Source organism: Helianthus annuus, chromosome 5 (assembly GCF_002127325.2).
Source record: "Helianthus annuus cultivar XRQ/B chromosome 5, HanXRQr2.0-SUNRISE, whole genome shotgun sequence".
NCBI classification, from domain to species: Eukaryota; Viridiplantae; Streptophyta; class Magnoliopsida; order Asterales; family Asteraceae; genus Helianthus; species Helianthus annuus.
This window is the reverse complement of record NC_035437.2, coordinates 100,693,686-100,837,864: the sequence shown is the minus strand read 5'-3', so window position 1 is coordinate 100,837,864 and position 144,179 is coordinate 100,693,686. Positions and strand designations below refer to the sequence as shown.

Genomic DNA, 144,179 nt, shown 5'->3' with positions numbered 1-144,179 from the left:
TTTAGACATACCTTATGATCCCCTTGAGTAGGTGATCATTAATTCGTATTCCTTCCTGAATTTGAGCTTCGATTCACCCTTCAATTTTGGTGATTTGTTTGAGTTAGGGTTTTGGGCTCTTGAGAGCCCCTGCTCGTTCTAGAACACACATGAATGTGTGTTTGTGTGTTGTTGTTGTTTTCTTTTAATAACTCAACTTTCATTCTAAACCACTCTAGTCCCTCATGTTTGCCTCTAAAACATAATTTGCACAATTTTCCTCATATAATAGTTCTTACCATACATTTAACTAGGTTAAATAACCTAGTTACTTAGTTCATGATATGTCCCATAGGAACATTCATCAATATAAACATTCGGGTTTTGGGGTGTTACACAGACATATTTAAATACTCGTCGTTTTCGTCTGGTGGGTTACCGGTTGCAAGTTGTTTAATCGCCAAAGTAACCTTTTGCAACGGCGTGAAACTTTTCTTCATTCTCCCGTCTAAGCCCTCTTGAAACCACTCGTCATACGCTTCCACGTCACTAACAATTTTTAGGAACAAAGACTTGGACATACGAAATCTCTGACGAAAAGTATCGGCATTAAATTTTGGATTTTCAACAAAATAATCGGCCATGAGTGTCTCATGGCCTCCCTCACGATCTCGACGGACTAATTTTTTTTACTAGACGATGTCGTGTCTAGTAGCTCCGCTTGTTGGATGAGATTTTGGAAGAAAATTAAGCTACCATCGCTTGACGATGCATCGTCATCGTCGGGAAAGTCGGGTAGGGGAGAAAAAAACGGAAACTTGGAATCCATTTTGTGTTGTATTTGATAGATTTGTGAGTTTGAGAGTGGTGGGTGTGGTAAAAAATTTGATTTAGTTGGTTATATTTATATTGTTAAAAAAATTGATTTTTTTTTTAAATTTGACCGTTGGACAACGGTCCACTCTTGATTCTCGTGCCCTTCAACGCGGTGACTCCCCACCGATTACCCTCACCGATTCGGGTCCCCGCATGGATGGCGGCGGTGTTCCCGATCGGTGGATGTGGTCACCGAACCATTCCCCGCTTTACGCCCCGTTCACCCTTAGTATCCAGTTGTCAGATGTAGAGTTCTTCCAACATTTATTAGATGTTCTGGTCTCTAGTTTGTATATTTGATTTTGGAGATCATTGTATTTGAGTTCAGTTCATAAGTATGGATCTCGAGTTCCAGGCTTACGGTCTATGTTCGACGTATATTCGTCATCAGTTATATAATACATTGGTAGAGGTTATCAATCCCTATCACACCTTATCGTTTCACTGGTTTATGATTAAAAAGAAAATTTTAATGAGGTGATACGAATTAAGATGGGATTCCTGTTTTTTTTTTATTCCTAAATGTCTTTTCTTATTTTTGGTCCTTTGTAGTGTGAACAAACCAAGCCCAACAAAGTTGAAATGGGAATATGTTTGCGTGAAAAAAGGACAAAAGGAAAAATAAGCAATCGATAACTTTATGTTGTATTCTTCTTCTTCTTTTTTTTTTTTTTTTTCTGTTGTAGAATATTATTATCCTCGTCAAGGAAACGTAAAGCTAATTATATGAATTGTCTGTGTATACTTAATTCAGAAAAAAATGGATTTCTTTGTGGCCAATAGTTTATTGGTGGTAGAAGTTGATTTTATGATTATAACTTTATATAACTTGGCGTTATCACCATATGTTATAAAGGTAATAGTTGTATAGCGGCATCATATGTATGCGTTTGTTCAACTCGCTTAAAATAACGACGAAATCATGTGTTACTAACTTTATATAACTTGGCGTTATCAAGAACAAAAGACAAAGAAAGCTTTATTTTTTATTTCCTAAAAATGTAAATCATGCTTAATATTTTATAGGATAAGTATGTCTCTAATCTTAAATATAGACTTTAAATTATCACAGAACAAAGATCATGAATATATTCAACGTCGTATTACAAAATTTTCAACCCTTACACCCTTATAGTGATTTTAGTTTATATTCTTAAAGCCTTAAAAACGTTGAAACGAACCTGGAATTAACTAATACCATATACGTATTCCAAATAAACAAAATTCTTTAAAACTAGTCTCATACTTAATCATATCTTAAATGCTTGGAGTTTCGGTTTATCGTCTTTGGGTACTTTTATCATGTTGTCTTTATTTTAGAAAATGATTTTTTATTTAAATTCAAGTTTTTCTAATACAAGTTTTTCATCTGTTGTGTCCAAATAAAAAATATTGTTCATCTTGAGTATGGCCGGCCCTGAGGGTGGGTGGGGAGGACCACCGGCTAAGTTTCGATATTTCGAAAGTCATGTTATTTTAAAAGAAAAATTGATATGTATATGTAAAAAATAAATTAACCTCCCAATACCCAATTTCGTTAAGGCCTAAGAGCACGTTTTTGTAAGATTGAACAGGATACACAAATTCTAAGGTCTGGCCCTGATATTGAGTCTAAACAAGTTTAGGGGGATAACTTATACCTGTTGTGTCCAAATTAATAATATTGTTTTATCTTAAGTCTAAACAAGTTTAGGGGGATAACTTATACATTTTCTGGAACAATAATACAGACAATGAAAAGCACAAAATTATATTAAACTGAACATAAAATTACAGAATAAACAAGACTGATGAAAAGACAAAACTAACCACTAGTGAAAAGCAGTGACTCTGCAATTGCCAAAAACTCCATTGCAGTAGCACCCATTTTTTCCTGAATGAATTTACAAAGAAACACTACCACATGTCCTAATAATAGTGGTAGTTGTAACTTAAATACACAAATAACGACTACACTATATAGCTGCCCAATCAATTTCATACGACGGGTACTTTTCCAGCAGATCCGACCCACCCCACGCGCTTTCTTCCTCCGTGAACTCCAAGAACGACGGCGACGATCCCTCACTCTCCGATGACTCAACCTTCACCACTTCCGGCTGCTCCACCACCTTTGACCGCCGCAAACCTTTCTTCTTCCCGCTGTCAATACTCTTCCCCTCCGCCAGATTCCGGCAAATCTCCTGCAGCTTGGCGTCCACTGAAGAGTGAAGCGGCTTGTACACGCCGGACTCACACCCGATGTGAGAGCCGTTATGACGCAAGTGGGGGAAGTTGAGCCGCGCGTAGTCCCCACGCAGCTTGTATGCGGCTATGTCGTAGGCCAACGCAGCTTCCTCGGCTCTATCAAACGTACCTAACCAAAGTCGGGTCCGGTTTTTCGGTAAACGGATCTCCGCGACCCATTTTCCCCAGTGCCTTTGTCTCACACCCCTGTACAGCTTCATGGGTTTCGGAGGTGACCCGACTTGCTTCATGGGTACAGGATTCGGACTTAGGTAGGTATTATGGTTGGGGAGATTGATCTGAGCTTGGATCTGATGGATTTGAGATGGGGTCAGGTGGTTTAACCCAGACGGGTATTGGGAGGAGAATCCATGGGCCGGGTACAACCCGGATTCTTGTTGGGTAGAAGAAGGAAGGGTAATTTGGTAATCTGAGTTGATAAAAGGCTCTAACGCGTCCATGAGGTTACCACCGTTGTTCAACTGTTGAAGATCGTTGATACTCCAAAACTCCATTGTAGCTGAAGCCATCCTGATCCTGATCTTGATCTAACTTTTTTTATATAAATTGAAACAAAATAATCAAAGAAAAATAAAACCCACCTTTTTTTGTTTACCAAAATCAACAAAACAGGTGATAAATTTCCAAGCAAAAAACAGGGTTAACAAATAATAAACCCTTTTTTTCTGGCAAAATCTAAAATAAAATTAACCTTAAGGGGACAAAAATAAACCCGAAAAGGTGTGAAAATTTACAAAAAACTCGAAATAGAACCCAAATAAAAAAGGATGGATCTCTATTCTGAAAACACCTGGCTCTGAAAGAAAGAAGAAAATTAAAATCAAATTAAGTTTGCCTTTTTACGGTAAGAAAAACAAACCCAAATCAATTGATTCTTTTTATCGTTGAAAGACAGATGATTTGCAGAAAGGGATTAGTAGAAGCGGGGAATTAAAGAGGGGGATTATGGAAGAAATTTAGAGAAATCAGAACAAGTGAAAGTGTGTGTGTGTTTGTGTGTGAAGAGAAGACTCTCGACCTCACCTTTTGTGTGTTTAAGAATGAAGATTGGGGGCTGAGTGGTGGTTGTATTTTATAGGCATTTGCTTTTGCATTAACCCAACATCAACCACTTTTCCTATTTCCTATAAAACATGTGGAGTGGAAATGCTATCATCATCCTTAGACCTTGTGTATTGGTGGTTGGAATAAATAATGACTCATCCTTGAACATTGTTCGTCACGTGTCGTTCTAGTTAGTAAAGTAGTGTTTATTTTAAAATGTGTGTAGTGGAATGTGGGTATTATGTTAGTAGGGGTGTAAAGAATTAAATAAATAAAAAAACCATAAAAAATTGATTGGACAAAGAATAGGAAGATGAAGAGTGATTGGACAAACAAATGGGGGCAAGGGCGTGGAATATTGGACGCTCCATGCTTTTTTTCGCCAAAAAACGCCCAGGGGGCCGAGCTCAGGCGTGGTTGGGCATAAAAACGCCCAAATCTGAACGACTAAGGGTGGTCTTAGACCGTACGTAATCGTTCGATTTGGGGCGTTTTTAACCCCCCACAACGCCAAAACCACGCCTCTAAACGGCCCCCCGGGGCGTTTTTTGGTCCAAATCAGTTGAGGCGTGCTATTTTCCATGCTCTTGCCCCCATTTGTTTGTCCAATCATCATTCATCTTCCTATTCTTTGTCCAATCAATCTTTTCACATTTTTTTATTTATTTAATTCTTTACACCCCTATTAACATAATACCCACATCCTCACTACACACATTTTAGAAAAACGCCTCTTTGCTGACTAGGACGACACATGGCGGACAACGCCCAAGGGTGGGGCATTATTCACCCCAACCACTACGCATGGTCTAGTAGTTTTGTGTCATGTAACAGTCTACTCAGCAATGAGACATTATGTTAAAAACGGTATAGTGGGATAATGCCCTATTAATGCCCAAAGCAATCATTACCTAATTATTTTTTTTCCAATTAAAACTATTAATATTTTATTAATTAAAAAATTTACATTTACATATAATAAAAATAGAATGGAATGAACAGTTAATTAACTATTATAATAATTTATATATTTTTAATGATTTTATTATCTTCTTTATTTTTAAGTTGGATAAGCTTGTGTTAACCGGTATTGATATCGAAAATACCGGTACAGTTATCGGTACTTGAAGGTAAAAATCGACACCAGCCTGGTACAGAAAACGCCAAAAGTCGGTATCTAATTGATTTTGAATCTTTTAGTTTGGAAATCTGGTACTGCTACCCGGTACCATTTGCTCATCCATGATCACGGGCAGCGTACGAACAACAACGGTATCGTGCAACTTTTTTTTGTTGATTTTCTTCAACTTTTAATGATTTCTTTTTTTTTCATTTCAGGGGTAGGGATGAGCTCGGTGCCAACCAATATCGAATCAGTACTGGTACCGAAAATACCAGTTACGGTACCGGTATATGAAGGTAAAAACCGGTAAAAGTCGTACCGAATTGGTACTTAAGATCTTTCGGTTCGGGAAATTCGGTACCGGTACCCAGTATCATTTGCTCATCTCTAACCACAGGTTTCATACGAACAACATCATTCCATATAAATTTTTGGTTGATTTTCTTTTGGTTATCTTTTAGTGTTTTTTTCTATATTTTCTTTTTATTCTTGTCAGCGGTTCCATGCGCAACGCGCTTGTAGTGATTTCAAAACATTGGTACTGGTACCGAAAATACCAGTTACGGAAATTACGGTACCGGTATATGAAGGTAAAAACCAATAGCGAACCGGTACAAGGAACACCAAAAGTCGTACCGAATTGGTAGTTAAGATCTTTCAGTTCGGGAAATTCGGTACTGGTACCCAGTATCATTAGCTCATTTTTGACCACAGGTTTCATACGAACAACATCATTATCATACAACTTTTTTGGTTGATTTTGTTTTGGTTATCTTTTACTGTTTTTTTTCTATATTTTCTTTTTATTCTTGTGAGCGGTTCCATGCGCAACGCGTTTATGGTGATTTCAAAACACATGTAAACACAGACTAAACAGCAAAAAACATTCGCCGCAACGCGGCGATAGTAAAAAACTAGTTACATAAATAATAAAACACAAACACATATTATTACTTGTCTTAATTTTCGTCTTCATTTTCGCCATTCTCGTCATCTTCGCCTTCCTTGTCATCTGATTCTTCCTCACCACCGTTTGGAATATATCGAATCTGTTGGTGCATAATGTCTATAGCCTACGTCTAAAGTCTAGGTCACGTCGATAGCTTGTAATAGGGTTTATAGGGGTCAAAATGTAATTTTATGTGTTTTGAAGTGATTTCGCACGAAATAGCATGCTGGCTATTTCGTACGAAATCAATGTTTGCTATTTCGTACGAAATGACACATGGTCATTTCGTGCGAAATCAACTGCCTATAAATATGGCAGTGGTGCATCTCATTTGGTACGAAATCAGTTGTGGTGTAACGAAGTGCTGCCCAATTTTCACCGTGCAATCAAGTCAAATATCAATGAGAAGCTTGTTTTAAGTATCATACTCTGTTTCTACACATTTCTATCACTGATTCTAGGTTGTTTGACTGTTTCCGCCTTTCAAACAGCTTTGTGTTGACTCTGAACGACTCATATAGGTCGCAAAACGATCCTACAAGTGGTATCAGAGCTCAGGATGAGTCAATACACTTGAATCGGTACCTTTTTCTACTCATTTTTGGACTTCTGGACAAATTCATGGACAAAATGGACTGATCTTTTGATATAACATGTAAAATACAGTTTTAACAAACCCTTGAAAGAATTAGACCTAAATTCTGACTAAATGTGACAAAAATGGGCCAAAAGGTTGATTTCGCTTGAACGAGCCTCTATTTCGCGTGAAAAGTTGAGGTCATTTCATACGAAATGACTGATTTCGTTTGAAAAATCATTCCGTTTGGCTATTTCGCACGAAAACAAGTCTTGTGTTGATTTCGTACGAAATAACACTTGATTTCGTTTGAAAAGTGGTTTTCGCTTGAAAATTGATTTCGTGTGAAAATCTGATTTCGCACGAAAGTCCATTTTGTTTGTGATTTTGTACGAAAGTCTATTTCGTGTGTAGAACTGATTTCGCTTGAAAGTGACCAGTTTTCAAAACTTGAAAAATTTTTCCGAAACTGTTTTCGTAAAATGGATAACCAAGAGTTTTACAACTTGTTTGCCGGTGGAGGAATGACGGCAGTACAATCTCCAGCCAGTATCGTGCAAAATGTGAACATGGAAAATGAACTCGGTACGATGAAGAAACCGCCTAAGTTGATGAACATTGATGAGTATGCTGGGTGGTCTGATAGGTTTAAGACCTGGGTGCAAGCTAACCATTTCGAATGTTGGATGAAAATCGAATCCAAGTATGTACCTCCAGTTACTGCAGCGAGTATTGTGAAATCTATTGGAAGTTTAACTGCAGTTGAACAGGAGAGTTTCAAAGCAGAAAAGAAGATGATGAGCATCCTACAACAAGCAATCAAAGAGGATATCTTAGTGCTATTACAACATCAAGGAGACTCACAGTCCGTTTGGAATGCTTTGAAGGTTAAGTTCCTTGGAAGCGTGTCTATGATAAAGAGTAAAACTGCTTTGCTGAAGAAAGAGTTCGATATCTTTACGGGTATAAAGGGTGAGACAACAAAGCAGTTGATTGAAAGATATTGTCACCTAGTTGTTGAGATGAAGCGGTTGAGCATTGAGAAAACTGATGAAGAATGGGTTGATAAATTAGCGGATGCTTTACCATACGATGAATGGGGTACTTATCTGTTGGTGTTAAAGAACAATTTGGAGTATGTTGGTTTCAACCTTAGCACATTCATTGAGAAGATTGAAGCACATGAACTTGAGCTGATGAAGATCAGAAAGATGAATTCTTCCAATATTCAACAAGACGTTTCATTAACTACGAAGGAAGTTCTTCGGCAACAATGAATCTAAGTCCTAAAATCCAGACAGCTTTCAGTGTTGATTCTACTTCCGGAGTTTCACCTGGCACATCAAGCAGCAACAATTCACCATTTGCAAGTTTTGAACCAAATCCTAAGGTTCAAAACTCATCAGATCAATCATATACCCGAAGTTCGTCAGGATCAAACAGTCAAAGTTAAGGTCCAGGAATTCTGTGCAACATCGCGGTGAACATAAAGAATGCTCAAGACTTTACTGAATCATCAGTGAAACAGCATATTGCACTACTTGCTTCGGTGCTTGAATCGTATGAAAGTTTGGTTGCAGGTAGAATTGGAAACCCTGATATGACAAAGGAAGATTATGATCTGATCGATCCAGAGGAGCTAGAGTTGATCGATATCAAATGGGGAATGGCAAGTTTAGTAAGGAGAGCTCAACGATTTATGGAAATAACTGGTCGTAACAGTCTTTTAGGACCGGATCAAAAGCTTGGGTTTGATAAAACAAAAGTCACATGTTTCAAATGTAAAGAGAAGGGACATTTTAAACGTGAATGTCCGAACAGAGAGGTCAACAACCATCAAAATTCGTTCGCGAACGACTACTACAGACAAGCAATTTATCACAAGACAAGTCAACAACCATTCACTCAAAGACCTCAGATCGAAAACAAACCTGAAAAAGCTCTTCTAGTGAATCAGGATGACGAAAAGGTTGCTGAAGGTTTTAGTTGGGATAAGTATATCCCTGGCAGTGAGGGTATGGCAACGATGGCAGAAATTGTGGAAGAACTGGAATGCGTTGTTGAAACAGAAGAAGTCAGTGAAGTTATGTCTGAAGAAAGTTTGGCAGAAATGGAAGAAATAGCAGCAGAAGTTTACTACTATCAATCTGAACAGGAGATTATTGCTAGTTCGTTTAAATCAATAATGCCTCCTAATATGTTTGAATCTTTTGCAGGTTTCTTCAGTGAGCCAACTACCGGTCTTTGTCCACAATACGACATTAAAAAAGCTCCAGTTGAAGAGATAATAGACGTTTCAAAAGAAATGAATGAAGAGACTCTAAAAGAAATTGCTGACAAAGCATTGATGGACAAGCTAAAAGAGGTAGAAATAGAATCTGTTGAACCAGAGTCCGTCAAAACAGAGTCAGTTGAAAGTGTGTCTATCAACAAGGAGCCAGTCAAAAAGGAGTCTGACGAAAAATCAGAAATTGAGGAGATCAAATCAGGATAAGAGTCTGAGTCAGAGTCTGATGGGTTTGGTAAAAAGGGTTCTGAAAAGGTTGATTCAATTCATGAAATTCCATGCAACGAAAGAGAATTAAAGCTGAAATAGAGAAAGAGAAACAACTAAAGAGAAAGAGAATTAAAGCTGAAATAGAGAAAGAGAAACAACTAAAGAGAAAGAGGAGAGAAGATAAAGATGATGAATTGTACAATCCATCTCCTGAACATGTTATAGAATCTCAAACGCCTCCATCATCTGGTGGTAGGAAGAAAGCTAGTGCGAGAAAGCGTGTGATGTCTCCTAAAGCAATAAGAAGAAAGTTGGTAGTCAAGATACCAAAACCAAAACCAACTACACCACCAAAACAACCTACTCCACCACCATCCCCTCCTCCACAAACTGAACAACATCCATCAGCACCACCACATCAATCACCACTACATTTATCACCATTACATCAATCACCACCACATTTATCACCACCACATCAAACACCAATCCAAGAACAACCTGTTTTCACTTCACAACAAATCTTTAAAACACCCCCATCTACACAACCACCTGTTCAAACCACACCTGGATCTTCTGGATACAGAGACTTTCCTCATATTCCAGTGAATATTCCTCTGGATGATATTGGTGATTTTAACTTTCCAAGTGATGAGCAAGTAAGAAGGTTAGAAAAGAAAGTTGAAGAAGTGTTGGTTGAAAGCAAGAAGTTGGTAGACCGTGAGAAGAAACTGGAAAAGCGTGTTAAGTCTGTGGAAGTTGAAAATTCTTCATTATTAAAGAAAGTTGAAGCTGATCAGGCTGAAATTGATATTCTTAAAGTGAAAGTTGCTGAGTTGGAAGAAGAGAAAGTACGCAGAGATGAGCAGAACAAATATTTCAAGTTAAAGAATAAAGAATTAGAAGCTGCCAATGCGAAGAAAGATCATGAGATGTTTATGATAAACAAAGTGTTAGAAAATGTGATTGGAACATCTATTGAACAAAAATTTGAAGAAATTCAAGTTGAAGAAGTTAGAGCTAGACGTCAAGCTGCTATTGATGCTAAGATGAAGAATAAAGGAAAGGGTGTTGAAGGTGTTTCTGAAAGAGCAATTGTTCCATCTATTGTTTCTGAATCACCTGTTCAGAATCCTCGTCCGATATCTGCAGTGTCTGGTATTATTTAAGAAGACGTATTAATTGATGATGTCACTAATGATGAGGAAGATGTTGAAGAAGATGATGAGGAAGATGATGAAGAAGTAGATGATGATGATGAAGATAAGGCAGATGATGCAGACGATGTATTCTCTGCTAGTAGTCATAGTGATGATGATGATGACGATGGTCAAGGAGGTACAAGTGTTAAAGTCACAGAAGTATCTAATGAAGAGAATGTCGATGATTATCTTCATGACGATGTGAATGAAGAGCCTGAGGATGCTAAAGGTGAGGGGGAGAACGTGGATGATCAAAATGTTGAAAGTGAAAGATTGATTTTGCGTCTAGAGCCTGATGTAGAGGAAGGTGAAATCAGGCATACTTATACGATGAATGAGATTATCGAGATGACGCGTATTGATGATCCTAATTTCAAGTTTGACTTTGAAGATGAATTGAATGCTTTTGATATCAACCAACAGCCAGATTATCAGTACAAGTATGTAGAAGAGGCTGACAACTATGATAGGGTTGAGGTTGAAGACTGCAGCGATGAAGAGAACGTGAATGTAGATACTTCCAACTTTCCAATGCTTGTTGAGTTTTTCAGTCAAGAAAACATCGATGAATTGAGAAGGAAAGTGGAAGAATGCTTGAAAGATAAGAATTTTGATGGTACAACAAAAGATACACAACGCGAAGAACGCTAGAAGTGGTTTAGAAAGAGTAATGAAAGAAAATTCAAGCGACCATTGAAGTATTATAAGAGAGACAGGGATGTGTCACTGGGGGATATTATTAGTTGGGGATTCTTGCCACAAGTTAATGTGTGTGCTATTCGGCGACAGTATGGTGTCCAATACTTTGGGTACATTCAGGATATCATGTCCTTACCCTGGTGGGATGTTGAAGAATTGTCAAAAGTGAGAACTTTGGATTACCCTGTCAGAAAGCATGATGTACCCATTTGGGGTTTAATGAAATTTGAAGCCTTCAGAGGATTCAAACACTGGAAACCGCACTACCCGAAGAAAGTAAAGAGGGTAGATCAAGAAACTGGAATTGAAGAGACTATCTTGCACATAAAGAAACCTAGAGTGATCAAAAACATTCAAGTGCCGAAAATGGAACAAGATTTTCATAAGGGATTTGTATATTGGGTGTATAGCTGTTTGACAACAGAGGCTGTGATTACTTACAAAGTTGAAGATGAAGTCAGATACATTCATGTGTATGATCCTTTATGGTTGGTGAACTGCTCAGCAAAGGATATAGAATGCTTATTTGTTAACAAAATTGGGTTTAAAGCTGAAGATAAAGACCAAGCGATGCAGTTTCAGAAGGTTGTATCTATCTGTTTCCAGAAAGGGATCAATGCTGAAAATAAATGGTCGTCTAAATGGCGAAAGATTGAAAAAGAGTAAGCGTTGAAGGCTGAGAAGGAAAGAAAAGCTCGTGAAGATAGAGATAGCATGCTAAGGCATACTGTAGTTCAAAGAATGGCTGCTGAAGAAAAGAAAAAGGTTGATGAGAATGAAAAGCTTAGGAAGATGTTGATGCGAAAGCCTAAGCAAAGGCAAGAGAAGTTCAGATCACTGTGAAGTTTGTATTGAAGACCTGACTGAAGACTCTGGCAATATCCAAGGGGGAGTTTGTTGGTGTATAATGTCTATAGCCTACGTCTAAAGTCTAGGTCATATCGATAGCTTGTAATAGGGTTTATAGGGGTTAAAATGTAATTTTATGTGTTTTGAAGTGATTTCGCACGAAATAGCATGTTGGCTATTTCGTACGAAATAAATGTTTGCTATTCGTACGAAATGACACATGGTCATTTCGTGCGAAATCAACTGCCTATAAATATGGCAGTGGTGCTTCTCATTTGGTACGAAATCAGTTGTGGTGTAACGAAGTGCTGCCAAATTTTCACCGTGTAATCAAGTCAAATATCAATGAGAAGCTTGTTTTAAGTATCATACTCTGTTTCTACACCTTTCTATCACTGATTCTAGGTTGTTTGACTATTTCCGCCTTTCAAACAGCTTTGTGTTGACTCTGAACGACTCATATAGGTCGCAAAACGATCCTACAGAATCGACCACGCGTGTTCAATCAAATCAACCGCTAACGCATTATGTGCGACTTCAGACCGCATTTCATGTGCGTTCTTCACTCTGTCTTTTCATTTGAACTCTCCAATATATATATATATAGGAACGGGATCAGGAGAGAACGGTGAAAAGTGTGAGAACGGATCCTGACCCAACACGTGGCAGGGGGCACTAATTGATATGCAGGGGTACGATTGTCCTTTTATACGTTCCCTCCTTATTCGCGTTATAAATCTCTTTCAAATTAAAACTCCAAAGATTTCTTGTTATCCATTACCTCCTTTGCAAACTTTCTCAGATCTATGGCGTCTAACGTGGATTTTGTTCGACGAAGTAAAATTCGTTGACGTTTTCTATTTTTGTTCCAGCAAATCATGCAACAGATATGGCGTTTTGTTCTTTTATGCTTGTTTCATTGTTTTTTTTTATATTAGTATTTTATAATGTGTTGTATGATTTCAATGGCGTTATTCAATTATGCAATTTAATCGCGTTTTAATTGGTAGTTAAACAATTACCAAGAACGGATAATTGGAGTTTTCAATATTAATTTTAATTGTTGTTTACGATTTAGTATACTTCTTATGTTTTTAAGATCACTGGCGTTTTACATCTATTTGATTAGTTTTGAATGTTATTTAGTAGTATTTGTAAACATTAGTTATTACTATTTGTTAATTTGTGTAAATATCAGTTTTGTTAACTATGGCGTTTTCAGTATGATGTTATAGTTTTGTTAATTATTTATGTTGTTAACTGTTTTTAATTATTCATCTCATGGCGTTTTCATCATGTCATTTTTAAATTATGTGTTTATTATGTCTTGTTTATTATTCAATTAATGGCGTTTTAATCTATAATGTTATTACGAGACATTTTCTATTTTTAATGGCGTTTTTTTTATTTTTCTGTTCCTCACTGTGTTTTCTCAGACGAAGTTGCTTCCTCGAGTCAAAGGCTTTGCCCCAAAACTGGATTACCATTTATCATTCCTGACGTCAGTGAAGAAATAAAGCCCACAATGGACATGGTATTCTCAAGCCTCGATGATTATTATTCAATGTATGTTAAGTATGCCAAGGAGTGTGGGTTTTCAGTCAGGAAAGGGACTACAAAGACAAACTCTAAAGGTGTCTTACATATTAAGTAGTACTTGTGTATGAGATCTGGGTTATACAAGGACAAGAAGGTTGATACGTTGGACCCCACTCAAAAGGAGCGATTAGTGTGATCCAACTTTTCAAAGAGGACGGATTGTGGTGCACTGTTATGTGTAATTTTTTAGGCTGGATCATGGAAGGTGTATAAGTTTGTCGAGGAGCACAACCATGATCTTGTTGAACGTCCTGATAAACATTTTGTTCCAACTGAACGACACCTCACTCAGCCTTAGAAGCATGTTATACACATCATGTCTAAGCTGAATTTGGGTCCCGTCAAGGCGTTTAATGTTATGAAGACTTGTTTTGGCGGTTTTGAAGACGTGGGTGCAAGTAAAGTTAAATTTAAGAACTATAAGAGGCAAATTAACTTGTTTATAGGGGAATATGACGTCGATATGGTTGTGAGACATTTGAATGAAAAAAAACATTCCCAGCCTAATTTCTCGTATGCTTATTTCACAGACGAAGAGAATCGTTCGAAAGGACTTTTTTGGTGTGAGGATCAAGCCAAACGTAATTACCACGTGTTTGGTGATGTTATTTCGTTTGACGCCATGTATCGCTCCAACAAGTAATATTTTATAATTCAACTTCTTCTGTTTTTTTGGCGTTTTATGAGTTTACATGCAATGGCGTTTTTATTAGTTTACATGATATGACATTTTATTAGTTTACAAGCAATGGCGTTTTATTAGTTTACATGCAATGGCATTTTTATTATTGTTTCAGCTCTCATGGCGTTTTCATATGCAGATACTCTATGGTGTTTGTACCGTTCACTGGTATAGACAATCATCACTGCAATGTTACATTTGGTGCAACATTATTGGCGTTGGAAATTGCTGATACGTATATTTGGTTGTTGAGAGTTTTTCTAAAAGCTGTTGGTTCTCAACCAAAAGTTGTTGTCACTGACCAAGATCCAGCAATGAAGAAGGCTATTTCTTCTGTATTTGTTGACACGAGGCATCGGTTATGCATGTGGCATTTGATGCATAAACTTTCTCTGAAGGTTGGTATGCTTATTTTTACCTTTGGCGTTTTAGGATACACTGCGTTTTAAAATACATGGCGTTTTGTACCTTGTTACTGTTTTTTTAATTAAGTTTTGTCTTTGTGTAATTTATATGTTTTTTTATGCATGGCGTTTTCGTGTTATACGTAGGTTGGTGTTAGGCTATGAAATTCCACCAATTTTAAAGAAGGTATTTGTGGTGTTGTGTGGACGGATATTCTCACACCTGAAGAGTTTGAATCAGAATGGGAAGCGGTTATCGCAGAGTTCAATTTAGCAGATAATGATTGCCTATCTGATATTTTTGCACTCAGGGAATCTTGGACCCCTACATACTATAGAATGGAAGAGATGTCGGGTCTTATGCGAACGACATTGAGGTCGGAGAATGAGAATCATTTTTTGGTCAAGTGTGCAATTCGAAAGCTACTCTTGTTGAGTTCATGACTCATTATGAAACTGCAATAGAAGCACAGCGTCACACACACCGGAAAAATGATCATGAATCTAGATACAAACGACCCTAGTTGAAGAGTAATTACCAATTGTTGGAAGGCCAAGCTGTTGATATATACACAAAAAGTATTTTTTGTGACGTTCAAGCTGAGCCGCTTGGAATTGCGGATTACATAAATCAACGTTACGAAGATCAGCCCGATGGGTTTGTTAAGTTTTACATAAATGACTTCCAGCAGCCTTGTACATCCTTATTTGAGGTAAACAATGGTGTTTTGTTTTTATATGGTGTTTTCTGTGAATGGCATTTTATCATATCCAAATGTGTTTTTTCAATTTTTTAGACAAACATTCTCTGCATGGCGTTATAGAGATTTTGTTTTTGGCGTTTTTCAGGTAATGTTCCGTAAGTCTGATTGAACATGTAGTTGCTCATTCAGGCGTTTTGAACAATTTGGTTTGCTACGTAGACATATATTCTATGTTTTGAGAATTATGGACATTAGGGAATTTCCAAAACAATACATTCTGAATAGATGGCGCAAAGAGGCTTCCCCAAACTGCTCTCCTGAATACTCAAATAGTCATGAATATATGACCGAGCTTGATCCCTATGTGCAAAGTATGATGCGAGATATTATTTTTTTCAACGGAATCTACTTTGAACCATTTATCTGGTAAAAAAGAGGAGCTATCCTTATACAAGGATCAGGTTCAATCTTATATGACGAAGGTTCAAGACATGCAGATTGTTGCTTCTCCCGCTAGTACTAGGGATAGATTTGCCAAGATAACCAGTCAATATAAAAATGACAAGAATCCGATAAGAGTCCCTGTTGGGTATAAATCCAAAGGTTCTGGTTCTCGGAAGCGCCTGAAATCTAAACAGGAGATAGCAATTGAGAAAAAGAAATCAAAGTCGAAACCCGGGGCCAAAGAAAGACAGTGTCAGAACTGCAAAGACTATGGACCCTACGCATCGACATGCAAACAGGCCGTAATTAAAAGAAAATCGACAAGGTCTTCGAGAGCTAGTGAAGAGTAGTTTGGCGTTTTGTATTTTTCATTCTTACAGAACACACACAGATGGTCTTCGAGAGCCAGTGAAGAGCAGTTTGGCGTTTTGTATATTTCATTCCTATAGAACACAGACAGATCTCAGTTTGGTGTTTTACATCATTATACATCATTTTTTTCCATCTTTTTTTTGACCTATTTGTTTATAACATGCTACTTTGAAGTTACATAACAAACGATATAAGATCGGACAATCAAATCAAACGGCAAGAAAAAAAGAACGCCACTAAATAAAACTACCATAAACCTCTAATTTTGGTCATGCTAAACTCAATAATGTTTTGCTAAACGAGATGGACAACATTGTTAATCCTCAGTCAAGAAAGATGTCTAACTATGTTGTCCATCCCGTTGAGCTAAACTTTATTGAGAACAAAACTGAATATCCATGAAATGACGTTTTTGAATTTTTGTGGTTTTTGTATGTTTTGGCGTTTATATTGAGGATCTTGCCCATTACATCGAGCGAAAATTTACTGAGAAAATAGTATATCTCAAAGAAACATGGATTTGAATCTTTGATATTTAGGTTTTTGGCGTTTTCTAAGATGAATGGTATAGAGGAAAATATGGCGTTTGGGGTTTTGGTGTGGATTTTACTAGTTTGAGAGGTTGTTTATATAGGAAGTTTTTGGCGCGTATTTTATGCGCGATTTTTATTATAGTAAATGCTAGTAATTAAGTTCCGTCGTTTCAGTATTGTTTGTTCAGCTTTACCGGTTAAAAACAAAGTTTAGCGTTTTATATCTAATGGCGTTTTGATTAGGATGAAGTGTGCTATGTGTGTTAAGGCGAGATTTTAATAGCGTTTTATTCGTGAGTTTGGCGTTTTGTATAGAGAAGTTAAAAGACCCTTTTACCCTTAACGAAGCGCGCCACACTAAAAAAAGTGATGTTATTTACGAAAACGCCACCGCATCATCTAGTCCATAGATTGTTTTGATCTGACGATCCATAAGCGTTCTCTCCGTTCTCACACTTTCCACCGTTTTCTCTAAATCACACTTTCCACCGTTTTCTCTAAATCTCTCCGTTCGGCCACAAAGTCCATTTTTCCTACAAAGTGTACAAAGTCATAAAACACCACAATTTCAGCCATAAAACACACTCAAAAGCCACAAATAAGAGAGTGAAGACCACTAAATCACAATATTCAAACCCTAACAGTCCATAAAAACTTCAAACACACCATCATAAAACTATGAATATAAAACACAACATGATAATCAATATAAAACACACTAATGTTAGTCATTCGATAATCAAAGCCTTATTATCCAAAACACAACACAAAACCCACAAATATGGCGTTTTAGTGATCTTGACTCTCTTATTTGTGGGTTTTGAGTGTGTTCTATGGTTAAAATTGTGGTGTTTTAAGACTTTGTACACTTTGCAGGAAAAATAGACTTTGTAGCCAACTCCCACCCTATATATATATATATATATATATATATATATATATATATAGGGTAGGGATCCTAAGAGAAGTCCACCCTATTTGAGAAACTTGAGAAGCATTCTGGACCATACATTTCCCTAAGCTTTTCGTAATATACACATATGTATAGGTTAAAAATCACTATATACATATATGTATATTGTCAAATCTTGAATTATACACATATGTATATAGTCAATTTTAAACTATACATATGTGTATATTACGAAAAGCTTTGGGAAAATGTGTGGTCCAGAATGTTTCTCAAGTTTCTCAATAAGCCTAGTGCTTCTCACACGATCCTTCCCCTATATATATATATATATATATATATATATATATATATATATATATATATATATATATATATATATAGGGGAAGGTTCATTGGGGAACACTAAAAAAGTGAGGAACAGCGGGGAACCGACTCAAACGAACTCCGATTAGACTCATTCCAGCGGCGTTGGAACCGGCTCGTCGAACCCTGGCTAAGATATCTTAACCCTAAACCCTAAACCCTAACGTTCCCCAATTTTTTAGTGTTCCCCAATGAACCTCACACTATATATATACTATATATATATAGGGAAAGGTTCAAATGAAAACCACTAGTTAACGCGAAAACTCAAAAACTAACTACAAAAAAGCCTAACAAACATACCAATTTTTTTTACCAGTTTTCGCTATTTAAACTATATAAAAAAAATTTTCAAAAAAAAAAAAACATTTTTTGTAGTGTATAAAAAAAAGTTTCAAAAAAAAAAAAAATTGTAGTGCACATGTGTATTATACACATGTGTACTACAAAAAAAACATTTCTTTTTTTTTTTTGAATTTTTTTATATAGTTTAAATAGCGATTTTTAATAAAAAAAATTGGTGTGTTTTTTAGGAAGGTTAACGTACATTACGGCTTAACATACATCACGTACGACAGGTAATTACGCACGTTCATTTTAAAATCACGCCCGTTATAACTCAAAAATCCAAAATCACGCATGTTGAAACACAATAATCACGCATATTGAAAACATTAATCACGCATGTTATAGAATAAATCACGCACGTTGTTGTACGTGAAGTACGTTAAGTCGTAATGTACGATATACTTTTTCTTTATATATATATATATATATATATATATATCTAGGGTAAGGTTCATTTGAGAACCACCTTTATTGTGAGAATCGCGAGAACCAATGTGAACACAACAAAATAACCTAAAAAAACCTAACCCCCCCCACCCCACCCTCACCCCCCACCCAACCCACCCTCACCCCCACCCAAGCTAAATGCTAAAAACTACTTTTAGGTATTTTTGGTTGTGTTCACATTGGTTCTCGCGGTTCTTGCAATAACGGATGGTTCCTAACGGATCCTCCTCCTATATATATATAAAGCAAAAATATTACCATTATCTATTCAAGCTTCTTAAGCAATGTGTTATGGACATGAAAAGGGCCGCCAAGCGCGAAAAACTACCTTAGCATCATCAAAGCCTAGTTGGTGGATCAGCAAAGGTGATGGGGGTGTAGGGCAAGATGTTCTTTCAATTTTTTTTAATTGTTAATTAATATATAAACCAATTATTTAGTTGCACCTTACTTAAAACTTTTTATTACTTTCCCAATCACATTTTACCTTATCATCACACATCTTAAGGAAAGGTGAAACCATTGATGCTTAAATGGAAGAAACATGACAACACTTATATTTTCACCTTTCACGTATGTATAACACAATCTAAGAGGGGTTGATGTTGTTACAATATATGGCAACTCCAAGACAAGGGTTGCGTGCGAAAGAATGATGTCGAATGTACTTTTGATTTCATGTGATGTTTGACTATTTTACCTTTTTTATATGGGTTGTAAAATACGATGTGACGCTAACGCGAAACACAGAGAGTAGGTCAGTGATGTTAGGGACACCCATCACTATTTGGGAATCACAAAAAATATAGATAATTTTATGCAAAAGATCATGTCTAATTTTGTGACAACCGGCAAAATTTCTTGATAATCCGTACAACTTAACGACTAACTACATGATTAATTGCGTTCATTTTTTACTTAATTTATGCATGACTAAGTCATATGAAGTCTAGTGATCATAGGAAATGGTTAAAATTTACACATGGTAATGTCACATTCATCATGTCGCAAGAAAACTAGAAACTATGTCCGATATGTTGGCTAAAATGCTGAAAAACACTATTCACCGGAACACACTATTCATGCCAACTAGTTTTGAAAGTTGTCTGAATGAGCAACGAATGGCATAAAAACATATTATAGTTGGAATATAAATAAAAACCCTTAATTAGGGCACCAAATGCTAAAACACATAAACTTTTCGGAAAATGCACATAAACCTAAAGTGTCCGATCCGCGCCAAACTGTAACAAAAATAAATTGTTCGCAACACTAAAATACAGCATTTTAATGCTCGTAAGACTTGTATATAAGGTTATACATCATAAATAACTAGGGATATCAATGGGATACCCGAAACATAAACTCCCGGTGCTACGCCGCATTGTTCGCAACTTGTCCAAATTCGAGCCGACATGCGAACAAATTATGTTTCTAGCATCCAATTGCCTAAACCAAGAAACTAGCGAACTAGTTAACCATATTTTAGCGTTTATAAAGTGTTTGCGTTGTGTGTTGTGTTTTGTGTTTTGATATAGAACGTATGTAACAACCAAAAGTGCGTTAAACGAAAATGGATTCGAGTATACTCACACTATGTGTTTAACGAGTAAACATAGTCTGGATTGGATTGAAGGGAGCGCATTGAGTTAGCCTGTGTACGGAAACAGAAGCATAAGTCCTCTAAGTGTTAACATGATCGATATCAGAAAGTCGAACGAGATAAGTGTTTAACAGATGATTCGAACGGATGGGTTCCATCCAAACGGATGGCCATTCGAATGAGTGTGTGGGTGTTTGTAAATCGTTAAAAGTTCGAAGTTTTGTTAAAAGTGTTTAAACATTGGAAATTATAAGGGACGGGTCATCCGAACGGATGGTCATCCGGACGGATGGCCATTCGAGCGAGATGATCTGTAGTTGAAGTTTTTTTGTTAAAATTTTCTAAGTAACAAGTTTTAAGTTTAACAGAGACGACGTGATGACGTGTCAAACAACGGAAAATACCAAATCCAGTTCATTTGGCCGGATGGTCTCAGCCCATTCGATCAAACGCACAGTTCTTGATGAAGATTCATGTTTGACCCGCAAATCGGTCCATTTCTCCGGTGGAAATCCGTTTTCAAACCGGGTTTCGACTAAGGAACGAGTCGAGAGTCTGATTGAGTCTAGATTCCATCCTTTTTTGTGTAACTGAAGAGAAGTTCTGAAATAAGTTGAGATGTGTTGAAATATTTCATAATCAAGTTGAAAAGTGTGGAAATCCTTTAGATCTGGAACCAATCTAGATTGAATGATGCTTCCACAACAGTTGCCTGAGCGAAACGAGTGGAATCCACCTTCAAGAGGTCCAAATCAGTAGATTTTGAGGAAAAATTTAGTGTTTGTGTGTGATTTTGATGAAGATGATGTAGAAGTGATTAGAGATGAAGATTAGCGAAGATTTAAGATGAAAAGCTTACAGAAAGGCTTTGATTCGTGATTGAGAGCGACTGAGAGCGTGAGAGCGGATGAGAGTGTCAAAATCAGAGAATGAAGGTGTACGGGTAGTATTTATAGGGTGAGAGCGAGAGTTATGTCGGTGTAAGTGGCAACGTTCAGGCAGATGGCCATCCGGACGGATGGTCATCCGAGCGGATGGTCATCCAGACGGATGTCCATTCGAACGGATATCCATTCAGACGACCGAGTTGGGTTTGTTAGTTTTCCAACTTTTTGGTTTGTTTGTTAAGCGTTGCGTTGCGTTTAATCGAGTTGCGAGTGAGCGTTTGAGCGTATAAGCGTTGCGTTGATAACCACATAACAATTCAACAAATAATCACACAATCTAACACATATGAACTAAATGCATAAAATAAATCTGTGTTTCGAGTCTGCGTTGAGTTTGCGTTGCGATAGCGTTTATTCTAAACAAGCAATGTAAAATGTGATAAAATATGTTTAAGTAATAAGCGTTTAAATGCGATAACTGCGTTTTGAATAAGTGTTGTAACATGCATTTAAAATGCGTGTTGAAAGTATGTAAAATTGTAGTTTAACCCTTTGCGTTAAATCGAATCCCAATAGTACAAGCGTTTACGAAGAAAAGACAGAGTTAGGTAACGATCCAAAAAGTCGGGTTGTTACACAACCTAACCACCTCCAACATCATAAAGATTTCTCACACATCCACCTTCACCACCAAAACGTTCTCCTTCACCACAAATCAAGTCCACACGCAAGAGAAAAATTCATGTTGTGTTAGAAGGTGATGCGGAGATTAAATCACCAATCTCCGTATCATCTGCCCCCATTTAAAACATTCCATCCTCATCACTTCCACCTAGAAAACCAATTTCATTCCTTCCAATTGCTAAACTACCATATGTCACACCCCAACCGATGGCGGAAACATCGGGGTGCAGCATTAAGCGTTCAGATTGCTCATGAGTTTCCATAACACTAATAATATCGATATAGATTAATAAAGTTTCATGATAACACAGTCTAAAACATCACACACAAACAGAAGTATCGAATACAGAAATAAAACATTGTTCAAGTTTCTAGATTAGATTAGGCGAGTTTCTAAGCATCAATCCTAGCTTGATTTCCATGATTCCAGCATCCTATCAGCCTACAACATGTATTAAAATAAAGTCAATACAATAATGTACTGGCGAGTATACAAGTTTGAGTATATAGCATAATGGATTAAAAGACTCATATCCATCACGTAAATGATAAAATAGTTTCAGCCATGCTAGTGTTCGTAGTCCAAGTGATAGCCCAAGTGTCCCGATGCTTTAACCACTTTCCCAAGAATCAAGGAAAGCAAATAGAATCCTCCTAACAATACCCCCGAGAATAATGGGGAGGTGCATTTTCCTATAGCGCTACTATTGTTAAGGCGGAACTACACACTGGGATTAAACATTCACATAGCATAAAGAATCAAGAATCAAGAATCCAAAAGTATCAAGTTTGACATTCATAGAGGATAGAGTTTAGATTCAAAAGTATCAAGTTTCAAGTTTCACAGAATATATGTTGCATCCCAAAAGTTTAAAACAAAAAGGGATCGAATATACTCACAATGATTGCTTAATAGTAAAACTGTTATTGGATCAAAGGGAGCTCTTAGGATTTGCCTGATTAGAGTACAAAAGATAAGCGTCTGACAGAATAACGAGAATTGTGCAAAGTGTCAGATCAGTCTTCTGATCGGATGGCCATCCAGACGGATGGTCATCCGGTCGGATGACCTATGTGATTCAGACTGATCGCCATCCGATCAGATGGTCGTCCGTACGGAAGGTCATTCGATCCAAAGTTGAGTTTCCAAAATGTTAACTTTTGAAGAGTTCATTGTAGCAAGACACCAAGTCATTCGATCGGAAGGTCATCCGATTGGATGACCGTTCGATCGAATGACTCCTCGAGTGTAAGTGTCAAAGTTTAAAGTTTTTGATTCAAAAGCAGTTCAAGTGTTGAAGGTTGCAAGACACATGTTACTTCGATCGGAAGGCCGTTCGATCAGACGGCGGTCCGATCGGATCACCATTCGACTGCAATGATTTTGTTCCTTTTGTAACCTTGTAAAGTTTCTATGTTTCGAGTTTGACGGTGGCGATGTGGTACGTACTGAGAGAATGGAAAACACCTCAAGGCTCAGCCTTTCTGATCGGATGGGAATCACCCCGTCCGATCAGGTGACTGTTCTTGATGGTGCTCATGTGTCACACCCTCAAAAAAATCCACCCGCGGAGTACCACCACTTGGAGGCGTGACATGACCAGGATCAAGCCACCAATCATATTGAACATGTAAGTAAGTAGTAATCATTATTCATCAATACGAAAGGTGTTTTCAAAACCAACATAATCAAGTGTAGCGGAAGCATAAATGTAAAAACCCAAACATAAGTATTAAGTGTGTAATTTCATAAACGTTTAATAAGCATTCACGATCCATGCCCACAACGACTTGCTCCTCCTTGTGCAAGCTCCATATGTACCTAAGGTCCTGCAAGGCATGCAGCAGAGAGTCAACAACTAGTTGAGCGAGTTCACAGTGTACAGTTCAGTAATTGTAATAGTATGAGTAGCATTATGTTCGTTCGTTAAGTCATGTCTCGTATTAGTTTCCATCGCGGCCCTCGAGGCATGTATGCGAAGATTGGGGAAATATTCCCAATTATTCTAGACTATGTATATTTGTATCGCGGCCACCCTGGCATGTGTGCGAAGTTTTAGTATGTATAGTTCGCGGCCTTTCCAAGGCATGTGTGCGAAGATCAGTCATAATATCGCGGCCAACCCTGGCGTGTGTGCGAAGATCAGTTCAATTTGTATACTAGTCTAGGTCGTATCTCATCATTACCCTTCCTCACCCTGAGGACCATATCATTAAGTTCTAACATCTGAGTAAGTACGAATAAATAATCCAAAACCCATTCCCACCCTGGGAACCCCATGCCTTGGCTGTGTGAACTTACCTTGGTTTGCTAGGTATGCTAAGTATATGCTCACAGTTAATCAATCACGACCTATAGTATGCACGTATGTACAATCAGTTTCATTCATAATAACTCGCATGCAAATCTAACATCACATAGTGCTTGACAGTTAACATCATGTATCATGTAAGAAATTAATCAATCTCATGCAATTCATGTTTCCTATAAATGTCCATCTCAGTTCGTACTAACAGAGTTAATCATCATCATACTTGAGAGGGTTAACAGTCCTAACGAAGTTAGCAATTTAACAGGAATCATAAACTAACACTGTTAATCAACTCTCAGAATTACTAACAGGGTTAACAAAAGTTACTCACTTAACATAGTGTTATACATGAATCTAACCAAATTAATAAAGTTAACTGAGTTAACAAACTTAACTCAGTTAATAGGCTAAACATAGTTACATACTTAACAAACATAAACAGTTGGGCCGAAATCAACTTTGTGAAGAAAACACTTGGGCCGAAGACCCTTGTTGGCGAAAACACTTAGGCAACGAAAACTGATACAAACAAAATATTACTAAATTGAGACTAATAAAACAAATGATTTAATTGTGCCTTTCACCTTAATTCTCGAGATATATGCCAGACAAAACAAATGTTCATGTTGATTTATCATACCCATCATTTAATTCTCATGATATTGCTTCTGACAACATTATTAGTGTGCACATGTTGATTTGATCAAGAACACAACACACACAAACACATGGCCTCCATTTCTTATTCATCTATCTATCACCACTAAACCATAATATTATCATAACAAAATCATATTCAGTTCACAGTTAACATATATACATACATCAACAGTCGATTAACATGACATAGCACATAATCGGATCCTGACCCTACTAATATCACATATGCAAATATGAATAATTAACATACAAGAATTTACTAACCGATTCCCCATCCACTGATAACATCTAATGTTAATTATTTATTCAGCATCTTTTAGGTTATAAATTGTGATGATCGCATGCCAATGACAATCCTCATGCATACTTATAAAACAATGGCCGACAATTTCCTATGCTATCACATGCACCACATTAATTTGGCTGCACATTCAATGCAATTCACATGCACAAATATAATCATCTATGGCAGTTTCAAAAGCTTTAGTTATCACCGATCCCCATTCATCCACATAGAGACATGACAGAAAATCATAAGTAACTATGGTAATCATTAATAAGGAATCAACGGATTATGTCGGTTAAACTAGTCGCATACTAACCGGTTGCAAAACGAGACTAGGAGGACTCCGAGGAGGATGCCGGCTGCCGTCGGGTTTAAAGCAAACCGAGAGAGAGAGAGAGAGAGAGAGATATATCTAGGGTTGTTGTCGGTTACCCACAAACTCACGCAAGGGTTGAAAAAAAAATATAACACATTCGCTACTGGGCCGGAGTCCATTCTCCTCGTTTTCGCGGCCCAAACATGGTGAAACACTTAGGTGTTTTCGTCCAGTGGTGTATTCGACTAGAGAGGTTTTCGTGTGGGGGTTGCTTTTGGCTGGTGGTGATTTTAGTCATGGGGTGTTTTCGGGTGGGGGATTCATCAACTTTATTTAATAACACAAAACATATATCGCATACACTCTTAATACACACCATATGTAACATATCAATCACAACACAGTTTATCATATTTCCAACGTGTACAGTCGTGAAGCAAACAAGTAGTGCAAACGATCAACTTAAACAATTAACGCGTAATTAATGCGAAGATGGAAATCGTGGAAACTCGGTTTGTCACATTATCCCCAACTTGAAAGAAATTTCGTCCCGAAATTTAGCATGCGGTTACTAAGGAAGCTAGTTTTGTTGAACGTTTTCGTCGGGTGTCACATCATCCCCTACCTGAAAGAATTTTCGTCCCGAAAATTGTTTTAAAACAATGGCTTGAAGTGAGTTCCGACAAACTCGATCTATAGATACCTTACAACGCTTAGGGGGGGGGGGGCTAATCTTGTGATCGGTGGAAATCATGGTATCGTTGTTAGTGTTTCGTTATATCAGTTGCCAATCAAAGAAACAGGCAATTAATGAGGTTCGTACGAAGAATCGAGTGAAAACAGGGGTCCATTAATAACCGAAGGATTCGACCAGCTAATCTATTGTCTAGAAGTAATTTCCAGTAGTGGTGCATGGCGGCATGGCACAAAAGGGAAGTTCGTTACATCGCGGTCGCGCGAGTGTATCAGTTGTCCAAAACAGAGTTTGGTGGGTAACGTTTCGTGTTGCTTAACGACAAACGCGTGAAACTGTGACTGCTTCGCTTCTGGCGATGATGACAGGTGAAGGTGATAAAGTTCGTCAACAGGGATGCATGGGTTTAATTCTACTAAGCCCGTGTTCGTGTAAGCCACGTCTGGTCTTCGTGAATGCTGACGTACAAACCGACTGTACGGAGGGTCAGATGGCGACGTCATGTCGAGACAGTCGTATGGATAAATAGAACGCATAAAACAGTTGTCGTATTGGGGTGAGGAGAAAACAGGAAAAGAATTTGATCACTACTTGTCAAGTTTAAAGTAAATAGTTGAGTGTCAAAGCAAGCACACTAGGGCTAATAAGAGCAATCATGCTACTACGTTAACTAAGCATACCATAAACAACGCACCATGCAAATGTAACTAACAAATTGGTAACATAAACATAGACCATACCATCTAAAGTGTTGAGTCTTGCACGTGGAGCGAAGCGTCGTTGTGGATCGTTGAGTACTGTACAGGTTATAGTCTGATTTTAATAAAAACTTTTTCCCTTATTAAAACCAAGTTCACTATAACCAATGGCCCTGATACCAATCTGTCACACCCCCAAAAAAATCCACCCGCGGAGTACCACCGCTTGGAGGTGTGACATGACCAGGATCAAGCCACAAATCATATTGAACATGTAAGTAAGTAGTAATCATTATTCATCAATACGAAAGGTGTTTCCAAAACCAACATAATCAAGTGTAGCGGAAGCATAAATGTAAAAACCCAAACATAAGTATTAAGTGTGTAATTTCATAAACGTTTAATAAGCATTCACGATCCATGCCCACAACGACCTGCTCCTCCTTGTGCAAGCTCCATATGTACCTAAGGTCCTGCAAGGCATGCAGCAGAGAGTCAACAACTAGTTGAGCGAGTTCACAGTGTACAGTTCAGTAATTGTAATAGTATGAGTAGCATTATGTTCGTTCGTTAAGTCATGTCTCGTATTAGTTTCCATCGCGGCCCTCGAGGCATGTATGCGAAGATTGGGGAAATATTCCCAATTATTCTAGACTATGTATATTTGTATCGCGGCCACCCTGGCATGTGTGCGAAGTTTTAGTATGTATAGTTCGCGGCCTTTCCAAGGCATGTGTGCGAAGATCAGTCATAATATCGCGGCCAACCCTGGCGTGTGTGCGAAGATCAGTTCAATTTGTATACTAGTCTAGGTCGTATCTCATCATTACCCTTCCTCACCCTGAGGACCATATCATTAAGTTCTAACATCTGAGTAAGTACGAATAAATAATCCAAAACCCATTCCCACCCTGGGAACCCCATGCCTTGGCTGTGTGAACTCACCTTGGTTTGCTCGGTATGCTAAGTATATGCTCACAGTTAATCAATCACGACCTATAGTATGCACGTATGTACAATCAGTTTCATTCATAATAACTCGCATGCAAATCTAACATCACATAGTGCTTGACAGTTAACATCATGTATCATGTAAGAAATTAATCAATCTCATGCAATTCATGTTTCCTATAAATGTCCATCTCAGTTCGTACTAACAGAGTTATTCATCATCATACTTGAGAGGGTTAACAGTCCTAACGAAGTTAGCAATTTAACAGGAATCATAAACTAACACTGTTAATCAACTCTCAGAATTACTAACAGGGTTAACAAAAGTTACTCACTTAACATAGTGTTATACATGAATCTAACCAAATTAATAAAGTTAACTGAGTTAACAAACTTAACTCAGTTAATAGGCTAAACATAGTTACATACTTAACAAACATAAACAGTTGGGCCGAAATCAACTTTGTGAAGAAAACACTTGGGCCGAAGACCCTTGTTGGCGAAAACACTTAGGCAACGAAAACTGATACAAACAAAATATTACTAAATTGAGACTAATAAAACAAATGATTTAATTGTGCCTTTCACCTTAATTCTCGAGATATATGCCAGACAAAACAAATGTTCATGTTGATTTATCATACCCATCATTTAATTCTCATGATATTGCTTCTGACAACATTATTAGTGTGCACATGTTGATTTGATCAAGAACACAACACACACAAACACATGGCCTCCATTTCTTATTCATCTATCTATCACCACTAAACCATAATATTATCATAACAAAATCATATTCAGTTCACAGTTAACATATATACATACATCAACAGTCGATTAACATGACATAGCACATAATCAGATCCTGACCCTACTAATATCACATATGCAAATATGAATAATTAACATACAAGAATTTACTAACCGATTCCCCATCCACTGATAACATCTAATGTTAATTATTTATTCAGCATCTTTTAGGTTATAAATTGTGATGATCGCATGCCAATGACAATCCTCATGCATACTTATAAAACAATGGCCGACAATTTCCTATGCTATCACATGCACCACATTAATTTGGCTGCACATTCAATGCAATTCACATGCACAAATATAATCATCTATGGCAGTTTCAAAAGCTTTAGTTATCACCGATCCCCATTCATCCACATAGAGACATGACAGAAAATCATAAGTAACTATGGTAATCATTAATAAGGAATCAACGGATTATGTCGGTTAAACTAGTCGCATACTAACCGGTTGCAAAACGAGACTAGGAGGACTCCGAGGAGGATGCCGGCTGCCGTCGGGTTTAAAGCAAACCGAGAGAGAGAGAGAGAGAGAGATATATCTAGGGTTGTTGTCGGTTACCCACAAACTCACGCAAGGGTTGAAAAAAAAATATAACACATTCGCTACTGGGCCGGAGTCCATTCTCCTCGTTTTCGCGGCCCAAACATGGTGAAACACTTAGGTGTTTTCGTCCAGTGGTGTATTCGACTAGAGAGGTTTTCGTGTGGGGGTTGCTTTTGGCTGGTGGTGATTTTAGTCATGGGGTGTTTTCGGGTGGGGGATTCATCAACTTTATTTAATAACACAAAACATATATCGCATACACTCTTAATACACACCATATGTAACATATCAATCACAACACAGTTTATCATATTTCCAACGTGTACAGTCGTGAAGCAAACAAGTAGTGCAAACGATCAACTTAAACAATTAACGCGTAATTAATGCGAAGATGGAAATCGTGGAAACTCGGTTTGTCACATTATCCCCAACTTGAAAGAAATTTCGTCCCGAAATTTAGCATGCGGTTACTAAGGAAGCTAGTTTTGTTGAACGTTTTCGTCGGGTGTCACATCATCCCCTACCTGAAAGAATTTTCGTCCCGAAAATTGTTCTAAAACAATGGCTTGAAGTGAGTTCCGACAAACTCGATCTATAGATACCTTACAACGCTTAGGGGGGGGGGGGGGGCTAATCTTGTGATCGGTGGAAATCATGGTATCGTTGTTAGTGTTTCGTTATATCAGTTGCCAATCAAAGAAACAGGCAATTAATGAGGTTCGTACGAAGAATCGAGTGAAAACAGGGGTCCATTAATAACCGAAGGATTCGACCAGCTAATCTATTGTCTAGAAGTAATTTCCAGTAGTGGTGCATGGCGGCATGGCACAAAAGGGAAGTTCGTTACATCGCGGTCGCGCGAGTGTATCAGTTGTCCAAAACAGAGTTTGGTGGGTAACGTTTCGTGTTGCTTAACGACAAACGCGTGAAACTGTGACTGCTTCGCTTCTGGCGATGATGACAGGTGAAGGTGATAAAGTTCGTCAACAGGGATGCATGGGTTTAATTCTACTAAGCCCGTGTTCGTGTAAGCCACGTCTGGTCTTCGTGAATGCTGACGTACAAACCGACTGTACGGAGGGTCAGATGGCGACGTCATGTCGAGACAGTCGTATGGATAAATAGAACGCATAAAACAGTTGTCGTATTGGGGTGAGGAGAAAACAGGAAAAGAATTTGATCACTACCTGTCAAGTTTAAAGTAAATAGTTGAGTGTCAAAGCAAGCACACTAGGGCTAATAAGAGCAATCATGCTACTACGTTAACTAAGCATACCATAAACAACGCACCATGCAAATGTAACTAACAAATTGGTAACATAAACATAGACCATACCATCTAAAGTGTTGAGTCTTGCACGTGGAGCGAAGCGTCGTTGTGGATCGTTGAGTACTGTACAGGTTATAGTCTGATTTTAATAAAAACTTTTTCCCTTATTAAAACCAAGTTCACTATAACCAATGGCCCTGATACCAATCTGTCACACCCCCAAAAAAATCCACCCGCGGAGTACCACCGCTTGGAGGCGTGACATGACCAGGATCAAGCCACAAATCATATTGAACATGTAAGTAAGTAGTAATCATTATTCATCAATACGAAAGGTGTTTCCAAAACCAACATAATCAAGTGTAGCGGAAGCATAAATGTAAAAACCCAAACATAAGTATTAAGTGTGTAATTTCATAAACGTTTAATAAGCATTCACGATCCATGCCCACAACGACCTGCTCCTCCTTGTGCAAGCTCCATATGTACCTAAGGTCCTGCAAGGCATGCAGCAGAGAGTCAACAACTAGTTGAGCGAGTTCACAGTGTACAGTTCAGTAATTGTAATAGTATGAGTAGCATTATGTTCGTTCGTTAAGTCATGTCTCGTATTAGTTTCCATCGCGGCCCTCGAGGCATGTATGCGAAGATTGGGGAAATATTCCCAATTATTCTAGACTATGTATATTTGTATCGCGGCCACCCTGGCATGTGTGCGAAGTTTTAGTATGTATAGTTCGCGGCCTTTCCAAGGCATGTGTGCGAAGATCAGTCATAATATCGCGGCCAACCCTGGCGTGTGTGCGAAGATCAGTTCAATTTGTATACTAGTCTAGGTCGTATCTCATCATTACCCTTCCTCACCCTGAGGACCATATCATTAAGTTCTAACATCTGAGTAAGTACGAATAAATAATCCAAAACCCATTCCCACCCTGGGAACCCCATGCCTTGGCTGTGTGAACTCACCTTGGTTTGCTCGGTATGCTAAGTATATGCCCACAGTTAATCAATCACGACCTATAGTATGCACGTATGTACAATCAGTTTCATTCATAATAACTCGCATGCAAATCTAACATCACATAGTGCTTGACAGTTAACATCATGTATCATGTAAGAAATTAATCAATCTCATGCAATTCATGTTTCCTATAAATGTCCATCTCAGTTCGTACTAACAGAATTATTCATCATCATACTTGAGAGGGTTAACAGTCCTAACGAAGTTAGCAATTTAACAGGAATCATAAACTAACACTGTTAATCAACTCTCAGAATTACTAACAGGGTTAACAAAAGTTACTCACTTAACATAGTGTTATACATGAATCTAACCAAATTAATAAAGTTAACTGAGTTAACAAACTTAACTCAGTTAATAGGCTAAACATAGTTACATACTTAACAAACATAAACAGTTGGGCCGAAATCAACTTTGTGAAGAAAACACTTGGGCCGAAGACCCTTGTTGGCGAAAACACTTAGGCAACGAAAACTGATACAAACAAAATATTACTAAATTGAGACTAATAAAACAAATGATTTAATTGTGCCTTTCACCTTAATTCTCGAGATATATGCCAGACAAAACAAATGTTCATGTTGATTTATCATACCCATCATTTAATTCTCATGATATTGCTTCTGATAACATTATTAGTGTGCACATGTTGATTTGATCAAGAACACAACACACACAAACACATGGCCTCCATTTCTTATTCATCTATCTATCACCACTGAACCATAATATTATCATAACAAAATCATATTCAGTTCACAGTTAACATATATACATACATCAACAGTCGATTAACATGACATAGCACATAATCGGATCCTGACCCTACTAATATCACATATGCAAATATGAATAATTAACATACAAGAATTTACTAACCGATTCCCCATCCACTGATAACATCTAATGTTAATTATTTATTCAGCATCTTTTAGGTTATAAATTGTGATGATCACATGCCAATGACAATCCTCATGCATACTTATAAAACAATGGCCGACAATTTCCTATGCTATCACATGCACCACATTAATTTGGCTGCACATTCAATGCAATTCACATGCACAAATATAATCATCTATGGCAGTTTCAAAAGCTTTAGTTATCACCGATCCCCATTCATCCACATAGAGACATGACAGAAAATCATAAGTAACTATGGTAATCATTAATAAGGAATCAACGGATTATGTCGGTTAAACTAGTCGCATACTAACCGGTTGCAAAACGAGACTAGGAGGACTCCGAGGAGGATGCCGGCTGCCGTCGGGTTTAAAGCAAACCGAGAGAGAGAGAGAGATATATCTAGGGTTGTTGTCGGTTACCCACAAACTCACGCAAGGGTTGAAAAAAAATATAACACATTCGCTACTGGGCCGGAGTCCATTCTCCTCGTTTTCGCGGCCCAAAAATGGTGAAACACTTAGGTGTTTTCGTCCAGTGGTGTATTCGACTAGAGAGGTTTTCGTGTGGGGGTTGCTTTTGGCTGGTGGTGATTTTAGTCATGGGGTGTTTTCGGGTGGGGGATTCATCAACTTTATTTAATAACACAAAACATATATCGCATACACTCTTAATACACATCATATGTAACATATCAATCACAACACAGTTTATCATATTTCCAACGTGTACAGTCGTGAAGCAAACAAGTAGTGCAAACGATCAACTTAAACAATTAACGCGTAATTAATTCGAAGATGGAAATCGTGGAAACTCGGTTTGTCACGTCATGTCTGAATCCGTACTCCGGTCACCTTCTCCAGCGATAATCCATTCCCAAGCCGACTCCAGACTAATCATCAAGTCTACAGCCCGTTTGGGTCCAGATTCCACCGTTTTAAGTAAAAGCTTAAGAAAGTTTGAAAATAAACATGAATTTGACTGAAAAGATTAGATTTTGTGAAGGTTCGGTGTAAAACACATGAAATTCCTTAGATCTGAGCTAGATCTTGACTGGAATGACATCACACAGCTGTTTGTACAAACTGCCCTGATGACATCATCCTCAAGAGCTCGAATCTTAGATATTTCATGGTGAAAAGTGTGATTTTAAAGAAGACTCATGTAGAGAATAGTGCATAGATTGAAGTTGTATAAGAATCAAGTGTAAAACGTACCGAATTCGTCGGGAAATGGAAGAAAAGTGCTCGAGAGTGAGTGTGCGTGCGTCTGGATCGGAGGAGGCTGTCACATCAGTGAAGAATGATGTGACAGATCCTATTTATAGTGTCAGAGAGGAGATAAGGCAGTGTAGCAAAAGGATCAGATGGCTGTTCGATTGAATGGCCCTCCGATTGGATGGTCATCCGATCGGATGGTCTTCCGATCGGATTGCCATTCGGACAGTCCAATCCTTTGCCATTTTCCCGTCTTTGGTTCGTTTTGCGAGTTAGATTAAGCGTTGTGTATTATTGTGTACTAACATTAAATAGCAAGATCCTATCATTAACACAAAAGTTTCCAAGTTTACACAAGTGTCAAGTCTCCAGTCTCTCGTTCAACCAAGTCTCAAGTTTCACGAGTCTCAAGAGTTAAGCACCTAGTATCAAGTATCAAGAATCAAGCCTCAAGAATCAAGTATCAAGATTTAAGCATCAAGTCTCATAGTATTAAGTATCAAGAATCAAGTATATAGAGTTAAGTATCGAGAACCTAGTATTAAGAATATAGTAGCAAGAATCTAGTTTCATAGAATTAAGTATCAAGCATCCATAAGATTCAAGTTTCATAGCATAAAGATTCACAAGGTGTCATAGTGTCAAGAATCACATTGTACAAGGACTAAAAATGACAATAGCTAAAAGTTCAGGGATGCAGGCGTTACACTCTCCCCTCCTTTAGGAGATTTCGTCCCCGAAATCTAAGAAGAAGACTGCTCAAAGAGCTGCGGATACTTGGTCTTCATCTCACTTCCGAGCTCCCAAGTGAATTCGGCACCACGCTTTCCTTCCCATCGAACCTTGACGATGGAAACTTTGTTGCGCCTTAATCGCTTGACGCCTCGATCCATGATTTCGATCGGTTTTTCCACGAAGTGTAAAGCTTCATTTATTTGCATGTCTTCGAGGGGAACCTGCAGTTCCTCGTCGTCTAGGCATTTACGTAGATTAGATACGTGGAACACTGGATGCACATTGTTTAGTTCTGATGGCAGGTCGAGTCGGTACGCCACCTTGCCAATCCTTTCGAGTATCGTGAAAGGACCCACAAAGCGAGGAGCGAGCTTTCCCTTCTTACCAAAATGAACTACTCCCTTCCAGGGAGATACCTTGAGAAGAACCCGATCACCAACATCAAATTCCAGAGGCTTGCGCCTTTTATCAACATAGCTCTTTTGTCTGCTCCTAGCCTTGATCAAGTTATCACGGATCTGAAGTATCTTATCCATTGTCTCTTGAATGATTTCAGGGCCAGTAAGTTGCTTATCACCAAACTCATGCCAGCTGAGAGGTGATCGACACTTACGACCATATAAAGCTTCGAAAGGAGCCATCTGAATACTGGAATGATAGCTGTTGTTGTACGAGAACCTAATCAATGGTAAATGTACATCCCAGTTACCACCAAAGTCGATGACACAAGAACGAAGCATATCCTCTAGGGTTTGAATAGTACGCTCGGTGTGTCCATCCTTCTGAGGATGAAAGGTCGTGCTAAGATTCAAATGAGAACCCATAGCGGACTGAAAGGTTTGCCAAAGACGTGAAGTAAAACGACCATCACGGTCAGAGATTATGTCAAGAGGTATGCCATGACGGCATATAATCTCATCGGTATAGATTCGAGCAAGTTTCTCCACTTTATAATCTTCACGTATAGGAAGAAAGTGGGCTGATTTGGTCAAACGGTCAACGATTACCCAAATACTATCGTGACCGGTAGGTGTTCGGGGTAGCTTGGTAATAAAGTCCATAGCAATGCTATCCCATTTCCAAACTGGAATTTCGGGTTGTTCTAAGAGTCCTGAAGGACGTTGATGTTCAGCCTTAACCTTCGTGCAAGTAAGGCATTTCGAAACGTAAGTAGCAATGTCCTTCTTCATACCAGGCCACCAATAAGTCATACGCAATTCATGGTACATCTTATCAGCCCCTAGATGAATAGAGTAACAGGTCTTGTGAGCCTCATTCATAATGAGCTAACGGAGTTTATCACGATCTGGTACCCAGATGCTATTGAGAGAGTATTGAAGTCCATCAGATTTAGTTTCGAGTTGATCCACAGTAGCACCACGTATTTCAACAAATAGACTACATTCATTAGCTAAGGAAGATCACTAGAGATATGATAACAATGAGTAGTATTAACATGAGCCTTACGACAAAGAGCATCGGCCACTACATTCTCCTTGCCTGGATGATAGCGAATTTCGAAGTCGCAGTCGTTAAGCAATTCCACCCAACGTCTCTGTTGCATGTTTAGTTCCTTTTGGTTAAAGATATGTTGAAGGCTCTTATGGTTAGTGAAAACCACACACTTAGTTCCATACAGGTAGTGTCGCCAGATCTTTAACGCAAATACAACTGCACCAAGCTCCAGATCATGAGTATTATAGTTTTTCTCATGTACTTTGAGTTGACGGGAGGCATAAGCGACAACCTTGTCCCGCTGCATGAGCACACAGCCCAAGCCACAGTTCGAGGCGTCGCAATATACCACGAAGTCGTCATTCCCATCCGGGAGAGTGAGAATAGGAGCGTTACACAAAAGGATCTTAAGAGTCTGAAAGGATTCCTCTTGCTCGGGACCCCAAACAAAAGGTTTCTCTTTCTGAGTCAATGAAGTGAGAGGGACGATGATCTTAGAGAAGTCCGAGATGAATCGACGGTAATACCCGCCAATCCTAGAAAGGAACGAATCTCAGATGTAGATTTAGGCATACTCCAATTCTTCACGGCTTCGATCTTAGAAGGGTCAACATGAATACCTTGCTTACTAACAAAGTGACCAAGAAATTGTACTTCATCAATCCAAACTCACACTTAGAGAATTTAGCATACAAGCGTTCACCACGTAGAAGTTCAAGCATCAAGCGTAAATGACGAGCATGATCAACTTTAGCTTTAGAATAAATGAGAATATCATCAATAAAGACTATCACAAAACGATCAAGATAAGGTTTATACACACGATTCATAAGATCCATGAACACAGCAGGTGCGTTGGTCAAGCCAAAAGGCATAACCACGAACTCATAGTGTCCATAACGAGTACGAAACGCGGTTTTGGGTACATCATCTTCGAGAACACGGAGCTGATGATAACCAGATCGAAGATTAATCTTTGAGAAACAGGACGCGCCTTGTAGTTGGTGAAATAGATCATCAATACGAGGGAGAGGGTAACGATTCTTGATGGTAAGCTTATTAAGTTCACAGTAGTCAATATACATACGAAACGAACCATCTTTCTTCTTAACGAACAGTACAGAAGCACCCCACGGAGAGGTACTTGGACGAATGAATCCCTTGTCGAGCAGTTCTTGCAGTTGACTAGATAGCTCTTGCATCTCAGAAGGTGCAAGTCGGTATGGAGCCTTGGCGACAGGAGTCGCACCAGGTACGAGGTCAATATGAAAATCAACAGATCTAGGAGGAAGAAGACCAGGAATATCTTCAGGAAAGACGTCAGGGAAATCACACACTACTGGAACGTCGCTTATGTTCTTCCCCTTGCCCTTTTGTTACACCACGTGGGCCAAGAAGACAAAGTTCTGTTTATGTAAGTATCTGTTCGCTTGAGTGCATGTCATCAACTTCAGTCCTCTTGAAGGTCGGTCTCCATAGACATGCAAAATATCACCGGATGGAAGAGGTAGACGAACAAACTTCTCGTGACAAGCAATCTTGGCATGATTCTTATGCAACTAATCCATGCCAATGATGATATCAAAACTACCCAATTGCATGGGTATTAGATCAATAGTAAATACGTGATCGTTAAGAGTCAAGGAACAACCACTGAGAATAGAATCAACTAGAATCGATTTACCATCGGCAATCTCAACCGAAAACGACTTAGGTAACTTAGAACGTGCACAGTTTAACAATGATTCAAATTCTACGGACACAAAGCTTCTATCGGCGCCAGTATCAAATAGTATCGAAGCGTAAAGGTTATTGACGAGAAATGTACCATTAACGACGTCATTATCGTTACGAGCCTGATTAGCATTAAGATTGAACGCTCGTCCACGAGTGGCTGGCTGTTGGTCCTGGTGCTGGTAGAGTCGCCTGAACTGGGGCCTGCTGAGCTTGTTGGGTAGGGTTGACTTGACGACAATAGGGTGTCGTGTGACCATAGCGGTTACAGTTGGTGCACAAACGACATGCAGAAGCAACAGGGTGATGAAAGTTGCAAGTTGCACACTTGGGATGAGGCCCAGTGTACTGCTTCTTGATTTCAGGGGCGGCAGGGTTTAGAACAGCAGCAGCAGGAGCAGGCTTTGCACCAGGGTTTGCAGCAGGAATAGTAGCATTGCATCTTGAACCCTGAGACTTTCTCCTCTTATCCATGCTGCCACTAGGCTGCTGGGTAACTTGATGTGCTGACTTAGAGGAGCAGGAGTAGCTAACTGTTTCTCACGGACGCGGTTGTTGTTTAAGCTTGCGGCCAGACGGTAAACTTCTTCGATAGTTACTAGTTGAGTTGCTTCGATTGAATCACGCATTGACGGAGGTAATCCATTGATGTACTTGGTTATCATGCGCTTCGGAGTAGAGACCAAGTGAGGTACAATCAAGCTGAGCTGCTTGAAACGGGTAGTATAAGCCAGATTGTCATCACCAATCTGCTTCAAATGCCAGAACTCTTCTTCGAGCTTTAGTTGTTCATGGTGTCACACCCCAACCGATGACGGAAACATCGGGGCGCGACACTGAGCGAAACAGATTGTCAAGAGAAATTCCATAACAACTAAATTACCGGATAGTTAATATTATATCCCATACCATAAACTATCAAGCAGTTAATTATTACAGACATAGATATCCTCAAAACAAAACATGTTCTGACAACTCAGATTTAAGTAAATAAATTGTCTTTGTTTCTAGACTCTCCTACTGGATTCCATGAAAGTAAGCAACATCCTAGCATCTCAAACACATGTCACATACGTTAAAATAAAGTCAATACACATAGTGTAAAGGTAAGCATACAAGTTTACTAGTATAATAGAGTTCGAAATTGTTTATGCATAACCATCATGTAACATGTAACAAAGTGAAGGCTAGTAGGTTATCGACAGAGAAATATGCACAGACGTGACTGCGAGTTGTAGAATGCGTAACACATATCCCCACTGGGACACGTGAAGTAAAGCCCTTAACAACCCCTGTCCACGACAGATGCTGAGTCCAAACTATAGTACTATCGTTGCTAAGGTGTCAGGCAACAATCACTGTGTTAACATAACATACAAGCATTCATCGAATAACACATAGCATGCAATAAGGGTCAGCGTATAAATAGTGTTTGCATTGTGTGTCGATTGTGTTGCTGAATAACTAACTTGTGTAGCACCCAAAAGTGCGTAAAGCAAAAAGGGATCGAGTATAATCACAGATAGCTTTTAAGTAAACACTCTCTTGGATTGAAGGGAGTGCTGAGAGAGATTAGCCTGAACAGTTAACGATAGCATAAGTGAAGAACGGCGCGTAAAACGATGAAAAAGTGACCAAGTGTCGAATGGTAATCCGGTAGGATGGTAATCCGGACGGATGGTCATTCGATCGGATGGCAATCCGTTCGGATGGCCATTCGATCGGTTTGCCACTCGTTTGGGATGGATGTTTTTGTGTATGATGGCTTTGTAGTTTTCGTTATAGCATTTTGAAAACAGAGAAGTATCTCTACCTTTCAGGTCGTCGATCGAACGGTCGTTCGATCAGATAGCGATCCGATTGGCAAGACACTTGGTGAGAACAAGTTCACAGCAGGATTGTCACTCGATCGGATGGTCTACCGATCGGATGGCAATCCGTTAGAAACTAATGATCTTTGAAAATTATGAAAAATTGCTAAGTGTTGAGACCAAGTGCAATCCGATTAGATAGTTGTTCGATTGGATGGCTATCCGATCGCACGGCAATCCGTCCCAACAATCTGATCGTCTTGGCACTTGATTATTTTGAAAGTTTTGTGGTTTGCTCGAGACGATATCATAACACATTAAACAACAGAAACCCCATCAAGACCCAAGTAATCTGATCGAACAGGAATCACCCAAGTCTGACCAGTTAACTGTTCGAGACGGATGTTCATGTTCAACTCGTAAATCGGTTGTCTCTTAGATAGAATTCAGATCTTGAACCAACACTTTACTAAGAATGAGTAGAATATCAGAACGAGCTCCGATTCTATCGGTTTTGAGTGCATTGAGTGTAAAAGATTGAAAGAAAGTTGAAAAACTATCTTTCAATCCTTTTAGCCTTGAAAATATTTAGTTCTATGCGAAAACATTGTTTATTCAAGTGGAAATCTTTGAGATCTAAGTTGTTCTTTGTGGAATGAAGCAAAATCTTGAAGTTCATAAGAATTTCATAATGACATCACTCTAGAACACCTCAAATCCGTTGATTTCACCGTTAAAAGTTGAGATTCAAAGGTGAAACTGATGAAGAAGTGTGTATAGATCATAGAAGTACAAGATTTGAGTTGAAAACTTACAAGAATCGCGAGAAATCGAGAGAAAGAAGGTCTGGAACGCTGCTGGTCGAATGAGGGAGCTGTCACATCTCACATCACAAGTGATGTGACAGGAGGGGTATTTATAGGTTGCCAAAAAAAGAAAGGTGCATAAGTGACGAATAGGAGGTCACCGATCGGATAACACTCTGATCGGATGGCTATCTGATCGGATGTCCATTCGATCGAGTGGTCACTCGATCGAGTGGCTCCGACGAGTTGCATTTCGATGTTTCATTTCGCGCGTTGAGCTTTGCGTTGCGTTGCGTTTAAGTGAGTTTCGATTAAGCGATGCGAAATATTAATAATAACCATACAATACTATATCTAACACACAATCATCTTAAATAACTTGCGTTTAGCGTTTGCAATTAGATTGCGATTGCGATAGAGTTGCGATTGCGTTTCGTTTAATCACCACAAACATAAACATAACTAAACATGCACAAGTAACACATAAATAGCACACACACGTAAAACAATATCCAGAACGCACAATTCGTTTTGCGAATGCGATTGCGATGCGATAAGCGATAAAGCGATAAAACATGCGATAACACCGATTATTCACAGATACTCCACCTAATACAACTAAAGAGATTAAAATAAAAGATTCGATTACAAGTCAAGAAAGTCAAATTAGTAGTTAAGCAAGGAGTGACAGATCGCAATTAGCAATCTTTTCTTCCTTTGACTTCAATATTGACTTTGACTTTGACTTTCGTAACACGAGGTGCAGCCTCCCCTACTTAAGGGAATTTCGTCCCGAAATTAGGCTTTGGCCGTAACAAACAACTGCGGGTACTTCACCTTCATGTCACTTTCGAGTTCCCAGGTAAACACTGCGCCGCGTTTGCCTTGCCAGCGAACCTTCACAATGGGAATGCGTGAGCGCCTGAGCTTCTTAGTTTCTCGGTCCATGATCTTGACAGGCTTCTCCACGAAGTGTAATGTTTCGTCCAATTGAAGATCCTCCAGTGGGACTTGTAAATCATGCTCGGCCAGACACTTTCTGAGGTTCGAAACATGGAAAGTCGGGTGGACATTGCTAAGTTCCTCCGGTAGTTCGAGTCTATAGGCCACTTTACCGATCCTTTCTATAATCTTAAAGGGTCCAACATATCAAGGCGCGAGCTTTCCTTTCTTGCCGAATCTGATCACACCCTTCCAAGGTGATATCTTTAGGAGTACGTGATCGCCAACATCAAATTCAAGGGGCTTGCGGCGTCTATCGGCGTAACTTTTCTGACGGCTCCGAGCTTTCAGTAGATTGTCTCGAATTTGGAGGATTTTGTCGGTCGTTTCTTGCAACAGCTCAGGACCGGTTATCTGCGAGTCTCCGATCTCATGCCACACAATAGGCGATCGACATCTTCTTACGTATAATGCCTCAAATGGTGCCATTTGTATGCTAGAATGATAACTGTTATTATACGAGAATTCGACTAAAGGTAAGTATGCGTCCCAATTTCCACCGAAATCTATGACACACGAGTGAAGCATGTCTTCAAGGGTACGAATCGTCCTTTCAGTCTGACCGTCGGTTTGGGGATGGAAAGCGGGACTTAGATTAAGCGTAGTACCGAGAGCAGATTGAAACGTTTCCCAAAGACGCGAGGTAAACTGACCATCACGGTCAGAGATGATGTCGCGAGGCGTCCCATGTCGACAAATGATCTCATCGGTGTAGATTCGGGCTAATTTTTCTACCTTATAGTCTTCTCGTATCGGCAGAAAATGAGCCGATTTAGTCAAATGGTCAACGAAAACCCAGATGTTGTCGTGACTTGATCGCATGCGTGGAAGTTTCGTTATGAAGTCCATAGCTATACTTTCCCATTTCCACATGGGGATCTCGGGTTGGACGAGTAAGCAAGAGGGTCTTTGGTGCTCGGCCTTGACTTTCGAGCAAGTCAGGCACTTCGAAACGTAGATAGCGATATCTTTCTTCATGCCCGGCCACCAGTACTTGTAGCGAAGGTACTGTTACATCTTATCGGCACCGGGGTGAATAGAATATCGAGACTTGTGGGCTTCGTCCATCAGTATTTGTCGTAGATTAGTACGCTTGGGGATCCAAATTCAGTCTAGATAATAGAATATCCCATTCGATTTATTCGCTAGCTGGGCGCCATCGTTAAGAATCCTTTCCTTCTTCAAAGTGTGTTCGGTAAAACAGGCATGCTGCGCGTCACGGATAAGAGTTTCGAGATGGTGCTGGGCGTGAACCTTACGAACGCTATGCAAATAGCTTCGTCTGCTGAGGGCGTCAGCAACGACATTTGCTTTGCCAGGGTGATAACGAATCTCACAGTCGTAATCGTTGAGAAGTTCAACCCATCGGCGTTGGCGCATATTCAGTTCCTTTTGGCTGAGGATGTGTTGCAGGCTCTTATGATCTGTGAAGATCGTACACTTGGTACCGTAAAGGTAGTGTCGCCAAATTTTCAACGCAAAAACAACTACGCCTAGCTCGAGGTCGTGGGTTGTATAATTCTTCTCGTGGATCTAGAGCTGACGAGATACGTAGGCGATAACCTTGTCCCGTTGCATGAGAACACAACCAAGACCAAGTTCGAGGCGTCGCAGTAGACTACGAAGTCATCGTTCCCGTCGGGTAGAGCGAGAACGGGAGCATTGCAGAGCATATGCTTGAGGGTTAGAAAGGCAGTCTCTTGTTTAGTTCCCCAAACAAAAGGCTTGTCTTAATGCGTGAGAGAAGTAAGCCGCACAGCGATTTTAGAGAATCCTTCGATAAATCGGCGATAATAGCCCACTAGTCCAAGAAAAGAACGGACTTCAGACGGGTTCTTAGGTGTAACCCAACTTTTAACAGCTTCAATCTTCACGGGGTCGACGTGAATACCTTGACTATTGACAATATGACCGAGGAATTGAACCTCCTCCAGATAAAATTCACACTTGGAGAACTTAGCATAGAGTCGATTCCCCTAGAGTAGCTCGAGAACCAAATGTAAATGTTGCGCGTGTTCGGTTTTCGATTTGGAATAGATCAGGATATCATCGATGAACACGATGACGAAGCGGTCGAGAAAGGGTTTACACACGCGATTCATCAGATCCATAAAAATCGTGGGTGCGTTGGTTAGACCAAAAGGCATAACAATGAATTCATAGTGGCCGTATCGAGTGCGAAAAGCGGTTTTGGGTATATCCTCCTCTTGAATGCGTAACTGGTGATAGCCTGAGCGTAGATCGATCTTCGAAAAAACATATAGCACCTTGTAACTGATCAAACAAATCATCGATTCGAGGCAGGGGATAGCTATTCTTGATTGTCTGCTTATTCAACTCCCTATAGTCGATGCACATCCGGAACGACCTGTCCTTCTTTTTGACGAAAAGAACTGGTGCGCCCCAAGGAGAGGTGCTAGGGCGAATGAAGCCTTTATCAAGCAATTCCTGGAGCTGACTCGAGAGTTCGCGCATTTCGGACGGAGCGAGTCGATAAGGAGCTCTAGCAACAGGATTAGCTCCAGGAATGAGATCAATACGGAAGTCAATATCACGACTCGGAGGTAAACCAGGTAACTCATCAGGAAATACGTTAGGAAATTCACGAACAACGGGGACATCTTTCACTCCTGTGTTCCCTTTCTTTTCCTTCTCCGCTACTACAATGTTAGCCAAGAAAGCTTGGTATTCCTTGTGGAGATACTTGCTAGCTTGGACACACGACATGAGTTGGAGTTTCTTCGACGCGACTTCACCATAAACACACAATTGATCACCATTAGCGAGCGAGAAGCGAATCATCTTATCAAAACAAATAACTTCAGCACAATTTTCACGAAGAAAATCCATGCCTACTATGACGTCAAAACTACCGAGCTGCATCGGAATAAGGTCGATAGGGAAGACGTGATTGTTGAGTTCGAGAGTACAATCACGGAGAACAGAATTGACAGTGACGGTTCTTCTAGTGGCAACCTCAACATCGAACGTCGAGGGGAGATGGGCGCGCTTACGATTAAGGAGCTTTTCGAATTCAAATGCTACAAAACAATTATCGGCTCCAGTATCAAACAAAGACGAAGCATATATACCATTCAAAAGGAACGTACCATTAACCACATTGTTGTCTGCTTGAGCCTGGCAGACGTTGATATTGAAAGTACGTCCGCGGGCTGCTGGCTGCTGCTGCTGCTGTTGTGGCTCTTGCTTCACCACTCGATTTGGGCACATGTTTTTCGAAGTGGTTGGGATTACCACACGCAAAGCAAGCTCTAGCATGGATCGCGGGTGCAGGAGCCGCTTGTTGGTGTTAGAGCTTATGAGATCGTTGGTACTTGTGCTGGATTAGTTTGATAATAGTTTGTATGCATTTTGAATGTTTAGGGGGTTATTTTGTATTTATCTAGAAATTGTATTCCTGACTTAGTGTAGTTAAGATTCCAGCAAATTTATAAATTTGCTGGCAAGTCAGGAGGCTAGTATAAATACCCCAAGCATTGTAACTTATTCAAGCTTTCGGCTCTTGGTGGAATCAAGTGTTGTTTACATTCATATTGTGCTTAGATCTGATTTCCAAGGTTATTCATTGCTATATCTTACTGTTTGGATTAAATACAACACTAGTTGTATTCATCAATCCATTAGCTTCATCTTCATTCTTGATCTTTCTTGACTCTTCATAGTTCAAACACTTAATCAATAGGTGTTTTGGACTAAAACAACCAACCACTGTGATCCGGATACGTTTTGGGATCTACAATTTGGTATCAGAGCCTTTGTGCTCTTGGTTGTTGTGTTCTTGTTGAGATTTTTCATTGTTTTGAAGGTTTTTCAAAGTTTCAAGGTTTTTCAAATTTTTGGGATCTACAGTTGGCCTTGAGGAGCAGAAAGTAGAGCTTGTTGAGCAGGAGCTTAACCTTGTGCTGGAGTTGTAGTTTGACGTGGACTAGTACGGCAGTTGGCGGTGAAGTGGCTGTCGATGTTGCAGTGCACACAGTATCTACAAGAGATTCCCACTGGATGGTGATAAGTACAAGTAGGGCAAGCCGGGTGAGGACCAGTGTATGCACGCTTGGCCGGCGGTGCATTGGTGACCGGTGCCGCTACTTGGCGGTGTTGAGGCTGCGGTGGGGCAGGTACTACTTGGAGTGGAGCGGCAGCTGTGACAGCGCAATTTTTTCTACTGTTGTTGTTGTTCTTCCTCTTGCGATGGGAGGACTTTGAAGATTGCGGAGCGGCGGCGGTTTCAACGGTTGGAGCAGCGGTGACTTGGTGCAGATTCTTGGAGGCCTTATCAAAGTAACCAGACTTGACTCCCTTGTCGTTGATCTCAGCAGCGAGTAAGAAGGTTTCCTCAATAGTTGTCGTCTTCGCAGCTTGAACGAAATCAGCCACGCAATCCGGTAGAGCACGGATATACTTCTTGATGGTGATTTCGGGAGTAGTAACTTGGCCTGGACAGATTATGCTTAGCTGCTTAAAGCGAGCAGTTAAGCCAGCGTTGTCACCATCTTTTTGTTTGATACGCCAGAACTCATCCTCCAGCTTTTGGCGCTCGTGGGGAGGGCAGAACTCTTGTATCATAACGTCCTTCAACTCATCCCACGTCAGCCCGTAACCTGCATCATTTACGCGCTTGTTTCTCTCGGCCGTCCACCAATCTAGAACTCGGGATTGGAAGACGCCGGTGGCGTTAAGAGTACGGAGATTATCAGGACAACCACTCTGGCGCAGGGCGACTTCGATCGAATCAAACCATTGGAACATGGCCATAGGCCCATCTTCGCCGGTGAATTCTTTTGGGCTGCAGTCTTTGAACTGCTTGAAGCTAAAAGTAGACTTTGGCGAATCAGTCCTGGACTCTTTGGAGGACTTGCTACCGTTTTCATTCAGCTCACTAACAATCTGCGGAATGACTTTCGCAATCTGCTTGGCGACGAGTGAAGCGATACGCTTGGCGTCATGATTGCGTCGAGCAGAACGGGAGTGAAATGATCCAAATGACGACATTGTCTGCAACAGACATCGCCATAGGACTCAGACATAATTCGGTTAATCCTAGTATAGTCTAGCGAATTCTCCAAAAGCCACTTTATAAAGCACAGGAACACGTCGTAGTCACGTAAACACATAGGCACATACACAGAAGCACATAATCACAGAAGCACATAAACACAGAAGCACATAAGCATGTAGAGCACAGAAATCACGAGGACAAACTATATTTTGCATGTATTCACCTATATATACCATACGTATTCACCTATTATTCAAAGTCCGTGAGTTCGAGAATAGCGATTGCGAGCATGTGGCAAGTAGTATAGCGAGTAGTACAGCATAAGCGAGTTTCATAGCATGCGATCATCCACAAGTAGCAGCGATTTGTTAGTGATTTGAGATAGATGTGCAGTGCGGGTCGTGTATGTTGATCAAAATGAAAGCGAAAAGCGTATAAATCATTAAAAATCGAAACACATAAACAGGTAAAATCACACAAAACACATAAAATCCATATAAAAGCGACAAATATCAGAGTCAGCGGCGGCGAAAACCAGAATCGAAAACACATAAAATCGAGGATAGATTGTCTCGGCTTGATAGACGTTGACTACCCAAAGCGGTTCGACTATTCGCAAGGACTTTTAGTATACACTTTGGCCTTCCGGACTATGCTCTCGCCTCGATTTTGGGCGAACGGCACGCATCCCTCCAGTTACAGCGTGACCCAAGTCATTGGAGTCCGTCGAGAGTTTGGTGAGAGTTTTGTAAAACCAAAATAGAGCGGAATAAGTCATCAAGGTTCGGGTTTCACCCCTGACTTAACATCTTCTTTCCTATTTTGATGAGATGGAGGGAAAAATCTGCGTTAAAGTACGGATTTCACTCCTGATTCAACGCAAATTCTCCTGTTTATAGATAAAAATGCGGGTCGAACAAGTGATTCGATCGAGAGTTTGCAGTTTTCACACCTAGTCTCGATCCAATCACTTATTCATTTTCGAAGATAATGTGTAGTGATAGTGTTCAGCGAGTGCGAGCGAGAATAGCAAGTAAGCTCGTACAAAACCCCTACAGGGTATGCACAAATCGGTTTGTTGGTACTTAGACTATAGACTAGGTCGTTTCTAAGACATCGACCCGGACTAGGTCGAGTCTTGCCTAATTCCCTATAGTTATGGCTCTGATACCAATCTGTCACACCCCAACCGATGACGGAAACATCGGGGCACGGCACTGAGCGAAATAGATTGTCAAGAGAAATTCCATCACAACTAAATTACCGGATAGTTAATATTATGTCCCATACCATAACCTATCAAGCAGTTAATTATTACAGACATAGATATCCTCAAAACAAAACATGTTCCGATAACTCAGATTTAAGTACTAGACTCTCCTGCGAGATTCCATGAAAGCAAACAACATCCTAGCATCTCAAACACCTGTCACATACGTTAAAATAAAGTCAATACACATAGTGTAAAGGTGAGCATTCAAGTTTACTAGTATAATAGAGTTCGAAATCGTTTACGCATAACCAGCACGTAACATGTAACAAAGTGAAGGCTAGTAGGTTATCGACAGAGAAATATGTAGAGACGTGACTGCGAGTTGTAGAATGCGCAACACATATACCCACTAGGACACGTGAAGTAAAGCCCTTAACAACCCCTGTCCACGACAGGTGCTGAGTCCAAACTATAGTACTATCGTTGCTAAGGTGTCAGGCAACAATCACTGTGTTAACATAACATACAAGCATTCATCGAATAACACGTAGTATGCAATAACGGTCAGCGTATAAATAGTGTTTGCGTTGTGTGTCGATTGTGTTGTTGAATAAGTGACGTGTGTAACACCCAAAAGTGCGTAAAGCAAAAAGGGATCGAGTATACTCACAGATAGCGTTTAACAAGTAAACACTCTCTTGGATTGAAGGGAGCGCTGAGAGAGATTAGCTTGAACAGTTAACGATCGCATAAGCGAAGAACGGCGCGTAAAACGATGAAAAAGTGACCAAGTGTCGAACGGTAATCCGGTCGGATGGCAATCTGAACGGATGGTCATCCGTTCGGATGGTTATCCGTTCGGATGGCCATTCGATCAGTTTGCCACTCGTTTGGGATGGATGTGTTTGTGTATGATGGCTTTGAAGTTTTCGTTGTAGCATTTTAAAAACAGAGAAGTATCTCTACCTTTCAGGTCGTCGATCGAACGGTCGTTCGATCGGATAGCGATCCGAGTGGCAAGACACTTAGTGAGAACAAGTTCACAAGAGGATTGTCACTCGATCGGATGGTCTACCAATTGGATGGCAATCCGTTAGAAATTAATGATCTTTGAAAATTATGAAAAATTGCTAAGTGTTAAGACCAAGTGCAATCCGATCGGATAGCTGTTCAATCGGATGGCAATCCGATCGGATGGCTATCCGATCGGACGGCAATCCGTCCCAACGATCTGATCATCTTGGCACTTGATTATTTTGAAAGTTTTGCGGTTTGCTCGAGACGATATGATAATGCATTAAACAACAGAAACCCCATCAAGACCCAAGTAATCCGATCGAACAGGAATCACCCTAGTCTGACCAGTTAACTGTTCGAGACAGATGTTCATGTTCAACTCGTAAATCGGTTGTCTCTTAGATAGAATTCAGATCTTGAACCAACACTTCACTAAGAATGAGTAGAAGACCAGAACGAGCTCCGATTCTATCGGTTTTGAGTGCATTGAGTGTAAAAGAGTTGAAAGAAAGTTGAAAAACCATCTTTCAATCCTTTTAACCTTGAAAATGTTTAGTTCTATGTGAAAAAATTGTTTATTCATGTGGAAATCTTTCAGATCTAAGTTGTTCTTGGTGGAATGAAGCCAAATCTTGAAGTTCATAAGAACTTTATAATGACATCACCCTAGAACACCTCAAATCCATTGATTTCACGGTTAAAAGTTGAGATTCAAAGGTGAAAATGATGAAGAAGTGTGTGTAGATCATATAAGTACAAGATTTGAGTTGAAAACTTACAAGAATCGCGAGAAATCGAGAGAAAGAAGGTCTGGAACGCGGCTGGTCGAATGAGGGAGCTGTCACATCACAAGTGATGTGACAGGAGGGGTATTTATAGGTTTCCAAGAAAAGAAAGGTGCAAAAGTGTTGAATAGGAGGTCACCGATGGGATGACACTCCGATCGGATGGCTATCCGATCGGATGGCCATTAGATCTAGTGGTCACTCGATCGAGTGGCTCCGACGAGTTGCGTTTTGATGTTTCGTTTCGCGCATTGAGCGTTGCCATGCGTTTAAGCGAGTTTCAATTAAGTGATGCGATAGATTAATAATAACCACACAATACTATATCTAACATACAATCATCTTAAATAACTTGCGTTTAGCGTTTGCGATTAGATTGCGATTGCGATAGAGTTGCGATTGTGTTTCGTTTAATCACCACAAACAAAAACATAACTAAACATGCACAAGTAACACATAAATAGCACACACACGTAAAACAATATCCAGAACGCACAATTCATGTTGCGAATGAGGTTGTGATGCGATAAGCGATAAAGCGATAAAACATGCGATAACACCGATTATTCACAAATACTCCACATAATACAACTAAAGCGATTAAAATAAAAGATTCGATTACAAGTCAAGAAAGTCAAATTAGTAGTTAAGCAAGGAGTGACAGATCGCAATTAGCAATCTTTTCTTCCTTTGACTTCAATCTTGACTTTGACTTTGACTTTCGTAACACGGGGTGTTACACATGGGGAGGGCAGAATTCAAGCATCATTAATTCTCACACCTCGGCCCATGGAAGAGCATATGCTTCTTCATTAGAATGGATGTTTCTCTCATTCGACCACCACTCAAGAGCTCTGCCTTGAAACATTCCCGTTGCACTCCTAGTCTTTAAGTGTTCTGGGCACTCGCTGTTAATGAAGGTAACCTCGATGCTGTCAAACCACTTGAGCATAGCGGTCACCCCATCACTGCCCGTGAAAGGTTTTGGGTTGCAAGAGATGAAATGTTTATAGCTGAACTTTGTAGGCTTTAGTTTCTCGGCTTTCGATTCCACAGAGGATGGAGGAGTGTTCGATCCTTGGATCTCAAAGACGATCTTTGGCACGACGCGAGCGATCTGGTCGACCATGAAGGACATCATCTTTTTCTGAGACTTTTCCCTGGATCTCTTGAGAGTGTCGGATAGCTTTTGGGAAGACATCTAAAGATCCAACAAGAGGATCGTATAAGTCTAGATCATAAAGTCTCACAGTATATAGATTCACACGTGATAGATTAAGACTCAAGATTCAACAAGTTTCACATAGCTTAAAGATTCAAGTTTCCAACAAGCCTCACATAGATTCCAATAGATTTAACAGCTGCAACCCACGACTTTCGCATGGCACGTTGTACGAAGGTTCGGCGACCTGTCAGAAACGCTTATATATAGGAAGTACCAGCAGCGTATCCACCACGTTTCGGGCACATCACTTCCGCCTCGTATTCGGTGTCATGTTACGTGTCGCATTGCCAAACATCATAACACACTCATCATCATCATTATACACACGTAGATTAACCAAATAGTCTCACATAGATTAGCGTTCAACCATCTCACCACAGTCCATAAAACAACGAATCCTGCATGGCACTTGCTACAAAAGTTCGGCAGCATGATGGAAGCACTTATATATAGGAAGTACCAACGGCGTATCTACCATGCTTCAATCATGCCACGTCCTTCTCGTCATCGGTGTCATGCTTCGCCAACCACAACATTAGATTCCATCACTCTCACAAAACTTTCACATAGATTAACCAAATAGTTTCAATAACTTCAACCCGAGTCCACAAAACTACGAACTTCACTTAGCGCGTGGTACGAAGGTTCGGTAACATGCCAGAAACACTTATATATAGGAAGTACCAGCGGCGTATCTGTCACACCCTGGCTTTGCGGAAGCGTGGTTAATTTGGTGTGACTTCTTAATACCATAGCTTAATCATAACAAGCTATATGAATTAAAAATATGCAAGATCATCCATTAAAAGTAAAAATAGTAAAACATTGTCTCAACGGGTTAACACCCGACAACCATAACTTGTCTAAACATTACAAATGCAAACTTAACATAAACATGATTCAAGGACTGTGACTTGTCCAGGAAAGAGTCACAAGCCTCGAACCCTGGATGACCTCGGGCCTAATGCAGCGGAAAACAAGCCATACCGCGCCAGATCGTTAGTTTCCTGAAATACATGTAAGTTGAAAAATCAACAATAATGTTGAGCGAGTTCATGCGAAAGTGCGTAAACAAACCTTTATCTTTATCAAAAACCTGGTATGTAGCAAATAAGGAAAAAGAGATCACCAATGGTTTGCAAGGCCATTGATATGTGTGAAGTGCAAGTAGGGATGACTCAAACCTAGCGGATTTATGCGTCGGGCACTAAGTCACCCCGAGGTCCGTTATGCTGGACCTGGGGCTGGGCTCGCTACACCCAGATAGATCTACCGCTCCTGTCCCTCGGTCCTACTACGAGGATTAATGGCCTCAAGTTGTGCCTACCCACTCACATGATCTAAGTAGTAAACCTCCTTACGCTAACCATACCATGTATAAACATATTCATAATCATAGTAACATGTATTTCACCCCCGCAGTTTATAAAACTGAAAACAGTTAAGAGAAAAGGGGGACATGAACTCACAGTGAGTGCGTCACAATACCAAGTAATCCAAATATCCAACTGCTGCGCAACGACCTACATGTGCTAATTCTATTAGACGGATGGCCGTGCTTTAGCTTTATAGTTTAATTTTTCGGGAAACGGTTAGACAACCGTTCCGTGTATATACTTGGTAGTAAATCTCCTTCCCAAGGATGGGGGAATTAATACATGCGTGTTTATAATATTAAGTCTCACTTAATATATTTTATTTCTCATTCCAAAATATAATTATTTTTCTCAAAAATAATATACTTTCTCTTCGTATAATACTTTCCAAAATAATATGTTGACAACATCCGCATTTATGAATATTTCCGCATAAAGCTTAAGTTACGTTTTGGGCGATTAAGTGGTAATAGTAATTACCATTGTAACTTATATGTTTGTCGTATAAGCGTTTGTATTATTTTGGGTTCAACAAAGTTAGTAAATATTATTTTTACTCTAAAAATAATATTTATACATTTTCACAAAATAATCATAAACAGTGTTGTGAAAAAATATATTTATCGAATAAATATTTACCACGTTTAGTTTTGTGAAAAATCCCACCTCCGATTATTTAATAAATAAAGTCATGGCGAAATATATTTTGAAAACATTTCAAAATAGTTTAACACTTGTAAATAATTCTAAGTGTTAGATTTTTAGAAAAATTTCGCCAGAGTTTCCCCTGTAACTGGAGGTGGCCACGCTTTTAAGCGTATCATTTTCTTTTACAAAATCATTTCAACACTTCTTTAAATCAACCAATCAATTTCCAACACATTTAAACAAGCTTCAACACTTCAAACTTGTAGACTAGTATGTAAAATCGCATTATCACATGAACTTGTAGTTTTTCTAAAACTATTGTGTAGATCTCGTTATATTTAGTGGATCTATGTATATAATAGTTTAGTCTTGTAAAAACCCCGTTTTTGGAACAAATCACTCTTTACAACTTCCCGACAATTTTTATAAAAATTGTTATTTTGTCGGATCTTTCGTTTCACAAGTGTTTATACACTTGTAGTTTATAAAAATCATCTTTGTTAGCATGTTATCCAACTTATATAAAACATGATTTTCTCGACACTTGGTTCTACGAATGTACCACTTGTACATACGTAGATCGGCTCGTTTTAAATACTATTTTTCGTGTCAAAACACTTTTACACAAGTTCATGTTTCCCGTGTGGTGGAGTTTCACCTTTTAACCCTTGTACCAAAAGAAACAAGTGTATGTCAAGATTCATGATCTTAACAAAGTCGGGTTAAACGATGATAAGAGCCACCACATCGTTGATCGGGTCTCTACAACCAACATATTCGAATACTATGACTTTTACACGCGTTATATGCTTTTAACCAACAATATTCGAGTTTTAGTAGACTTTTTAGATTCAAAAGATGGGTTACCGACTTTTAACCGTTAAAAATCCTTTTAACCACTTTAGATATGATCAAGAACAAGTTTTAAATGTTATACCTCTAGCTCGGGGCTAGGGAAGATCTTTGGCGAAAATGGCGTGGATAAAAGCAAATGAACGTGGTCCTCCAACTTCCGCTTGCTTCAAAGCTCCTAATACGTGATCCCCAACACTTGTGTACACTTGGAATGGCAAGACAAGAACCGAAAGTATGATGGATGGGGGTGGGTGGTCACGGCCGAGAGGAGAGGAGGGCAAGAGAGAGAGAGGGAAGTTGGTGATTGTGTGTGTGTAATCTTGTGTGTGAGAGAGAGGTATTTATAGAGAAAAATTGTGCCATCGTCCAACGGTCTTCAAGCTTTCTAGATATCCACAACATCTAATAAAATAATAACAAGTTGTACCCTTAGTTCCATTAGAATGGAACCGGCCCAAAGGGGGGGGGTATCCGGTTGGGTCTTGATCGTTCAGTTAGAGTTCAGTTACATAAAGTAGGTTACTTTTAGTGGTTAACCCCGTTAGTTGTTTAACGCGTTATAAAGCGGGTGTTAGGGTAATCAGGGACCCTAACTGGCTCAGAAAAAATACCAATAATATTTCTGGCAATATTTTTATGTTCCGGGTATAGTCCGGTCGTTCGGTTGGATAGTAATCCGTTAAAGTGCTTAAGTAATCCTTTAAGCGTCGTAAATAATATTTTTAGCGACACAATTTATTCTGCAAAGTGTCAGGAATAATTCCTCATGTTTTGGCACTTTATTAATTAGCTAGAAGCTAGTGTGTTGATAAAAGTGCTATGTTTTGTGCTTAGTGTACGTTTTAGGCACATCCAATCTCTGTATCTTATTCCTAGAGATGCAGTTATACAACCCTTGTATCCCTACACACACTATGGGTGCAGTAAAATATTTCTGGCTCATTCAGGCCTTTAGAGGCAGTGTCTGCCTGATGCTGGCTATATCAGCATGTCAAATAGGTTATCCGTTCAAGTGCTACTGTGCTTTTGTGCATCATGTTTGTCACTAGAGTTCAGTAAGTAAATAATGTAGTGACGGAAAAATCAAAGTATGATGCAGATATGTACAAGTATCAACAATCAAGTAGCAGTTTATCAGAAATCTCAGTTAAGCACAGCAATTAGGCAACAATTTATAGTTAATTAAGTCGTACGGATACCTGGTTTTGTGAGGGTTGTCACATTCTCCCCCCGTTAAATAAATTTCGTCCCGAAATTTTAAATTCTGCTTGTAGAAGCAGGGTTCTCAGGAAATAAGTGGGGGTATTTCTCCTTCATTCGGTCTTCACGCTCCCAGGTGAACTCAGGACCATGTCTAGCATTCCAGCGAACTTTGACGAGCTTGACACTGCTCCGGCGGGTCTTGTTAACTTTCCAATCCGTGACCTCGACAGGTTCTTCAACGAAGTGGAGCGTGTCATCAATATGAATTTCGTCGGTAGGAATGGCAACGTTAACTTGAGTTGGACTTCTCTTCAGATTGGATACATGAAATGTATCGTGAACGTTATTCAGTTCGGCAGGTAGATCCAACTTGTATGCTACGGTCCCAATTCTTTCCAAAACCTTGAAAGGACCAATGTAGCGCGGATTCAACTTCCCACGCTTCCCAAAGCGTGCCACACCCTTCCAGGGTGATACCTTCAACAAAACCATATCCCCAACCTCAAACTCCTGAGGTTTCCTTTTCAGATCTGCGTAGGTCTTCTGACGGTCACGAGCCGCACTAATGCGATCTCGGATCTGCGCGATCTTATCTGTAGTTTCCTGAACTACATCGGGACCTACCAATTGTTTATCACCCGCGTCAGACCAACAGAGCGGCGACCTGCACTTGCGCCCATATAAAGCTTCGAATGGCGCGGCACCAATACTGGTGTGGTAGCTGTTGTTGTATGAAAATTCAACCAGGGGTAAATGCTTATCCCAGCTACCGCCTAAATCCATCACACATGCTCTCAGCATGTCCTCCAACGTCTGAATCGTCCGCTCGCTTTGACCGTCGGTCTGCGGGTGAAAAGCTGTGCTCATATTCAGCTTTGAGCCAAAAGCTTCCTGGAAGGATTGCCATATCCTCGATACGAACCTCCCGTCTCTATCAGAAATAATCGAGAGAGGTACTCCATGGCGTGTAACAATCTCTCTCATGTAGATTTCAGCCAATTTGGTTGTATGATCCTTCTCGCGGATAGGCAAGAAGTGTGCTGACTTTGTTAAGCGATCCACTATCACCCAGATAGTGTCATGGCCTTTTGGCGTCCTTGGCAACTTCGTAATAAAATCCATGGAGATTTCTTCCCACTTCCACTGGGGAATTTTTGGTTGCTGCAGAAGTCCTGAAGGCTTCTGGTATTCCGCCTTAACTTTGGCGCAAGTTAAACATTTGCTCACGTAAATAGCAACATCGCCTTTCATCCTAGGCCACCAGTAATAATCTTTAAGATCCTGGTACATCTTATCCGCTCCAGGGTGGATAGAGTACCGCGACTTGTGAGCTTCATCAAAGATAACCTCTCTTAAACCACCAAACAGAGGAACCCAAATCCTTTTCTCAAAACACAACGTTCCTTCCCTGTTTGGCACCAAAATCTTCTCCATCCCACGGAGATATTCTTCCTAAAGGTTTCCCTCCTTGAGAGCTTCCTTCTGTGCTGCACGAACACGCGAGGAAAGGTCGGTTTGAATTATCATTTCCATAGCCCTAACCCTTATGGGCTTGATTCTCTCTTTACGACTTAGGGCATCAGCGACCACATTCGCCTTCCCTGGATGATACTTGATCTCGCAGTCGTAATCGTTCAACAACTCGACCCATCGCCTTTGCCTCATATTCAACTCCTTCTGATTGAATATATGCTGGAGGCTCTTGTGATTTGTGAAAATTGTACACTTTGTACCGTAAAGGTAGTGTCTCCAGATCTTCAAAGCAAAAACCACTGCGCCTAGCTCCAAATCATGAGTGGTATAGTTCTTTTCGTGCACTTTCAGTTGGCGTGATGCGTAGGCGATAACCTTTTGACGTTGCATCAACACACAACCCAATCCTTGACGCGATGCGTCGCAGTATACCACGAAATCGTCAGTGCCTTCTGGTAGAGCTAAGATTGGCGCGTTGCAAAGCTTATCCTTCAATATCTGAAACGCCTCATCCTGTTTGATTCCCCAATCAAACTTCTTATCCTTCTGCGTGAGGAGTGTCAACGGTTGAGCGATCTTTGAAAAGTTTTCGATGAACCTTCGATAATAGCCAGCCAAACCCAAGAATTGCCGAATCTCGGTTGGCGTCTTTGGCGTTTCCCAATCTTTGATCGCCTCGATCTTGGTCGGGTCCACGTGGATTCCATCTCCATTCACCACGTGCCCAAGGAATTGCACTTCTCTTAGCCAAAACTCACACTTAGAGAATTTGGCGTACAACTGTTCCTTCTTTAGCAGCTCCAGAATAGCTCTAAGATGCTGCTCGTGCTCAGCCTTTGTCTTTGAGTAAATCAAAATGTCGTCGATGAATACAATCACGAACTTATCCAAGTATGGCTTACAAACTCGGTTCATCAAATCCATGAACACTGCAGGTGCGTTTGTTAATCCAAATGGCATAACGAGAAACTCGTAGTGTCCATATCGAGTTCTGAAGGCTGTCTTCGGGATACTCTCCTCCTGTATCCGCAGCTGATGGTATCCAGATCGAAGATCGATCTTTGAATAGAAGCTTGAACCTTGAAGCTGGTCGAACAGATCATCGATTCTTGGCAGGGGATACCTATTCTTGATCGTCAGCTTGTTCAACTCTCTGTAGTCAATGCACATACGGAAACTGCCGTCTTTCTTCTTCACAAACAAAACTGGAGCTCCCCAAGGCGAGAAGCTTGGTCGGATAAAACCCTTGTCTAACAACTCTTGAAGTTGTGTCGACAGTTCTTGCATCTCAGACGGAGCAAGTCTGTAAGGTGCCTTAGCCACAGGCGCAGCGCCCGGAACTAAGTCGATGCGAAACTCCACTTGCCTTTGAGGTGGCAAGCCAGGCAAGTCTTCTGGAAAGACTTCTGGGTATTCCCTCACGACAGGGATGTCTTCGATCTTTGGCTCAGCAGCCTTCTTATCCACAATGTGTGCTAGAAAAGCAACACATCCTTTCTTCAAACACTTCCTTGCTTTCAGGCAGCTAATCATCCTTAACGGCGTCTCACGCTTCTCCCCATGAACAACAATGGTCTCACCATCATCGGTCGGGATACGAATAATCTTCTCGTGACAAACTATCTCTGCCTTGTTACTCGATAACCAATCCATCCCTACTACCACGTCGAAGCTTCCCAACTGGACTGGTAGTAGGTCGAGAGCAAACTCACGCTCTCCCAGTTCGATTACGCAACCTCGAATCACCTCGTTAGCTTCTACTAACTTCCCATTCGCTAATTCGATCGAGTAAGGAATATCTAACTTACTAGCGGCTAAACCAAGCATGTTTCTAAATTCTAGCGATACGAAGCTATAATCGGCACCAGTATCAAACAAAACGGATGCATAGCGTTGGTTTACAGGGAACGTACCAGTGACAACGTTGGGATCCTGGCGCGCTTCCCTGGCTTCCATGTTAAACACTCTTCCGCGTGCCTGGTTTAACTCTGGGCAATTCCTCTTGTAATGCCCTTGATCTCCACAATTGAAACATCCGGGCCTCTGCCCGTTTCCACCATTGTTTCCAGCTTGATGGTTTCCCTGGTTCCGATTCATGGTGCCTGCTTGGTTAGCATTGTTGGCACGGTTCCCATCACCTCCCTGGCCTCCCTGGCCTCCCCGGCCAGCACTAGCCCAGCAAAAATCCTTCGTATGACCAGTCTTCCCACAAGATTCACAAACTCTCAGGCTGCAACGACCAGAGTGATGTTTTTGGCATGAGTTGCACTTGGGGTGTGCACCCATGTATCCCTTCCCTTTCTTTCTACCACCAGCTGAATCTTGAGCTGGCGCATTCGATTCTCCCTTCTTAACCACCATCCCGGTGCTTTGCTTGAAACTCGAAAACTTTCGCTTATTACCACCAGATGACTCCACATGAGTCTCCTTCTTCTTGGGCTCAACCCCATCAAACTTGTTCAACTGAATCGCCTTTTCGGTGAGAGCCACACTCAGATCAATGGCTTCTGTGATGGTTGCAGGTTTGGAAGAAGTCACCATGCTGATTATCTGAGGAGCCAATCCCCAGATGAAGCGTTCAATCCTTTTGAACTCGGGCGTAACCATATAGGGTACCACGTGCGACAAATCGTGGAACCTCTGAACATATTCAGCTATCTTCGAACCTTCCATCTTTAGGTGCCAGAATTCGGTCTCTAACCTCTGGATTTCCGCGCGAGAACAGTACTTCTTGCGCATAAGCTCTTTCAATTCAGTCCACGTCAGTGCGTAAGCTGCGGCTTCGCCAAGGGTCTGGACCTGTAGATTCCACCAGGATAGGGCTCCATCCACAAATAGCCCTGAGATGTAAGTGACTTGCTGATCCACAGCGCACTTGCTCATGCGAAGTACGGACTCGGTCTTCTCTGCCCAGCGGACGAAAGCAACAGCACCACCTGTGCCGTCGAAGTTTATGGGCTTACAGTCCAAGAATTGTTTGTAGGTGCACCCTGCACATGCATTACATCATAGGAACGGCATTAGCATCTGCTAAAGGAATCCATTTAGGCCATGGTATGTCTTAATGACTTAGGGTTACCATGAGGAGGATTTTGGTTGCCGTTAATGTTCGAGCTACTTCCGCTTGGTCCTCCTTGCGAGGCAGCATATTGAGCAATGGCGGCAGCAATAACTTGCTGTAGTTCATCCTGAGTAGTAGGCATCGGCTGCGGTTGTCGTCTGGGTGCCATCTTCTAAAGGTGCGTACGTCGATTAGGCCATAATAAACATACGTATATAGTAATAGTAATAGCATATAACATCTCATGTTATCAATATATCACACACAACATCCCATGTCCCAACATCCCATGTCACAAATATCATACACACAACATCCCATGTCCCAACATCCCATGTTGCAAATATCATACATACAACATCCCATGTCCCAACATCCCATGTCCCAACATCCCATGTTGCAAATATCATACATACAACATCCCATGTCCCAACATCCCATGTTGCAAATATCATACATACAACATCCCATGTCCCAACATCCCATGTTACAAAACATAAATAAGCAATCAAGTGAATCAGATATGGTGAGAATACGGCGATTGTTATATATATCGAGACCATAATGTGGTAAGGGTATCAGTACGTCACTGTATCATACAATCACAAATCAAATAGGGGCTACATCATCCCTGTCAAAAACAATATCACATCAGTGTCACATACATCCAGTACATCAACAAATATCAACAAAAATCAGTATCGTCAGATGGTCTCCAAAAGGCTGTGCAGTCACAATCGCGGTCGTCTCACCATCGTCTACCACTATGGCACCGATGAGCTCTATGCAGATGGGGGTGGAGGAGGGGGAAAGTGAGTGTAGAGCAAGCGGCGTAAATGAAGCCAATCCTCCTCCATCGCCTGCTGAGTGCGAATAACAGATGCAATCTGCTGCTCCAAGGTCAAAAGTCGGGCAGCATAGTCAGGAGGTAATGATCGAAAAGGCTGAAAGGATGAGGATGTCTGACCATGATATGGACCTAGTGATAGCTGAGCTCTCTCGAGCTCCTGGAGTCGCTGTGTATGGGAATCATGCTGATGGACAAAGGACATCAAGACGTCCTCTATGGTATGTCCCATATGGAATGGATGATATGGATCAGTGGGTGGCATCGGTGAGGAAGATGACCAAAGCAGTGGCATGCTGGTGGGATCGAATGGTGCTACATGAACAGAAGATGGAACAGGTGTCATCTGAGGTACGAAAGACATAGGCGTCGGTATGTGCCCAAAGGGGTAGGCTGAAGAGCCCTCTCCAGGCCCTGCTGGAGGTACAAACGGTGGGAGCTGAAATGAAAAATTAGTATGATGTGCCTCAGTGTGATGTGGTGGAAGCGGTGGAACATCCTCGTCAGCCGGTATCCAACCGTGGTGAGCCTCCTCATCGGGTGGATCCATATGCTCTGCAAATAGAGCGTGCTCAGGCTCAATGGGTATAGGATCAAAAGGAGCAATGACAGGATCAACATGATCAATATGATGGTCAACAGGGACGTCAGCAATCAAAGGTGGGTCAACAAAAGGATCAACAGCATGATCAGCAACTAACAAAGGGACATCATCAACAGGAAGATCGCCAACAGGCGGGTCAGCCAAAACGGGCTCAATAGGTACGTCGGTATGTACCAAGTCATGCTCATGCACAGGATCGAAAGCAGCTGCCTGCTCTGGGGCTACGGCAGGCTCCGGGTCGTCAAAAGCCATGTCAAAATCAATCTCTGGGTCAAAGGGATCGATAGGATCAACGGGATCTACAGGGTCCTCCATATGCTGGTCCATAGGAATATACTCAATATCACGGTCAGGATCAAATCCTGGGGGAAAAACGGGATCGGAATCCTCAATATCGTCGTGCTCGAACACAAAGCTCGGAATAGGGGCGGCAGAAGATGCCTGATCGGGGTCCGAGTCATGAACAAAATGCTGCGTGCTCGCCCCGTGTGACGGTACGGATGCCACAGACTCAAAGGAGTCTGGGACTGGCGAATGGGCGGGCGAGTCTCCAGCTGGGGCATCAGCGATTATCAAGAGACCGCCAGCGGGTAAAGGGCTGCATCAGGAACCTCGTCCTCAAAAGGCTCATCCTCGTAGAGATCAATGTCGCCGTCAGCCTCGGCGTCTGGTAATAGCTCGTGTGCTGGGTATGAAGCAAGAGGAATAGGAGCTGGAATCACAACAAGTGGAAGATACTCAGCAGGATCGCCATCAATAGGCTCATAGGCACCCTCGGGTAAAGCGAAGGGCAAGGAGTCATCAGTATGCTCATCAGCGAAAGGTATGGGTGCCGGAATCTCTGCCAGACGGCGCTGAAAGTCATCGTCATCAGTGCTCGTGTAATCGGAGGTATGCACCTCGTGCTCTGAGGATATAACGTTGTCAGATACTATGGGTAAAGGTCCAGTGGTATCTGAGTCTCCGGTGCCTGATGTATCCATGTGTCTGTAACACAATCACAAGTATGCACAAATAATCAGTAAATCAGGTAATCACATAAGTTACCAAATAATAATCACATAATCCTCCTAGTCCCACTAGCCTCCCAGCCTCCTAGACTGACATTCCTAGTCCCACTAGCCAAATTCCTCCCAGTCTCTAAGACTGCTCTATCATCCACCTCGACCTCTTAGATCGAGCCTTGGCCTCCAAGACCGAGCCTCAGCCTCCAAGACTGAGCCTAAAACAACAAACATCTACCTCGATCTCTAATATCGAGCCTCGGCCTCCAAGACAGAGCCTCAGCCTCCAAGACTGAGCCTAATATAAATAACATCTACCTCGATCTCTAAGATCGAGCCTCGGCCTCCAAGACCGAGCCTCAGTCTTCAGGACTGAGCCTAATAATGAATAAATGAAATGTGCTCAACATTTGTTTGTAAAAACGTTTTGGATCTGGACTTAAGTGGTATGCAGAAAATGTTTTCGTGAGAGCCCTAGTGATCATAGTCTAGACTCGAGAAGGAATCCTAGTTCGCTATGATCAGAGCTCTGATACCAAGCTGTCACACCCTGGCTTTGCGGAAGCGTGGTTAATTTGGTGTGACTTCTTAATACCATAGCTTAATCATAACAAGCTATATGAATTAAAAATATGCAAGATCATCCATTAAAAGTAAAAATAGTAAAACATTGTCTCAACGGGTTAACACCCGACAACCATAACTTGTCTAAACATTACAAATGCAAACTTAACATAAACATGATTCAAGGACTGTGACTTGTCCAGGAAAGAGTCACAAGCCTCGAACCCTGGATGACCTCGGGCCTAATGCAGCGGAAAACAAGCCATACCGCGCCAGATCGTTAGTTTCCTGAAATACATGTAAGTTGAAAAATCAACAATAATGTTGAGCGAGTTCATGCGAAAGTGCGTAAACAAACCTTTATCTTTATCAAAAACCTGGTATGTAGCAAATAAGGAAAAAGAGATCACCAATGGTTTGCAAGGCCATTGATATGTGTGAAGTGCAAGTAGGGATGACTCAAACCTAGCGGATTTATGCGTCGGGCACTAAGTCACCCCGAGGTCCGTTATGCTGGACCTGGGGCTGGGCTCGCTACACCCAGATAGATCTACCGCTCCTGTCCCTCGGTCCTACTACGAGGATTAATGGCCTCAAGTTGTGCCTACCCACTCACATGATCTAAGTAGTAAACCTCCTTAAGCTAACCATACCATGTATAAACATATTCATAATCATAGTAACATGTATTTCACCCCCGCAGTTTATAAAACTGAAAACAGTTAAGAGAAAAGGGGGACATGAACTCACAGTGAGTGCGTCACAATACCAAGTAATCCAAATATCCAACTGCTGCGCAACGACCTACATGTGCTAATTCTATTAGACGGATGGCCGTGCTTTAGCTTTATAGTTTAATTTTTCGGGAAACGGTTAGACAACCGTTCCGTGTATATACTTGATAGTAAATCTCCTTCCCAAGGATGGGGGAATTAATACATGCGTGTTTATAATATTAAGTCTCACTTAATATATTTTATTTCTCATTCCAAAATATAATTATTTTTCTCAAAAATAATATACTTTCTCTTCGTATAATACTTTCCAAAATAATATGTTGACAACATCCGCATTTATGAATATTTCCGCATAAAGCGTAAGTTACGTTTTGGGCGATTAAGTGGTAATAGTAATTACCATTGTAACTTATATGTTTGTCGTATAAGCGTTTGTATTATTTGGGGTTCAACAAAGTTAGTAAATATTATTTTTACTCTAAAAATAATATTTATACATTTTCACAAAATAATCATAAACAGTGTTGTGAAAAAATATATTTATCGAATAAATATTTACCACGTTTAGTTTTGTGAAAAATCCCACCTCCGATTATTTAATAAATAAAGTCATGGCGAAATATATTTTGAAAACATTTCAAAATAGTTTAACACTTGTAAATAATTCTAAGTGTTAGATTTTTAGAAAAATTTCGCCAGAGTTTCCCCTGTAACTGGAGGTGGCCACGCTTTTAAGCGTATCATTTTCTTTTACAAAATCATTTCAACACTTCTTTAAATCAACCAATCAATTTCCAACACATTTAAACAAGCTTCAACACTTCAAACTTGTAGACTAGTATGTAAAATCGCATTATCACATGAACTTGTAGTTTTTCTAAAACTATTGTGTAGATCTCGTTATATTTAGTGGATCTATGTATCTAATAGTTTAGTCTTGTAAAAACCCCGTTTTTGGAACAAATCACTCTTTACAACTTCCCGACAATTTTTATAAAAATTGTTATTTTGTCGGATCTTTCGTTTCACAAGTGTTTATACACTTGTAGTTTATAAAAATCATCTTTGATAGCATGTTATCCAACTTATATAAAACATGATTTTCTTGACACTTGGTTCTACGAATGTACCACTTGTACATACGTAGATCGGCTCGTTTTAAATACTATTTTTCGTGTCAAAACACTTTTACACAAGTTCATGTTTCCCGTGTGGTGGAGTTTCACCTTTTAACCCTTGTACCAAAAGAAACAAGTGTATGTTAAGATTCATGATCTTAACAAAGTCGGGTTAAACGATGATAAGAGCCACCACATCGTAGATCAGGTCTCTACAACCAACATATTCGAATACTACGACTTTTACACGCGTTATATGCTTTTAACCAACAATATTCGAGTTTTAGTAGACTTTTTAGATTCAAAAGATGGGTTACCGACTTTTAACCGTTAAAAATCCTTTTAACCACTTTAGATACGATCAAGAACAAGTTTTAAATGTTATACCTCTATCTCGGGGCTAGGGAAGATCTTTGGCGAAAATGGCGTGGATAAAAGCAAATGAACGTGGTCCTCCAACTTCCGCTTGCTTCAAAGCTCCTAATACGTGATCCCCAACACTTGTGTACACTTGGAATGGCAAGACAAGAACTGAAAGTATGATGGATGGGGGTGGGTGGTCACGGCCGAGAGGAGAGGAGGGCAAGAGAGAGAGAGAAGTTGGTGATTGTGTGTGTGTAATCTTGTGTGTGAGAGAGAGGTATTTATAGAGAAAAATTGTGCCATCGTCCAACGGTCTTCAAGCTTTCTAGATATCCACAACATCTAATAAAATAATAACAAGTTGTACCCTTAGTTCCATTAGAATGGAACCGGCCCAAAGGGGGGGGGTATCCGGTTGGGTCTTGATCGTTCAGTTAGAGTTCAGTTACATAAAGTAGGTTACTTTTAGTGGTTAACCCCGTTAGTTGTTTAACGCGTTATAAAGCGGGTGTTAGGGTAATCAGAGACCCTAACTGGCTCAGAAAAAATACCAATAATATTTCTGGCAATATTTTTATGTTCCGGGTATAGTCCGGTCGTTCGGTTGGATAGTAATCCGTTAAAGTGCTTAAGTAATCCTTTAAGCGTCGTAATAATATTTTTAGCGACACAATTTATTCTGCAAAGTGTCAGGAATAATTCCTCATGTTTTGGCACTTTATTAATTAGCTAGAAGCTAGTGTGTTGATAAAAGTGCTGTGTTTTGTGCTTAGTGTACGTTTTAGGCACATCCAATCTCTGTATCTTATTCCTAGAGATGCAGTTATACAACCCTTGTATCCCTACACACACTATGGGTGCAGTAAAATATTTCTGGCTCATTCAGGCCTTTAGAGGCAGTGTCTGCCTGATGCTGGCTATATCAGCATGTCAAATAGGTTATCCGTTCAAGTGCTACTGTGCTTTTGTGCATCATGTTTGTCACTAGAGTTCAGTAAGTAAATAATGTAGTGACGGAAAAATCAAAGTATGATGCAGATATGTACAAGTATCAACAATCAAGTAGCAGTTTATCAGAAATCTCAGTTAAGCACAGCAATTAGGCATCAATTTATAGTTAATTAAGTCGTACGGATACCTGGTTTTGTGAGGGTTGTCACAGTATCCACCATGCTTCGGACATGCCACGTCCTCCTCGTCTTCGGCGCTAGGCTACGTTTCGTACTTTATCACTCAAAACAGCACATACACTCATAGATTACACATAGATTTCACATAGATTGCATAAATAGTTTCCCATAGCTTAGGGTTCAACATCCTCATCACCGGTCTGTAAAACACTAAGTTTCGCATGGCACGTGGTACGAAAGTTGGTAACATGTCGGAAACACTTATATATAGGAAGTACCAGCGCCGTATCCACCATGCTTCGGACATGCGACTTCTGTCTCGTATTTCAATGCCACGTTACGTTTAGTGTTTCACAACCAAAATAACATATAGATTCATCAGATAGCTTCACATAGTATCATAGTCGATCAGGATTCCCTCGTAGATTAACATGATGAATAAAGCTTCATAAATTTAGTTTGATCCTGAGAGATTATGATTAGAGTTTTAGATTGCGGACATACGTGCGATTTGTGTAAATAGTCTAAAAAATAAATGAAGAACCAAGTTTAAAACCACACATAAAATCGAGATAACATAAAAGATAGGCTCATAAAACATAGGATTGTTCCAGGTAGAGGAACGGTGACTAACCAAAGCGATTCGAACCCCTTTCGAATTGAGGCAACGTGTCTTAACTTACTTAGAAAAATACGTCATCGATGTTAGGCCTACGATATTCATCCTTTTGGTCATTTCACGTTCCTAATTGATTGGGAATTTCGAGACTCTGGCGAGACATGAAAACCAAGGAGTGGGACTAGTTATCAAGGTGTGAGTTTCACCTCTATCTTGACAACATCGTACCCTAATAGCGTCGGTACTTATCAAAAGATAAGACCTACTAGAATATAATTGGAAATTTCCGATCAAGGTTCGGATGTCACTCCTGACTTGAGGGTAAATCTCGTGCAAAATACAAACACTGATTAACAACATTTTCAAAGTATCCAAGTGTATATTGTGTCAGCCTTAGGAAAGGCATGTAAGTTTAACAGGAATATATGCTGCTAGGAAGCAGATACGGTAGAATGCATAAGTCTTAAACAATATATAAGAGTCAAGATTCCTAGAACTATAGACTAGGCAAAGTATTCCTACTTTTCCTAATTCCCTATAGTTATGGCTCTGATACCAATCTGTCACACCCCAACCGGTGGCGGAAACATCGGGGTGTGGCACTAAGCGTTCAGATTGCTTATGAGTTTCCATAACACTAATAATTTCGATATAGATTAATCAAGTTTCATGATAACACAGTCTAAAACATCACACACAAACAGAAGTATCGAATATAGCAACAAAACATTGTTCAAGTTTCTAGATTAGACTAAGCGAGTTTCTAAGCATCAATCCAAGCTTGATTTCCATGATTCCAGCATCCTATCAGCCTACAACATGTATTAAAATAAAGTCAATACAATAATGTACTGGTGAGTATACAAGTTTGAGTATATAGCATAATGGATTAAAAGACTCATATCCATCACATAAATGATAAAATAGTTTCACCCATGCTAGTGTTCGCAGTCCAGGTGATAGCCCAAGTGTCCCGATGCTTTAACCACTTTCCCAAAGAATCAAGGAAAGCAAATAGAATCCTCCTAACAATACCCCCGAGAATAATGGGGAGGTGCATCTTCCTATAGCACTACTATTGTTAAGGCGGAACTACACACAGGGATTAAACGTTCACGTACCATAAAGAATCAAGAATCCAAAAGTATTAAGTTTCACATTCATAGAGGATAGAGATTAGATTCAAAAGTATCAAGTTTCATAGAATACATGTTGCATCCCAAAAGTTTAAAACAAAAATGGGTCGAGTATACTCACAGTGATTGCTTAACAGTAAAACTGTTATTGGATCAAAGGGAGCTCTTAGGATTAGCCTGATTAGAGTACAATAGATAAGCGTCGGACAGAATAACGAGAATTGTGCAAAGTGTCGGATCAGTCTTCTGAACGGATGGCCATCCGGACGGATGGTCATCCGGTCGGATAACCTATGTAATTCAGACGGATCGCCATCCGATCAGATGATCGTCCGTACGGATGGCCATTCGATCGAATGGTCATTCGATCCAAAGTTGAGTTTCCAAAATGTTAACTTTAGAAGGGTTCATTGTAGCAGGACACCAAGTCATTCGATCGGATGGTCATCCGATCGGATGACCGTTCGGTCGAATGACTCCTCGAGTGTAAGTTTCAAAGTTCAAAGTTTTTTATTCAAAAGTAGTTCAAGTGTTGAAGGTTGCAAGACACATGTTACTTCGATCGGACGGCCGTTCGATCGGATGGCAGTCTGATCGGATCGCCATTCGACCGCAATGATCTTGTTCCTTTTGTAACCTTGCAAAGTTTCTATGTTTCGAGTTTGACGGTGGCGACGTGGTACGTACTGAGACAACGAAAAACACCTCAAGGCTCAGCCTATCTGATTGGATGGGAATCACCCCGTCCGATCAGGTGTGAGTTCTTGACGGTGCTCATGTCTGAATCCGTACTCCGGTCACCTTCTCTGGTGATAATCCATTCCCAAGCCGACTCCTGACTAATCATCAAGTCTACAGCCCGTTTGGGTCTGGATTCCACCGTTTTAATTAAAAGCTTAAGAAAGTTTGAAAATAAGCATGAATTTGACTGAAAAGCTTAGATTTAGTGAAGGTTCGATGTAAAACACATGAAATTCCTTAGATCTGAGTTAGATCTTGACTGGAATGACATCACACAGCTGTTTGTACAAACCGCCAAGATGACGTCATCCTCAAGAGCTCGAATCTTAGAGATTTCATGGTGAAAATTGTTATTTTAAAGAAGAATCATGTAGAGAATAGTGCATAGATTGAAGTTGTACAAGAATCAAGTGTAAAACGTACCGAAATCGTCGGGAAATGGAAGAAAAGTGCTCGAGAGTGAGTGTGCGTGCGTCTGGATCGGAGGAGGCTGTCACATTAGTGAAGAATGATGTGATAGGTCCTATTTATAGTGTCTGAGAGGAGATAAGGCGGTGTGGTAAAAGGATCGGATGGCTGTTCGATCGAATGGCCCTCCGATCGGATGGTCATCCGATCGGATTGCCATTCAGACAGTCCAGTCCTTTGCCATTTTCCCGTCTTTGGTTCGTTTTGCGAGTTAGATTAAGCATTGCGTATTATTGTGTACTAACATTAAATAGCAAGATCCTATCACCCATCCGATCGGAGGGCCATTCGATCGAACGGCCATCCGATCGGATTGCCATTCAGACAGTCCAATCCTTTGCCATTTTCTCGTCTTTGGTTCGTTTTGCGAGTTAGATTAAGCGTTGTGTATTATTGTGTACTAACATTAAATAGCAAGATCCTATCATTAACACAAAGTTTCCAAGTTTACACAAGTGTCAAGTCTCCAGTCACTCGTTCAACCAAGTCTCAAGTTTCACGAGTCTCAAGAGTCAAGCACCAAGTATCAAGTATCAAGAATCAAGCCTCAAGAATCAAGTATCAAGATTTAAGCATCAAGTCTCATAGTATTAAGTATCAAGAATCAAGTGTCAAGAATCAAGAATCAAGTATCTAGAGTTAAGTATCGAGAATCTAGTATTAAGAATCAAGTATCAAGAATCTAGTTTCATAGAATTAAGTATCAAGCATCCATAAGATTCAAGTTTCATAGCATAAAGATTCACAAGGTGTCATAGTGTTTAGAATCACATAGTACAAGGACTAAAACTGACAATAGCTAAAAGTTCAGGGAAGCAGGCGTTACACCATAGTTATTCCCCTGGCAGCTAAACATCCTCTGGAGGTAGCCACTGTTAAAGGTGAAATTGAGTCATTCTTCACAATAGAGGAGCAATCAAAAAGATCCTTCCCATCTCTTTATGGCTATAGGCAGCCTCAAAACTTAGATGAGTATCTTGAATTAAAAGCAACACAAGCTGAGCTTATAGCAATAGAGAATAGCATAGGGATGGATGACGGGAAATACTAGAGCTTCTTATCACATGAGCTTAGGAAAGTCAGAAAACTTGAATACTTTGCTAAGGACCTGAGTAGATTCATGTCTGAGAGGCCAATAAATCCTGAGCTTGAGAAGGAACTGGGGGAGGATTATGTTGAACAGATTATGAAGCACAAACCATATAAAGCAACCAAAGCTCAATTCAAAGATTGGTCATCAGATGCTCTTAGAGAAGAAATTGAAAGAATCACAAAAATGCGCAATGATCCTCTAGTAAAGCCAACTCCACCTAACTGGAAGAAAGTCAAACAAGTGGATCCAGATGAGGCATTGAAGCTTAAAAGAATGAGAGCAGAGCTTGTGGCTGCTGATTATGGTTCAACTAGATCTACTGCTAGATAGGGGTGTGCAGAATTCGTTTCGGATTCGAAAAATTCGAAATTCGTTTAAATTCGATTATCAAGAATTCGTTTCGATTATAAGAATTCGAATTCGAATTCGATTCAATTCGAGTCAAGTAAATCGAATACGAATCGAATACGAATTTATAATTTCAAATTCGATTCGATTAGAAATTCGAATAAAAGTTATACATTTTCATTTATTATTTTTATATATAACACATATATAACTTTTATTAGTTTATACTATAAATTATTTTCAATTTTTTTTCCATGTATTAAAATTACCCATTACCAAACCAACTACATGGCCCATATCTAAAACCTAAGTAACAAATCTATCAATATATTTTTAAGCGTAAAAATATTAACTTGTAATGTGGAGTGGTTATTCCCGACTTCTCGTTTTGAATTTTAGACTCGTGTTACTTTATTTGGAACTTTTTAATGTGATATCGTTCTTTATGGCTCTTTTAAAATTTATGTTTCATTTTGAAAGTTTTTTATATGTTTTTAAAGAATCTAAATTAAATCGAATTTATTCGAATTCGATTCAAATTCGAATTTTTAATCGAATACGAATTGGGTTTTTTATTCGAATACGAATTCGAATCGAATTCGGTAGGTTTTAATCGAATTCGAATCGAATACGAATTTAAGGAAAAATAAAAATTATTCGAACAATTCGATTCGAATAATTCGAAAATTCAATATTCGATTCGATGAACACCCCTATTGCTAGATAGTCTAAACTCAATATAGTTGAGACCTACAAAAGGCTGGAAGAACTCAGAGCTAAAGATCCCAAAGTTCCTCAAAAGCCAGTCTATCCTACAACTGCTGCTTTGCTCAACAGACCCATACTCCCAAAAAGCTTCTCTCATCATATGCTGTATTCGTAAACGCCTTAACACAATTAAAAAAGCAAAAGCAGACTGATGAGGAAGATGAGCAGAAGTATGAAGAACACAGAAATGTGGCAATAAAGTGTCCGTTTATTTACCACATTGACCCTGCTGACTTACTTGCTGCTCAACTCAGAGAAACAATTGCAAATTTAGTTAGCAGACCACAATCACCAAACTCATCTTCAATAAGTTTTGTCCCAAGAAAACCATCTGATCTAAAAATAGTAAAGTGGAACTCATCCTCAGACATCCACGTATTGACTTTGATCAGGTCAGATGGTAGTGTTGAAAAGGTTAAAATGGAGAGTGCATATGATCTGAATGCATACGATCTCCAAGATTTGTTGGACCTTCAACTTGAAAGGGATGATGAAGAAGACATGTTCTCCTTAGACTTTGAACTACAATTCAAAGGACAAATCAGGGAGATGTTGATGAGAAATAAAGATCAGTAATAAAGAAGGGTTTTGGCATCATCTGTTCTATAGGGAGATTGGTGGATCAGCAGCTGCGACATTGTTTCCAGCAGCATATGTAGCCAGGACACAACATGTAGCAAATGAGATGTTGCTGGGTAAGAGACTCTTGATTGGGCTTTGGTCAAAGTTGTTGAGGCAGGTGATCGTGTGATCGTAGCTAATGTTTGTTGAAAGTTAAGTTGTATTCAAATTCTATTGATTTTCTGCAAAGTAAAGATTTTAGGTTTGTTAGTATATTCGTTTGATGTTTTACAACTTCTGATTGAAGTTTAATAAACACATTTCCAACAGATATGAATATTCGGCAAAGTAAAATAGTAGTTTTCGCTTTTTATGATGAAAGGTAGTGACTACTTTTGATTATTTGTTTCGGCTGATTATTTGTTTAGTTGTAAATCAGAGTTCAAATGCATCAACATGCAAGATTTGTCAGAATAACTCATGACTAATTTAATATTAATTAATCAAAAGAAAAACTAAACTAAAAATTAAAGTATCTATACACCTATCTATACTTTTTATTAAAAATGTGGTACGTATGAATTTATAAAATCCAAGGATATCACTTCTAGTGTAAATTTAAATTAGGAGCCAAAATATAAAAATGAATTTAATTATTATGAAATGAAAAAGAAATGATATTATTACATGAAAAAGAGAAGATGATAATATCACATTACATAGATAGCATAAACCCTTGAAAGGAAGATGTATAAAATCAAGGTTATACCCATCACTCCACCACATTTTGTCTTGTAGAGGTCACAGACCCCCCGCCCACTACATCTACATGCACAACGCTTGATGTGATTGATATACACCCAACTCCACAACCATAGAGTGAGTGAGTAATCATGACGCCAATTGCTCTCCTGTTCGCCATGATGATGGCGATCGCTGTATCGGCAGCGGAGCCTCCGTTTTCATGCGCACATACACCGCCGCCATACCCATTCTGCAACACCACTCTACCGATATCCGAACGCGCTAACGACGTCGTTTCACGGCTTACCTTAGACGAGAAAGTATTACAGTTGGTGAACGGAGCACCGGAGATTCCTCGCCTTGGGATCTCCGCCTATGAGTGGTGGTCGGAGGCCTTGCACGGCGTCTCTAGGCACGGCAAGGGTGTCACATTTAACGGAACCATTACCGCCTCCACCATGTTTCCTCAGGTTATTTTAACGGCCGCTTCTTTTGACTCACGTCTCTGGTACCGCATCGCTCAGGTCCTCTATCACTTACTATTTTGTTTTATTTTTATTTATTTTTGTTTAAGAAAATCACTTTTATTTTAAGAAGCTTTATATGTATGTATGTATGAATATATAGGCAATTGGGGTAGAAGGAAGAGCACTGTTCAATGAGGGTCAAGCAAGAGGGCTAACATTTTGGGCACCAAACATCAATGTGTTAAGAGACCCAAGATGGGGAAGAGGACAGGAGACACCCGGTGAAGATCCATTAGTGGTCGGAGACTATTCGGTTTCATACGTCAGAGGGATTCAAGGCGACACCTTTGAAGGCGGAACAAATTCTGATATCCTGCAAGCTTCCGCTTGCTGCAAACACTTCGTTGCTAATGATCTAGATAACTGGAAAACCTTTGATCGTTACAACTTCAACGCCAATGTAACTCTCTTTTCAAATTCATTATTTATGCAATATATATGTATATGTATAATGTTGTGCTTGTGGATGGGATATGCAGATAACTCAACAAGATCTAGCAGATACTTTCTTACCACCATTTCAGAAATGTGTACAACAAGGGCAAGCCACTGGGATCATGTGCGCTTACAATCGAGTGAACGGTGTACCAAATTGTGCTGATTACAACCTTTTGACCAAAACAGCTCGACAAGCTTGGAGTTTTAAAGGGTACCAAAACAAAAGGCTTCTGCATAAAGATTCTGGCTTCCTGCTTCAGTGTTTAACTTAACTTATTGCTATGATTTACAGGTACATTGCCTCTGATTGTGATGCAGTTGCCATTATGCATGATGTTCAAGGATACTCCAAATTACCCGAAGATGCCGTTGCCAGTGTTCTTAAAGCAGGGATGGATGTCAACTGTGGTTCATATCTGAAGAAATACACCAAATCAGCAGTCCAAATGAACAAATTAACAGAAGAAGAAGTAGATAGAGCTCTAGAGAATCTATTTACAATCAGAATGAGATTAGGCTTGTTCAATGGGAACCCAAAAACCGGCATTTATGGCAGCATCGGACCCGAACAAGTGTGTTCCATAGAACACCAGACCCTAGCCCTTGAAGCCGCCCGTAGCGGGATCGTGTTGCTGAAAAACTCACCTAATAGTCTCCCACTTTCAAAAACGGAAACCACGTCAATTGCTGTCATTGGACCTAATGGTAACACCACCGGAACATTGCTCGGTAACTACGAGGGTTTGGCGTGCAAAAACATCACGGTTCTTCAAGCACTCGAAAACTATGTGGAAAACACACAGTTCCACCAGGGGTGTGTTGATTCTGTGAATTGCACATCTGTCGACATCGATGAAGCTGTGGGAGTAGCAAAAGAGGTTGATTTTGTGATTTTGGTGATGGGTTTGGATCAGAGTCAAGAAAGGGAGAAACATGATCGGCTCGAACTGGGTCTTCCCGGGAAGCAAGAGGATCTTGTTTTGGCTGTGGCTCAAGCCGCTAAAAATCCGGTTATTTTGGTTTTGGTTTGTGGCGGTCCGGTGGATGTTTCGTTTGCTAAAAGTGAGGCAAAAATTGGGAGTATTTTGTGGGCTGGTTACCCTGGTGAAGCTGGTGGGACCGCACTTGCTGAAATCATTTTTGGTGACCATAATCCAGGTTAGTTTGCGCTTTGACTTTTCAGGTCAAACGTAGGGATCTTCAAAGATCCGAACCTTGTAATAAATAGTTAATATGTTTGATATAATCACTTATTAGATTATATAACTGTATACATGTTTCTTTTCTTTGCAGGAGGAAGATTACCAATGACATGGTATCCCAAAGAATTTTCAAATGTAGCAATGACGGATATGCGAATGAGGCCCGATCCGTCATCGGGCTACCCGGGACGTACATACCGATTCTACACCGGGGAAACGGTTTACAATTTTGGATATGGGCTTAGCTACTCAACCCATTCCTACAAGTTTGTTTCGGGTACCAAAAACAAGATTTTTATTAACAGGAACCAAGCATCGCATATCACCCCCTCCGGTGAAGTGTTGGTTTCAAGGGTTGGGGTGGAGTTGTGTGAGAAAGCGAAGTTCACAGTGGTGGTTGTGGTCCAGAACCATGGGCAGGCGAGTAACCACACGGTGTTATTATTTGGAAAGTGGGGTGGTAAGGATTCGAACGGACATTTGAACAAACAGTTGGTGGGGTTTCAGAGAGTGAGTTTAGGAGCAATGGGAAGACGTGACGTTAAGTTCGTTGTGAGGCCTTGTGAGCACTTTAGTAGGGCTAATGAAGATGGGTTGATGGTTATGGAAGCAGGGTCTCATTCACTTGTTGTGGAAGATGAAGAGTATATCATTGATATTGTAATGTGATTGATATGATCAGTAGAATGTCTATCATACCTTTCATTGTTAAAAACAGACTAACAAACAAACAATCTGATACTTTCCGACCGGAAGATTAACGGTGAATAAACAAGATTTTAGCAAACTGATTGATGATCTGATGAATCAGGAACTTGACTTGTTAGACAAACATAGTACATATATATGAATACGAAATGGTGTCTTGGTTCTGTTCCAACCGCTTCGTTAATCGACACAACGTTTCACTTATAACCTATGGCTCACAATACATCATTATGCATGGGCTTAACTGATTAGGCCCATGCCAAATACAATAATTAATAATAATAATAAGATGTGACCCATATCATAGTAAAACATAAACTGCAGTCCATATCAATGTGAAGACTTGGATTGATAGATTAGAACTCAACAATAGCTAGCGGGTCAAAACGAGTCGTTTCAAAAAGGTATGAATACTATTTAAGTCAGAACAAGTTAATGAGCAAAATAGGTTCAAACCATTAACAAAAAATCAAGCTATATTGTATTTATGGTGGCTAGTGAGACGATGGGCAAAAGCAACTAAGGTGGTGGCTGCGAAAAGGTACTGATATTACAATAGGGAGTCTGAGAAAATGTTTGACCTATTGGAAGATGTTGGCCAACAATTGGCAGTTACTTACTTGCAGCTGGTAACCTTCCACATGTTTTGCATACTTGCAACTTCTATTAAAGTTTGAGTATGCGAAATTATTATGACATGGTCCTTGGATGTTATTTTTGCATGCTTAATCCCCTAAACTTATAAAAGTTAACCGTAGACCTGGCAAAACAAGCTCATCCATTTCATTTTGGGTTGATATGGGTATTTTAATTGTTAAGATGGGTTAAGATGGGCCAAACAAAATTAGTCACTAGGTTATGATGGGTTATGAAGTGATGGATAAAAAAAAAAAGAGTAAGTCAGGATAGGTATGTAATAAAACCCAAGCGGGTCAGGATGGGTATGACATAAAATCACTAAACTAATTACTACTCGTAGATATCTCTTCACAATTGTGACTTCACCAATCGCCGCCGTTTTACTCTCCCGTCGTTTTTCTTTTAAAAATAATGAAAAATTTAAAAATAAAAAAAAACTAAAAATAATCAAAAAAGTTCTAAAAAAATCAAAAAAAATTAAAAAGTCCAAAAAATCAAAAAAAAAATCTACAAAAATGAATAAAAAATCTAAAAAACCAAAAAAATTGTAAAAATTTCATTCCATTCCCTCTGCAAACACTTTACTAATTCACTTGCACTTCCACAGCCCAACTTCTAAAAACAAAAACAAAAACCAAATCACAAACTTCCAAATACTTCCATTTTTACACCACTATTTTCATTCTTTTATCTTTTCTTTCATTTTTCATATTCTACAAATTATTTATAAAACAGGTCCACAAGGACTTCATCCTAAAACAGTAAAAACCTACATCAACACAACATAAACTCAAAATCAAACTCAAATAACATTAACCTACACTCTCAAAACCGACAAGAAGTACCGAGCATCTGTCGCTGCCTCGGTCCCGCACCACCCGACTTACGCGCGGTCAACGTGTGCTGCAAAAGCCCTCAAAACTTCTCTAAAAACAGACTCCATTCCTCATCGGTCATATCCGCCACTTTCACAAAGCTAGCACTCGCGGGTACCTGCTCACTCGGACGCCTGTGCCCAGCCGGTGAGTCGCCTACGCTTAAGCTTTTTTTCAACGACGCCGATAGGTTCGACACAGAAGGAATCTTTCCTGAAGCGGGACGCACGTCTTCTTCGTTTTCATCTTCTTCTTCAAGTTTAGAAAGCGGGTTTCTCCCGAATCCGAATTGGAATGGAAGCGTCGGGTTTATGGAAGATTCCAAATCATCATAATCGATTTCAAATTGGAAACCGTCTTCCTGCAGTCCGGTTTTAGGAGATAACACAAATGTTTCTCTATTGGTCTCGGCTGCAGCCCGTCTAGCCTCCATACACAACACCTCGAGCTCACTGGGCGCCTCTCACCACGCCTGAACTCACGGGTCATCTTTCACCGATCTCAGCCAGACACAGACCGAAACCCGCAGCCTGTTTTAGAAAAATGGTGCATAGGGTCAGAACGCGTAGACAGGCTTCACGAATCATTATAAGCTCATTTCTCGACAACTCCCAATTCTGATACGGGTCAAGTGATTCAATGTAGTCGAGTTCATCTTCTGAAAATGGGATCGAAGCTTGTGGCCAATGAATCCACTCGAAATACGGATCCTCTAAACTTTCAGGCACACAGAGACCATGATCAATCGGTATGAGCTCAACTTGCTGGCCGAATTTTCCACCATCGTTAACCTTTCTAACGAGCAGATTCCCCGCGTGTCGGTCTGTGTTTAAGATCCTAACATCTAATATACCGACACGATGAACAGTAGACACCGAAAAACTCGATGTCCCATGATCACTAGCATCAAAATCATGAACAACAAACTGTTGAAATGAAGCAATTTTACTAAAACATTTTTTTGTTTCTGTTATGTTAGATAAATAACCACTGCTTGAAAACCACTGATTGGAAACCACTGATCAGTTTGATAAACTACTGATCAGTTTGTCTAACTACTGATGAACTTAACTACTGATCAGTTTAAGCACTGATCAGTCTAACCGCTGATCAACCACTGTCGGTTGAAGCAGTGGCAAGATGAAACAGAACCACTGATCAGAACAGTGGTTAGAAAGGTTGCAAAAACAGAAGTATAAAAGAAACAGTAAACGATTTAACCGGGCTTGTGTTTGACACAATTCCCTTAAACAGATTCGCCGTCTGTTCCCAGGGTACGCCGGTTTGAAACAGCACCGAGCGCTGCCGGACTTGAACACTTGCCTGAAAGAAAACTGGAGAATGCTGTAGAGAGAAAGAGAAGAGACTGTTGATTTCGGTGTGTCTAAACTGAACGAAAAGGTTCGGTTTTATAGCCATAAAATTGTAACTGTGTTCTCAACATCATTGCAGCATATTAAAAGACCAGACTAATGGTCATTATTGCAATTATTGTAAAAACTGAAACATAATGATCATTAAAAAGAAATCATAACAGTCTAGAAACTGAAAAGAATGATCATAATTAAAAACGAGAATAACAGTTACGAGTCTGTGCAAAAACTGGCCTCACGCGGGCCCGGGTTTTCGGAGCTGCATTCGTGTCCGCAGGACGTGCGGGCACGCACGAGTTCAACCAAATTCCAGCTCCGAAACTCAAATTTTTGCACCCCCCCCCCCCTGCGCACGCGCGGGTAGGACTTGTGGTAAAACATGTCATAAGACTACAATTGCTTGGAGAAGCTTTTGCCTTATAAATTGCCTTTTCTTTTGTTCCCACACCAATGTGGGACAAGGTGGTTTTACCACTTGAGACTTTCCATTCACACCAAACTTCCAACAATCCCCCACATGAATGGAGGTCGATCTCAGAAACAACATTATTCCAATTTGATTTCAGCAGTTGAGTTTTGCATACGATAGGTAGGTGTTACCCTTTGAACCTTCGCTCATGAAATGCACTTAGCCCACTAGCTCTGAGTAGAACTCGATGTCTTTGAACTCGTCTGCCGTTTGTGTAGACGACAATGCACTTCACACAAGACTCTCCCTGACAAAGTCAAGTCCTCATAGTTATGTTCGTTATGGTCATGAACATGAGCCTGGTTCTGCGAGAGCCATTAGGTATTGTGCCCCAACAACACCCTTCGAAGCGACCCCACTTCTCTCTCACATAGGTGATTCACCATGTATGGTTATCTTAGTCGAATCATTAAAAGCCATAGGCTTAGCCTCACACTTGTCACTTTTTGGAATGGACTAGGAAGTTTACTAAGCCTTGCAATAAACTCCCTTATATATATACGTAGGGTTATCTCCCACAGTGACCTTATTAATCCATACAATTAGGTTTTCCTATTGAACTCAGCTCTTGGGATCTCCAGTCTACTGAGTTAGGTTTCCATCATATGAACTTATTTTCAAGGGCTTCAGTCCCATTCCCATGGACGACTTCTGTACTAACTCTCTACTTAGGCCTTTTGTTAGCGGATCCGCAATATTATCCTTTGACCTCACGTAGTCAACAGTGATAATTCCTGTAGAGATTAGTTGTCGTATCGTATTATGTCTACGTCTGATATGTCTGTTCCTACCATTATACATTGTGCTACGAGCTCTGCCAAGTGCCGATTGGCTATCACAATGTATACAAATGGCCGTTGCCGGCTTAAGCCATCTTGGTATATCCTCAACAAATTGACGTAGCCATTCTGCCTCTTCACCTGCTTTATCTAAAGCGATGAACTCAGATTCCATCGTGGATCTAGCAATAACCGTTTGTTTTGATGATTTCCACGATATCGCTGCACCTCCAAGTGTGAATACATACCCACTTGTTGCTCTGGAATCATTCGTGTCAGATATCCAATTTGCATCAAAGTGTCCTTCTATAACTGCTGGATATCTGTTATAATGCAACCCGTATTCTCGAGTGTATCTTAAGTAACGAAGCAACCGAGTGATACAGTTCCAATGCATTGAACTTGGGTTGCTTGTGTATCTACTTAGCTTGCTCACAGCAAATGCTATGTCTGGTCGAGTACAACTCATAAGATACATCAAGCTACCAATAATTCTTGAGTATTCCAGCTGGTTTACGGGTTCACCTCTATTCTTGGCTAGATGTTGACTTGTGTCAAGTGGAGTTCTAGCTTCATTAGAGTCATTCACATTGAACTTCTCAAGAATTTTGTCCACATAGTGGGATTGACTTAAAACGAGTCCATTTTGGGTTCGCGTGATTTTGACCCCCAAAATCACATCCGCCAGACCCATGTCTTTCATGTCAAATCTTGCTTTTAGCATGTTCTTTGTAGATTTTATGATTTTGTCATCGCTTCCAGCAATGAGCATATCATCTACATATAGACACAAAATGACATATCCATCAGATGTGTCCTTCACATACACACACTTGTCACATTCATTGATTTTGAACCCAGCATCAAGCATGACATGATCAAACTTTTGATGCCATTGTTTTGGAGCTTGTTTCAATCCATACAAGGATTTCACAAGTTTACACACTTTCTTTTCTTGCCCAACAGCTGTGAAGCCTTCGGGTTGCTCCATGTAGATTTCTTCCTCGAGAATCCCATTCAAGAAAGCTGTTTTCACATCCATTTGGTGAACTTCCAAATTTCTAATGGCGGCAATGGCAAGCACCAACCTGATGGATGTTATTCGCGTAACTGGCGAATATGTATCAAAGTAATCTAAACCTTCTCGTTGTTTATATCCTTTGATCACCAACCTTGCTTTGTACTTATCGATGGTTCCATCTGGTTTCATCTTCTTCTTGAAGATCCATCGATATCCTAGTGGTTTACATCCTTGAGGAAGGTCCACTAGTTCCCAGGTATGGTTCTGTAAGATAGAGTCTATCTCACTTTTGATTGCCTCCCTCCACTGAGGTCCTTCTGAGGAATGTACCGCTTGTTGGTACGTTTGAGGTTCATCTTCTATCATATAGGTAAGAAACTCAGGTCCAAAGGATTTTTCAGTCCTTTGTCGTTTACTTTTCCTGATTTCAACTTCCTCGGTCTTAGATTGTTCTCGAGGTTCATCGTTTTCAACTTCTCCCTCGGGAACAATTTCCTCAACCGGTCTAGAAGAACTTGGTTCGCTTTTATCTAAGCATGGGAACACATGTTCAAACCATGATGCATCCTTAGATTCAATTATGGTGCCTTTGCATATTCCAGGATTCTTAGAATCATGCACAAGAAAACGATAAGGACCATAAGGACGGGTGTATCCTATAAATACACAATCCATCGTTTTGGGACCTATTAGTAGCCGCTTAGGTGGTGTGACCACCACCTTAGCTAGACACCCCCACACTTTCAAGGATTTATATGGTGCTTTCTTTCCCGTCCATAATTCGTATGGCGTTACATCCTTTTTCTTATTGGGTATCATGTTCAACACATAATTTGCCGATAAGATTGCTTCCCCCCACATGTTTTGGTTTACACCGGAGCTTATCATCATGGCATTCATCATTTCTTTCAAGGTACGATTTTTCCGTTCCGCTATGCCATTTGATTGAGGGGAGTAAGGAGCTGTGAGTTCGTGGATGATTCCACTTTTTGCACATACGTCAATAAAAGGTGAAACATATTCACCTCCTCGGTCGCTCCTTACAATTTTGATTTTCCGATTTAGTTGATTCTCAACTTCGGCTTTAAACAAGATAAACTTGTCAATAGCCTCGTCCTTACTCTTAAGTAAGTACACATAGCAATACCTTGTACTATCATCAATGAACGTGATGAAGTACTTGTTCCCACCACGAGTAGGAATTGCTTTTAGATCACACACATCAGTGTGGATCATCTCGAGGGGTTCGGTGAATCGTTCCACCTTTTTGAATGACGATTTCGTTTGTTTTGCTTCTACGCAAGTTTCACATTTATTAATTGAGTCGATATCGAATGTTGGTATGCAATCAAGTTTGATTAAACGACGAATGGAATTATAATTTACGTGACCTAGTCTACCATGCCATAAATTCGAAGACTCAATCAAATAAGTAGAACTAGTAGCGTTTTCTTTCATTGCATTCACGACAATTACATTCAGTTTAAACATTCCATTGAGGGCATAGCCCTTACCAACATAAACACCATTTTTGGTCAACACGACCTTATCCGACTCAATTACCATTTTGAAACCAAACTTGTTCAACTGCCATCCCGACACAAGGTTCTTACGAATTTCGGGAACATACAACACATTGGACAAAGTGAGTTCCTTTCCCGAAGTCATCTTCAAAACCACGTTACCCTCGCCTTTTATTTCTGCCGTGGCAGAATTTCCCATGAAAACCTTTTCTCCATTAGTCACCTCCTTGAAGGTGTTGAAAAGGCTTTTGTCAAAGCACACATGTCGAGTAGCCCCCGTATCGACCCACCAATCCTTGTTATTTTGCCCAACCATGTTCACTTCCGTGACCAAAATCGAGAGGTCCGTGACCATGGCAACAAGCTTATCGACTTCATCTACCATGTTCACTTGTTGAGCATTTTCCTTCTTCTTGGGAAGCTTGCATTCGCTAGCCTTGTGGCCTTGCTTTTGACAATTGTAACAAGTTCCAAGGAACTTCTTTTTCCCAACTCCCCCCTTAGGACCAAGGTTGGAGCGTTTCCCATGACTTTTCTTTCCGCCCTTTCCACTGTTTTTTCCCTTTGAAGATTGCCCATGTTCAACAAGATTGGCCTTCACAGTTTCAGGACCATCAACCTTTTTTAGGGCCACTTTGTTATCTTCTTCAATCCGAAGACGAACAACAAGATCTTCAATGGTCATCTCCTTTCGCTTATGCTTGAGATAGTTCTTGAAATCAACCCAACTTGGTGGCAGTTTTTCGATCATTGCAGCAACTTGGAATGTCTCGCTGAGCATCATTCCTTTCGCATGAATATCATGAAGGATAACCTACAATTCTTGGACTTGGCTCATGACAGTTTTTGAGTCTATCATTTTAAAGTCCAAGAACTTTGACACCACGAATTTCTTAGTGCCCGCATCTTCTGTTTTGTATTTGCGATCCAAAGACTCCCACAATTCTTTGGCAGTCTTGGCTTTGCAATACACATTATACAATGTGTCCACCAAACCATTCAAGATAAAGTTGCGGCACAGGAAATCCGAATGATTCCAAGCATGCATCGCGCTCACAGTTTGAGCATCCATCTCCCCTTCCTCAACATGGGGTTTCGGTTCAGTCAAGAACCTTGCCAGATTCAGCGTGGTCAGATAAAAGAACATCTTTTGCTGCCACTGTTTGAAATTCACACCATTGAATTTCTCTGGTTTTTCAGCATGCGAAACTGCATTAGGCAGTGGTGCAACCAGACCGGTAGTGACAGAAACAGCGGAAGTCATGACCGCAGAAACAGCACTGGTCATGACAGCAGAAACAGCAGTAGTCATCGGCTGAGATTCCATTCTGAAAGAAAACTGGTAATCAGTAAATAGAATCTGTTTAAGTTTGTTAGATAAATAACCACTGCTTGAAAACCACTGATTGGAAACCACTGATCAGTTTGATAAACTACTGATCAGTTTGTCTAACTACTGATGAACTTAACTACTGATCAGTTTAAGCACTGATCAGTCTAACCGCTGATCAACCACTGTCGGTTGAAGCAGTGGCAAGATGAAACAGAACCACTAATCAGAACAGTGGTTAGAAAGGTTGCAAAAACAGAAGTATAAAAGAAACAGTAAACGATTTAACCGGGCTTGTGTTTGACACAATTCCCTTAAACAGATTCGCCGTCTGTTCCCAGGGTACGCCGGTTCGAAACAGCACCGAGCGCTGCCGGACTTGAACACTTGCCTGAAAGAAAACTGGAGAATGCTGTAGAGAGAAAGAGAAGAGACTGTTGATTTCGGTGTGTCTAAACTGAACGAAAAGGTTCGGTTTTATAGCCATAAAATTGTAACTGTGTTCTCAACATCATTGCAGCATATTAAAAGACCAGACTAATGGTCATTATTGCAATTATTGTAAAAAACTGAAACATAATGATCATTAAAAAGAAATCATAACAGTCTAGAAACTGAAAAGAATGATCATAATTAAAAACGAGAATAACAGTTACGAGTCTGTGCAAAAACTGGCCTCACGCGGGCCCGGGTTTTCGGAGCTGCATTCGTGTCCGCAGGACGTGCGGGCACGCACGAGTTCAACCAAATTCCAGCTCCGAAACTCAAATTTTTGCACCCCCCCTGCGCACGCGCGGGTAGGACTTGTGGTAAAACATGTCATAAGACTACAATTGCTTGGAGAAGCTTTTGCCTTATAAATTGCCTTTTCTTTTGTTCCCACACCAATGTGGGACAAGGTGGTTTTACCACTTGAGACTTTCCATTCACACCAAACTTCCAACATGTTATTCCCACTCATACCATCATTAACATTGAAAACAGAATGAGTAATTTTAAGCAATGCAGTAGGGGGCACATTAGCAAAATGATCATAATCAAGAAGATAAGCAGCCACTTCTCGAAAGCCCGTCTCACCAACCCGAACCGACCGTTTCAACCCGGGCTGACCCAGAGTCTTCCCCACAAATCCTTTCGGGTTATTAGGCGCAAATGGCTCTTCATCCGTGGGTTTGGGTTAGGATGAGTTTAGGAATTTTTTTAGAATTTTTTTGACTTTTTAGAATTTTTTGACTTTTTTGAATTTTTTACAATTTTTTTGATTTTTTAGGATTTTTATGCTTTTTAGAATTTTTTGAATTTTTAAGATTTTTAAGAATTTTTTTGATCCTTTAGAATTCTTTTGATTTTTTTAGAATTTTTATATTTTTTATTTTATGATTTTTAATTTTTTAATTATTTTTCATCTCTACTTTACCCAAACCTATATTAACCTAAACCCATCCTAACCCAAACCCATCTTAACCCATTACCCATCCGACCCATTTTTTAAAATACCCATCCTGACCTATACCCATCCTAACCTAAACCCATCTTGATCCATTACCCAAACCCATCCAACTTGCCCACTTTGCCACCACTAGTTAACCGTAAGTCCTTTATATAAAATTTAAAGACTTAAACATGCAAAAGGAAGGACCTATTCATTGATTACTGTACTCGGTCAAAGATGATATTATTGATTAAGAAAAGGTTCCACAAAGTGCTTACGGGTCAATTGACATGGCCTGACCTGTTACTAACCCGCCCAACTTGCCACCTCTAAATCGCACACATTCACATTCATGCATGTGCTGTATATCTACTCTTACTACTACTGCCCATCCTGTTGGATTAAACTCAAATATAACACTCAAAATATATAAATGTATTTTCGGTAGAAAAAATAATAGGAACGATATGAATTGCAGAAGAGAAAATACGGGTAAGATGTATCTTATTCAATATCAAAGCATGCCTAGGCTACAAAAGTACCGACTCAACCTATTAATACATATTCAACAGGAACCCTCCTAAGGAACTGGTACTTTTACTTTCCCAACGTTCACCTCACCAACTTGGTCAAAACTCCACTAACCCACTACCAACTAAATTATTTATCACACTTGTTAAATATACCCAAAAGTCAACCTTTCAAGAGAAAGAAAGGTGGGCAGGAGAGAGAAAATGGCTGACATTAATTTCCCAAAGCATTAATTACCAAATAATTCTATTTTATTTTTTAATTATTAATTACAATCATTAGTTTTTAGCTTTTATATTATTTTTTAAGTGAACATAAAGTATTTTTTATACAATCAAACTTTTATGTAATGAGTTTTCTTAATCTTTGTTATAACACACAGACTTAACAAATGTTTTTGAATAAATTATTCAACTTTTAAACCAATCAAGTTGAATAAAAAGTGGTCTGAAATGTGTAAAAATATTAAAAGACAACTGTTTATCATATAAATGTTTTAGTTTTTTAATTTAAGATGGTTAATATATAAAGCTATGGTGTTTATAATAAAGTGTCTTGATTATTTATTTATTAATATTGATATTAATACTAATAATAATATAACAAAATATAAAAAAGTAACAAAAGTCTTATAGAATAAAATAATATAAAAACATAATTATTACTTTTGACTTTAAAATAAAATAATGTATTAAAGTACTTAATCATTAACAGGTTAGCGGCGATTGCATCGAGGAGCTTATTAGACCTTTTTCTAAGGAAGAGATCAAAGAAGCTGCCTTCGATTGTGGTTCTGATAAGGCCCCAGGCCCGGATGGTTTCAACTTCAGTTTTATCAAGAAGTTTTCGAAGTTTCTTGAAGCTGACTTTGGGTTGCTTTTTGAAGAGTTTTATGAGACTGGAGTGATTAACAAAGGCTGCAGCACATCTCACATTTCCTTGATAGCCAAAACGAAGACGTCGGTGGGTTTAAAGGATTATAGGCCAATTAATTTGGTAGGTGTCATCAGTAAAATCCTATCAAAAGCGTTGGCCTCCAGGTTGAAGAAAGTGATTGACCAAGTCATTCCAGAGAATCAATCCGCGTTTATTAAAGAAAGATTTATTTTGGACGGGCCACTTGTCCTTAATGAGGTGATCGCTTGGTTGAAGAAAAATAGAAGACAAGCGTTCCTGTTGAAGATTGACTTTGAAAAGGCTTACGATAATGTCAATTGGGAGTTCTTATTGTATATCATGGAGCAAATGGGTTTCCCTACCAGATGGATTTGTTGGGTTAAAGGTATTCTTGGTTTGGCTCGTTCTGCGGTCCTAGTGAATGGGTCCCCCACGTTTGAGTTCCAATGTCAAAAAGGTCTTAGACAAGGAGATCCCTTATCACCATTTCTATTTCTTATTGTTATGGAGGTCTTGAGTAAAATGGCGGAGAACGCATGCTCGATGGGGTTATATGAAGGGATTGATATTGACAAGGATGGGCCGACTTTGTCAAATATGTTGTATGCGGATGATGCTCTCATTCTTGGTAAGTGGAGTAAGGAGAATATTATTAGTGTGGACAGATTGCTTCGGGTGTTTTATATGTGTTCCGGGCTAAAAATTAATATTCACAAGTCTCATTTATTTGGGTTGGGAGTGCAAGATGGTGAGGTGGATAGTATGGCGACTCTCCTTGGTTGTAAGGTTGGGAAACTCCCATTTGATTACTTAGGTATCAAGGTAGGGGCAAACATGAACCGGGTTTCGAACTGGTGTGGTGTTATGGAGACCGTAAAAGATAGACTTCAATCGTGGAAGGCTAACCTTTTGTCTATAGAGGGTAGGCTTATCTTGATAAAGTCTGTGCTTTCGAGCCTCCCGGTGTATTATTTATCCTTGTACAAAGCGCCAATGGCGGTGATTAATTCGATTGAAAAAATGATGAGGCACTTCCTTTGGTGTGGTTCTAAGGAGGGTCGCGGTCTGCATTGGGTGTCTTGGGAGGTGGTGATTAAGACTAAAAAAGACGGTGGGCTGGGTATTACAAAGATTGGGGATGTCAATGCGGCGTTATTGGTTAAATGGGCTTGGCGTTTTAAACATGAGGAGGACGGATTGTGGAGAAAGACTATTTGCAACATTCACAGTGGTCGAAATAGGTGGAGTTTTCTCCCTGTTAAGAATGGGTTATCCGGATGCTGGAAAAACGTAGTCCGGTTTTTAGAAAAGCTGATTTTAGAGGGGAAGAAGACGGAGTTTTGGTTTAAAGGAATTGTGGGAAATGGCGAGAAGATAAAGTTTTGGAAGGACACTTGGTTTGGTGATGTTCCCCTTATGAGCAGATGGCCTTGTTTATATAATAAGGAGGTTAACAAAAATTGTGTTGTTAAGGATAGAATAAAGGTGGCTGGAAATCACATGGAGAGAACTATGGACTGGAAGGTCGAAGCTTCTACTGTGGCACTAATTTCCGAAAACCAAGATGTAGATGACATGCTCACGAGGGTCCGTTTTCAGGGGGGAGAGGATAAGTGGGCTTGGGTGGCGGATACCAATGGTTGTTTTTCTGTTTCAAGCGTTAAAAGTATGTTGAATTCGGGTCAGACTAGAAACCAACTTATGAGATGGATTCACTGGGTGCCGATTAAAGTCAATATTCTTGTATGGTGCATTGAGATGGATAGGGTCCCTACTCGGGTGGCCCTGGCCAGGAGAGGTTTGAGCCTCCCAGATCACTCCTGCCCGTTGTGTGAAGTTGCTCCGGAAACGGCTGCACACTTATTTGTTGACTGTGGTGTATCGGAGGGTGTTTGGAAAGCTATTTGGAGTTGGTGTAAGCTTAACGTGGCCCCGGTGTCAACCTTTGAAGATATTTTGAAGTTGCCGAGTGTTAGTGGGAAGCAAAACAAATGGTATAAAAGGATTGTGAAAGGGATTTTGATGGTGGTGTGTTGGGCCTTATGGATTACAAGAAATAAAAAGGCTTTTAATGGGTACTCGACTAGAGTCATAGAGATTGTCGCTCTTGTAAAGTCTATGTCATTCTTTTGGCTTAAAAATCGCTCCAAGTTTCGTGACTTGGAGTGGAAGGATTGGTTTCGTTTCCCTTTGTATATGTTGTAAGTTTTTGTTGTGGCGGGCCTCGGCTTGAGGTCCGGCCTTGTTAATGAAAGTTTTGTTTCAAAAAAAAAAAAACAAGTTTGACTTGGGTGTATTTATCACACCCCTTATTCAAAAACAAAACAAACAAATTCAAACTTACGTACTACTACTACATGAACTAATATGTCACATGCAAGACTTAACTTGGGCTATGGCCCATTGTTTGACCCATTAAAACAAAAACACTTCTGACCCAATTGAAGCCCATCAAGATTATCCAACACATCCTTTTACTTGTAGAACTTTTATATTATGCCAAAACTGAGAGTTTGCTTCTGTATAAACATGCATAATTTTTGCCTCTCAAAACTAATGACTACAACTGGCTTATATATAACAACCAAAGAGATACCAAAGCTTTGTTTCTCTTATGTCATATTACTAGATATTGATAATGAACATTAACTATATATCTAGTTACTTGAAAACTCCGTAAGTTCAGTCGGCTTATTGCCACTCATGTAGTGTTGCTAAGGTATACTACACATTGCTTTGTTCGATCTTGGAACAAACCTAAAGCATGGTCTGTCGATCAGTAGGAACGAACTTCAAGAATCGACTTGTCTCCATGTAATAAGTTACAGTTTAAAATGTTGTTTTTTCTATTTACTTTAACTATTATTTAACTGTCATTTCATTTTCTTTAAAAAATCAAGAAAAGTTTTAATAGGTAATTGCCAAACATCCTGGAGATATGAGGCGTCCTTTGTGTTTTGTTAACTTATTATAAGGCTTTTATAGTTTTAACCGTACATTGATTGGGCATTATTTATTAGTTCAGCTTTGTGGGTTCACCATTATTTCAAAGAAGATCAACGTACCCGTCCCATCCAATTTCCAAGGAGTATGAAAAAACATTATAATAATGATAACAATTAGAAAAAAAAAATGTAAATTTTTAGAAAAAAGTATGGAGATGCGGGGTATCGATCCCCGTACCTCTCGCATGCTAAGCGAGCGCTCTACCATCTGAGCTACATCCCCTTTACGCTTCCATGTCTCATTTATTACTTTCAAATATATAGTAGTTACACCGATGGTAGGCTGGGTTTGGGCTTTAATGGGGTGTATTATTATTTTGTTGGTAACACGTCTAGGTTTAACGGTTTTAACCTTTTTTTGCGGTTTTCATTGTGGATTCAAAGGCAATTAAGTTTGTTAAATTGTTCTGGCCTGCAATCAAAACTCTAAGATCCACACTTCATCTCAGTGATTCAGGTCTCAAGTTTATGTTGCGAAGTTTCTTTAGAAGTTCATTCGATTTATGTATTATTCATGCGTGTCACATCTAGGGACTTAAGTTTAACTGTGTTTTAGTGGAAGCTGATTCATAAAGGTTTTTTCATACAAAAAATAAATTATAGCACATGAAAAAGTAAATACTTTGTTGGTTTGAATCAAAAAGGAAAATTGTTTTACTGTGTTTTATGTGGCGTTGGTTTTGAATCAAATAGCATATTGTTTTAACGGCCCAATTAAGCAATAATACATCACGGAAGTTATAAGCTGGTCTAAATTGCATTTCATGTTTTTTTTAACAGCAAATTTAGATCACTGACGGACCAGCCAATGGCTTATCATCGTGCCACCAGCGGAATTGCATTTCTTGTTTTTGTGTGGTTTTGTTTTTTTTTTTTTTTTTTTTTTTTTTTGTAAGCTGGTCTAAATTGCATTTCTTGTAGTTGCTTCCATTTCTCTTTACAAAATAATTTCCGACACAATTCGGCCTTTGGGTTATGGGTCCGGCTCCAACTTTTAATCCGTTAATCATTTGTCATCATTAAGATGGCCCCAATTGTTTTAAATTTGGAACCTTGTAGTCTTTTCAAAAGTGAACTTCGAACCCACACAAAATTCCAAATAGTTCCTTGGCCTTTTCAAGACCTTGTGTTCTTTGGATGATATACCAAAAATACGAGAGCCGTAAGATATATAGTTTAAAATCTGGTATACGAATATAAATAGATATTGTATCAGCGCACTGTTAAACCTTGACACTATAAATATTCTCTCACATTATAATATATTATTTCTCTCTAGAAATACAAAAGGGTTTGTGGGGTGGGGGGGGGGGAGGGTTGCGCAATTGCTAGTGTGTAAAACTTCTCTGTCTTTTGAGATAAAGGAAATATTTAAACTATCTCACCCTCTTCAGATCCTGCTATTGTTGACCCTGATCCCACTCGATAACAATGATGAATGATTAACAAAAGTAAAGACTTAAATGGTTTTTTGAAAACTACTCAGTGACTCTTTTATTAATATCACCATAAACATATCACCCAAAAAAACGTACATAATAACCCTCTTTATAACTAAAAACTAGGGTGGAGATACAATAGGAAGTTTATTTGGCTAAGAAGGCTAGGAAGTGATCTTGACCATCCATTTAGTTAATCAAGTGCTAAGATTAAATCATGGAAATTGAAGAGAAGAAAAGAGACGCGTGAATTTGTTTATGGGTATTCTAGTCAATCCAAGGCAATAGTTTCTCTCTCCTTCAATTCCCCATCGTTTTTAAAACGTTAATAACTTTTTCATACGACAATATTTTTTTTTATAAAAATTGCACCATAAAAACGAGCGTTTTTTTTATCTTTAAAACGAGCACACTATTGCTATACTTTTGAAAAAAAAAATTGAAAACCCAGATGCGTAAAACGCAGTGGATAGAACAAGACACCATAACCCAGGTTCTAAAACGCAATCGGGTTTCATATGGTCGTGATTATGTTTTAACATGGCCATGCCACTATTCTAACATGATTATGTTTATGTTTTAACATGACCATGTTCTCTGCACTCAAATTCTGAAGAAAACGTACCTAAAACGCAATGGGTTTGACATAGTCATGTTTCTCTTTTAACATGGCCATGCCTTTGTTTAACAAGGTCATGCATTTGTTTTAACATGGTCATGCATTTGTTTTAACATGGTCATGCCTCTGTTCCAACATCCAGGTTCTAAAACGCAATGGGTTTTAACATTGTAATGTTTATGTTTTAACATGGTCATGCTTATGTTTTAACATGGTCATGTCATTACTCCAACATGATCATGCTTCCCTTTTAACATGATCATGTTCTTTGATGTTCTTTTACACTGTAGTTCTAAAACGCAATGAAACCCAAAATCAAGATTTTGCACTACAGATTCTAAAAAACAATGAAGTTTTAACATGGCCATGTTCATGTTTTAACATGGTCATGCTTTTGTTCCAACATGACCATGCTTCTATTTTGGCATGATCATGTTCTTTGCACCCAGGTTGTAAAACGCAATGAAAACAAAAATCAATATTTTGCACTGTAGGCTCTAAAAAGAAATGGAGCTTTAACATGGTCATGTTTATGTTTTAACATGGGCATGCTTTTGTTCCAACATGACCATGCTTCTATTTTAGCATAATCATGTTCTTTCCTTGTAAAACGCAATGAAACCAAAAATCAATATTTTTCATTGTAGGTTCTAAAAAGCAATGGAGTTTTAACATGACCATGTTTATGTTTTAACATGGTCATGCTTTTGTTCCAACATGACCATGCTTCTATTTTAGCATGATCATGTTGTTTGGTTGTAAAACGCAATGAAACCAAAAATCAATATTTTGCACTGTAGGTTCTAAAAAGCAATGAAGTTTTAACATGGCCATGTTTATGTTTTAACATGGTCATTATTTTGTTCCAACATGACCATGCTTCTGTTTTGGCATGATCATGTTCTTTGCACCTCAGGTTTTAAAACGCAATGAAAACCAAAATCAGTATTTTGCACTGTAAGTTTTAAAAAGCAATGGAGTTTTAACATGGCCATGTTTATGTTTTAACATGGTCATGCTTTTGTTCCAACATGATCATGCTTCTATTTTAGTATGATCATGTTCTTTGCTTGTAAAACGCAATTAAACTAAAAATCAATATTTTGCACTGCAGGTTCTAAAAAGCAATGAAGTTTTAACATGGCCATGTTTATGTTTTAACATGGTCATGCTTTTGTTCCAACATGACCATGCTTCTATTTTAGCATGATCATGTTTTTTACACTCCAGGTTGTAAGACGCAATAAAACCAAAATCAATATTTTGCACTGCAGGTTCTAAAAAGCAGTGTAGTTTTAACATGGGTATGCCTTAGTTCCAACATGATCATGCCACTATCTAAGCATGATCATGTTCTTTGCACTGCAGGTTCTACAACGCAATGAGTTTTAACGTGGTCATGCCTTTTGTTCCAACATGATCATGCTCCTATTTTAGCATGATCATGTCTCTGCTTTAACATCCAGAAGAACAAAAATGAAAAGAACTCTAACTAAAACATAATGAAGTGAAAAACACAATTGAGGTTTCATAACTAGAAAGCAATGAAAATAAAAAATAACACAACTTACAAAAGAACTCTGATTAACGACGGTGGGCGGAAAAAAACTCTGATACACCATGGGGAAACTGGTAGCGGTGGAGCGGCGGTCGTGGATGGTGGAATGATGGTGTCAGATCTGAAAAACCCAACAGGTGGTTGAAGGTGGTGGTGGTTTCAGATCTAGTTTCCGGCAAGATGGTGGCGATCGTAGGTGGTAGTGTTGGTAGTGGTGGTGGAGGAGGAGGAGGTGGTGGTGTTGGTTGTGATGTGGTAGTTTATTATAGTTTTGAAAATGGTGGATTTGAGTATACGGGGAAGAGAAATGAATTGCAGATGCTGGGTTTTTTTTTAAGATGGTGAGTTTTGACCAAAATGCCCCTCCCAATGTTTTTTATCTTTGCCACATGTCATCCTCTTATTGCTTCTTATCCTTCCTAGCGAAATTAAACTTCCTATTTGATCTTTTCCCCTAAAAACTAAACAGTCCTTGATAAACAAGAAATTCAATCCTATTATTATTAGACTCAATCTAATTGAACAATCAAAATTCAAAAACCTAACTAACCAATCCTATTTACTAAATAAACACATATAAATAAATCATAACTAATTTACATGGCCGGCCCTGGGGTGGACGGGGAGGACCACCGGCCAGGGCCCGATTGTAGGATCGTAGATCTGACCTAAACGAGTCGTTTAGAGGCTTTCTCCTTGGTTTCAGGTGCGGAATTACAAGAAACTAAGATAGAAATAGCACGCAAATCACTTTAACTACTTGTTTATTGATATGACAATCTTTTACAGCTCAAATCTCACACCGGCAGAGCTTCGGCGTGGAAATCACCAACTAACTAACTCTGATTCGCTCCAACAGACCTATTTATATGGGTTTGGGTTCGCTTATTGGACAGGCCCAATAAGCGAACCATGCACACACCGTACGAGCGAACCAGCTATCTTGCCGTTCGAGCGGACCCAACACAATGTTATACAAGCGGACCAGTTGACCTACCGTTCGAGCGGACCACCCATATGTCCGCTCGAGCGAACCTAACTCTAATGGGCCTAATGAGCGAACCTATTGTCTAATTCTCATACAATCCCGTATTTTCTCGTACAACGAGCCCTAAAATGACATTCTAAGACAAAGACTTGATCCAAGAGAAATCAGCAGATGAAATGCACCAACAGACTCCCCCTCAGATGTTGATGGAGTCGTTCATCAAGTCTTTGGCTGCTTCCTATCTGTAATACTTTAGTCTTGATCAATCTCTAGGCTCTTCGACTTTATTCGTCTTCAGGAAATTCTCCTGGAATTATGTGCCTGGATCTTTCTCTGGCTATAACTTTCATCAGACTCCTCCTATCATCATGCTAGGATCGTCTGGGATTTGCTACCACCATTGAAATCATCTCTTGGCTTTTCTCTGTTCAGCTCATCATCTGTACAAATCTCAAACACTTCATAAGAAATAGTTTCAGATTTAACATTTTAAAGACTATGAAGATCAATATGTAGGTTTACATACAACTTAGAATACAAGTTTAATGAACCATTTTGACGTTTTAATCTTCACATTTTCACTCACTCTCTCTCAAACCACAAGTTCAACATGTTTAGCATTTGAAATGTTGAAAATCAGTTCTTCACACACTGTTGTCGAAAATCTTTTTGGAGTTTTCAATTTTCAAACAAAAAAAATACACTATTTTTGGATTTTTGGATTTAAAGTAATACAGAAAAGAAACACTATTTTAGAGAGATTGTGCAAGAGGATCATATCGGATTTTGAGACATATCACTAACACCGTTGATCTTGATTAATCAGCATATGTTTAAACAAATTTACTTCTGATCGTCAGTATTGTTGTCCACTTAAACCTCTACACAAGTTTTCAATTGATTCAAGATACGTATTTAATATTTTAGAACTAAAACTTATTTGCGTGTCCCACCAATTGAATATACTCCCGTATCCAGATTCCAATATTCTGATTTACAGGTAAGTATACTACGAATGATATCTGTATATAAATTAGGGGATATGCGAGAACTGAGGGATCTCAGGTCGATACTTCCGTATGCGCAGAGAGATATCAGTTTCGACTTTGCGGTGTGTCCCCTTTAGGAGATCTTTTAGCTACAACAACTGATTATCAATTTTATTGTCTAATCAGCTGAGGGCTTTATGCTATGTTTCAAGCATATGAAGAAAGTATTATCCAAGGACTAGGTCAGAACTTCCATTCAGCAGAAGTCCCGGAATAATACCCCAGACATCATTGAGTAGAAAAACCTAGTATATTAGAATAAGAAACTTTTCAAACGAGATTTCAGGGGTTACCTATATATCCAAGTAGTGTTCCCCACACACTAAGCAAGTTTGAATTTAGGTTTATATCTCGAATACAATTTACTAACTGTGTGAAGTCTACTGACACATCATTAGTAAGACTTGTTTAAAAACATTTTTGACTTTATAAATCTCTAGCATGCTGTGATAGTCCACCGATATACTATCATCTCCTCTTTTTGCAACAAAACTCATTTTCATTTTTCAATTTTTAAATTTTTCAAAACTTTATTACTCCCCCTAAAATCAAAATATGTTTCAATTTTGATTTTCTGAGGAAAAATTGAAAACAAGCTATACAAGAAATTTGACAACATTATGTGAATTACCTCAATTCACCATCTTCATGCAAAAGCAATCAGAACTCCCCCTCACAACAAACTATTTTCCCATTATGATTTCAAAACACTTAAGTTTGTTTTAATCAAAATGGTTTTTCCGGAAAATATAAGTTTGTTTACCAAACAGTTTAGGTACGGGGTTACTTCATCATCTTGTTTTCTACACAAAAGTAGGAAAATCCAAGTACAAATTAATGTCCTTGATTTACCATTTGCAATTCAGAATCCTCTGTACCACTTGCAAAACATAAACTCGTCTAATACCACTTGTAAGAAAAAACACATACAAACCTTTTTACCGTTTGAATGATTGACATTACCGAATAGATTTTGAAAAAGATGCCGATTCATGATCCACGATACCATCTTGAGATCTCCGGCAAGTCAGGTTTTTTCTATTTGAATAGTTTCACCCAAGCCTGACCAACCTTGGGTGATTTTGAATTCTTGTTCAACAATGGTGGAAAGTTTTTCTCATCCATTGTTAAACTAGAATTCTCGACCTTTACCTCAACACATAGCTCTTCTGGTTTTAGCATACCAGAATCATTTCCTGACTTAGGCTTGTCTGATTTTGATGAGTCAGATTCATCGCCTGAAGGTGGCTTGTCTGACTTCGGCACGTCAGATTCATCGCCGACCTTTTCCTTCTTCTTCTCCTCTTTTGTCCCCAGATTTGTATCTGATGAATTCTTTTTGCTTGTCTTTACAGCTGAGGGAGTAGATTTATCAGAACTTTTATTCTTTTTGTCCCGTGAATCCGAGGACAAAATCTTTTCGAGATATTCTCTCGCTTTCTTTCTCTTTTTCCTTAGTCGGTCTTTCTGCCCCTGAGAAATCTTCACTTTTGTTTCTTGAACTTTAGGTTCTTTGACCTTCTGTTCTTTGACGTTTTGGCCCGAAGCTTTCAATTCTTTGGGCTTGACAACGACTGGTATCTTCTTTGCCATTTTCTGAGAATTAGCCCTCAATCTGTCATTCAATCTTCTTGGGCAATCTCTGGCAATGTGACCTTTGATGTTGCAGTTAAAGCACCTCCTAGTCTCATACCTCCAATACTGGCAGTTAATAGCAATGTGCCCCTGATAGCCGCAGCTGTAGCACACCCTGTTATCGTACCAGTTACCACCTTTTACACACCAAAAGCTCAGATCATAACATTGTTTTGCTTGGTGGTATTCTTTCTTCCTCAAGTTTGCTGGTTTTGGCACTTGAGCATTGTGGTCCAACCTGCACCACTTATTACCAACATTTTTTGAATTTTCATTTTTTACTTTTTGTAATTTTTCATTTTGATTGGATGATTGATCTGATGAGCTTTTATTATCTTTTTGATCAATTTTCTCATTTTTAATTTTTTGTTTCTGTTCCGCTTTCTTCTTCAAAGGTTTTTGCTTCGAGCATTCACTCTTTTCAGTCGATTACAGAACAGTTTTCTGAAACTTTTCCTTTTTATCATCAGATTTTTCACCACAATCTTTAACTTTGACTTTGTCAAAGTTTGTGACATCATCACTTATTTGAATTGAATTTATTGGTTTTGGACAAGGAATATTCAACTTGTCAGATTTAGTCACAAAACTGATCAATTTCTTCTTAAGTTCATCTATCTTGATCCTGGAATTCTCAGCTTCTTTCTCAAGCTGAGATATTCTCTCAAGATGAGACTTGATAGAATTTTCATTCTCAATCTTCAAATTTTCAAGAACAAATGTTTTATTCTCCAGAACTTTTATCTGTTCTTGAAATTTTGATTCATTCGCTTTCAAATTCTTGTTTTCCAACTTGATCCAGAAATCTTCATCTTCTGATGATTTCTGTTTGCTTTCAAGCTCTTTTTCCAACTTTTTGATTTTCATTTGAGCATACTCACCTTCTTTTTCAAGTTCGATAATTTTCTGAAGATGAAAATTTATTATTTTCTGTTTTTCAATGTTGTTTTTACTGAACACATTTCTCTCATCTTCAAGAATTTTCATTTGCTCTTCAAATTCTTGATTTTTCAATGTTACACTGTTAAAATCATTTAACAGTTTGTCATTTTCTGCTTTTAGGTTTTCACAATTTTCATGTAACCAAAAAATCTGGTTTTCAGCAGTGTGCTTCTCGTCTTTCAACTTTTTGACTTCAGATGTAACGCCCTGCTTTTTCATACTTTCCATAATTAGAAAGCTCGCCTTGTAATGCTATTTTTGGAAATCTTGTATTATTGTAGTCGTCTTTTCGTTGTAAAATCCGAGTCTTGAATCATAAATAAAATTCGTATTTCTTTAAATTCACCATCTACATATTCATACATGTTCATACGTTCGAATTCATTGTACATCGAATCCTTATTTGTAATTCATACTTATACTTATTCACGATGCATGTCCATGCTTGTCCTTATATTGTTGATACCTAAAAACCCCTAATAATATGCTTATTTATACAACGGTTAATCATCTAATATGTGACATATACTTGTCACTTACAAACATGTTACATACTTGTACATTACACTTTTTACCTAGTTAAATCATGTTTTATTTCATATTTCACCTTGTTACAAGTTAGGGGAAACATTGTTGCATATTATTGCACAACTTAATTAACAAAATTACTCATTATAATGTTTTAAAAAAATAAAAAAAATAAAGAAATATGGCAGCCCCAATTCAGCAAAATTCAGCCCCATATAGTTGGGTTTTGTGGGCTAGTTTCAAGGTTTAACCCCTTCTAAACACTTCCAAAGCCCAACCCATTGAAACCCTAATCCTTCCCCCTATAAATACCACTTATAACCAGCCTCCCTACCACTTTTGCAACACTAAAAACTCTCAAAACATCCTCCAAACCGTAGCTGAAAGCAAGGGTTCGAGCAGATTGACACCCCTTCACGAAAATGAGCATAACTCACTCAATTCTTATCCGATTCACTCGATTCTTTTTCCTACTACTTTGTATTGACCTTATCTACGTTTCCATGGGTTTTTCACAGTAAATAAGTCCCTGGAATGTCCCCAAATAGGCTCCAAAGTGGGCTGTTCATTTCTGTTTTTATCTAAACTTTGTTAAACTCATCCAACTTGTGTCTACCACATCTCACACCTATGTCCTAATGCTTACAACCTCACTTATGGTTGGTTAAGCTTAAAAACAAGGTTGAGACACTATAAATCAGAGGTTAAAACCTCAAATACTTTCTGTTTTGTTAGGGTATTTAACCCACAAATCATGTCAAGCTTAGATCTTGATGAATGAGTGATTATGGAACAACTTGGGTTGTCCTACATACAATCCTCACATGATTTGATGATTTCTCTATAGTTAGGTTGTTTATGTTATTGTGCTAAACCTAGTTCGTGACCCTCCTTGGTTGTTTTTACATCAAGTGAAGTGGTGAACATTCAAGGGGTTCCTAAATGGAAGCATGTTCTTCCTACCCCATACATGACATCTATGATAACATGAGGTGCCTAAATGAAGATCCTAATCTTCTACCTCCTACTTGAATTATTGGACTAAATAATATGTAGTACTTAACCTAGATATATATATACACTCATTCGAACCTTTGATGTTGAACTTATGTTTATATGTTAAAGTAGTAGAACATCACCTAAGACCTAAACTTTGTTGTGATTCTTGTGGGTGTTCAACTCATGAAAACATTATCATAACCCTTGTGGTTACCAAGTGTCATACAAGTGTTAAGTGTTGAAGATGATTATTTTCACATGCTATTCTCATATCTTACTCTTATGTTGTTTTAAATACCGAATCTCGACTCTAAGCATACTTGAACTTTAACCCTACACATTCAATCTTCTAACCTCATCAACTCGTCAATAATTGGATAATTGGAAAGCATATGCAAACTTTGTGAGTATACTCGTATTTCCCCCTTTTTACTTTTACCACTTTTGGGGTGTAACATGTTTACTTATCAAAAACTTACACATGAACATTTTGCTTAAACACATGAACATTCCTATAACATGCTTGTATACGTGATGGCTTGATACTTTAAACTTGGGTGAAACTTATGTGTTGAATTTATCATTAACTTCGTACGAGCCAAACCGTGACATATGTAGCGCTATAGGATTAACGACCCGCCCTTTATCATCGGTAATGTCATGAGCATATTGCGTTTCCTTGGTTTGATATGTTAGACACATGCCATGTTTAAATGTTTATCTTGAATCACATGCTTGCTATGAGGAATTGTTTAAAACTTATCTTTTGCTATGTATGTATCAAACTTGTATACTCGCCTTTGTTTTTGCATTGAATTATTTTAAACATGTTACAGGTTGATGAGGATGATGCTAAGAAAAGAAGTAGCGTTGATGCCTAGATACACATATAGACGTTAGGGTTTAATATGTTGTATCAATTTTGTTATGTTGTCATGTTATTTTTGTTAAACTTGTTGTATTTGAATTTCTTGTAATGTTGACAATTTATCTTACGAAATGAAATCGGATTATTTAAATACTTGTCACAATTATTAGCGTTATGATGTCTCGAGCAATCTTCACACTTCGTCTCATCCCGATGTTTCCGCTATTGGTTGGGGTGTGACATCAGATGCCAAACTTCCCATGTCTTTCACGAGTTTGTCATTATCAGTCTTAACGTTATCGCATTTTGAGCACATTGTTTCATTCTTCACCAATTCTTCAGCTTTTGGAACTTCTTCTTCCTTTGCTATGAATGTATCTGCACAAAAAATTTTAACGAAATCCAGAGGATTTCCATTATTATCAATATAACAACCTTGTTTGAAATCGTATTTCAGCACATATTTTGCCCTGACACATTTAGCAACCCTTTTGTGCATCTCTTCAATCACATCTGAACTCAGATCTAGTACATTATTCTCCAAAACCTTGATCATTTCTTTCTTTTTCTTTCTGGTTTCAAGTTCATGAGCTTTAAGTTTGCTGATGAATTGATTTAGAGGTAGTTTTGAAAAATTTGAGTCCTCCCTTAAATTTTTCAAACATTCACCCCATTCAATCGGTAATGCATCTGCAAACTTCTCTAATTTCTCAGCATTTGACGGATATATCTCATGATCTTTCAAATAATTCAGTAAGACACTATATCGGTCTTTAAGATCTTCCAACGTTTCGTCTTTCAGACACACAAAATATTTAAACCTTTTTGCCCATCCATCTTTGCTCACTTTTCTATAACCCTCATCGAAAAATCCGTGATGCCAATCATTAAATCTTTCGAAATAATAGTTCTCCTGTTCATCAAACACCATTGCCATTTTTCACAAAAACCCGACACGTGTTTGTTGACTGATAAGCGAACCATGATGACAGAAAAGCGGACCAAATAGTCAATCGGACACAAAAGCGAACCGGACGGGTCAAAAGAGCGAATCGGTCGTATATGCGGACCGAACAAGCTGATTCGGAGCGGACCGGACAGATAAGCGGATCGGATGAGTTGATCTGAAGTGGACCGGACGGATAAGCAGACCGGACAGGTACTTGGAGCGAACCGATCGGACAAATAAGCGAATCTGTTCTTTCGACCGGATAAGCGAACCACTATTCGACCGGATAAGCGAACCACTATTCGACCGGATAAGCGAACCACTATTCGACCGGATAAGCAGACCTCCTGGTTTGACCCATTTTTCCTTCGAATTTCAACACCAAACTTTCCACGGTTTGTCTCGATACAATTGCGCACAATCTGTGAAAATTTGGACCAATTTTGACCGTGAAATCTTCCCGAATCAATAAAAGAAGTTGTAGAAGTAAGAAAAAGTGACGAAATCCGGCTATTTTCTGCAGAGAACCTCCTCCTGAGCTCTGATACCAATTGTAGGATCGTAGATCTGACCTAAACGAGTCGTTCAGAGGCTTTCTCCTTGGTTTCAGGTGCGGAATTACAAGAAACTAAGATAGAAATAGCACGCAAATCACTTTAACTACTTGTTTATTGATATGACAATCTTTTACAGCTCAAATCTCACACCGGCAGAGCTTCGGCGTGGAAATCACCAACTAACTAACTCTGATTCGCTCCAACAGACCTATTTATATGGGTTTGGGTTCGCTTATTGGACAGGCCCAATAAGCGAACCATGCACACACCGTACGAGCGAACCAGCTATCTTGCCGTTCGAGCGGACCCAACACAATGTTATACAAGCGGACCAGTTGACCTGCCGTTCGAGCGGACCACCCATATGTCCGCTCGAGCGAACCTAACTCTAATGGGCCTAATGAGCGAACCTATTGTCTAATTCTCATACAATCCCGTATTTTCTCGTACAACGAGCCCTAAAATGACATTCTAAGACAAAGACTTGATCCAAGACGAAATCAGCAGATGAAATGCACCAACACCGATATTTCGAAGGACATGTTTTTTTATGGAAAAAAAACCCGATATGTATATGTTAAATATTTTTTTAATAGGGTATACACGTACAAACACCAACATAGGCCCACTTACAAAATTATTCTTATGGTTTAGCTTAGTTATTAGTCTATTGGCTTTAGGTTTAGACTTTTAGTGAACTCAATACCTAATTTCGTTAAGGTCTAAGGGCACGTTTTTTCGAGCTCGAACATGGTACACGAATTCTCAGGGCCATTTCAGCTACGAGTGAAATCTTCTTCCGGTTTATCTCATCCTATGATTAAATCAAAACTTTTTCTCTTCTTCCGGTTTATCTCATCCTATGATTAAATCTGAACAATTTCAGCTACGAGTGAAATCTTATTGAGTATGTTTGTTTGCTTCTCTCTAGTTTTCCTAATCATGAGTTTCTTAAAAAGATGGGGGGTTTCTTATGACGTAGAATGTAGATGGTAAACATTACAAATAAAGTCTCTCAAATTTTTGTTAATAGTTTTGAAAATCAAGTAAGAAAGCCAAAGCAATGTGACGTCACAGATAATGGGCGGGGTCTTGTAGTATGCTTGGAGTAATTGAACCATTATTCCGAAAGCAACTATGCATGCTCAAGTTGGCAACATGCATGTTAGCTTAGGGAAAACAACTTAATTATTTATTTATAACTCAATCCTCAAATCAACAACACACTTCATACCATTGTTCTAAAACCAATTGGCATTTAGTAGTGTTAGTTAACTTAAACTTCACCCAATGGAGGGTTTAAGAATATTATTTTTCTTGTTATTGGATACTACAAAGAAACTTCCATAACTTATTGAATTGTTTAATCCCAAAAAAATATCAAGATTTGCACGTTAACAAATTTTGTTTTACATAAAAGTCATTTTAACAATTTAACTTGTCATATTTGTGTATTTCGTTTTTTCATGTTAGATTTGAAGGTCAAGCAGACAACTTTTTGTTGTTTTAAAAGAAAAACACTAATTTAGTTTAACGAGTTGTCTTTTGAGCAGGCAACGGGTCTTATCACGGAATTCTCTAGAGAAGAAGTGCAAAACGCAGTCTGGGATTGTGGGGGAGACTGCACCCCAAGCTAGACAGGTTCACTTTTAAATTCCTCTAAGAGGTTTTGGCCCTGTTGGAACCTATTTTATATGTGTTCCGATCTCAAGGTGAACTTGTCTAAAAGCAATATCTATGGCATTGGGGTGAAGGAAGAGAAAGTTAGTAAAATTGCAAAGATCCTTAATTGCAAAGAAGGTAAACTATCTTTATGTTTTTAGAGATGACTCGCGGCGCCACTATGAAAAGGATTAAGCATTGGAAACTAATAGTCGACAAATTCAACTCCAAGTCCTCAAGGTGCAAAGTTAAGTGCCTCTCTTTCACGGGTCGCGTGACTTTAGCAAAAGTAGTTGTAGGAGCTCTTTTGATTTACTACTTGTCACTATTCAAATCCCCGACAAAAATCATAAGCAACCTTCAAGGCATCAGGAGGAAGTTCTTGTGGGGTGATAGTGGTAGAAGGGGTAATATAAGATGGATTACTTGGGAGAAGCTCATGGTGCCAAAAAAGTGGTGGTCTCGGGATAGGGGGTATTTGGGGTTCTGATCTCCTTCTTTTAACAAAGTGGTGGTGGAAATGTAAGGAGTATCTGAAGTCATTATAGGTTGGGTGGTTAAAGCTATCCATGATAACCCAAAAAAAGTTGCCTCGTTCGCCTTAAAAAACAAGTGTGCTAGTATTTGGAAGAATAATGGCTCGATGGAGAAAGAAATTATGAAACTGGATCTACCCATCTACGGGTATTTAAGGGGTCGTGCAGGCGTGGGTACAAAATTCATTTCAGGGTAGACTCTTAGCTTGAATGCAGACCCATTCAAGAGGAATTCCCAACTCTCTATGCGATTGCAAAAGCTAAAGGAGCAATGGTCTAGGATAATTTCTTCAGGTGTGGTAGTGTCAGACAATGATCTTGGCAATGGGCCCGAGATCCTAACTACGTGACCAAGTGGGAAGAACTGGGCCAACTCATGAACATCCTGAACAATTACGTATTACGCTCTGGCGGTGACAAATAGACGTGGAAAGAATCTGAGAAAGACAAACTTTCTATTGCGGATATTCGAAATCAGATTGTGGAGACTAATGGGATCCTGACAAACTTAAAAGAGACGATGTGAAATAGTTGGATTCCGCCGAAAGTCAATCTGTTCGGTTGGAAAGTTATCAACAGAAGAATCCCTTTAAAAGTAGAACTGACGAAACGCGACGTCTCTTTAGAGAGTTTGTTGTGTAGTCGATGCACATTGCACAATGAATCAATAGATCATCTAAACTAAAATAGATCTTCTCTTCACCAGGCAGATTCTCTAACAACTCTTTATTTATTGAATCCACTACTTCATTTGTTGGAGCAAGAATGGCTCTTTGTTGGAAATACCTTAAATCCCACAAACACTTATTCATGTCCGGATATGTAAATGAAATGAGAGAAGAAATAGGATTGAGCTGATCATGAATATGTAAATCATCTGGAATTTCAATATTTCCTTTGTATTAGATTTCCTTTGTTTTAGAGTATTGAAAGGTTAAATTTGCATTTTGGTACGAGATTCACTGTTTAGGTGTGTAACACTAATTTTCATTTCAAAATCATTTCTAGAATATCTGAGAATAATTTATAAAACAAGCAAGTATTTTAAAAAATTATCCTAAATTTAAAAGTAAACTCTTCACCCCTTTAAATTCTTAGGGGCGGGACATGCACCTCATGGGAAGAGGGTTGAGGGTTCCAACCCTCACTACAACATTGTCGCCACCCCCAAGAGTAAGGATTGAGAGTAAGTTGTGCGGGTAGAGGAAGCCGTAAGGATAAGGGTTGAGGGTTGGGATGTTTGATGAGTTTAAGGTTTAAGGGTGTGTGGTTGGTGGGTGGAGTAAAAAAGTGGGGTCTGTGGTTCAAAGTTGGCCGCCAGTGTTTTGTAGTGCAATTGTACTTTTTACAGAATTTGATATGATGTCTTTAGGGTAGGGCGCCGCCAGTATTTTATAGTGCAATGATACTTTGTACAAAATTTGATATGGCGCCGGTTGATTGGCCGAGACAAGGGTAGTACTACCTTGGGTGCCCTTCCACCCTTACAATTATGAATATTTTTTTTATAATTCATCAGATAATAAAAATTGATCGAAATAAAAATGTTGTTTATCATCCTTAATTTTTCATTTTTAACAATTCAAGCATGTCATCTTTTAACCTCATTTACTTGTATATTAACCTTACAATCTTCCACTATGTGCGAAATAAAATATAAAAGTGCAAATATAATCCGTTGAGGTTTTCTTGGACCTAAAAGTGCAAATATAATTCAAACGATTGCTTCAATAAATTAAACTTATTCATTTGTGTTTTAGTCCACCCGCGAACCTCGCGGGTTCTTAAACTAGTAAAATATATAATGAAAAGGAAAGATCCAAATGAGTGAATCATGAATAGAAAATTTCAAGTAGGGAGACAAGTTTCTAGTTGGCATGTTTGGACCATTTGGTGAAATAATTGACATCCATCAGTTTGCTAGTCCCCGCCAATAAAAAAACAACACATCAACATAATTGTGTTATTTATTGTTTTGTATAATAAATTTGGCATGGGTCATTCTGCCCTTTCACAAATCAGGTTATAAATGTATATTTATAAAAGAAATAACTATAAAAAACCCAAAATCTGAAAATTTATAAAAAATTAACCCTAACAACTTAAAAATAGAAAGAAAAAAAGGAGTTGATATACATACGTCACCCACAATTTCTGAAGACCAGAAACATCATGCATACAAGTCGTATAAGACTACGCGACTCGTATAAATCATCATTTTCCAACAAAGTTGCAGCTCGTTCAAATCAGTCGATTCGTATATTAGATGCCTCGATTGTATATGGCCATATGAGTCAGTTGGTCCTAAAATCTGACTTGTATAAACCCATGTGAGTTGTATAGCTTTTCGAGATGACACATTTTGTCATTGCTTTTTCTTATTTAGTCTGATTACAAGGTGCCATAACTGTTTACCAGGGCCGGCCCTAAGAATTCATGTACCCTGTTCGAGCTCGAAAAAACGTGCCCCTTAGGGCCGCCCAAAATTCTTTTTTTTATCAGTTTTTAGAAAATATTTGGGTATTTGGCTTATTAACCTAATGGGCTAAATAGTTTAAACAATATGATTTTTTTTAAGTGGGCCTATGTTAATATTTTTTTTTGTTATACCCTATTAATTTTTTTTTTACATATATAATATCGGATTTTTTTTTTTAAATTGCGTGCCCTACGAAAGCACGGGCCCTGTTCGGTTGTCCTCCCCGCCCTCCTTCAGGGCCGGCTCTGCTGTTTACTTTTATTAGAAAAGAGTAAAATGCACGGATAGTCCCTGTGGTTTGGTAAAATTTCACCTTTAGTCCCCAACATTTCAAAATTACATGTATGCTCCTTGTAGTTTGCTCGGTTGCTACACGGATAGTCCCTAAAGTGGATGGACGTTAGTTTTAATATTTAATATATTGTTTTTTTAATGATAAGGGTAGTTTTGTAATTTCACGTTCACTTAACTGAGAATTCTAACGTCCATCCACTTCAGGGACTATCCGTGTAACAACCGAGCAAACCACAAGGAGCATACATGTAATTTTGAAAAGTTAGGGACTAAAGGTGAAACTTTACCAAACCACAGGGACTATCCGTGCATTTTACTCATTAGAAAAAAAAAACTATTGTTTCACAAAGAAAATATCATACGGTTATTTAGTTTCACTAATAAAAGTTATTTATCTACAAAAAAAAATTATTACTTGTTTAGTTTTATTAAAACTATGTGATTTTTTTTATAAAAAGATCAAAATACACACCAATCGCATAAGAGTATAAGACTCATATAAGATTATCATCAAACAAATTTGACATCACTGGTATTTTGTATGAATAAGATTACCTTATACGACTCGTATAAAATATCACTGAAAATCCATAGGTATGTAGGTATATTGAAAAAATGGAGCTACCTATTGGTTCACATGAGAAACTAGATTCTCCCACCATCATATGCCAACTCCTATTTCTATATTATTTCGTTATGTATAAATTAATTAAATATTTGTAAACATGCGTAGTGTGAGAGTATTTTTTGCGTAGTGTGAGGTAGTATTTTTCTAATATTATATTTAATAAGTCTTTTTTATAAACAATATAACTTCAATAGATTGTGATGTTTTGTAATGTACCACACACATATAACTTTGAAAATTAAAAGTGATGTAAAATAGAGACCATAAAATTTATAGTAACACTCTAATGGTATTTCACATTTATTGGCATGCAAATTAAGTTTTGTGAGGTTTAATTATCCTTGCAAGTTAAATACATTAATAAATAAAAGAAAGGTTTTGGGATGATCAGTTATTGTCCTAACAAGTTGGTCTAGTGGTTAGTCACTTGGTTTCTCTCTTTAAGATCTCAAGTTCAATTGCCACTAGCATCACTTTGAATGTAACACCCTGCTTTTTCATACTTTCCATTATTAGAAACCGTTGCTTGTATTTCTATTTTTGGAAGTCTTGTATGCTTGTAATCGTTCTTTCGTTGTAATCGATGTAAAATCCGAGACTTGGATCATAATGAAATTCGTATTTTTCTTTACATACATGTTATACACGTTCCATAATTGTTCATACACTTGGATTGATATAACATGTGATACTTTATTTATACTTTGTGCAAAATGCGTCAACTTGCAAACATATGACTATTATGTTCAATTCAAAGCTAAATCTCGATAAACATACTTGATTATACTTGTTTATATTTGCCTTTATGGTTTAATTACATAATATACCTTTAAATATAATTGTTATACTTCAAACACCCTAACCATAACTTAAAACAACCAATTTATGAAAGTTAGGAGTCAATAATGTCAATATAACAAACAATTGGTCAAACTTGGGCTCTCGCCGACCGCGACTCGCCTAGAAGGGGGTCTTTGCGGGCCGTGTAATACGCAGAACCATCTGACCAGCTCGTTTATTGGCGAGTTTGTATGGTTTTGTTGAGTTTTCAATGTGTTTCTTGCATTAAATGGAACCAACAACCAACCCTAATATTTCCCTATAAAAACCAAGCATCCTCCGCACATTTTCCACTTTACAACTCACACAAGACAAAACACTCTCAAATCTCTCCTTAATCTGCTGGAAATCAGAAAAAAGATCAGAATCACTCCAAGTCGCTTAAGTGAGCATAACTTCATCATTTCTCAACCTTTTTCTTTGATTCTTCTTTCTAATCACTTGGAACAAGCCTAGGTATGATTCCACAAGTTTTTCATGGAAAACCAAGGTCGGGAACATCACCAAAACAGGCTCTAAAGTGGTATAAACTTTCTATTTTGATTTAAACTTTGTTAAACTACTTGAACTTGAGGTTTCTCATACACATTCCTATGTCCTTATGCTCATAATCACATCTATGGTTAGTTGGGCTTAAAAACAAGGTTGTGACATCTAAAATCAGAGGTTTAAACCTCATAAACATTTTGTTTTGGTTAGGGTTTTAACCCACAAGTGGTGTACATGCTTAAAGCTTGTAGTTTGTGTGATTATAAGGTTAGCTTGGGCTATCCTACTTGAAAATCCGCACATTACTTGATGATTTCTTAGATTAGTTGTAGTTATTTCCTTCATTATTGTATGCTCATGACCTCCTTGTTGTCTATGATAACAAGTGTAGTGGTGAACACCAAAGAGGTACCTAAATGGAAGACTTGTCCTTCCAACCTCATGCATGACTTATATGATATACAAAAGAGGTTCCTAAATGGAGGATTTATCCTCCTACCTCATGCTTGACTTATATGATATTATGACATACTATATACAATATTCAAGTAACCAAACTTTTGATAATGAACTAGTGGTCATTTGTCAAGATAGTAGGTTACATCATCTAAGGACCATAATGCTTGTCACGATTCTAATGGGCTTTTGTCCCATGAAAACATTTAAACTCTTTTTAGTTTCATAGTGTCAAGAACAAGTATTATGTGTGCTAGGTGATTACTTTCTCATATGTATGCTTTCATGTACTTTAAACTCCAAATCATTACTCCTCCGTTAACATCCAATACTCACACACCTACGTTTCTTCGTGTAAAAGGACATGGTGTTCCATTCTAATCAACCAAACACTCGCGAGATATCAAGTAGGAAGCTTGCAAAACCGTGAGTATACTCGATCCCGTTTTACTTTTAATCACTTTTGGGTGCAACATGTATGTTATACAAAACACACTTCACATGAAACTATTTTAATCACACTCTATCCATGCTTTAACATGAAACTATATGATGTTTGTTAGACTTGTATGCTATGTAAACTATTTGTGTCGATATATGCTCATTAACTTTTCTAGCCCACCTTAACAACTATAGCGCTATAGGATTAACGCACCGCCCATGAAACTTGGGGTATTGTTAAGTTAAACATGTTAACCTCCCACTACTCTATTGGGATAGGCAAAATTAACGCGTTGTAATCTTGGGTTTGAACATATGGTACACTAGGGGTGTGCAAAAAAACAAATTAACGGAACCATAACCGAATTAACCGACAAAACCAAACCGAAAAAACCGAACCAAATAAAAAACCGGTGGGTCGGTTAATGTTTTTTTTTTTTTTTTGAAAACCGAAAGTAGTGGGTCGGTTATGGTTACCATTTTTCCATACCCACCATAACCGAACCGAACCGACATGTAATAAATCTTTGTAGATTTAGGACTTTTCACCGTATTTTTAATATTTGATGTTTTTTTACTAAAGATTTTTAGTACTTATGGATTTTTCATACCATTTTGTGGTTTTGGTTGAATGTTTATTTGAATTTATGAAATGTATGATATCACTTTATTTGAATATTCGATAATATTTGGTATTAATATTATAGATTATGTATATTTTTCTAATACTAAGTAATATACTAATATATACAAATATGCAATAACAATTTATTCCATGTCAAAAAAAACTTAAGCTATTTTTAGCTAAGCTAAATACACGGTTAACCACCCATAACCGACCCACTATAACCATCAAAACCGAATAACCATAACCACCATAACCGATCGGTTATGGTTATGGTTATCCATTAACCGACATCGCGGTTATGGTTATGGTTTTTGGTCAAAACCGACTCAAACCGACCCATGCACACCCCTATGGTACACCATTTCAGCATATTTAGTAGACTTGCATATTGGTTATTCATGTTGGATATGAGACTTTAAACTTTTAATCTATATTATGCTATGTATGAAAACTTGTATACTCGCCAACTTTTGTTGATATATTTTAATACATGTTGCAGATTGATAGACGAGATGATGTTATGAGAAGAAACACAATTTAGGTGGACTTAGATACACACCTAGATTAATTTATCATTTTGATGTTATGTTTTGAAACAATGTTGTCTTTTATTTTGGATCTTTGTACGACAATTTAGTATTGCAGTAAAATTTGAATTTAAATTATATTGTCACATAGTGTTATGAAGTTTTATTTTGGATCTTTGTACGACAATTTAGTATTGCAGTGAAATTTGAATTTAAATTATATTTTAATACATGTTGCAGGTTGATAGACGAGATGATGTTATGAGAAGAAACACAATTTAGGTGGACTTAGATACACACCTAGATTAATTTATCATTTTGATGTTATGTTTTGAAACAATGTTGTCTTTTATTTTGGATCTTTGTACGACAATTTAGTATTGCAGTGAAATTTGAATTTAAATTATATTGTCACATAGTGTTATGAAGTTTTGAGCAATTTGTTCGTCTCATCCCGATGTTTCCGCCATCGGTTGGGGTGTGACATTGAAGGACATTGGTGGTGACAATGAAGTTTAGAACTAGGGCTCTCTAGAGGTCACTAGTTTGAAACCGAGCTGAACCAGGTTTTATCGTAGTGGGCCTACGGGAGAGCAGGTTTTTCCCGGAATTGGTGGCTTAGGTATATCCAATTCTGACCGTTATGGAGGAGAAGATGCATTTGCTTGATTAATGGCATCCCACGATGCTTATCCGGTAATTTAGTTGGTTGTTCAAAAAAAGTTAACATGAAACAGATCGTATTTTGGGTGATTTTTCTAAGCCTTCTAATAAGCACGTTTGTATTTGAACAACCTGGACATCTGTTTATATGAGAATTATAGGCTGTATAAAAAGTATATAATTTATGTGTTTAATATATCAATCGATTAACCCTTTATAACTTTATTACGTGTCTATAAACTGCAACCCTATTATTGTTGTTGTTGTTGTTATTATAACTTATTTTAATTTTATTACAATTATTCGTTAACAAGCCTTCAACATGTTTAAGTTGCCAACAGGTTCATGGTTTTAAGTATAACCAACCAAGTTAGATTTGTTGTATTTGCACGATGCAAAGGATTGTATCCAAAATGCCGTGCGGACCTAACTAGGGCTGTAAACGAACCGAACGAACACGAATAAGGCCATGTTTGTGTTTGTTCGTTTTAGAAATTAACATTTTCGTGAATTGTTCACGAACGTATACCGAACATAAGTTTATGTTCATGTTCGTTTGTTAAGGAAACTCAGTTGTTCACGAACAGTTCGTGAACACTAGTCTCGCACACAAACGAACACAAGCAAATAAAAAAGAACGCAAACTAACATTTAACTTGAAAATAAAAAAAAATAAAAATATTGTTATCCTTAAACATTAGATATAAGTAGTTAAATACAACCATCAAATGATAAATCAAAACACAAGAAGTAGTTAAATACAACCATCAAACGATGAATCAACTTTAACTCACTTAGACATAATTATCCACAAAAATGTCTTAGCATGTCCAAATTTTAGCTAACTTAGAAAAAAATAAAGTTTCAAGTTTTCAATATGTTTAGATAAAAGGTTTATTATTTATTATTTTTTAATATAGTCAAACGAACACGGATGAACGTAATCGAACATATTACCGAACGTTCACGAACGCAGTCGAATGAACGAGACCTATGTTCGTGTTCGTTCGCTAAGCTAACCGAACGAAATTTTTTGTTCGTGTTCGTTCGTTAAGCTAATCGAACGAATATAAACGAACTTCCCGCCAAACGGTTTACGAACTATTCACTGAACGTTCGGTTCGTTTACAGCCCTAGACCTAACCATATTCCCTTACCATGGACAAGAGGCACACGAGATCACCAGGGCTGACATATACTGCACACTTTGAGCGTGTAATATTTACCATCAGAAGGCGTAAACTTGACGTCGACATGTGAGTTTCAACGGCTAAGGTCCACACCCTTTGTCTACCCTCTGGTCTAAGAATAAGTATAAAATGATTTTTTTTTCTTGTAACACTTGTGTCAAATCATCATCATTTCTTTTTTAAAAAATTGAAAAAAAAAAGTTAAAAACATAGGGGGTGTTTGGCTTAGCTTTTTGAAACAACTTATTGATTTATTGGTTTTTTCAAACCAATAAGTTAAAATAATGTTTGGACAAGTGAAAATGACTTTTTGAAACAACTTTTTGTATAAGGTGGAAAAGTCATTTTGAAAAGCTAGGAAACCTTTGTTTTTCAAAATGATTTTTCCACCATATATAAAAAGTTGTTCCAAAAAGTCATTTTCACTTTCCAAATATTATTTTGATTTATTGACTTGAAAAAGACAATAAGTCAATAAGTTGTTTCAATCTAATACATTTTCTGGCGACCGGTAAATTGGATAATTGAAGAAGCTGACTAAGGAGTCCTCTGTTTTGAAAGAACAAAGAGGAGAAGAGCTTTGAAGAGGGGAGTCCAGGTCTGCTTGAAGAAGAGGTGTAGAAGACCTTTTTTTAATGAAATCACTTCTAAAAAAAAGTAGAATATATAATATACCCTAAAGAAAAGAAAGAAAATAAAAATTGAAAAAAAGTTAAAAATATAATATACCCTAAAGAAAAGAAAAGAAAATAATATAAAAAGTAGAATTGTAAGAGGGATCCTGAAATAAAAAGCAACGAGAATCTCTTCCCTCTATTAGTTCCCCCACTCTCACTCCTCTCCACCATCTCTCTCTCTCTCTCAAACTTAAAAGTCGTCTTCTTCTTCATCTCCTGTTTCTGTTCGATTGTGCAAAGAAAGAAAGAAAAAGAAGCATGTTGTTGGGGAAGAGACAACGGCCTCCGATGAAGAGAACCACCAGCATGACAGAATTCACCTTGGACACCAACAACCCACCCGATCACCGCTTCTCCTCTAAGCTCCACCGCCGTCACTCCTACACGCACACAACCTCTCATTTCTTGACCGCTTGCCATCTCTGTAACCGCCCACTCATCCCCGGCCGTGACATCTTCATGTACAGGTACCTACTTTCTTCTTCATTAAGTAACTTCCATATATATATATATATAGATCAATCTGAATCATAATATAGAATTACATGAAACATAATAGTTAATGATGTTTGGTTTGATTTGATTATGCAGAGGTGATAGTGCGTTTTGCAGTTTAGAGTGTAGACAACATCAAATGAATCAAGACGACAACAACAAACACACTACTACCACTTCTCCCAACGCCTCCGAGACTCTTGTTGCAACTATGTAAAATTTTATTTGTTTCTATTCTACTTTGTTTCTCATCGCCCCGCCTCGCCTCGCCTCGCTTATATATATAAACATTCCGACAAATATCTCATATATTCTTCTTCTTGTTGTATAAATTGCAACTCAAGTATGTGCCAGGGGATGGATCTAAACTTTGCAAATTAATATCCCAACTAATATCATATTTTGCAAGTTTAGAATTGAAATTGATGATATGTAATTTCCCCTATGTAATTACTACTACATGATTATCAACATGACTCGTTTATGTTTGAAACGTAACTCACAATGATATGCAATATTTTGAAACAATAGGAATGTCAAGTAAAATATTGGAACATTGTTCTGTATCAACCAATGAGATAGTCCAACACCAAGGCTTTTTTTTAACGGTCAACTAAATCATCGGATAAACATCCTAGGATGTCCTCAATCGAGTAAATGCATCACCTTCTCCATAATAGTCAGAGTTGGATGCATACCCAAGCCATCAGTTTCGGGGAAAACCCGCCCACCCAAAGGCCCATTGCGGTAAAACCCAGTTCGGCGACCTCCTGAGAAGCCTAGCTTCATTGCCACCACCAATGTGCTTCAAAGTGATGCTAGCGGGAGTTGAACTTGAGACCTCAAGGAGAGAAACCGAATGACTAACCACTAGACCACCTTGTTAGGACCAAAGGCTTACTCGATGCTTTACTTTGCAACCGGGTTCTATTTTATTTTTAACTTTTTTTTATTAAATTACTGAGAAGCTAGTAGTCATTTTCAGATGACAATATTCTTATTCATTAAGCTAACATGTGGACCCAAGGTGTGTATTATACCACTTTTGCATCAAAACAAAAATGTTGTGTATAGCGGAGAAACGCCTAAGGCTTTAACCACCACCCACATTGAAGCCACGTCCATCTAACCCTTCATCTATCCCTTCTGCTCACCTTCACGCCTCCCCTTCCGTCCAGCCCGTGCGTGCCCCTGTAATGCTCACTGGCGCCGATTAACACCCCTTCTTGCATAACTGTGTAATGTGTTGCCAACTGGTGTTGACTCAGACAAATCACGCCCTTTGGGTGGTAGTCTGGTATAGACAAATCCATAAAGTAACACTATAATTTATACCATTTTTGTATCAAAACTAAAACTAATTGTGTACAACTTTTCTACTATACATGGTTTTTCAATATTGAGCGAATGAAAGGAAAAACATACCTCAACGAATCACTTGCATGTCCATCTTTCTTATCAAGCACTTAATTGGCTAAGTTACCTTAGCATCAATAACCTAAAACATCACTCAGCAAAAGTGAAACACTGAAAACATTTTTTTAAATTTTAAACCATTCACTTACAAGAATCCAAAAAAGACTTTTATATTGCCTTTTGCTTTTATTTATTTATTTATTTTGAGTATCTTCCGTTGAGAGTGTTACTCGTTTAATTACTACCGTTGAGAGTGTTACTCGTTTAATTACTACCAAAACATCAAGTTCTATGACTTATTATCGCAAAATCTAACATTAGATCTCGATATCTTTTGAAATTTGAATCCAAGTTAAATTGTATGACACATATAGTACGTTTTTCATGTTATTTACGTTTTAATAGGTCAAAGATCATGAATTAAACTCCGATGAAACTCATCTATGTGTAATCATAATGTAATGTTCTGTATTAGGGTATGTGAAAATAAAGCTAACTCGTTAGGCATTAAAATATGTTTTTTTTTTTTGTGTGTACGCTATAGGTACTTAAATACAGATTTCAACAAACGCTATTGAAAATAAAATTTAGTAGAAAGAATATACAGTGTGATCTTTGGAGTGGTCAACTAGTTCTTCAAGTTGACCATTTGAAGTGTTTGCTTTATCTTTAGTTAAATAAATACCATCTCTCTTCTATCTTATGTTTTGAGCAACATTAAAAGATTTCATGCCTATCAACGTATATCTGTTTTCCTAGTTATTTTAAGGTAAAATTACACAAATTATCCTTTATTTACGAATTAAATTGCATTATTTGTTCTTTGTCTTAAAAAAAAAAAAAAAAAAAAAAAAACATTTCTTTATTTCAATCTTTTGCACGCTCTTTGTTCTTTAAGCTAAACAATAGTAACTTTTCAGTTAATTAAGTGACCATTTTATTCAAAAATAATAATCTGAAGTATATTTATAAAGTACATGATATGTAATTTATTCTTTTCTTTTATTTTCTTTTCTTTTTTTCCTTTCTTTTCTTTCTTTTTATTTTATTAAATTTATTAGTTATTGTATCGATTACTTAAAAATTGTTTCAGTTTATTAACTAACACTTTTTTTAATAAAAATATATGTTTTTATAATTTATGTATTCTGCTTTTTTGATTAAATTATTTACTTTTTTTTATTTTACAAATAGTGTTGTTTTATACTAAGTTTTTATATAAACCTTTGATATGATCGTGTTATTTATTACACAGAAAAGTAAGCGAGCGAGCCGGTTGCATGTTACAACGGGTCGGTTTAAACATAGATAAAAAGCATGCCTCAATGTTGTATTAATGCGCGTCCAGCATGCTTATTTTTTTTCCATATTTTGGGTAAATTTCGTTAGAATAACATATGATAATTGTAAAAGTAATTAAAAAAATAACTCGATCACACTAACGGTTTATGTAAAAACATAGTATAAGAAATTACATTACTAGTAAAATAAAAAAAAAATTAAATAATTTAATTAAACAAACGAAAATAAATAAATTATAGAAACATATTTTTTTATTACAAAATTGTTAATGAATTAATAAATTATAAGTAATCGTTAAAAAATGGTGGTAATTTTAATAAAATTAAAAGAAAATAGTGATAAATTTAATAAAATAAAAGAACTTAAGTAAATTACTGGTTATGTATTTATAAGTAAAAGGTCTTCCGTTCTATCCTTTTGTCACACCCCCAAAATCCACCTGCGGAGTATCACCGCTTGGGAGCGTGACTGACCAGGATCAAGCCATCAATCATATTGAACATAGCATAATATAAATAAAGTAATTCGTAAAACCCCGTTCAATACAATTGACGTTTCAAAACAATCATAGTATCAGTAGCGGAAGCATAAGTAAATAACCCAAGTAAACCATAAGTTCAATTATTCGAAATGTTTAAACATAGCGTTCTTAACCCACTGCCCACAACGTCCCGCTCCTCCAGTGCAAGCTCCATAAGTACCTAAGGTCCTGCAAGGCATGCAGCAGATAATCAACAAACTAGTTGAGCGAGTTCACAGTTTATAGTTTAGTTTGAGTAATAGTGCGTTTGTTCAATTAAGTTTCGTATCGTATCAGTTCCATCGCGGCCTCCCAGGCATGTGTGCGAAGATTATGTTCGTTAGTTCGCGACCATAGTCTTTACCGACCAGGGTGTGTGCGAAGGCAATTTATCAGTTCGTTCGCGACCATAGTCTTTACCGACCAGGGTGGGTGCGAAGGCAGTTGAGTAGTTCGTAAGCATCAACAGTTTAATCGTTCGTTACAGTATCAAAGTATGCACAAGTAATCTTCCAACCCATTCCCACCCTGGGAACCCATGCCTTGGCTGTGTGAACTCACCTTGGTTTGCTCGGTATGCTAAGTTATGCACTCACAAGTAATTTATTCACGTCCGATAAAAGGGAAAACAAGGATGATCCGATCAAGAAGGCGGTCTCCGGTTGCTTTGCCGTCCGGTTTGAACGAAAGAGCGAGAGAGGGAGAGATGGCCGTCTAGGGTTTGTAAAAAAAATGACTGCCAACTACATGCATTCACGTCTAAATACTTATCACAGTTATGGGCCAAGCCCATAGAAAGACTGGGCCGAAAGATGTCGAAGGATTCCTTCATGGCCCGAATGATATGTTTCGAGACTTATCAATCCGAAGGATGATCTTCTGGATCGAAGGATGTGTTTCGTCATCCTTCGATTCATGCACCATGTTTCGTGGACATCCTTCGAAGGTTGCTTGTGTAATGTAATGTGTTTCATGCTAACTAGTTTACAAGTTTCACAATGTAGCAAACAACTATGCACGATCAAACAATCAAAATGTATATATATTTTCATTAACACACAACTCGTATAATTCAAGTCCACAATCCAACAACTAAGCAGTCAAAGTCAAAGTCAACGCGCATTAAATGCGAAAGTGAAAGTCAAAAACTCGAGTTGTCACATTATCCCCAACTTAAAAGAAATTTCGTCCCGAAATTTGGTACGCACTTACTGAGGAAGCTAGGTAAGTTACATCGTTCACTGATTTTCCTGGGGTGTCACATCATCCCCCCGTTGATTTGGAATTTCGTCCCGAAATTCGGTAGTAGTAGCTTCAGCCTCAGAAGTGGATGCATTGGTTTCGAATAACTGGGGACACTTTTCTTTCATCTTGTCTTCGCGTTCCCAGGTGTACTCTGGACCACGTTTGGAGTTCCAACGAACTCGAACAAGAGGGATTCTCTTGTTTTTGAGGACCTTCACATCCCGGTCCGTGATTTCAACTGGTTCCTCGACGAACTGCAACCGCTCGTCGATAGTGAGTTCCTTAAAGGAACTATGAGGGTCTTATCTGACAGACACTTCTTCAGATTCGACACGTGAAATACATAGTGAACTGCACCGAGTTCAGTTGGTAGGTTCAGTCTGTAGGCTACTGGGCCTATTCCTTCAGTGATTTCAAATGGTCCAACATACCGTGGATTGAGTTTGCCTCGTTTACTAAATCGAACCACACCCTTCCAGGGTGAGACTTTCAATAAAACCCGGTCCCCGACCTGAAGTTCCAAGGCTTGCTACGCTTGCCCGCGTAGGCTTTCTGACGGTCGCGTGCTGCCGTCATGCGTTGTTGTATCTGTGCAATCTTTTCTATAGCGTCCACTACAATCTCTGGACCCGTAATTCGAGTATCCCCCACCTCTGCCCAACAGAGAGGTGACCGGCATTTACGTCCGTAGAATGCCTCGAATGGAGCGGCTTGAATGCTGGTGTGATAACTGTTATTGTACGAAAACTCCACTAAAGGGAGGTGCTTTTCCCAGCCGTTGCCGAAATCAATAACACACGCTCGAAGCATGTCTTGAATAGTTCGCTCAGACTGCCCATCCGTCTGAGGGTGATATGCTGTGCTCATGTCTAAACGTGAGCCAAACGCTTTGTGCATCGCATGCCGTAGTTCTGACGTGAATCGTGCATCCCGATCCGAAATAATAGAAATGGGCACCCCGTGCCTCGAAACAACTTCCTTGAGGTAGATATCTGCGAGAGTGGAGAACGTATCCGTTTCCTTAATAGCCAGGAAGTGTGCAGACTTGGTGAGTCGATCAACGATCACCCAAATAGTGTCATTCCCACGCTGGGATCTTGGTAAGCCCGTAACGAAATCCATGGAAATTTCTTCCCATTTCCACTGCGGTATCTTGGGCTGCTGAAGTAGACCAGCTGGTTTCTGATATTCAACCTTGACTCTCGCACAGGTTAAGCATTTGCCAACATAGGTGGCGATGTGGGCCTTCATACTAGGCCACCAATAAGTAGTGCTGATGTCGTGGTACATTTTATCCGACCCTGGATGTACCGAATAGCGAGACTTGTGAGCTTCATCCATTACAAGTTCGCGTAAACCGCCATAAAGTGGGACCCAAATACGCCCCGTTACGTAGTAGGCGCCGTCTTCCCTTTGTTCCATGCGTTGCCTTGAGCCGCGTAAGGCTTCAGCTTTGACGTTTTCGGGTTTCAGTGGTTCTAACTGAGCAGCTCGTATTTGTGCAGGAAGACTGGACTGAATAGTAAGCTGTAGCGCTCGCACGCGCTTAGGTAGAGTGTCTTTCCGACTGAGGGCATCAGCCACAACATTGGCCTTGCCTGGATGATACTTGATAGCGCATTCGTAATCGTTAAGTAACTCAACCCATCGTCGTCGACGCATATTCAGACCCTTCTGCTTAAGGATATGCTCGAGACTCCTGTGATCGGTGTAAATCGTGCACCTGGTACCGTACAGGTAGTGTCGCCATATCTTAAGCGCGAAAACAACAGCTCCCAGCTCTAAATCGTGCGTCGTGTAGTTGCGCTCGTGAACCTTGAGTTGACGAGAGGCGTAAGCGATAACCTTGTCGCGCTGCATTAACACACATCCCAGTCCCCGAATGGATGCATCACAATAAACCACGAAGTCGTCTGTGCCCTCTGGCAATGAGAGGATAGGTGCACTGCAAAGTCATTCCTTTAGGTGCTGAAAAGCAGTCTCCTGGGGCTCTCCCCAGCGATAGGTAACACCATTCTGTGTCAGTAGCGTAAGTGGTTGCGTGATCTTTGAAAAGCCTCTAATAAACCGTCTGTAGTAACCTGCCAAACCCAAGAATTGGCGTATTTCTGTCGGTGTACGCGGTGCAGGCTAATTTCTGATCGAATCTACCTTGGGTGGGTCGACGTGAATCCCATCCTTGTTTACCACGTGGCCTAGGAAGTGGACTTCACGAAGCCAGAAGTCGCATTTTGAAAACTTTGCGTACGATTGCTCTTTTCGAAGAAGTTCCAAGATAAGATGTAGGTGTCGCTCGTGCTCTTCCTGACTCTTGGAGTAAATCAGGATGTCGTCGATGAAAACAATGACGAACTTGTCGAGATAGGGTTTGCACACCCTGTTCATAAGATCCATAAATACTGCAGGTGCGTTCGTAAGCCCGAACGGCATAACCAAGAACTCGTAGGGACCATAGCGAGTTCTGAATGCTGTCTTAGAGACGTCCTCATCCCGGACTCTCAGCTGATGATAACCTGACCGTAGGTCGATCTTGGAATAGTAACACGACCCTTGCAATTGGTCAAATAAGTCGTCTATGCGCGGAAGAGGATAACGGTTCTTCACCGTCACCTTGTTGTGTTCACGGTAGTCGATGCACATTCTAACTTACCGTCTTTCTTCTTCACAAATAACACTGGAGCTCCCCAAGGCGAAGAGCTTGGGCGAATAAAGCCCTTTTCCAAGAGCTCTTGTAGCTGCTTCGACAGTTCTTCCAGTTCGGTTGGAGCTAAACGATACGGTGCGCGGGCTATTGGTGCTGCTCCAGGAGCTAACTCAATCTGAAACTCGACTTGACGATGAGGAGGTAAACCAGGTAAATCTTTAGGAAACACCTGAGGAAGGTCGCGTACAGCTGGATGGTCTTTCAACTTCTTTTCTCTGCATAGGATTTCTGCTTGCTATTGCTGCTGGCGATTCTGATTTGCAGGTCGTGGACTCCTGAATCCTTAGCTTCTGCTGTGCTCTGGTGATCACTATTCTTGCGCTGCTGAGACTGAACAGAAACCGATCCCTTGCTAGAATCCCCTTCCCATTTTCTCTTGTTGTCACTGGGGGTAGCAGAAGTAGTGACAGCAGTAGTGGTAGCCTTGACACGTTTTGGCAGTCTGTTCTGATCCACTGCCTGATCTGTAATACGATGAGCAAGGCGCTGAATTTCCTGGATGTTGTCGAGATTAGCCGAGGTAACGTGGCTCTGGATTTCTGGTGCCAACCCCTTGAGATACAATTCGATACACTTGCTTGGAGGGTCCACCATGGTTGGACACAAGATGGCCAATTCGTTCGTCCGTTTCGTATAAGCATCAATCCCTGACCCCGTCATTTTCAAATGGTAAAGCTCCACTTCCAACTTGTGGATGTCATAACGTGTGCAGTGTTCCCTTTTAATGCGTTCTTTGAATTCGTTTCATGGGGTGGCGTTAGCAGTTGCCAACCCTAGTATCCGTACTTGCGCGTTCCACCAGATTAGCGCGATTTCTTCCAAAGTACCAGTGGCGTACTTGACCCTGCGAGCCTCAGGGCGTTCACACATGAAGTTCTTGAATGTGCCACTGAATGTGCTTGGGCGACAGTCCATGATGTTCTGGAATGTGTGCGTTCTGACCCGTTGCGCGAGAAAGATAGATCAAGGTTAAGCGCGAAAGTTGGGTCACGAGAGTAGGATCTAACATCCTAGAATAGGTCTGGGATAGCAGGTTATACCTCCTGCTTGTGCGGCTGCAAGTGCCGCAGCAACTTGTTCGTTAATGAGAGCCGTCAACTGGGCTTGAGTCATGTCAACACGTCCAGACATGATCGAACAGTAAAGGTAGCATAAGTAAGAATGGTTCACGAATAGTGCGATGACAGAAGAGTGTAAGCACGTATGTGTTCTCAAGCAATAACAAGTTGTGAGCAAAGTAATGTAAGCATACTACGAGCAAAGTTCTATGCAGTTCTAGCAAGCAGGTAATAAACATAAACCTTATTACCTAGGATGTCGAGTCTTGCACGTGGAGCGAAGCGTCGTTGTGGATCGTTGAGAGCACTGTTCTGGTTATAGTCTGGTTTTAATAAAAACGTTTTCCCATATTAAAACCAAGTTCTCTATAACCAATGGCTCTGATACCAATCTGTCACACCCCCAAAATCCACCTGCGGAGTATCACCGCTTGGGAGCGTGACTGACCAGGATCAAGCCATCAATCATATTGAACATAGCATAATATAAATAAAGTAATTCGTAAAACCCCGTTCAATACAATTGACGTTTCAAAACAATCATAGTATCAGTAGCGGAAGCATAAGTAAATAACCCAAGTAAACCATAAGTTCAATTATTCGAAATGTTTAAACATAGCGTTCTTAACCCACTGCCCACAACGTCCCGCTCCTCCAGTGCAAGCTCCATAAGTACCTAAGGTCCTGCAAGGCATGCAGCAGATAATCAACAAACTAGTTGAGCGAGTTCACAGTTTATAGTTTAGTTTGAGTAATAGTGCGTTTGTTCAATTAAGTTTCGTATCGTATCAGTTCCATCGCGGCCTCCCAGGCATGTGTGCGAAGATTATGTTCGTTAGTTCGCGACCATAGTCTTTACCGACCAGGGTGTGTGCGAAGGCAATTTATCAGTTCGTTCGCGACCATAGTCTTTACCGACCAGGGTGGGTGCGAAGGCAGTTGAGTAGTTCGTAAGCATCAACAGTTTAATCGTTCGTTACAGTATCAAAGTATGCACAAGTAATCTTCCAACCCATTCCCACCCTGGGAACCCATGCCTTGGCTGTGTGAACTCACCTTGGTTTGCTCGGTATGCTAAGTTATGCACTCACAAGTAATTTATTCACGTCCGATAAAAGGGAAAACAAGGATGATCCGATCAAGAAGGCGGTCTCCGGTTGCTTTGCCGTCCGGTTTGAACGAAAGAGCGAGAGAGGGAGAGATGGCCGTCTAGGGTTTGTAAAAAAAATGACTGCCAACTACATGCATTCACGTCTAAATACTTATCACAGTTATGGGCCAAGCCCATAGAAAGACTGGGCCGAAAGATGTCGAAGGATTCCTTCATGGCCCGAATGATATGTTTCGAGACTTATCAATCCGAAGGATGATCTTCTGGATCGAAGGATGTGTTTCGTCATCCTTCGATTCATGCACCATGTTTCGTGGACATCCTTCGAAGGTTGCTTGTGTAATGTAATGTGTTTCATGCTAACTAGTTTACAAGTTTCACAATGTAGCAAACAACTATGCACGATCAAACAATCAAAATGTATATATATTTTCATTAACACACAACTCGTATAATTCAAGTCCACAATCCAACAACTAAGCAGTCAAAGTCAAAGTCAACGCGCATTAAATGCGAAAGTGAAAGTCAAAAACTCGAGTTGTCACACCTTTCCTAGGTTAACATTTTGAACGGGCATTGCCGACTTGTTTTTCTAAAAAACTATAAAAAAAAATCTCTGCTATAAAAACCACCTTTTGCTATCTTTAAAACTGTAGTCAGTGCTATTTTATGACCGTCTTCGGTGATCTTTTAGTTAACCCCTTTTAGCGATTGACTTGCACTCACTTTGTAACCAAATTCAGCGAGTCGTCTCAAGTTTAACGACTGAACCTGCAACTGTTTCTTTTGCGACTATGTCCGCCTCTGTCGTTACTTTTGCGACGGCGATCATAAACGTTTGAGCTCTTTTGGCCAATTTTTTTTTTCAATAGTAGTGTCTTCTCAACCTGTAACGATGTAAGCAACTACTATGGACCTTTACCGACTTTTTTTGTTTTCTGAAAAATGCATCAATAAAATAGAAACAAAAACGTTGCTAAACGGTAATTGAGCTGTTTGTGGTGCCAAGTTATTAAAATATATAACCACGATCCCTGCCGTAGATAAGGAGACAACAGCGATATCAATATTTTATTTAAGATCATTAATATAATTGGTTAATTAACTAATATTTAATTAACGATACTTTAAACTTACTTCACACATCTCAAAAAAGAAAAAAAAGAAATGGAGCAAGTTGACAATAGAATATCACCACATTTATATATACTTGAAAATCAACTTGCATTAGTTTATAAAACTAAATCTATCTTAATTTATCTAATTTGTTAAATAGAACATAAATAGTGTTGGATGTGTATGGGCATGCAAAGTGGGGATATTAAATCCATAACAGTTAAAACAATCAGAATATATTAAAGCAAGTCACTCAGTTTTACAAGATTGAAATCCATACATTTCGATTTGAATAGTTAAACAATTCGGTAAGGTTAAAAAATTAAAATCGGCCATGAAAACTAATTAAACCCGTCTATATTTTATCATTTTAGGAATATGTAGCTAAGCATGCGTAATATAATTAACAGCCACTATAAGTTTTATTTTTACCATTTATACTATATTGGCAAGGTTAACTCATTTGTAGCTTTACATTCCACATTATATATATTAGATATTGTGATAAGTAATACGTAGAGTGGATCAAGCTCCAAAGAAAAGCATAAAGAGAAGATAATTTGGGGTAATTTTCCGTTGTATTTCTTCATGCAAAATCCTAGTTAAATATGCAGGAGACGTGGAAGTTAAACACCCATGTCCCTTATTCCATGCCACTACCTCTACATGCATCCACTAACCTATCATGCAAATGGAATATTCTAAAAACATGCTGAAACAGTTCAATGCAATGCTAAACAATTTAAACGTGCAAAACAAAAATAAAACATGTTGCATTCTGGATCATTCCTCAAGTCGGGCTGGCTTTCTGGTCTCACGCTTGGGCCTACCTTGACAGCCCAGATCTGCTGTTGAGTGGGCTGGGCCTGGCCCGTATCATCTCCCTCCCCTCAAAATTCATCATTGTCCTCAATGGCTGTGAAATTAGGAAACTGTTCTTCAAGCGTCGTCTTATCTTCCCACGTAGCTTCTTCTAACGGCTTGTTTTCCCATTGAACCAAAAGTTGTGTCTTCCCTTCGCTATCCAAACGAGCGTCTAGAATTGTCTCTGGTAAATGCGCGAGTTCCACATTCGGATAAAACTTAGCTAGATCACCTTTGTTAGCTGCCCCGGTTCCATAACTTGGCTTCAAAAGCGAGACATGGAAGACTGGATGGATTCGTGAAGATGGCGGTAGTTCGAGCTTGTAAGCGACCTTACCAATGCGCTCCAAAACTTTATACGGTCCATAAAATCGTCGTGATAACTTCTGGGTGGAGCGATGTTCAACCGACTTTTGACGATAACTTTGTAAACGTAAATAAACAAAATCACCGATTGCAAATTCTTTATCCACGCGTTTCTTATTTGCGTTTTTTATCATTTTCTGTTTTGCGACTTCAATGGCTTGTTTGAGCTTGCTAATAAGACGTTGGTGTTCAGCCAATGATGAATCAATTGACGATGTTCGGGTTGTACCTGGTGTATACTCATGGATTGAGGCAACGTCTCTTCCTTATAGAGCTCGAAAAGGAGACATGTTGATCGACGAGTGGTGTGCGGTGTTATAAGAAAATTCTGCCAAATATAGATAACGCTCCCACTTCTTGGGTTCATTAAAAACAAAGGCTCTAAGATACATTTCGAGGCATCGATTGACGACCTCGGTTTGCCCATCCGTTTGCGGGTGGTAAGCACTTGAGTGAAGTAACTTAGTTCCCATTTGCTTAAACAATTCCTTCCAAAACCCACTGATAAACACCCGATCTCGATCCGATACAATTGACTTTGGTAACCCATGTAAGCGATAAATTTCCCGCATAAAAATGGAGGCTAGAGACACCGATGTGTAGCCCGTTGCCAGCGGAATAAAATGTGCGAATTTCGACAACCGATCAACAATCACCCATATTGCCGTTTTCCCTTTTGAAGGAGGCAAATTTGTAATAAAATCCATGGAAATATCATGCCACGGATATTCCGGTGTCGGAAGAGGCTGAAGTAAAGCATATGGTTTATGGTTCGGAGTCTTGATTGATTGACATATTTCACAGCTTTTAATAAACGAGGAAACGTCATTTTTTAAGCCAAGCCAAGTGAACGAACCTGAAAGTCGCTTGATTGTAGCATTAATTCCTGCATGGCCACCTAAGAAAGACGAATGAAACTCTTGTAAAAGACGTTGACGAAGGTCGGTGATTGGTGGAATATACACTTTTCCATGCACATAGACCAGGCCATCCCGAACGAGATGGTGAGGAAACCCGAGCGGATCTTTTTGTATGCCTTCAAAGAAGTTACGACCATTAGCATCGTTGCGAAAATAAACACGTAATTCATCCAACCAAGTTGCTTTCAGGTATGATATCGCCAACATGGTAGGAATGTCAACGCGACTTAACGCATCAGCCACACTATTTTCTTTGCCCGGTTTAAAATGGATTTCAAAATCATAACCCATAAGTTTGGTAACCCACTTTTGTTGCTCCGGTGTTTGAATCGTTTGGGTGAGGATGTGTTTGAGGCTATGATGATTAGTGTATATACGAAATCGACGGCCTAGTAGGTATTGGCGCCATTTTTTAACAGCTTCAGTGATGGCGTATAGTTCTTTGGTGTATGTGGATTGACCCTGCATGGTGGTGCATAATTTCTTGCTAAAAAAAGAAATTGGTTTATGATCTTGGGAAAGTACGGCACAGACGGCATGACCCGACGCGTCAGTTGTGACATCGAAGGGTTTGGTAAAATTGGGTAAGGCTAAGGTCACCAAGTGTTGCATGTGGGCTTTTAATGAAGTGAAGGCAATTTGTGCTTCGGGGCTCCAAGAAAACTCCTTTTGCTTCAAAATGTCGGTTAAAGGTGTTGCAATATTTGCATAACCTTGTACAAAGCGTCGGTAATAACCGGTTAATCGCAGAAAAGCGCGGAGTGTGGTGAAAGATGATGGTGATGGCCACTGTTGAATAGCATGTATTTTATCGGGTTCCGGTGCGACGCCGTTGCATGAGATTATGTGGCCTAAAAAGGAAATCTCTTGCACACCAAAAACACATTTAGATGCCTTTGCATGAAAGTGGTTCGTTTGAAGAGTTTCAAAAACAAACTGAAGATGATGGTAATGCTCCTCCTTATTGCCACTGTAGATCAAAATGTCATCAAAAAAAACCAAAACAAACTTGCGAAGTACCGTACGAAATAAATCGTTCATTGCAGATTGAAAGGTTGATGGTGCATTGGAAAGACCAAACGGCATCACGAGGAATTCATAGTGGCCATCCATCATGCGGAAAGCGGTTTTGTGGATATCTTCCTTTGCAACACGGATTTGATGATAACCGGAGCGTAGATCAATTTTTGAGAAAATTGTTGCACCATGAAGTTCATCTAGAAGCTCGTCAATGGTCGGAATTGGAAAACGGTCACGTACTGTAGCGGCATTAAGAGCTCTATAATCGACACAAAAACGCCAACTTCCATCCTTTTTTTAACCAATAAAACCGGAGAGGAGAACGGACTTTGGCTTGGCCGAATAATTCCGTTTTGGAGCATTTCGGATATAAGCTGTGACATAACCCGTTTTTGGTAGTGGGGATAACGGTAAGGTTTGACATTAACGGGTTGGGATTCGTTAACTAGCGGAATGTGATGGTCATGGAATCGGTTTGGTGGTAGGTTATGAGGTTCATCAAACAAGTTGTTAAAGTGTTGTAACAATTTAGCGATGGTAGGGTTTGCATGGGGGGGTACAACAGTAGGCTTGATGGTGTGAGGATGGGTGGGTTCAAAGGTCAGTGTGTGAAGGGAAGCAATGGAATTGTGGCGTAATAAAGTCGATAACGAGCTTGGTGAACACGGTCGACCCAGTAATTCGCCATGGATAGTATGAGTTATACCATCCTTGGTGAACGATATTTCCGGAATGGAAAAATCGGCAGAGAGGCGACCAAGGGAAGCAAGCCATGTAATACCCAATACGATATCAGTGCCTTCAACTGGTAAAACATAAAATGGAATCTGAAAACTTGCCTTTTGGACCTGAATATTAATCTCTGGACAAAAACCGTTGCATTGAATAAACTCTCTGTTGCCGACCATAACTTCGAACTTGGGAATCGCGTTAATTGGCAGTTGTAGGAGGGAAGCGATACTAGGTTTGATAATATTATGTGTGCTTCCACAATCGATTAGAATTGTAACCGGTTGACCATTGATATAGCCTCTTGCTCGCAACGTGTGAGGTGAGGAAAAACCGAAATATGCCGCGTCGGATAACGAAAGCATCTGAGGTGGTGTTGGATCGAGCTGTGTTATAGTTTGGGTGTCGGAGTTTACGTCTAGGATGTCGTCGCGATCGTCGTTGTCCACAATCAACAAAAATTGTGGTGGGGAACATTTGTGACCCGGAAAAATTTTTTCAGGGCATTTAAAACACAAACCATCTTTTTTTCGTTGTTGGAGAGCTTCAGCAGAAAGCCTCGTAAATGGTAGGGTAGTGTTAGGTTTAGGTGGATTGGGTAAAAGTGGTTGAGTGATATTAGGAGTGTTAGTTGAAGGTGTGGTGGCTACTGATGAGGAAGGATTTGAAGTGGAAAAAGATGGACGATTGGGGTAGGAGAATTTGGCTTTAGTTGGGTGGGCCACTTTGTCTTCAACAGTTTTAGCTAAACCAATGGCGTCGTATAAGGTTGAGGGTCGAAGGACGGTGAGTTCGTTTCGGATTTCCGGTTTAAGGCCCGAAATAAAACAACTACGAAGGGCTTGTTGGTTCAATCCGGTGACACGGTTACTGTTTCGTTCGAATTCAGTAAGATAAGCCGTAACAGTCGATGTTTGGGTGAGCTTAAACAAGGTCGCTTCGTGGTCTTCAAAGGCAGAAGGTCCAAAACGGCGCTCGACCTCGCGTTTGAACGGGGTCCACGAAGGGAGGATCTCGTTGTTTGCTAGGTTTTGATACCAAGCGAGAGCATCACCAATGAAATAAAAAACCGCTAATGACACACGCTCATCATCCGGAATTTTGTAGTAAGTGAAAAATTTTTCCGCTTGAAAGATCCATCCTAACGGATTCGAGCCATCAAAAAACGGAAGAGTAATCTTGGGTGTTCGTGGGTGGTTATTAGACGAGGAGGGAGGTTGTCACACCCCAACCAATGGCGGAAACATCGGGATGAGACGAAGTGTGAAGATTGCTAGAGACGTCATAACGCTATTTGTGACAATATTTAGAAAATCCAAATTTCATTTCATTTCATAACTTCAAATAGTCAACATTACAAGAAATTCAAATACAACAAGTTTAACGAAACAACATGATAACATAACAAAATTTGATACAACATATTAAACCCTAACGTCTATATGTGTATCTAGGCATCAACGCTATTTCTTTTCTTAGCATCGTCCTCATCAACCTGTAACATGTTTAAAATAATTCAATGCAAAAGCAAAGGCGAGTATACAAGTTTGGTACATACATAGCATAAGATAAAAGTGTGAACAATTCCTCATAGCAAGCATGCGATTCAAGATAAACATTAAATAAGGCATGTGTATAACATATCAAACCAAGAAAACGCAACTTGCTCATGACATAACCAAAGTTTCAGTAGAGGCGGGTCGTCAATCCTATAGCGCTACATATGTCAAGGTTTGGCTCGTACGAAGTTAATGATAAGTTCAACACATAAGAATCACCCAAATTTAAAGTATCAAGCCATCACATATACAAGCATTGTTATAGGAATGTTCGTGTGTTTAGACAAAAGTTCATGTGTAAGTTTCAATAGGTAAACATGTTACACCCCAAAAGTGGTAAAAGTAAAAGGGGAAAAGTACGAGTATACTCACGGTTTACAAGTGGTGACTTGAAATTCCGAGAGCAAGTTTGTAGATGAATTAGTTCGGAGCACCTTGTCCTTCTACACAAGGAAACGTAGGTGTGTGAGTTTGGCGTATAACGGAAGATTATAGATTCGGAGTTTTTAATATATAGAAAGTAACATAGGTGAAAATAATCATCTTGTACGCATAACTCTTGTTCTTGACACTATTGAAACTCAAAAGAGTTGGTATGATTTCATGGATTCTAAGATCCATTAGAGTCATAACAAGGGCATGGTCATAGATGATGTAACGTCCACTTAACAAATAACTATTAAGTCATCATCAAGTCTTAGTTACTTAGATGTATACATATAGAATAACTTAGATATTATATAGTTTACAAGTCTTATGATTCAAGCATGAGGTAGGAGATTAATGTCTCCATTTAGGTACCTCTTTGTGTCATAGAATACATACATGAGGTAGGAAGAACAAGCTTCCATTTAGGCACCTCTATTGTTCACCACTACACTTGTTGTTATAAACAACAAGGAGGGTCATGAACATACAAGTATCAAGGTATTAACAACAACTAATCTATAGCAAAACATCAAGTAATGAGTGGATTCTTATGAAGGATAGCCCAAGCTAATCCAACCATCACACATTCAACAAGTTTCACACTTGAACATTACTTGTGGGTAAAACCCTAATTAAAAACAGAAAGTTTATGAGGTTTTAACCTCTGATTTAGATGTCTCAACCTTGTTTTTAAGCTTAACCAACCATGGGATAAGTTGTAAGCATTAGGACATAGGTATGAGATGTGTTGGACACAAGTTGCATAGGTTTAAACAAGTTTTTGATGAACATAAAAACAAACAGAAAGTTTATGGACTATTTCGGGGCATTTCCAGGTCTGATTTCTCCAAGGAGAAGTCTAGGAATCGAACCCCATGATTATACAAGCAAGTAGGAAAAAGAATCGAGTGAATCGGATAAGAATTGAGTGAGTTATGCTCATTTTCGTGAAGGGGTGTCAATCTACTCGAACCTTTGCTTTCAGCTACGGTTTGGAGGATGTTTTGAGAGTTTTTAGTGTTGCAAAAGTGGTAGGGAGGCTGGTTATAAGTGGTATTTATAGGGGGAAGGATTAGGGTTTCAATGGGTTGGGCTTTGGAAGTGTTAAGAAGGGGTTACACCTTGAAACTAGCCCACAAAACCCAACTATATGGGGCTGAATTTTGCTGAATTTGGGCTGCCATATTTCTTTATTTTTTTATTTTTTTAAAACATTATAATGATTAATTTTGTTAGTTAAGTTGTGTAATAATATGCAACAATGTTTCCCCTAACTTGTAACAAGGTGAAATATGAAATAAAACATGATTTAACTAGGTAAAAAGTGTAATGTACAAGTATGTAACATGTTTGTAAGTGACAAGTATATGTCACATATTTACAAGTTCAACATATGTTTGTAAGTATCACAAAGAAGTATCAAATGATCTCATGATTAATCGTATTATGGTGTATGTATAGTATGTAACAAGGAAATGCAAGTTTTCATTCATGATCAAAATCTCGAGTTTACAACGAGTACTAGAAGGAACGAGTACAATGATACAAAGCTTCCAAAATTAGCAACACGAGTAAGACAAGCTATAAATAGAAAGTACAAAACACAGGGCGTTACAGAGGTGGGTCGGTGGGTTTTTTGAATTTGAAACCGGAAGGGGAGTCGGTGGTGGTCTTTTCAGATAGGGTTGTGAGAACGTTAGCCTGGAGATCAAATTTGGTGTGGAGGGTGCGGGTTTCTTCGATAAGGGTTTGGAAGTGGGCATTTTGTTGGGCGGCGGCGGCGGCTGTGGAGTTAATTAATTGCTGCAATAATTCGTTGATGGTGGGTGGCACATCGTCGGTGGAAGTGGAGTCTTTGCGAGGCGGCATGATGGAGGCGAAGTTTGCTAATGAAAGCACCAGTTGATAAGTAATCCGTAGAGTGGATCAAGCTCCAAAGAAAAGCATAAAGAGAAGATAATTTGGGGCAATTTTCCGTTGTATTTCTTCATGCAAAATCCTAATTAAATATGCAGGAGACGTGGAAGTTAAACACCCATGTCCCTTATTCCATGCCACTACCTCTACATGCATCCACTAACCTATCATGCAAATGGAATATTCTAAAAACATGCTGAAACAGTTCAATGCAATGCTAAACAATTTAAACGTGCAAAACAAAAATAAAACATGTTGCATTCTGGATCATTCCTCAAGTCGGGCTGGCTTTCTGGTCTCACGCTTGGGCCTGCCTTGACAGCCCAGATCTGCTGTTGAGTGGGCCTGGCCCGTATCATATTGTTTACGATAGTAAATTTATTTTTATAATAATATAGTTTTTTATTATTTTATTATTTATATATTATACTAGTTTATTATTATATTTACTTTTAATAACATACTTTTCTTTTTTTTTTAAACATATATTTTCTTTACCTTTTTTTAATAATTGTTTTTTTCTTTTTTTGAACATATATTAATTTATCGATTAATTTGATACTTATTTAATAATTTACGTTTATAACTTTTTTCTAAAAACTTAAGTACGTAGTTGTGCTTAGTTTCTTTCCTTGACATCTGTTATAAGTTTTGTTAAAAACGAAGTTATACTCAAAATAAAGTATTTATTTAGTATTATAAAATGGTACGATGATAAACTAAATCGTTCTAATGGTTTGACTTTCTAAACAACATGCTTTATTTTCAAATAACATTTGTTTTACATTATCATTTGCTCGGTTTCGCTGCAACGCGCGATATACAAAAACTAGTTTATATCATATCAAAATCTGAAGAATATATTGTCAAAATCTATACGTTACAATAAATAAAAACCAAGTTTGGCCACTTTACAGTCACTTAAGCCATTAATTGTCACGTGATATAATTATACTTCTTATTGTTTTGATTTAGGAGGGAAAATACAAGATTTTTTTTACTCTTCATTTGTCACACCCTGACTTTTGCGGAAGCGTGATTATTGGTGTGACTTTCTTAATACCATAGCATTCAATCATAACAACGCTATATGATAAAAACCATAAGATGTTCATCCATATATTAAATTTAAAAAACAACATAACATACTTGTCCGAAACGTTGACACCAAATTCAAGATTACAAACCACAACATGTTTTAATGAGTTCACAAAGACTCGACAAAAGAACTTAAATAAAACCGGGTTTAGAAACATGTATCCCGTCCAGGAATAGGATACATCTCCTAAACCCTACGACCACGGATGACATCCTTTATTCATGACGCAACTTGAAAACATGCAAACACCTGCCAGATCCACTTAGTTCCCTGAAATACATGTAATTTGAAAACATCAACAAAAGTTGAGCGAGTTCATGTGTTCGTGTATGAATAAACCGTTAAAGTATGTCTGTATGTATGTATGTCCCTGGTATGTTGCAATAAGGAAAAACAGATCACCAATGGTTTGCAATGCCAATGGTATGTGTGAAAATGGTGCAGGAAAACTCAAAACTAGCGGAATTTTGCCACGGCATTTGTATGTGGACATAGTCACCACATGGGCCACCCTGGTCCTCATGGGTGTGGGCTCGCTACACCCAAATAGATCTATCACTCATGTCCCTCGGTCCTACGACGAAGATTAATGGCCTTAAGTGTTATACCCACCTTTCACATGATCAAGCAGTAACCCTCCTTAGCTAATCATACCATGTATAAAACGTTTGTAAACAATTGTATCATGTATTTCACCCCCGAAGTTATAAAACTGAAAACAGTTAAAAGAAAAGGGGAACATGAACTCACGGTTTTACGTCTTCTGTGCTCGTAACTCAAGTCTCCTCAGCAAACACGACTCCCTATAATGTACTAGGGTCTGTTAGACGAACGGGTCGTGCCTTGCCTTGCCTTAGTATTTACATTTTTGAGTCACGTTTCTTTTATGTCTCTAATATTATTCCAAGTTATAATTTCTTGTTAAAATAATAATTTTTTTAACTTTAAATTATATTTAATTTTTTTGGAATAACTTGTTAAACAATATTTCTGTAACTATACTTCTCAACTATTTATTTTCATATTTCCTTCTTAATGGTGGGGGTATCTCATACATGTATATTTGCATTCTTGTATTCGTAGATCCAAAATATATTTTCAAGTCTCACTTTAGAAAATATATATAAACTTATTTTGTCCAAAAATAATGTATTTCAAGAAAATATATATTTTTCCCTAAAATCATAGATTTTCCAAATATTCAAGAAAATATATTCTTACTTCCAAAAATAATATATTTTCTCTTTGTCGAAAATACAATATTACTTTTGTAGTATTTACAAAAATCATATTTTCATTTCTTGTATCCAAAATAATATTTACCAAAAAAATTTATTTATAACGGTATCTTCCGGAATATTTGTAAGTTATGTTCTTGCGTTCGGTTTCACAATATTAAGCTTGTAACTTATATATTTATTCCTTGTGACTTTTGGTATTATTTTGGATTGTAAGTTCTTGATATTTTGTTAAGTTATATTACTTTAAATCCTAGAATAATATAACTTATATACAAAGTATACAAATAATCACACACAATGTGTCTTCTAAATATATATCCTTCAAATACACACTTACTTATTTTTATTTACAAAAACCAACCTCCAATACTTGTATTTTTGTAACAAAATCTATGGCAAAGTTTATATTGAAAACCATAGTTAAAACTCAGTTGTAAATATTTGTTTAGAAAATATTTTTCTAAGTGTTTGTATTTTTAGAAAATTTTGCCATAGTTTCCCCTAAAAATGGAGGTGTCCATGCTATTAAAGCATATCATTTTCTTTTCAAAAATCATCATAAACAATCAACAATCAATCTACACTTACTATGTGCTAAAACAAGCTATCTACATAATGATCATGAACTTGAGTTTTCATAAAAACTTGTAGTAACTTGGTAGTGTGTTTAGTAGACTTAGTTACCCTTTAAAGTGTGTTTATTTCTTTGAAAATCTCATTCTTGAAAGATTTAAGTGTTTACAACTTACTAGATGATTTTTCCAAAAATCATTCTCTTGAATTTTTCTTGTAAACAATGTATTCTTATACTTATTTCAACACTTGAAACATGATTGGTTTTCTTTAAAAACAATTAGGGATGGCAATGGGTCGGGTTTGGGACGGGTTTAGGTAATCCCAAACCCAAACCCGATTAGATAAGCTTGTCCCAAACCCGTCCCAAAACCCGTCAGGTTTCTAGCGGGTAAATACCCATCGGGTATCGGGTATACCCGCGGGTTTCGGGTAAACCCGTTAATTTAAAAAGATTACTCGTTGGGTATACTCATCTCAAAACTCATTGGATATCTATCAGGTAACTACTAACCGATTACATTTTGTATTGTTATTATAAAAATATATATCAAATAACTACAATGTATACGGAATAGAATACCTATATGTGTAAAAAAAGGGATGTATCATATATATACATATTAATAATATAAAAGAAATTATATCGGTATACAATCGGGTAAACGGGTACACTTTATCGGGTAATTGGGTTGGGTAAACGGGTATATTACTAAATCCCAAACCCGTCCTAAACCCGCGAAAAAAATAAAAACTATTCCCAAACCCGTCCCAAGCCCGATTAACCGACCCCAAACCCGTCCCAAATGTGTCGGGTTTCGGGTTTACCCATCGGGTTCGGGTTTGATTGCCATCCCTAAAAACAATGTTCTTGTAATTTTTGTGATTTAACTTGGTTTCTTTGGAAGAACTATTTTTGAAATCATTACAGTTTATGTCTAGTAATCATGTTATATACTACATCATTCACAAAAATCATTTTCATTTTTCAAGTTCATGAAAACAATAAGCATGATGATCTTGGTCTTTCACAAGATCACCACCTTAACTTACTAGATCATGTGTTTAATCACAATCTAGTAGCTTTCTTATGATGTCTAACATCACTAACATAAATCATCAATCACCAAGAAACAAATCACCACTAATCAACAAGTATTCATATGTTAAATAGCTTATGTTAGAGATTTCTGATTTTGTCTTTTAGTGTTCAACAAGATTAACAATGTACAACATCTATTAACCATCAAATATGAAGTAACAAAGGGTTGTGAGGGCCTTACTACTAGCACAAGGCTAGGAATGAACACTTGATGTTGTAGATGACAAATGTGATGGATAAAAGCAATCGGGAGAGGTCCTTCAAGATCCAAGACCACCAAACTTCATTGTATGGCTCCTTACACCTTGAGGACAACTTGGAATGAACAAATGATGATGATGGTGGTGTGGTTGGGGTTCGGCCGAGAAAAAGAAGGGAGGAGAGGGAGAGAGTTGTGGTGTGTAGTGTGGTATGAGAATGATGAGTTTCATGTCCTCTTATAACCATCTAATGCCATTACCCAATGGTTTATGTGTTCCCTAAGTACATGTCCAAATCTTCTACCAAATCAAGCAAGATCAATGGAAGATTATGGTGGGGTCACATAGGTGACCGTCCACTTAGGCGGGGGGGGGGGGGGGTATTTAGTTGGTTTTTAATGGTAAGTTAGATGATTAGTTAGGATTCTAAGTGTATTAGTTAGTGTTTAAGTGTATTATGTGTTATATAGTGTGTTAGGGTGTTCGGGGATCATGACTAGCTTAGAAATAATAAAACAATGCTTCTAGTGTAATTTTGGTGTTTAGGGTAGTGTCCGGTTGTTCAGTTAGATACCGGTTCATTAAAGTGTCAAACTATTCCGTTTAGTGACCTTTATGTATCCTTTTGTGACACTTTTAATTCCCGACACTTAGGAAAGCATTCGGGGTCATTTAGTCATGTTTTTGCATATTACAAACTTGTTAAAATGCTAAATTTTGCTGAAATATGCTGAATTCAGCACTTTTAGTGGATTTTAGGCACTTACCAGCACTTAAACTATCACTTAGTGAAGCAGTTTTGTGATCCTCACTTTCCTACACACTATACTAGAGTAGTACCTTGTCTCTGGCCCATACTGGGTCTCAAAACACTGTTTGTCTATGTACTGAACATAGTCAGCATTTTTCTAAGTTATCCGCTAACTGTGCTAGCTGTGATTTGTGCATCATTTATGTCACTAAGAATTTGTACGTAAAGACGATGTGACAGTATGAAATGTGATGCACATGTAAGTATGATACAGTAATCAGAAAGCAGTTTAAGTCATCAGTTGTAATTCAGCACAGTCATTAAGCACTAATCAATAATAATTAATTGTACGGATACCTGGATTTTTGACAGTTGTCACATCATTTCTCACAAATTTTAAAATAATTAAAGTTTCCTATTTGTGCATATCGTTTTCTTTTGAATGTGATTGCAAATCACATATCTTAATAAATACACTTAATAAATAGAATGAGGACATTTTAAATTATAATCTGTAATGTAACTAATATAAACAGACGTGTAAAAATTATAATATATATTTTACGCATTCTATATAGTTTAAATTGTCTTTTTTAAATAAATTAATACAATAATTATTACCTTTTGTGTATCGTTATTTTTTTATAATGAAATCTTAAATGATAACAGAACATCATTTCCATATTTAAAATGTTTGCATATCTTATAAATAAACAACAATTTGATGTTTAGCAAATGATTATTAATAGAAGTCAAACACATTCACTATTAAAGGTTGGATTGTACTTAAAAGAATCGTTTTTTGCTCATAGCAGTTGTATGTGACACTATCAAGAATAAAATCAAGACGTAAAGTCAAGTTACTAACATTAAACAAAGATGAAAAATGTTACAAATAAGACAACAAACGTGGTGTACAAAGAAATGTTAGAGATTTATAGATTACTTATATGTTTATTACTTACCAATGAGGTTGGTGACCTATTGACAAACGCAAAAGCCTTTAAGTACACTTAGATTTGAAGATCTTAGATTCAAGACTTCAAGTCCCGCATATAAAAGAAATAATAAAGAGAACAAAAAAAACTTTTATATTGTATTTTAATTTTTTTCTCATATTTAATGCATCATTTCGCTTTTTTAAATAAAATGAATTATATTATATATTATATAAAGTAAAATATAATAAAACGACTTGTGAATTTTTTCGTATTTATTTGTTAATTAGAAGCAACTTCATGTTAAAGAGTAGCGGGTGTAAAAATATGTTAATAATCGTAACATAAGAACCAATTGTGAGTATCGTAACATCTACATCTATGTGTCATCATCATCATCATCATACTCAGTAAATCCCACCAATAACAAAGCTAAGGCAGGGTCTGTGGAGGGTAAGACGTAGACATCCTTACGTCTACCCTCATAGGAATAGAGAGGCTGCTTCCAGTGGGACTCGAGACCCCTGGCTCCATAGTAGTTTTGCATCAAGCCTTGGACATAAGGCACATAACACTCAGCAAAGGCCGATTACTGCATGTACCCCCTTGTCCTTCGGCTATCAACGCCACCACATGATTCATGATTAACCGTCCCCTTTTTTTTAACGTTATTTTTACGAAATTAGTAAAATAACGTTAAAATTAGTGCACTTTCACTTTTGCCCTACGAGGGCCCTAACATCTACATTTATGTGTAATTTACCAAATCAATAGATTATAAGAAATATTTTCTTATACAGTTCGTATAATACATAGGATCTTAAACTAGTAAGATTTTATATAAGAGACTAAGAGTATATACATCTGTAAGATTTTAAGAAAATCAATGCATTGCTACTCAATAAAACTTTAAGATTATAACATCGTCAAAGAATTTCCAAAAATATCAACGCTCAAATATTATTGTTGGTATTTGAATGAAAAGAGAGGCAAAAATGACAGGGGTAGGGTCAATCGTGTGAATAACCAAAACGTGTTTAGCAACTTTTCACCTAACGACCTTCGACTTGTCAAGTCTGTCAATTAGTTTTAAGTGGACTCAATTCCAACTTGTGTGGAGGGCCCACCTTTTTATTGGCCACGGCAAGTGACCTTTCCATATGCATCCAGCCATTCTATTCGATTTTTTGCATCTCCCCACCATATTTTTTTAAAAGAGTGAATTATTCGTGAATGTCAGGAGATTTAGCATACTTGTTTTAATCGGGTCTGTGTTAGAGAATTCTGTCGCACAATAGATTCCCAATTTAAACCCTTCAATGAGAAACCTCTATCATCCAGACTCAAACTTTAGACAAACTTGAGACCTGGAGGAAAAAACTCACCCGCACCCACCATAGATTGAACTTAAATACCCGTGGCCACCACTAGAGCACTAGTGATGGTTATCTCCACACCATAAATAACAAACAATACCAGAAATTTTAGAGTACTCGGTGTGGGAGGAGGCAAGTCCTTGGAGGATGTCCATCCACCTCAGCGCCACGTCAACATCCAAAGAGGATGTCCCTCCAAGGATGGACCAATGGAAATGGAGGATGGGTCTCCACCACTTATTTATTTATTTTTTTATTTTGACAAATTAAATATGAAATATATATATATATATAACTAAAATTAATTTAACCTCTAAAATAAATATTAATTCCTACATTACATTAAAAAAACAACCTAAACTTAAAAGAAATTAAAAAAACTACTAGTCTTCATCCGGCATGTCGTCAATGGGTTCGTTTTGTGCGTTATTCCAAATGTATTCCACGAAGTCTGCTTGAAAGTTTTGATGTGTGTACTCGTTACGTAGGGAGAATGCGTACATTTCTGTAAAGTGGTGAATCCCCTATGGCCCCTAGCGTCGTATCGAAGTGTGAAAAACGGATCAGACTATGCCAAGTCGTCTGTTATACGTAAGAACAATCGACAACTCATTTGGAACCGACGTTTAAACATTACGGCCGTGTACACAGGTTCGTTGGCAAAATAATCGGCCACTAAACTATCATGGCCATCTAAATATTAACACCGAAAAATAAATAAATTAAATACATTATTAACACTAAAAAAATATATTATTTTCACCAAAAAATAAAGATAACCTTCTCGGTCTCGGTTTAAGGCGGTTGTCCTAGTTCGCGGTTGTGACGACGTTTCTTCCTCTTCCTCCATGATCATCTATGCCGCCTGCATTACGGCGTTCGCAAAAAATAAATCGCCCTCACACGACGATGACGAACACCACAATAAAGAAGAAGACATCCTAAAACTTTATAAAAATATGGTGGAATCAGGGGTATATATTTATAAAGTGGGAAAAAATATTTTTTTTAAATCTAGCCGTTGTCAACGGCTCATTTTTGTTTTATGTGGTCAGGCCTCAAAGTCTTCGGGAAGACGGTCACGACGATCGCACACCCATGGAAATGGTGTTGAGTGGCGGCGCCGGTCCAGGATGGGCCTTGACGTCCCCCACACCGAGTAGCCTTATATGAAGGAATTTATAAGTTTAAGTCACAATCATTATGGAAATTAAGGTTGGCAAACCAAGACTTTTTCACCAGTTTCACAGTGTTCCGATTATTGAATATGTATCAAGATAATTAATTTACTAGATTAGGTCGCCAAATTTCTTTTGTCCGGTTCGGTCACACACCAAAATCCGCTTCATTTAAGTATTTTAGCTCTGAATTATGTATTCGCTAGCTATTTTGGTGTTATGGCCGCCCTTCTAACCAGAGTGTATTAGTTTGCAATCATGTGAATAATCACTCTTGTTAAAAAATCCAAACTAAATTTTATTAACATCTATTGTTATTGCAAAAAGATCTTATAACATTGAAGTTTTCAACATTTAAATAACAAACAACATCTAACAATCACGAGATGACACACATTAAAGATAGCAATAAAACCTTGTTGAATGGTGGGTGGGCAACGACAATGGTAGCTTTCAGTTGCAAGTGGCGAAGTTTGAACATATATGGGGGAGGGGGGACTCAAGAAAATCAGGGGGCGAGATTTTTAGGCAAAACAAGGGCCAGACTCAAGAAGCGTAAATTTACACTACCAAGCAAGGGGGGGGGGGGGGGTGGCCTCTTAAAAGCTTCGCCCATGTTCAGTTGGTCGTTTGGGATCAAGGCAGACACTGTGGTGCATATTCTGATTTACGGGTAAAATTGAAGGTGGAATAATCGGTTTAGAAGACGGATTGCGATTTCTGTTTTAAGAATTATAGAAATAACTAGTGTTTGTAAATGACGCGCGTTGCGCGAAAGGCATTGGTGTTTTCGACCGTGGGGTATGGTGGGGCGGGGGTTTGAGGCATGGGTTGACACGTGGACTTCGAGCCCCCCGCTGGTAAGTGACGTGTTGGGTCGGTATGGCGGGGCGTGGCTAGCCCGCGTGGGTTGGCCAGTTTTATAAAAATTTAAAAAAAAACCTAAAATAAAAAAATACACACGGAATTAAAAAAAAACCTAAAATTATTATTAAAAGTTCCTAAAAATTACCAAATTCTAAAAAAAGGATTACAAAATATAAAAAAAAAACCTAAAGCGTTAGGTAGATTTTGAACAGTGCGAGCTTGTCAAACGGCTTCCGTTCCTTGCCCCGTAACTGGATGTTGGCCACCGGCACCCGGTCTTCGTGACTTATATCACCGCCCGGTACGCTATCGTAGTAGGCTTTAAAACGGTCGAGCTTCGGTCGTAGCTCGCACCACTTGTGTTGGCACGCGTTTAAATTGTGCCGGTCGTTCCCCACGTTGTGCCGGTAGCTAGCGAAAGCTTCCGGCCAGTAACGGGTCTCACCGGGTTGGCGGCCCTTCATCGCGTTGTACCGGTATCAAGTGTGGGTAGCGGGTTCGGGTAGGTAGAGTGAAGGTTTGGGGTACCGATGTGGACAGGCGGTGGGGTTGGGGGGTTTTATAGTGACTTGGGTGAACCGTTTTGCTTGGCCAAACGGTTATTTTTTAAAATTTAAACCTAGCCGCTATGGCGTAGTCAACCCAGCCAATGAGAGCCGGCCATGGATGAAACTCCCGCCCAAGAGGCCACACCGAAACCCAAGCCCACCCGGGGTGGTGACTTGGGCATTTGTACCCAACCCACACCCCAACCCTCGCCCCATACCCTATAGTCTAATAAATGAATATAAGGTATTATTCAGCCAAACGTTTTTTTTTTAAATTTAAACCTAGCCGCTATGGCCTAGCCAACCCAGCCAATGAGAGCCGGCCACGGATGAAACTCCCGCCCAAGAGGCCACACCGAAACCCAAGCCCACCCGGGGTGGTGACTTGGGCATTTGTACCCAACCCAAGCCCCAACCCTCGCCCCATACCCCATAGTCTAATAAATGAATATAAGATATTATTAAATATAAAAAAAATTCATAACTGTTCATTCACTTTTAATTTTATCATATATAGATTTGAGGCCTTAATAGATGGGACATATACATTCATGGCTTTTCATTTTGACGTTTAGTTAGGTGTCACAGATAAAAGATTAAAATATGAATATATATTGACTCACAAATCCTAGTATGAATGGAATTAGCGTTCTACATATCTGTTATCTATTACATATAATAAATAAAAATAAATATAGGACAAATATCATGTTTTTAGAGCCTTTAGATTTGGTTTTTGACGGGAAAATAACGAGGCATTATTTTAAAAAGTAATTACATACTTAATTTTTTTTTTTTCAAATTTAAAAGTCGCTAGTTTTTACAATAATTTCGTTTTTTAATTTTCGTTTACAATTACAATAATTTCTATTTTTAATTTTTGTTTACAACTTTTCTCTATATGATTTTTTTTATTATGATATAATTCATTTGTATCTTTGAAATTTAGATAGTGATCGATTTTTTTTAATCAATTTCACAATTACACTTTTTTTTATTCCTATACAATCGATTACACACTAATTAAGCAATATGACTATATAATAGATTCAAAATTTAAACCAAATTGTTAATCAAAATATATAGTTTACTTGTAGATGTAGTTGGAAGAATAATACGGGGCGAAAGAGCAGCTGAAAAACATGTATTTAGATTATTTCTAAAATATTTTACGTAAGTCAGCATTTCTTTAACATAAACACCAATTGTTTCCGTATATTCTTTTATTACATTTCCACCGTATTAAATTATTACGTATAGTATCACTTAAACTTTACTTTGTAGTGGACATGTGATAGAAATGGAGTTGTATGACATGAAAAAATATGGCTACATATCTACTCGCTTGAATATTGAAAAGAAGCCTGTTATATGTACGGCACATGTAAAGTTGGTTAACTGGAACTCAAATAAGTTGTTGTTAGCATACTGGTTTACATAAATTATCATTACTTTTCTAAGAATTATACATTGTATCTTACATAATTAAACTTTTATGTTATGTAGGAAAGATTTTAAGGTCAACAGATTAGACTAGCATCGCATACAACTCTAATATCCCTAAATCCAGTATGTGTTTTTCATATGTTTCTTCGTATGGTGTTTTAAACCTGCAGTCCGGTATGTGTTCTTCATATGTTATTCGCATGGTGTTTTAAACATACATATAGACCTGCATTCATGGTGTTTTACACCTGCATTCCAGTATATGTTCTTCGTATGGTGTTTTAAACCTGCATTCCAGTAGGCTTCATATCATGCTATATATAAATTTTTTTTATTTATATAAATATAACAACATGGTACTCATATTAAAGATAAAAAAACTCGTTATTATGCTGTAATTTATTTTTAAAAAACGTTATGTATAAAAAGTTATTGACGTTCAAAAAAGATGGGTGGAACTTGCATGTGCATTAAAGTTGATGGCAGATTCTTTATTTAAAAATACAATACAAAAAGACACTATTACCCTGATCTAGCCAAATTAGTCAAAAAAATAAAACATAATTTACATTCTAAGCCCTTCTTGATCTCAACCATTAACTACAGATCTAAGAGCTTAAAACACTTCTTACACTTCTCACAAAACCACTCTAGTTTTTACACTAACCCCACCCGCTAGCCATAACCAACTCTAAAAAAAATATTTAAATAATAAAGCAATAATTACATTCAAAAAAATAAATATAATTTGGAAGGTAGAGTAATTTTCGACAATTTGAATTTCAAATCATTAACTTGAAATGAAATTATTCAAAATTCATAATCAAGGCAACCAATTAAGTTCTTTGTTTCTGTTTTTTGACATGATTTCTTGATATTTATCATCTTTAGTATCTATGAATAACCTTATTTTAATAATACAAATTGCTTGTTTATATAAAATATTTTTTAAGTACTCTTTTTTAGGGGGCGTTATTTATGTCACTAATTATTGTGTAGTACGTATTTTTTTATGAATTCCGTAACCCATTTTAATGAAATATTAAATGATAAATTATTGTATAAATGATTTCATGTATCTAATCTCATAAGTAATTTAATAAATTAAAAACAAATAAGTGTGTAAACATTAATAAAGATTTATATCACACCAAATTTTCAATTTTTTTAAAAAAAATAAGTGTGGCAATTTCTTTTGTTTCACATATGGCTGGAGTAATTTTGCGTATGAACCTAAGTTGGTCTTTCGTGATACTCTCAGTTTCCAAATGCAAAGCAAGACTTTTTTTTTAAACTAAATTTTTTAACAAAGATGATTGTGAAATATTATTGAGGAAATCAACTTCATATGTCATTGATCTTGAAGATACCTATGACCCATACAACTTCGTTGACTTCCTAATGATTCAAAGTATCATATTTTTGAAAGTCGTATAGTCGATATCTTAGTAAATGACTTTATTGCATTAATATTTATCGTTATGTTTTTATTAACTTTTCAACAGTTTACATTCTAATATTACTAACAATTTGTTCTTATTTTGTAGTGGCTACCTGAACACATCGGAATATTCGTTGGTTTATACAATAATTCCAAAATAATTATAAAGATGATTGGTGGATCTGAATGAGAATTGAAAATATCTATAGAAGAAGGGCTTTTCGAAACTACAAGGTTTATAATGTATTTATAATATTCTACATTTGTTTTTTTTTA

The 144,179-nt window shown here is 38.6% G+C and overlaps 4 protein-coding genes, 2 long non-coding RNA genes, 1 other non-coding gene and 1 pseudogene across 7 annotated transcripts; 4 read left to right on the top strand and 4 right to left on the bottom strand.

Annotated features, from left to right (window-relative positions):
* Window positions 1-2,580: 2,580 nt before the first annotated feature.
* On the bottom strand, window positions 2,581-4,243 carry LOC110941072 (ethylene-responsive transcription factor RAP2-4). The gene has a single exon (XM_022182682.2). The coding sequence runs from the start codon at window positions 3,609-3,611 to the stop codon at window positions 2,811-2,813; it is 801 nt and encodes a 266-aa protein (XP_022038374.1). The 5' UTR covers window positions 3,612-4,243; the 3' UTR covers window positions 2,581-2,810.
* A 5,117-nt stretch (window positions 4,244-9,360) lies between these two features.
* On the top strand, window positions 9,361-11,145 carry LOC110943486 (glutamic acid-rich protein-like). Its single transcript, XM_022185234.1, has 2 exons — window positions 9,361-10,450; window positions 10,541-11,145. Exons 1-2 carry the CDS (start codon window positions 9,361-9,363, stop codon window positions 11,143-11,145), a joined length of 1,695 nt encoding a protein of 564 aa, XP_022040926.1.
* A 60,884-nt stretch (window positions 11,146-72,029) lies between these two features.
* LOC110941073 (probable beta-D-xylosidase 7) lies at window positions 72,030-74,936 on the top strand. Its single transcript, XM_022182683.2, has 5 exons — window positions 72,030-72,506; window positions 72,610-72,909; window positions 72,989-73,158; window positions 73,240-74,105; window positions 74,241-74,936. The coding sequence occupies exons 1-5, from the start codon at window positions 72,132-72,134 to the stop codon at window positions 74,816-74,818; spliced, it is 2,289 nt and encodes a 762-aa protein (XP_022038375.1). The 5' UTR covers window positions 72,030-72,131; the 3' UTR covers window positions 74,819-74,936.
* A 1,362-nt stretch (window positions 74,937-76,298) lies between these two features.
* On the bottom strand, window positions 76,299-84,037 carry LOC110943487 (annotated as a pseudogene).
* A 4,844-nt stretch (window positions 84,038-88,881) lies between these two features.
* Window positions 88,882-88,954, bottom strand: TRNAA-AGC. Its single transcript has one exon. It is a non-coding gene; the product is annotated as a tRNA-Ala (tRNA).
* Window positions 88,955-107,618: 18,664 nt separating this feature from the next.
* On the top strand, window positions 107,619-110,087 carry LOC110939061. The gene is made up of 3 exons (XR_002591933.2): window positions 107,619-107,824; window positions 108,608-108,672; window positions 109,815-110,087. It is a non-coding gene; the product is annotated as an uncharacterized LOC110939061 (long non-coding RNA).
* Window positions 110,088-112,451: 2,364 nt separating this feature from the next.
* On the top strand, window positions 112,452-113,365 carry LOC110941074 (FCS-Like Zinc finger 6). The gene is made up of 2 exons (XM_022182686.2): window positions 112,452-112,839; window positions 112,964-113,365. The coding sequence occupies exons 1-2, from the start codon at window positions 112,631-112,633 to the stop codon at window positions 113,082-113,084; spliced, it is 330 nt and encodes a 109-aa protein (XP_022038378.1). The 5' UTR covers window positions 112,452-112,630; the 3' UTR covers window positions 113,085-113,365.
* Window positions 113,366-138,750: 25,385 nt separating this feature from the next.
* LOC118492050 lies at window positions 138,751-140,140 on the bottom strand. Its single transcript, XR_004892499.1, has 3 exons — window positions 140,017-140,140; window positions 139,204-139,288; window positions 138,751-139,116 (listed from the first exon to the last, which is right to left on the bottom strand). It is a non-coding gene; the product is annotated as an uncharacterized LOC118492050 (long non-coding RNA).
* Between the last annotated feature and the right edge of the window lie 4,039 nt (window positions 140,141-144,179).

Bases quoted from the DNA above. Each gene is read 5' to 3' on its own strand.
- LOC110941072 (XM_022182682.2), bottom strand. From the start codon at position 3,611: ATGGCTTCAGCTACAATGGAGTTTTGGAGTATCAACGATCTTCAACAG.
- LOC110943486 (XM_022185234.1), top strand. From the start codon at position 9,361: ATGCAACGAAAGAGAATTAAAGCTGAAATAGAGAAAGAGAAACAACTA. The intron at 10,451-10,540 runs GTATTATTTAAG...ATGAAGAAGTAG, and splicing joins TCCGATATCTGCAGTGTCTG to ATGATGATGATGAAGATAAG.
- LOC110941073 (XM_022182683.2), top strand. From the start codon at position 72,132: ATGACGCCAATTGCTCTCCTGTTCGCCATGATGATGGCGATCGCTGTA. The intron at 72,910-72,988 runs GTAACTCTCTTT...TGGGATATGCAG, and splicing joins GTTACAACTTCAACGCCAAT to ATAACTCAACAAGATCTAGC. The intron at 73,159-73,239 runs GTACCAAAACAA...TATGATTTACAG, and splicing joins CAAGCTTGGAGTTTTAAAGG to GTACATTGCCTCTGATTGTG.
- LOC110941074 (XM_022182686.2), top strand. From the start codon at position 112,631: ATGTTGTTGGGGAAGAGACAACGGCCTCCGATGAAGAGAACCACCAGC. The intron at 112,840-112,963 runs GTACCTACTTTC...TTGATTATGCAG, and splicing joins CGTGACATCTTCATGTACAG to AGGTGATAGTGCGTTTTGCA.